General features: G+C 37.0%; 9 protein-coding genes across 17 annotated transcripts; 5 read left to right on the top strand and 4 right to left on the bottom strand.

Annotated features, from left to right (window-relative positions):
* The first annotated feature begins 3,255 nt into the window (after nucleotides 1-3,255).
* On the top strand, nucleotides 3,256-11,441 carry LOC105221788 (tetraspanin-6). The gene is made up of 5 exons (XM_049459306.1): nucleotides 3,256-3,414; nucleotides 3,507-3,695; nucleotides 3,759-3,947; nucleotides 6,837-6,962; nucleotides 11,179-11,441. The coding sequence occupies exons 1-5, from the start codon at nucleotides 3,328-3,330 to the stop codon at nucleotides 11,332-11,334; spliced, it is 747 nt and encodes a 248-aa protein (XP_049315263.1). The 5' UTR covers nucleotides 3,256-3,327; the 3' UTR covers nucleotides 11,335-11,441.
* On the bottom strand, nucleotides 11,424-47,684 carry LOC105221789 (G-protein coupled receptor Mth2). The gene is made up of 7 exons (XM_011198901.4): nucleotides 46,109-47,684; nucleotides 19,370-19,554; nucleotides 19,017-19,272; nucleotides 18,797-18,875; nucleotides 12,371-12,552; nucleotides 11,924-12,310; nucleotides 11,424-11,844 (listed from the first exon to the last, which is right to left on the bottom strand). The coding sequence occupies exons 1-7, from the start codon at nucleotides 47,097-47,099 to the stop codon at nucleotides 11,693-11,695; spliced, it is 2,232 nt and encodes a 743-aa protein (XP_011197203.2). The 5' UTR covers nucleotides 47,100-47,684; the 3' UTR covers nucleotides 11,424-11,692.
* A 4,860-nt stretch (nucleotides 47,685-52,544) lies between these two features.
* Nucleotides 52,545-56,209, top strand: LOC105221787 (ATP-dependent RNA helicase DHX33). The gene is made up of 4 exons (XM_011198899.4): nucleotides 52,545-53,724; nucleotides 53,788-53,863; nucleotides 53,922-54,707; nucleotides 54,771-56,209. Exons 1-4 carry the CDS (start codon nucleotides 52,781-52,783, stop codon nucleotides 55,170-55,172), a joined length of 2,208 nt encoding a protein of 735 aa, XP_011197201.2. The 5' UTR covers nucleotides 52,545-52,780; the 3' UTR covers nucleotides 55,173-56,209.
* Nucleotides 56,210-56,293: 84 nt separating this feature from the next.
* On the bottom strand, nucleotides 56,294-60,641 carry LOC105221786 (uncharacterized). Its single transcript, XM_011198898.4, has 4 exons — nucleotides 59,910-60,641; nucleotides 57,532-57,693; nucleotides 57,102-57,399; nucleotides 56,294-57,039 (listed from the first exon to the last, which is right to left on the bottom strand). The coding sequence occupies exons 1-4, from the start codon at nucleotides 60,396-60,398 to the stop codon at nucleotides 56,792-56,794; spliced, it is 1,197 nt and encodes a 398-aa protein (XP_011197200.2). The 5' UTR covers nucleotides 60,399-60,641; the 3' UTR covers nucleotides 56,294-56,791.
* Nucleotides 60,642-65,315: 4,674 nt separating this feature from the next.
* Nucleotides 65,316-66,871, top strand: LOC105221785 (uncharacterized). Its single transcript, XM_011198896.4, has 4 exons — nucleotides 65,316-65,581; nucleotides 65,654-65,797; nucleotides 66,072-66,200; nucleotides 66,297-66,871. Exons 1-4 carry the CDS (start codon nucleotides 65,472-65,474, stop codon nucleotides 66,772-66,774), a joined length of 861 nt encoding a protein of 286 aa, XP_011197198.3. The 5' UTR covers nucleotides 65,316-65,471; the 3' UTR covers nucleotides 66,775-66,871.
* A 12-nt stretch (nucleotides 66,872-66,883) lies between these two features.
* On the bottom strand, nucleotides 66,884-67,904 carry LOC105221784 (translocon-associated protein subunit gamma). The gene is made up of 2 exons (XM_011198895.4): nucleotides 67,643-67,904; nucleotides 66,884-67,552 (listed from the first exon to the last, which is right to left on the bottom strand). The coding sequence occupies exons 1-2, from the start codon at nucleotides 67,788-67,790 to the stop codon at nucleotides 67,128-67,130; spliced, it is 573 nt and encodes a 190-aa protein (XP_011197197.1). The 5' UTR covers nucleotides 67,791-67,904; the 3' UTR covers nucleotides 66,884-67,127.
* A 509-nt stretch (nucleotides 67,905-68,413) lies between these two features.
* On the top strand, nucleotides 68,414-69,664 carry LOC105221782 (enoyl-CoA delta isomerase 1, mitochondrial). The gene is made up of 3 exons (XM_011198893.4): nucleotides 68,414-68,731; nucleotides 68,787-68,933; nucleotides 69,072-69,664. The coding sequence occupies exons 1-3, from the start codon at nucleotides 68,486-68,488 to the stop codon at nucleotides 69,534-69,536; spliced, it is 858 nt and encodes a 285-aa protein (XP_011197195.2). The 5' UTR covers nucleotides 68,414-68,485; the 3' UTR covers nucleotides 69,537-69,664.
* On the bottom strand, nucleotides 69,563-74,219 carry LOC105221783 (dynein regulatory complex subunit 3). Of its 2 annotated transcripts, none has more exons than XM_011198894.4 (7): nucleotides 74,096-74,219; nucleotides 73,342-73,596; nucleotides 72,546-72,829; nucleotides 72,294-72,472; nucleotides 70,315-70,891; nucleotides 69,896-70,230; nucleotides 69,563-69,795 (listed from the first exon to the last, which is right to left on the bottom strand). In XM_011198894.4, the coding sequence occupies exons 2-7, from the start codon at nucleotides 73,538-73,540 to the stop codon at nucleotides 69,672-69,674; spliced, it is 1,698 nt and encodes a 565-aa protein (XP_011197196.1). In that variant the 5' UTR covers nucleotides 73,541-73,596; nucleotides 74,096-74,219; the 3' UTR covers nucleotides 69,563-69,671. The 2 variants fall into 2 exon arrangements, with proteins under 2 accessions (XP_011197196.1, XP_029404410.1); XM_029548550.2 differs by lacking the exon at nucleotides 74,096-74,219 and adding an exon at nucleotides 73,668-73,795.
* Nucleotides 74,007-108,152, top strand: LOC105221797 (probable serine/threonine-protein kinase DDB_G0268078). Of its 8 annotated transcripts, none has more exons than XM_049459213.1 (11): nucleotides 74,007-74,157; nucleotides 74,806-75,064; nucleotides 92,368-92,609; nucleotides 92,704-92,871; nucleotides 93,072-93,238; nucleotides 95,019-95,190; nucleotides 95,247-96,589; nucleotides 98,859-99,149; nucleotides 102,254-102,319; nucleotides 102,980-103,086; nucleotides 107,586-108,151. In XM_049459213.1, the coding sequence occupies exons 3-11, from the start codon at nucleotides 92,454-92,456 to the stop codon at nucleotides 107,666-107,668; spliced, it is 2,553 nt and encodes an 850-aa protein (XP_049315170.1). In that variant the 5' UTR covers nucleotides 74,007-74,157; nucleotides 74,806-75,064; nucleotides 92,368-92,453; the 3' UTR covers nucleotides 107,669-108,151. The 8 variants fall into 8 exon arrangements, 7 of the variants coding, with proteins under 7 accessions (XP_049315170.1, XP_049315180.1, XP_049315166.1 ...); XM_049459209.1 differs by lacking the exon at nucleotides 74,007-74,157 and adding an exon at nucleotides 74,301-74,424; XR_007423074.1 differs by lacking the exon at nucleotides 74,007-74,157 and adding an exon at nucleotides 102,411-102,633 and having other exon boundaries at nucleotides 74,368-75,064; nucleotides 107,586-108,152.
* The last annotated feature ends 3,507 nt before the right edge of the window (nucleotides 108,153-111,659 follow it).

Raw genomic sequence — 111,659 nt, 5'->3', positions numbered from 1 at the left:
CTAAAGTGCCAACAGACTGTATATTGGCTATCTTTCGAATTACAAAGAATCCTCTCTCGTACTGACCTTTCCCCACTTGGTTTTGAGGTTTTTCCCTTTTCTTGCATTGTAGCTCTTCTTTGGCTGCGAGTACACTCTGGTTGATAGTCTTGCTTGCTTTAGGGGAAACGGTTCCAAAATTAAGGTTCCTTAGGTACTTTGGTTGACTCCCTTTGTTTTTGCTGCTAACACTACTGGCGTATTTTGGTACCAGTCAATACCATCCGGTAATATTCTTTATTATCTCCTATCTTTAGGTCGGGAGGTTGTCCTCATCGGAATCCGTTATATTCTCGGCTCGATGGCTTCGGGTGGTGTTGGTGCGAGTAACCTCACACACCCCACAATCGAAGATGAGTGTAAAACCAAGGGTTTATTCAAACATATCCCTATAATAGCTAAATTATAAGACCCTTCGCTAAAGCAAGGTGAACAATGCTAAAGAGCATTATGCCCCTATTCACCGAAAGAGTCGAATAACCATACAACGCGTGTCAGTTAAACTGACCTTCCGCTGGAGACGAATTTCGAAATTATAGAGGTTTATAAGGTATTACGCAGAATTTTGCTCCATCTTACCTGGTATACATGCCTTTAGATAAAGTATTATTATAAAAATATCATGTCGATTAAATGAGCTTTCAGTTTTTCTAGTTTCCGAAGTCTCAACAGAATCATTTGATAGCTTTTTGTCAAAAGGGAGAATGAATTTCATTGATCGTTTATCTTAGCTGGGATCCCACGCTCACATAGCGTATATCTATCATCCAGTAAGTACTAAAATATGCTAGAAGATGACCTATGTATAGTTACATACTTATTCAATTTTGATTAAAGAATTTTCCCATAAACAATTAAGCGAAGTAATAAAAAATAATAATTCGTGTCAGATTGAACGTTTTGCTGCCATCAACCAAAGCCGCATTTTGTCGCGAAAACAATGTGAATCACTGCTCTTCAAAAGGCGACAATGTTCTGTAATCAATAGATTATAGACTGATCACTTTGGTGGGTTTATGATAACAGCCCCGATTCGGTTCCATGTTCACTGCAAACTTGATCTATAAATATAATAAAGAGGCGTAGCTCTCTTACGTCTATTGTTATTGTTAAGAACTCAGCACGAAGTCAGTCCGATAAGTACATAACCAATAAAAGAATTAAGGAAATTTTTGAAAAATGGTGAACACATCCTCAACACAGTCTCAGTTTAGCGCGATAATATGAGCTATGCTGGTCCAACTTGTTAACCCTTCTGAATAATTCATTTTGATATTTAGAAACTGTTAGATCTCAGTGATTGTTTTGTAGTCGATGTAGTTCATGTTGTGTGTGTGTAGAAAACGACAGACGTTATCTTTAGTTAATCATTAAACTAATCTTGGCCTTCTTTGAAGCAGGTCCTCTGTACGAAGTCAGCCCACGGTTTAAATTGGCTTTTGAGACGGTAATGAAATTGTTGAGAAACACCTTCAGATTGCGCTTAAAGAGCGTTAAATACTGCTTTGAAATTGTAAGCAAACGAAGCATCCATTGCGCCGACATTTTTTTCATGTCCGGTGTGACATTTTGAGTGTTTTGAGATGCCTACTACCTCGCGCAATTAAATCGACTGTCTGCCATTACGAGATTTTTGGTTTATCCGGATTCGGACACCTAGATGGGACTCATATCATAATTTTTTACTGTTGTCATCGAGTTATAGTAAGCACCCAAGCGCGTTCTGCATTGACTGTACGATTTATCAGACCGCCTTCGTATTTATACGTCACACATGAGCGCTCATTAACTCATAAATAATATGTTCATTAGGAAGGGTCTGGGCATCAAAATCAAAACCTGCTGCATTTAAGTAATTTCAGAGGAATTAATCATATTTAATGAACGCCACAAATATAAGTCATCTTTTAAAGTATGTTTGATTTTTAAGGAGCTCTTCCATTGCAGAAATATACGAAGATATTTGTCTTTGCCTGCTGAGGCTCGGAGACGGTTCGTTAGTTTAGGTTAAGATAGGTAATTAAGCTGATTTGGTGGTCACGAATAATTCAACTTAGACAGCCAGTTCGTTGTGATGCCTAGAACTACTAGGTATGGATCAAAAAGTCTGTTGTATATCGAAAAAAACGCCTAGAGCCTGGAGTACAAATATATTGAGGCGGCTAATAACCATTGGAGCCAATTCGCCGGGTTCGTAAAAAGTATGGTAATCACGATGTTTCCACCTTTGTGTGGCAGAGCTGAACAGTGGAGGAAAAAGTTTCTACATTTTTCCAACTCATATTCCTCATTGCAACTTCTACAAGTGCTGACCCCAAAATCTGTGGTCTCACAGGGAGAGTGCTAATGGAGCGTGTATCCAGTTAGGACACTATCATTGCGGCGTTGAGAGTCTTGCGTAATACGGTAAGTTTTTAAAACAGAACACTTTTGGAAATAAAATTCAAACTTAGTTTCGAAGTATATCCCTGCTAAACAATCACTCTAAGAAATTATGTTCCAAAAATTATTACCTCATAATTATTATTCCCATAATGTTTGTATGAAAACTGAAGGTTAAAATTTTCCAATTTTTGAATTGTGAAAAGAGTTGCGCCCTAGACAAATTTCAAAAAAAATGAGCGCAAAATTTCATTCCGTTACGTAGCCTGAGGCCCACCCTAGTATTTAAAAATGCACGGCATGCAGATGCTGTTAAACGAAGCCAACTGAGTTGCAATGATTTACTTGTGTGGCCTTCGTTCTGTCACATCGTTGTTACGCTTGTGACTTCTTATGTTGACGATGTCAAAGACTTCTCCGCTTATCATTTCCAGCGGCGCTCGTGGTCAGTTGAGAACGTATATGTATATGAATGTTTGTGTGTGCTGTGTGTAAACAACACAAATCAATTGATTGTTTGTGAGGTGCATTGATCCACTTGTGCGCTTGTTCATGCCTACATACATTCATATACAAGCATACAAAAATGTACATATGTAAATATGTATAAATGTGTCAATATGTTTATTAAAGAAATAAAATGCATTTCTATAAGAATGCTTGAATCTTTATATACATACGTATGTAAGTAAATAATCAGTGCGAATACTTAAAATGCCCATTCAGCTGCTAACCTACATATGCATATACATATAGTATATGAATGGTAATTATGTACATATGTATAGCAAGCAGATATTTATTCTGCATAGCTTTTATTTTTTTTATAAATTTGGTGCACTTCGCTGCTGCCCGCAACTCAAAGGCGATGCTTTCAGTACAAATTCGACACTTAACTAGTATAGTATGGGCACACTGGACCAGGAGACGGACATTATGCTTTCCTTTAATTTCATACGAGGAATGCTCTTATTGTTTAACCTATTGCTTTGGGTGAGTAAGAAGAGAGTTGCAAGAACCTTCATACATACAAACTCTAAATTTTATTATTAAAAAAAAATGTTAATATTTTTTAATATCTTCAGTTTGCCGGTCTCTTGATAATCCTAACGGGCATTTGGTTGCAAACGGATTTTCAAAACTATTTGAAGATCAGTGGTGGTTACTCGAACTATGTGCCCTACCTGTTGCTCATCGTTGGCGGCATCTTGGTGTTCGCCGCTTCGTTGGCCTGCTCGTGCATCGTGAAGGTGGATCCGACGATGCTGGTAATTGTAAGTATACAGTAATGATAATTTTTTATATTTTGTTATAATTTGTTATTACTCATTTTACAGTATGGCGGTTTCCTTATTGCTGCCATGTTCACTTTGATATTAATGTCCATCTACATATACACTTATAAGGATAGTGTGATAACTGGGTTACCGGCCGGTATTGAGCGTGAGGTTAAAAACTACAATGCCTACAAAAGTGACCCGTTTCTTGCGAATAACGCAACTCTCATCGATTATATACAGAATAATGTAAGTGTGTGTGAGCTAATATTGGGTACCGAAATTCGTATTACTAAATTTTTACAAGCATGTATGATATACATATATGATATGATATAATATTTAACAATTTTTAACGCGAAATCCCGAAAGTTGTATTTTTAAATCCCGATATTTGAGCAAAAAAATCCCGAAATCCACAAAATTTAAAACGTTTAATACTTAATAAATACAGTTTTTAATAGTGCTAATTGTTTAAATCTCGGGATCCCGACTGTGAAATTATACAATTTCGATATCGATATTATCATTACATTCAAAATACTAGAATCGCAAATTGTTTAAAGCGTATCGCGAAATATCGAAATTAATTTATTGAAATTCCAAAAATCTTAGAGTGCATCAAAAATCTCGATATCTCATACTGCTTAAAGCTCTCAACTAATGTTATCGTGAAATCCCGAAATGCCTATATTGAATCCTGATAGTCTTTCAGCGCATAATACTAAATAATAATAATTTTATTAGTGCTAACTGTTCAAATTTCGGGATCCCGAAAATTGTAATGTCAAATCTTAGAATCGCTTAAAAATTTAAATTTAGATTCCAAAATCCCGAAATCTCAAATTGCTTAGAGTTCTCAACTGATATTGTGAACTTCCGAAATTCGTATATTAAAATCCTAAAGTGTTTCATATTTAATGGGAATAATTTTTATTAGTGTTAATCTTTTAAATCTCCGAATCACGTGTGTAAAATCTTGGAACCTAGAAACACTGGATCTTGACATTTACATCGCAATATTCCCACCGAACACCTGAAAATCTTAAAGTATTCGGTATTTAATGAGTATAATTTTTATTAGTGCCAACTGTTTAAATCTCGGAATCCCAACTGTGAAATTTCAGAATCGCTAAAACGTCATAATCGGCTAAATAATTATTCCGCTGGGTCTCGACACTTACATTCTTAAATCCCGAAACCTCAAATTACTTAGAGTTCTTAACTGATATTGTGAAATCCCAAAATTCGTATATTGAAATCCTGAAAATCATAAAGTGTTTCATAGTTAATGAGAATATTAGTGTTATCCTTTTAAATCTGCGAATTCCGTGGGTAAAATTTTACAATCAGGAAACATTATAATCTCTTAAATATTTGTGCCTTTAAATCTCGACATTTACATTCCAAAACCGCGAAATCTGAAATTGCTTAAAGCTTTCCATTGAACCTTAAATCAAAGAGACATTTGGTAATGACTGAACTGAAAACAACAAGAGACTTTGGCTACACCGAAGTTAAATACCTTTCACAAGTAATTTTTTATTGCAAAAAAGTTAAAAAAAAAGATCTTTATGATTTAAACTTGCTGGCAGTTTGTGCTCAGAACGCCGCTGCTATAGTATTTGAAATCGACGCTTAAATAAATGAAATGGTCTTGATGGATCGGTGATTGAAATGGCGATACGTTATGTTGTTGAGCTTGTGAAGAATTGGAATGCAACAGTTACACGGTTATCCCCAACGTGAGACAAATAAGTGAATACTACGAAGTATTATTTGATATTTTTGTAGCAATCGTGAAGGGGTTTTGATCGCATTCGTAATCACATATAGAATATTTATCGAATAAAAAGTGCGGAAGCGATTTGAAATCTAATTCATGATATTCAACCACGTGGTACTGCAGATCTCATTAAGCCATTTAAAAATATATGTTTTTGTTTCATTTTTTTTAAAACTCCTAAAATTGAGTTGTGGTTATATCTCACGAACTAATTGCTCAAAAATTTAAAATAAGTGCCAACTCCAAAATATATGAATTCACCTGAAGTGGCGATTCGCATGGAAACAGTAAGCACTTTCCAGTCTGTTTGGTATTCTGCTTACATATGTACATATGTACATATTTATGCATGTAAATAAGTATACAATAAATACAAAGATTATTTTAAAACCAATAACTCCACGCTATCTCTGAAGTCGTAGCTAAATATAACTACTTTCAGCAGGAGTCCTACCTTCAATAAGTATATATGTATGTACATAAATGAATAAAAAGTAAGTTATCAGTGAAACATAAATAAATAAATATGAGGAATATAATATTCGAAAAGAGATAAGATCTGTCAATAAAGAAAAAAAATATGTTTACATAATGCGAAGTGACCCACACGAGTGGCCGCAGCGCTGATAAATCATGTCTGTAAATATAAATCAGTTGCGGAAAAAACGAGAGAAAGATTTTCAAGTTCCCAAATTAAATATTATTCTTTTTTTTGGATTGTATGTAAATATAATAATACTGATGCCAGCATTTTATTTTCTCTTTAAAAATTTACATAAATGACGTTCTGAGTGATGTTATACTAAAAAATGTCAAACTTTCTTAAGTGTCTTGAAGCATACTCGTACATATATGGTTTAATATAAGGTATAAAGTCAATAAATCGTTAGAAAAACCTTATCTGCAAGCTAAGGCTAATATTCACCCAATTTTATGCTTTTTTATACGTAAAAGAATATGCTGCCTGATTTTCATTAAGATAACTCATATATTGAGCGATATACCATATATGCCATAAAGTCTACCGGAGACTCGAAAAGTTTTATATTAGGTATTTATATGGGGGCTAGGAGAAGTATGACCAAAATTTCACCCAGTTTTGATAAAAGCGTAAATTGTTACCAAAAAAAATTATATCCGTATTCCAATAATATATTTTACAGATTGACTGATATATGTGATCAGGAGTCAAGCATAGGCACTGGATTCCACATATTCGGTACTTTCGTATCATTTCATCATCAGTGTAAAATTTACGTCAGGGCATTATTTTTATTTACTGATCGCATTTTTAATAATTTTTTTATATCTTACATGATTTCGTTTTTTATTTTATTTTTGTTACTTTTCAGCTTGAATGTTGTGGCGGCAAAAACCATCTGGATTGGCCGAAAGATTCGCTACCGAACTCGTGTTGCTGGGACAGTGGCGAAAATAAGAATTGTTCAGACTTTCAATTTGGACAACTCCATGAAGTGGTGAGTTAAAAAAAATGTTTCTACCAAAAGTTATTGACGAAAATGTATAGCGAACTACACTCGAAGTAAATAATAGTAGGTTCAACATATCGCTCATTTGCTGCAAGACCGGCATAAATCAAAAAACGTGATTTTTGAGTTAATGCTGCAGAATTGTTCGTTATATCATACTTCACGTTGAGTGAAAAATTCATATGAATACCTCTTATATGCTCCGCTTGAGAAGAGGTGTAAGATTGGAGTCACTGTGTAAGGTTGTAGTCAGTTGAAAACTTTAAAAACGCGTTTTCTGGAGAATCGATTTTTTTGACTTATGCCGGTCTTACAGCAAATGAGCGATATGAGGTTGGTCATATAGCTCCCCTTCCGTATTTTTTTTTTTTTTGAATTTTGCGGCTATGTATAAATCGTTACAGAGCTCGTATCTAGCAATTCTATACATCTGTGAAAGGTATTGACTTAACCTACAAAACGACGCTATGCATGATTAGTTTGGATATTACGTCCAACAGGTATAGACGTGTAAACATGGAGTTCACTAACGCCGAAATTCGTGCTATATTAAAGTTTTCCTTCGTTAAAAGCAAATCTGCTAGAGAAACGTTCCGGGACATTGATGGTGGTTTAGGGGAGTATACTCTATCACTTCGAAGAGCGGAGGAATGGTTTTGATAATTCAGAGTGGGTGAAAACGACACCATGGATAAGCCAGTCGGCGGAAGGCCTGTGACGACGAATACCGATCAAATCATGGAAAATCATCGAGTTTTACCGGCTTGTGGCATCTCGTGACATCGCCCAGAAAACGGGAGTTAGTCACCAAACCATTTTAAACCATCTGCAAAAGGCTGGATAAACAAAAAGATTGATGTTTGGGTGCCGCATGATTTGAAGCAAAAAAATCAACGCCTGTGATATGCTGCCGAAACGGAACGATCTCGACCCATTTTTGAAGCGTATGGTGAATGGCGATGAAAAAAGGATCACATACGAAAATATCAAGCGAAAACGGTCGTGGTCGGTGACCGGTGATGCCGACCAACCCGGGATTGTCAGGCAGGTAGGTTTTGCTGTGTGTTTGGTGGGATTGGAAGAGAATCATGCACTTGAGCTACTCCTATATGGCCAGAGGCTTAATTCTACCATCTACTGCGAACAGCTGGAGCGCTTGAAGCAGGCGATCGACCAGAAGCGTCCAGAATTGGGCAACAGGAAGGGAATAGTGTTCCACCAGGGCAACGCCAGACCACACAATTCGTTGATTACTCGTCAGAAGCTACGGGAGTTCTGATAGGAGGTTTTATCGCATCCATCATATAGCCCAGATATAGAGCCAAGTGATTACCACCTTCGCCATAAACTTGTTTCATCAATTGAAACGTTTCGGTTAAAGTTTTACCAATTTTAAAACAAAATTTAATGTTGGCTCTGTGTTCGAAGCTCATTTTCACACCGATAACACAAACATACTGAGACTTAAAAGGCAATGACAGATTCTAACACACCAGTCGACATATACATACATAGATGGCGCCACCACCAGGAGGCGCTAGATTCAAAAGTCTGTTTACTTTGGAACGCACCTTGTATATACGAGGTGTGTTCAAAAAGTATCGCGAATTTTGAATTTTCGCTGGTTACGTATATTCGAATTTCGCCCAGATCTGGCCCCCTGTGACTTTTTCTTGTTTCCTAAACTGAAGAGGCCCATGAAAGGACGACGTTACGCTTGTCTTGACGAGATAAAGACGGCATCGAAGGAGGAGCTGAAGAAGATGAAAAAAAAAAATGATTTTTTGAAGCGCTTCGAAGATTGGAAAACCCGTTGGCACAAGTGTATAACATCTCATGGGATTACTTTGAAGGGGACAAAATAGATATTCATGAATAAATAAAAATAATTTTTTGAAAAAACACACAAAATTCGCGATACTTTTTGAACACACCTCGTATATATTTTTCGAAATATGCATTAGTTTAATGTATAAAAGGTTAGCAGGATGCCAACTGTTAGATATATTTAAGGGTCCAAGCGTTTTTTTGCCAACTGAAAGAAAAAAGCCATTTATTATTTTTACTATCTTATTTTGTGCTTGAAAGGGGGAAAAAAGGTCATACTCTCGTTACCATGATTTCTACCCTTGAGGTCTGTGTGATTAGTACGCTATCTCAGGAAGCTGCAAAACTGTAAAAAATGCATAAAAAGCGGCTCTTCAAAATTAAAAGTCGATTTTTTTACAAGTTTTTTAACTTTGTCGAATTATTTCAAAATATTACTTATATTATTAATATTATTAAATTTTTCAATTTTGGTACTAAATGGTACTGGTCAAACAAATCGGCTGATTAGAAAATGCATTAAAAAAAGCAATTTCTACGTTAAGTTTCAGGCAGCTAACACTAAAACCGATATAATTTCGGAAATAATTTAAATTTTGAAAAAAAATTTTAGAAAGACATTTTTGATTATCTAAGCCAGTGGTTCCCAACTTATTTTGTCTACCGCCCACTTTGAGAATAAATATTTTTTTAGCGCCCCCATTTTCTCACCTATTTAAAAACCACTATAACTTCAAATTAATTATTGTGACCTATATACATATGTATGTATATTAACGGAGAATTCTAAACGAAATTTTTACTATAACCAGCAACTTGAAACCTGAGCGCAGTAGGTAACATACAATGGTGCTTAGGTCTCAAGTTAACTCTTACGGGCTCCACCTGCCAATAAGAATGATTATTGAAACACAACTTTATAGTATTAAAACAGACATTGCTGTGTTGACATTTGAAAACGGATCCAACACCCAGTCTGGTATTTCCAAGTTCACAATGTCCTGGTATCGTTCGGTGAAGTCAATGTGGAGGTTTTCCAAATGTTGGCAGTAGGCAAACAATTCGTCGTTACTTGCATGAGAGATGCCCCCGTTTATGAAACGGAGCGACCGATTGACATGATTTTCATTTTTTCTATATTCAATAAAATAAGACAGATATAGGAACCACGCGAGAGAAATATAGAACCGAGTTTGAGCAATCTTTTTAATTCATATTAGTTGATGTTCACAAGTTGTTGTTGAGAGTCGAGAGCTCATGTAGCCGTTGTCTAAGAGGCCTCCTAGCTAAATGAACTTACAAATAACCCCCCAGGCCTCTACACAACCGCCACCATTTTCTTTCTGGGTCCCTTACCGCCCGCCCTTGACACCTGCAGCGCCCACAAGGGGCGTTTATCGCTCACTTTGGGAAACACTGATATAAGCTATCAAATTAATGAACACTGTCCAGCACGCAGTGAAGAATATAAAGGAGTCGTGGCTGACAGTTTACACGAAAACCATGGAGAGCCGATTCGGCTTAGTTCGCTGCAACTCGGACTAACGTATGGAACGACTTAACTCATTTTACGTCGAGATCTTAAATTGAAAGCGTAAAAATACAGCTGGTGCAAGAACTGAAGCCACTCGACCTTTCCAAGCGACATCGCTTACCTCTATGGGCTTTTCAAGAGTTCCAAGAAGATCCGACGTTTTCGTGCCAAGTTTTATTCAGCAATTAGGCCACATCTGGCTCAATGGGTAAGTAAACAAGCAAAATTTCCCGCATTAGGAAGAAGAGCAACCTGAAGAGATTCATGAGCTGTCATTTTATCCACAAAACACAACGGTTTGGAGTGGTTTGTGGGCAGATGGAATCATCGGTCTATATTTCTTCCAAAATGGTGCCGTAACCGTCAATGGCGGCCGTTATCGGGCCATGATAACCTACTGTGTGATGCCACTTCCCACACATCTCATTAATTAATGGATTTATTGAGATAACACTTCGGAGAACATATAATTTCGCGTTTTGGGCCGGTCGATTGGCCACCAAGATCTAGCGATATCACACCGTGGACCACCGCGACCAACATTTCAAAGAGATAATATTAAAAAAATAAAAGCAAAGTATGTTCTTTGGAACGATAATAAACACTCCCCCAATTAAAATTAAAGTTTCTATATTGTTTCATTAAAAAAGTGGGGAATCTCGAAATGGATCACCCTTTATAAAAAAGGGAAGTGTAATATGTCTAATATTTGTACATACCGCTGATTCATTTCAAAACTTTTGCCACACCCATAAGATTCTACAAATTTCTTATTTTTAATACACTACATACATACATATGTATATTCAATGTTCATTTCAAATATTTTCACGTTGATTTCAGGGTTGCTTGCCTAAACTGATACGACTTATTAACACAAATCTCACCAGCATTGGCGTAATGCTTTCGGTCTTGGCTTTATTTCCGCTTTTTGCCATGGTCTTTTCCTACTCGCTGGCGTCGGCAAGTAGAAGGATTGGCTACCAGCCGATTGGATGAGTTCTGACCTGATTTGAATTAACAAATATTTCTTGTTTTATAAATTTATTTTTCCTGTAATTTAAGTCTGAATAAAATATACACACGCATTTCAGTATAAATTTAAATATGGCTTTTAATGGTAAATAAATATAATAAATAGCTTACAAACAAGCGTAACGCTAATAAAATAACATACATATAAACACATACATAAGCATATGTAGCTGTGTGCCAAAGGTTGCGAATCTGTAGTTTTCGTGTCTAAACGCACTTTGACACACCTCGAAAGCGTAAAAAAAAATTATATACAAATATTACAAATGCACAATAATACAAATACAATAATGAGTGGGAGGCGTACAACAAATAACTTATGCTAATTCTTTGCCGCATTACAAAGCAATGACAGATTGCCTTCGATGGCATTTAGGCGCGTCATCGAGAGGCTCTGTGTCTGTGGCGCATAGGTGGACTGTGTAGCGCAGGTGGCCGGAGGTAGCGTTTTTAGGCTGTCATTGGAACGGAAACCTAAAAATTTACAAATAAATAAGTAACAAGTTTATATATAGTATGTATATTTCATGTGTCTAAATAGATCACCACCAACCTAATTTAAAGAGTATTGCATGCCAGATGCGCTTCTTGAAGACGAATATAAAGAAGACGAAAACACCCAATAGCACATTGAAGGAATCGCTAACGACCCAAAAGAACACTTTTTTGCGATCGTATAAAACGATGCTCAATATTTCCATGAACCACGTAATGCCCATAACAATGAACAGTTTCGTATTCATGGCAAAACGCGCCTTATCCACGAAAAAGCGACGTCGCATAATCGGTTTTTCGACATTTGAACTTTGCATGCGGAAAATTTCACGTTTTACGCGATTACAGTAGCGTAGTGTTAGTAGAAAGAGCACAAAGTTGAAGAGCGAGAGCACTCCAATCGGTCCGGAGAAGAAGAGTAAATTTGCCGAAGCAAAAGTGCCATCTGCAATGCAAAATTTTATTAATTTTTTGGCAAAGAGCGCACCACAATAGCTATACTTACAAGTGAACCAGCAGCGACCCTGCTTGAAGTTCGGACGTAAATTCTCATTGGTCAGTAAATCTGATTTAGCCAGCGTCACTGTAATGGTCGTCATGAGCGTGGGTAGCCCCCAACCATAGAGTGAGTAGAGTAGAAAACGTCCCATATCCTTTGTCTGGAAACCACGTTTCTTTTTTGCGGATCTAGAAAGAACAAAAAAATTATTATTTCTTCCTTGTGTGAAGATTTGTGTGGTAATATGTTTCGTATTTTATGGAATCGTAGAGTTTAACCTAATATCAATATATTATATCATTAAAGTATTGTAATGAGAAAGAATAATGATCAAGTATTTGTTTTTTGGAAATTCCACAAGATTGCTATAGATCTTAACTATTTGTACTGGAGATCTAATACTAAATCAATCGGAGCGTTCATTCCCAATTTCACATCTCCTGATGTATATTAAACATATACGAAATAGTCTAAGATTAAGCTGAGTTCTTCTTTCCCTGAAAATTGAAGTACATTTTATCGCGCTTCTCTCCTTCTTTATCTGCCGTGGTTAAGGTATGTATATACTTTACTACTAAGGATTATCTCAACATTGAAGTTATTATGTTATATGCATATGTTTTCAAAGAGAATCACGTTACAACGCCATGAGTGCTAAGTACGCGTCGCGCTACGAAGTTGTGTCTTTGCATCCACCCGAAATTTCCCAAAATGTTGCAATCAGCGGCTGCTAAATATATGAGAAAAAAGGCATTTGTACAGAAGTGGATACAGCGATATAAAGTGCTAAAATGTGGATGATTTACCAGGACCGGCATCACTTTTCAAAATAGTGAACAAAAAAGATGAAAAAAGGATAGTGAATCTGTTTTCGCGGAATCCTGCTTTGACACTGCGGCAGAGGACAAGCAAAATTAATGGCAAAAGATTTAGATATAACCTACGAAACTATCCGAACCCTTCTTCACACTCATGATTTGAAATGGCGCAACACAATGAAGAAGCTTCTTTTGACAGAAAATCTTGTGACAAAGCAACTCGCTTGGGCGCATGAGAATATTGATAGAGATTTTGAAAATGTCATTTTTACTGATGAATGTTCTATTTGGGCACGTTTTGTCCTCACACGAGCCTGGACAACTTCCACCAATAGGCTTGTTCAGCGGAGCGTAAAACATGTAATAAAGGTGCATCTTTGAGGCTGCTTCGTAAAGCAGAGATAAAAATCTACAAAAAGGCTTTACTGCTATCTGGTTCATCATCATCTGAAGATTGGATTCTCCAGGAAGACAACGATCCTAAACACCGCAGCAAGCTCTGTAAAGTTCAAACCCTATTGAAAATGTGTGGGCATATATTAAACAGAAGCTTCCTGAAAAACGCACATACACTTTGAAGCAATTGTTTTACGAAAGTCGTCGGATCTGAAGATCCTTGCCACTAGAATACGCCGTCAAATTAGTAGAAAGTATGCCTCGGAGATGCCAGGCAATTATCGACACCGGTGGTGACTGGACATATTATTGACCAAATTGCATCATTGTAATGTGTACAATATGTATATAAATATGGAAGTTTCATAAAATAATTTTTTTTATAAATTAACACGACCACGCTCTTACTTGACAGACTGTATATTAAACTTATACGAAATAGTTTAAGATTGAGCTGAGTTCTTCTTTCCCTGAAAATTGCAGTACATTTTATCGCGCTTATCTGTCTTCTTTATCTGTTGCCGGAAAGAACTAAGTAGGTGTGGTGGATATCTGGCGACACACCGAGGCCTTTAGAAGACCTACAGAAACTAAAATGCCCTCACACTATCAAGTTTTCTCTAAACCAACATATGGTCTTTATGAAGTTCATCAAGCCCAAAAGACGAAAGCATGTCCCACGATTGGAATTTAATTGTGCTCTGCCCAATCCGCAAAAAAGGAGACCCAATAATTTGCGCTATTCAACGTATTGTGTGAAAGATTAAAGCCCACCATCAACAAACTGGTTAAATTTTATCTGTGTGACCTTAGGCCCGAAAAATCAACAAATGACCAGATGTTCACCATGCACCAAAACATGGAAAAGACCCTTGAAAGGGGAATCGACTCACACCACTTCTTAGTCGATTTTAAAGCTGCTTTTGAGAGCACGAAAGGAGCTGCCTTTATGCCGCTATGTCTGAATTTAATATCTTCGCAAAACTAATACGGCTTTGCAAACTGACGTTGCGCAATACCAAAAGCACCATCAGGATCGTGAAGGACCTTTCCGAGCCGTTCGATACCAAACGAGGTTTCAGACAAGGCAACTCTCTATCATGCGATTTCTTCAATCTATTGCTCGAGAAAATAATTCGATTTGCAGAGCTGAATCAAGAAGGCAAAATCGTGTATAATAGTGTACTGCTACTGGCGTACGTCGATGATATTGATATAATTGGCTCAACAACCGCGACGTTAGTTCTGCTTTCTCCAGACTGGATAAGAAATCGAAGCAAATGGGTTCGGTAAGACGAAATATCTCCAGTCATCAATCAAACAATCGTCGTACTCACGACTCGGCTCCCGCGACACTGTTGACAATCTAAACTTCGAAGTCCTAGAAAATTTCGTCTGTCTTGGAACCAGTATTCACACCAACAACAATATCAGCCTCGAAATCCAACGCAGAATAACTCTTACCAAAAGGTGCTAGTTCGGACTGAGCTGGCAATTGAGAAATAAATTCCTCTATTGAAGTATAAAGACTAAACTCTATAAGTCACTCATTATTCCCGTCCTGCCATATGGTGAAGACAACATCTGATGTGTCGAGAGAAGGATTCTGATGAAGATTTATGGTTCTTTGCACATTGGCAACAGCGAATATCGTATTCGATGGAACGATAAGCTGTACGAGTTATACGACGACAAAAGAAGAGGAACACTTCCACTCCGTTGGAGAGATTTGGTGGAGAAGGTCCTGGCTATACTTAGTATATCGAATTCACGCCAAATTGCGAAAGAAAAAAACGACTGGCACGCTGTTGTTAACTCGTGTCTACGCCAATAAAGTAAAGGAATCCAGTAATTACGTCTTCAAGAAGTGAGGCAGAGTGAAGACAAAAGTACAAAAGATGAAATAAGCTTTTTGTGGCAAAGTGAAAGCAAGCCACTTAGAAATTCCCCTCTTCATTAAAGTCACAGTTTGATAAGGAATTTTAAAAATAAGAACTTACATGGGCAAACGAGAGCTATAATAAGAGCAGCAATATATCATGAAGTACCGTAATAAACGGAGGTTTATTACTGGAGCGCAATAAATATCCCTGTGTGTTTACGTAGTCAAATATACATTACTCTTCCTTCCGGCTACTTTGTAGCTATTTAGCGAAGCGCACAGTAAAATTTTTATTACCTAAACATGTGCAAGTATGTACAGAATGTGTTCCCTATTGGCTTATAAGGTGCTGCGCCCAAAATCCATGGCACTTTTTCTAATGATCTTTATCGAATAATTGATTTTATGAATTATTGTCTCGTCAATATTAGCTTGCTTACGTGGGGGTTTAACGGTCGGATAGTTACATACACTCATACACGCATATAATTTTAATAGGGTCCCAAATATATGCACTCAACAGCTGGATACATTGCTAATATATTTTCGGTACTAAATGATTAATTAATTGTTTGATTGTGACTAATGCTCTTGAATTGATTGGCATTGGTGGTGAAGACTGTTAGGCAACTGATGATTTGTCAAGCGTGTGGTGTATAAAATAAGAGCTTTATTGGCATTAAAATATTACGTTTATCACACAATAAAATAATTGCACATATTTATTTGGTATGATTATTTGAAAATTTAATCTTTATATGTTATGGTTTCTATGTATAACAATAAAAATACTACACTGAGTAATATATGTACATATTTGGATAAACTATTGTTCGACAAATGGCTCTGAAATTGGAATATTCATACCTCACACTTATTTATAATATCCGCATTTACATATATTTTTAAGCAATATTTATTTCATGGGATGGGATCAGGGCGTTATCGTGGTGCAAAAGCCAATTTGTGTTCTTCCACAAATCCGGGCTTTTCTGGCGGATTGCTTCGCGCAAATTGCGCATAACTTGCAGGTAATATTCCTTATTGACCGTTCTTCCCCGTGGCAAGAACTCATGATGCACCACGCCCCTGCAATCGAAGAAAACTGTCAGATTCGCGATACTTTTTGAACACACCTCGTATGTAACGGGTGAATTTTTTGAGGTTAGGATTTTCATGCATTAGTATTTGACAGATCACGTGGGATTTCAGACATGGTGTCAAAGAGAAAGATGCTCAGTATGCTTTGACATTTCATCATGAATAGACTTACTAACGAGCAACGCTTGCAAATCATTGAATTTTATTACCAAAATCAGTGTTCGGTTTTTTTTTTTTTTCGGACAAATTTTGTTCAGCGATGAGGCTCATTTCTGGTTGAATGGCTACGTAAATAAGCAAAATTGCCGCATTTGGGGTGAAGAGCAACCAGAAGCCGTTCAAGAACTGCCCATGCATCCCGAAAAATGCACTGTTTGGTGTGGTTTGTACGCTGGTGGAATCATTGGACCGTATTTTTTCAAAGATGCTGTTGGACGCAACGTTACGGTGAATGGCGATCGCTATCGTTCGATGCTAACAAACTTTTTGTTGCCAAAAATGGAAGAACTGAACTTGGTTGACATGTGGTTTCAACAAGATGGCGCTACATGCCACACAGCTCGCGATTCTATGGCCATTTTGAGGGAAAACTTCGGACAACAATTCATCTCAAGAAATGGACCCGTAAGTTGGCCACCAAGATCATGCGATTTAACGCCTTTAGACTATTTTTTGTGGGGCTACGTCAAGTCTAAAGTCTACAGAAATAAGCCAGCAACTATTCCAGCTTTGGAAGACAACATTTCCGAAGAAATTCGGGCTATTCCGGCCGAAATGCTCGAAAAAGTTGCCCAAAATTGGACTTTCCGAATGGACCACCTAAGACGCAGCCGCGGTCAACATTTAAATGAAATTATCTTCAAAAAGTAAATGTCATGAACCAATCTAACGTTTCAAATAAAGAACCGATGAGATTTTGCAAATTTTATGCGTTTTTTTTTTAAAAAAAGTTATCAAGCTCTTAAAAAATCACCCTTTATGTCAGAATGCAGTTTAAATACTACAAGAATTGTGCATAGAATTGTGATTAATGATGAAAAATGAATCCATTATGACAACCCTAAACGCATAAAAACCATAAGTCAAACTAGAAATATCTACGACAAAGCCTGTGGCTAACTATTAAGAGAGATATTTGCTCTCTATAGCACATATGTAAGTTTAGAAGAGGGAGGTATATGTATGTAAGTAAAAGTAACCTCTAATAAAAGCTAAGATGATGTTAAAGATGTTCTTCTCGGAGTTATTTAAATCTTTTTACTGAAATATATTATCAAAAAATTTACCAACAGTTGCAGCTTGTAAACATATTTTATCAATGGCAATAAGGCTTTTATCACAATGATTTATGAAATAATCACCAAAACGTTTTGGAGAATGGGACCACAGTTCCAGGAAAAATCCATGCTCTGCTTACGTTGAACCAATTATCGGCGAGACGGAAGGGATGGTTTCTCTGTTGTTTAAGTAGCGTGAGTTCTTTCCAAATTTGTAAGACTTTTCTACTATTATATAGATTTATTACTTTCTGATTATAAATTCTATGAATAAAATTGTTATCAGTATTGTCTGAACAAAATTCGGTAGATTAGGAGCCCCGTCAATACATTGTATTATGAAAATACTAAATCTTAAAAATCTTTCGAATGTATTTCGGACATCGCTTAAAACCCCTCCAAGCATATTAGAGAAAAAAAGTGCTCGAAATTTGGCTCTTCGCAGGTCTCCTAATGCTTCAAACCTCACAAAAACAAATAACAAAAACTTTCGAACGAAAATACACCTAAAAATTAGTCGCAATAAACGAGTGTTTATCTTTTGACTGAAAATTTTGAAAATATTAAAAAATAATAGTTCTTCAAACAAAATACCAAATAAATAGCATACATATAAAACTTTAACCGTTAATATCTTCTAAACGATTCGGTTTAATAAGAAAAAGAATAAAAACCCGTTAGGCAGATGACCTTGCCGTTACAATTAAGAGCTCATACTTGGAGAACTTTTTTTAGAGGTATCATCAATCAATTTTTCAGAGCACGAAGCAAAAAAAAAAACATTCGTTTATTTTGACCTCCCTTAATATACACATAGTTTGTTAGCTTCCCTATTTCAGTTGTAGTCTCTTACTTTCATTTGTATTATTTGCACATACATACATATATGTAACTTCAAAGCAATGTCAATAAAAACTGAATTGAGTGCAAATAACGATAAATTATAGGGAACACTCACCCAAACGTCTGCCATATATCGAAGCACATCACATTCATCCAGGCAAATGCAGCCATGAGGCAAAAGTATATGAAATAACCTAAAAAGATAAAAAAAGATAATGCAAGAATTATGCATTTTGCATTTACTGTTAATTAGAGTTAGCATTTGCAACATAAAATATCAATTTTATTATTGCAGACATTCCTATGAACACATTATAGACTCATGATCCACTCACCGGAGGCGAAGCACATATTATCGTTGTTGATGGGTACGAGTTGACCCAATGCAATGCCCAAATAAGCCGCAAATAAATTACTCACTAAACAGATTAAAATTTTTCCCGGCAAATTGCGTAAGCGTGAAATGGATAAGTACACGCCCAGTGTGAGTGCATAGAAGGAGCAGGAGATCAATAGACCGATGGGGTACATTTTGAAGCGTATCTTTTCATTGCCAACCACTTTCGAGTCGAAACACAGGAATGTGTAGAGCTAATATGTTGGGGAAAGGAATGAGAACAAATGTCAGCTTTTTATACAGATTTTGTTTATTTGGTTCTTAAATTCTCTTAATTACATACGTACCTACCTTCTGTTCGCCAAATGTCGAATTTCGTATCTTTTCTACACAATACTGATTGTTCGTGTAGTTCTTCGTGCTGGAGGCAACGTAAAGCGAGCCATCGTTCGAGTTGATAATGTGCGCATCGGAGCTATACAGATCGGGATTTAGAAGGAATCGTTGACAATCCAAACCGCGTAGAATGCCAAACACTTGAAAGAAAGTAATATTATCATTAGTGGTATGAGTGAGTTGAATATTATTTAAAACATTCATAGAACTGAACACAACTGGATATAATTTTTAATATAAATAAATAAATTTTTTTGAGTAGTTACTTGAAAAAGTAAACTTATTTTTTAAAGATTTGAGCTAAAATATGCTGATCTACAACTATGTTCAGTATTTCAGGCTTTTCGCCTAATGAACGCCGCATGTTTTGAAAATGTCGATCAATACAAATAAAGGACAATCGGCATGTAATAAGGAAGAAAGAGTTCCTGAGCCGATTTGTGGCAATGGATGAAACTTGGATTCGTTACTACATTCCTGAGACCAATCGACAGTTCGGTGAATAGGTATTGACCCGTGCTGTTTAAGATGTCCGAAAGGCCGACAAGATTTTTGCCAGTATGTTTTGAAGTCACATGAAATTATGTTCATAGATTATTTCGAACACATTACCGTGCGTTAACGCATCGATTGCATATAGAGATCAATGTTTTATTCGAATTTCTTCATTCGATAACTTCGATCTTGTGAGTCAAAAACTCGAACATTACAGTAGTATAATTGTAGTAAAGTTGAATATACAATTAGAAATAAGGAGACAGTTATAAGAGAAAGGAAATCCGTTGGAAATATGTGCATATTTACACTTTTCGAAACTTTCTGTGCCCAAAAAATAAGGTGACATTGTATTTATTTTGAAAATTCTTTATTTATTCTTCCAAATCAAAGTAATCCCCTCCCGATGCAATGCACTTATGCCAACGGATTTTCCAATCTTCGAAACACTGGTTGTAGTCACTTTCCGGGATGGCCTTCAGTTCCGTCTTCGCTGCGGCTTGAATCTCCTCTATCGTATAAAAACGGTGTCCCCGGAGCGGTCTTTTGAGCTTGGTGAACAGCCAGAAGTCGCACGGCGTCAGATCAGGTGAATACGGTGGTTGCGGAACGATATGGGGAGAATTGTCTTTCCACAATTCCGGCCTTTTTAGGCGGATAGCGTTACGCAAACGACGCATAACGTTCAAATAATATTCCTTGTTGACTGTTTGACCGGTTGGAAGGAATTCATAATGCACAACACCACGATAATCGAAGAAAACAGTCAACATGACCTTGATTTTTGAGCGACTTTGGCGCGATTTTTTTGGTCTCGGCTCTCTTTTGGCACGATATTCGCTCGATTGATCGGTTGTTTCGGGGTCGTAAGCATAGATCCAAGTCTCATCGCCAGTTATAATGCGTTTCATGACACCCTGGTAGTCGGAAAGCATCGTTTCACACACATCAACGCGACACCTTTCCAAAAAATTCAATGTTTTCGGTACCAGTCGAGATTTGACGCGCTTGAGGCCCAAAACATCCTTCAAAATGGTATTGGCTGAGCTTTGCCAACTTCATCAGCATCTTTGATTTATTGAACGTGAGCTTCGTCGGTTGAGGTTGATGGTCGCCCTGGACACTCTTCGTCTTCGACACGTTCACGGCCGGCTTGGAACTCACTATACCACTTGTAAACATTTTTTTAGACATAGCCTCATCACCAAAGGCTTTCTGCACCATCCTCAACGTATCCGCAGCAGAAAATTGATTCCGTAAACAAAATTTAATGCAAATTCTTTGCTCAACAAATTTCGACATCGCTAAAAACGAAAAACTCACTTTTAGCAGCTCACAAAACGACACGTATCTCAAACACTAATGAATATTTTGACATGAAATTTGACATAAATGTGACTGACAGTACTACCAACCTAAAAAAAATAATTCTCCAAATCCTTCGACGCGCGCAGTTTAAATTCAAATGTCTCAAGCTGCTCACGACTTCCGGTCTTTGACCAAGTATCCTCTGGGTGGTCTTAGATCATCCATTTGAAGGCGAGTTAAAGTGAGAAGGCGAAACATCTCTGTATAGGGTTGTGCGCTGGGTTTGGGACCCGCCCCGTAAAAAAATACCCCCAATTAAAAAGCAACAACAGCCTCGGATGAGAGACCCCCCTTTTGATGACGACCATGGCAAACGAAATAAGGACTACGAATTGAGGGCATGCACCTGGAATGTCCGGTCCCTTAATTGGGAAGGTGCCGCTGCCCAGCTGGTTGATGTCTTCGTAAAAATAAAGGCTGACATCACCGCCGTCCAAGAAATGCGATGGACGGGACAAGGATAGAGACACTCCAGCTCTGAAAATATTCGACGCAGTACCTCCGGCCTCGACTCCGTTGGAAGGACCAAGTGAAGAAGGACCTGGCTTCGCTTGGAATATCCAATTGGCGCCACGTAGCGAAAAAAAGAAATGACTGGCGCGCGGTTGTTAACTCGGCTATAATCGCGTAAGCGGTGTATACGCCCATTAAGAAGAAGAAGAAGATATGTTCTGAAGTAAGTCCTCTTCTTTGACTAATCATTTTACAGTTGATACTATTAGGCAGCTGTGATTCGAGCAATAGATCCATTGTGCTCCCGGATGGTAACCAATTAAGCCTTATCCAGAAACTGAGTAGATTTGGTAAAAAATTTATTTTTCCACTGTTGTTGGCCAATGTCTCTAATATTCGGCATTTGAAGCTATGGAATGTATTCCGTCTTATCCGGCTGAAGGCTGGGCATGCGTATATATGTCCAGAGTCTCCGAGCATGCTCTGCATTCCGCCGAATCACTTATAACAATTTTCAGAAGGCTCGATATTAAGATAAGATGCACTGTGATGGCCCTACAATATTACAAACCTTTCTTTTGCCTAGAAATAAGAGCTTTAGAGTCTGCCGACTACCAACACTACCCGAAAGTACCTTTGCAGTATGCTCTGTGTTCCAAATTCTGAGGTGTTTCTCAAGAGCCCATTGCTTCAAATAATCCGTGAACGAGCTGAATGGTCTGGGACAGCTTTGGTGAATTATCGCCTGCCTCCTCATGTCAATCTATTTCTATGACTGGGTATCCACAACGTTAGCAGAAATACCTACTGAGAGTCCAGTTATTGCAATAAAATTCTGTATTAGCGCTAGGGATAACCTGCCGCTCGGCTGTCCACTAGAATGTTTATGGACTTGCTGATTAGAGCAGACAGAAGAAAGGAGTTATCATGGGGATTTCGCCGTTGGAACTGTCGCTCACAGAACCATTGATGCATTCTTCTATACTGGAGAAAGAAAACTTTGTGTTTTATTACTCATGGATCTTCTTTTTCCGTTCGCATTTGTCATTATAACGCATGCCAACAAAATTTGAATAAACAGATGGCAGGGAAACTAAACTAGGAAGCTCGCTTTGACTTGTAAAATCATATGTTTTTGAATGAAGCTCATGGCCAATGTTTTTTGCTTTACTACTGCACATATATTACATATAAATTAATCAAATTAATAAATATATAGTATATATGTAATTACATACATGTATATTGTGTTTTTATGTAGGTATTTATAATTGATGAATACACTTTCCATATCGAATAAGCCACCCTTCATTTTGAATTGAAATATTGAAAGCAAACACACCTGGCTAAATAAATTCGAAATTCCTGATAATTTAAAGCGACTGTTTACCTCAAGACATGCAAAATAACGACACATACACACATATTACTGTTTACGAATGTATAATAGAGCATTAAGATGGATCGATTTTCCAAACGACGCAATTATTATCAAAATAATAGTATAATATAAGCGCCAGACATGCCTACGACTCGGTTACAGTTGGTTGTCCGATTCCAGCGGAAACAGTAATTCGAGCACTGATTTCAATTTCTACTGCTAATAATTTGATAACAGTAGCCATACGTAATACAAAATACAGCTCTGGTAGCCAGGGGTTGTAGATCAACAATTATACATTGGTCGCCTTACACCACGCTAATATAAATTCGGCAGACTGAAATATATTTAAGGATTCAATAAGGATTTATGTAAATGCATTATTAAACTATATATTAAACGTACATAAATACATATGTACATACGAGTACATACGTATCATCCTATTGAAATTACCGCAAACAGTAGTTAAGAATACATTTGAACAAATGTCATCGTACTTCCAAGAAGCAAATACCATTTATAATGTGCAAATCGTTTATGATAACTATTTACTATACACGTTTATATATTTAAAGCTTTATTTCTTGTGTTGTTTAAATGTGTCTGTTTGTGTGCAGTAAACACAATATGTTTTTAGGCGCCTACGAAGTGCTCGGAACGAATAAATAATTAAAACCACAAATGAGGTGCTGTCATGCAGTGAAAAATGGCCAACTGTGCGCTATTTATATGTATAAATGTATGTATATGTGTACAACATGTGTACATAGCTATGACAGATTCAGCAGCTGCTGGAATGCCTTTAATATAAACTTTTAATTCAAATTTTTTATTGTTAAGATGTAACGGGTGATTCAGGAAGAGGTAATTTTTTCAATGGCCTATCTTTGACATATCACATGGCTCACAATCTCAAGCTATCATCTTATTGTTTAGTTTTATTTGGAGTTTCATCATGGAAAGACTTAAGATTGTCAACATAATCGGTCTACTGAGCGTACTATTCGCAACACCATCACCCATCTTGAGACTCAGCATTCATTATTGTATAATATTCGACTAAATAGACTACGCCCAGCAGGCAGTGAAAAAATTATCAGCCTGAGAGTGTACACGAAGACCGTGGAGAGTTGATTTGATGTCGTTCGTAGCAGCTCGGACTGACGTATAGAACGACTTGGCACATTTCCGTCGAGATCTTAAATTAAAAACGTACAAAATACAATTTTTGCAAGAACTGAAGCTGCTTGATCCCAAGCCATATCGCTTCGCTCTATTGGCTCTTGAAAAGTTCCCGAGAAAATCCAACGTTTTTTGGCTCAATGGGTATGTAAAAAAGCAGAATTGTCCTGAACAGATTTAAGAGCTACCATTTTATCCAGAAAAAAGGACTGTTTGGTGTGGTTTGTGGGCTGGTGGAATCATCGGTCTATATTTCTTCAAAAAATGATGCGATGAGAACATAACCGTCAATGGCGACCGTTATTCCACCGTGATAACCGACTATTTGATGCCTGAAATTAAAGCTCGTGATCTCGGCGACATTTGGCTAGAAGAAGACGAAACCACTTTCCACATATCGCATCAAACAATAGATTTATTGAGAGAACACTTCGATGAACAGATAATCTGACGTTTTGGGTCAGTCGATTGGCCACCAAAATCGTGTGATGTCACTCCGATAGACTTTTTTGTGTGGGGATGGGTAAAGTTTACAGTCTATGCGGAAAATCTCAGTTCGATTCAAGTCAACGGATGGTCGTAGCCACTGCCAACATTTGAATGAATTCCAAAGAATAAATCAACATTCCCCAATAAATTTGAAATTTCTGTGTTTGTTCTTTACAAAACTTGGGAACCTCGAAATGGATCACCTTTTATATAAGTATAAATATATTATATATAACCATATAACAAGAGTTCATAGCTAGATGTTTACGTCCATGTACATATACTCATACGCATATACATATGTAAATTTGAAGTAAGCTGATGTTTCTAATTAGGAAAAAGTTTCGGCGAGTCGGGGTGCTTTTCTCGGTAGAGTCATTCCTATTATTATTTCTAACCGAATGACATAAGAGCTCGAGTAACAAGTCTTTTCTGAATCACGAATTGTGGATCAGAATACAGAACACGCGGGGTTTAAAATAAAATATATGGGGGAAGGTTAAAAAGAGTGTTAAAATCACTGTCATTATAAAGAGTAAAAGTAGAAGGCCCATGCAAATAAATCTTATAGACTGAGCTAATAATGGAACCATTTTCTCGAAATTCCAACATTAAAATGTATTCTTCGTAAAAATGGTAAATAAAAAGTTGACACAAGCCATGCAATGAAATCTTTGGATGAAACCGACTGATTAAAAATGTATTATAAATAAATAGTTAAAGAGCTCATATTAAGCGTTTGTAGCGTAGTATAATCCTCAGGTTCAGCGGCTTCATCCTCAAAATGAGAAAAAATAGTAAAACATATTCTATATCGACCTGAAGAATGGCAAGATGTATATAAAGGACCTGTAGTAGTAAATGAAAGTAAAGGGCTCAGTTTTTGCAGATTGTGAGACCAACCTAGAAAATAGCGCAAAATAGCCGTAGAGCACGTGACCTCAACTTATTATGAAGTTATTTGAATGCATGAGTCAACGCTCAAATCGTCTATCGACGAAATACGTGAAGTAGTGGCGGGCGAATAGTAAATGTATTATGATTTCTAATAAAAAAATATATATGCGGCAACAATAATTTTTAATCAATTATAATTTGTTATAATCTTTATGGTAAACAAATAGAGTTTAACTCACTTGATTCAGACATACGAAAGTGTATATTATAGAAAGTCAGTATTTCGAATAATTAAAAATATTATTATCAGTTAGCGACGTAGCTCTAATCATATTTACTCGCCATTTTACAGTAATGAAATTTACTGTCTGGCATATCAATTGTAGATAATTAATATTTTATTTGAATTACATTTATCGGTCACATTTTCATTGTCAAGAACACTCGGGTTACTAACTAACAGATTGGGCACTAACAATCATATCTTCTTCCACTTTAGTGCTTCAAGCCAGTTTACTATAAATTTCGTTACCAAATCAGCGAGTGGTGAATGAGCGCAAAGATTTGATAATATACAAGTAGATAAGTCAAAAATTTGAATTTATTCAGTTATGTATATGACTAGACACTAGAACCAAAATTCAAAACATTAAAATCTGTAACAAGCGATCTTAAGGACTAGCTCAAATCAGTTTGAGCAATAGATTCAGTTCAAAAGCTTTTGCAAGTTACGATCTACGTTTAAAAATAATCATCGGTAATATGTATATTTTATATTACAGAAAATGAATACGAAAAAACAATCCTTTTATAAGCATTTTCTATAATAATTATTGTCATAATATTTAATAATAACCCAACGATCCACCACACTGACGCGGGCAACTGGTCGTGTCATGAAAGCAAGAGAGTTTAAGGGACAGACAAACGACATTCGGATTTAAACTCGTATCATCATCCTGATGATTTATATAAGTATATATAACGCTTAGTTTTAGGTTATACAAGTAAACGTTAGGTGAACAAAAGTATTATACTTCAGATAAGACAAAATAATTACAAACAAGTCTATTTAAGAGTTTCATTAAGAACATCCTATCAAGCAATCCCCTACGGCTATTAAGTTTAGGTAGCCTTAGCAGTTTTAAACGACTAGTGTATTAACTGACCATGGGGTGCCACGGAAAGATCAAAAATAATTCGGGCAAAGTTAATATCTCCCTCCAGACTATGGTTTTTTTTATAATATAGGGAGACGGATGCATACCTGTACATCTCCGCAAAAGCTCATCGTCACACATATTTTTAAGGGATCCGCAATCCTTTTTCAATTTTTTTTATTTTTTGGCATTTTCTGTTCCCTTATACTCATACCCTTAGAATTAAAGTAGAAACTCACTTTACCATTGGAAGGTTTCGAAAAAGGCCCAAAAATAATAATACCGCTCGACGTTCGGAGCGCTCGAAGTGCACACCTCAAACTTTAAACGCGTTTTTCTCAAAACACACTTTTTTAAACTGGCGTACATGATTCCGGTCGAACTACTCAATCGATTTGCTTAATTTTTTTCAAATGTTGAAAAAACTCGTGGCTTTCGTCCCTGCTAGATTCATATTTTTTTATAATTTATTGGCAATGTTATGTTATGTAAAAAAATATGGGGAAATAATAAAAAAAAAACATTAATTACTTTTTTATCCACATATCTACATTTTTTCATGATTCTATTAGGGACGATAACCATTCACGTACTTTTTAAGAATAAATTGAGTTTTGGTGTTTCATATGATCCAAATATGAGAAATCGTGTCCGCCAGTGAAAAAACGCATCTCATTCACCCAGCCATTTCTCCGACAGATGTCATCAAAAAATTCCGAAAAAATGTATTTACATATACACTCAACGATATACCCCATGATATGTGAAAAAAGTTCTATTGTAGAATAAAAATTTCTATGAACAAGTAAGGAAGGGCTAAGTTTTATACTCTCACATGATAAAGTGATAATCGAGATTTCATTATCCGTCATTTACATATTTTTTTATTTTGCTGTAAAATTAATTAGAATTAAATTCTGAGAGATTTACCGATATTTTCGGTGAAAAATTAGGTTAGGTTAGGCACTGAGTTCTTCGTGTTCTATATCAGGGACCTTGAAAAGTTATAGTCCTATCACGACAATTTTTCCACAAGGGATACCTCAGCTCAAATACCGTATTTATGTAAAGTTTTATTCCGCTATCATCATTGGTTCCTAATGTATATATTATACAGAGAAGGCATCAGATGGAATTCAAAATAGCGTTATATTGGAAGAAGGCGTGGTTGTGAACCGATTTCGTCCCTATTTTGTACATGTCACCAGGGTGTTAAGAAAATATTATATACCGAATTTCATTGAAATCGGTCTAGTAGTTCCTGAGATATGGTTTTTGGTCCATAAGTGGGCGACGCCACGCCCATTTTCAATTTTTAAAAAAAGCCTGGGTGCAGCTTTCTTCTGCCATCTCTTCCGTAAAATTTAGTGTTTCTGACGTTTTTTGTTAGTCGGTTAACGCACTTTTAGTGATTTTCAACATAACCTTTGTATGGGAGGTGGGCGTGGTTATTATCCGATTTCTTCCATTTTTGAACTGTATATGGAAATGCCTGAGGGAAACGACTCTATAGAGTTTGGTTAACATGGCTATAGTAGTTTTTGAGATATGTACAAAAAACTTCGTAGGGGGCGGGGCCACGCCCACTTTTCCAAAAAAATTACGTCTAAATATGCCCCTCCCTAATGTGATCCTTTGTGCCAAATTTCACTTTAATATCTTTATTTATGTCTTTGTTATGACACTTTATAGGTTTTCGGTTTCCGCCATTTTGTGGGCGTGGCAGTGAGCCGATTTTGCCCATCTTCGAACTTAACCTTCTTATGGAGCCAAGAAATACGTGTTCCAAGTTTCATCATGATATCTCAATTTTTACTCAAGTTACAGCTTGCACGGACGGACAGACAGACATCCGGATTTCAACTCTACTTGTCACCCTGATCACTTTGGTATATATAACCCTATATCTGACTCTTTTAGTTTTAGGACTTACAAACAACCGTTATGTGAACAAAACTATAATACTCTCTTTAGCAACTTTGTTGCGAGAGTATAAAAAAAGTCAGTAAATAGGCCAGATTACCCTACTGACTCCCTAAGATTTAGTGGCATATAATTTTTTCACACCAAGCAACCATTTTGTTTAAGTCTGCATGCTACAGTCACCATTGAAATATATGATTTTAAAATATATGTATGTATAAATATATTTAAAAATTTTTATTACTCTATTACAGAAGAAATATCGTTGATAAATAATATGAACAAAATAGGACCAAGACCTTACCCCTACCTTGTGGAAAACCTGAGTAGGCATTAATAGCATCTGAAAGAGTATCATTAAATATTACTCTTTGTGTTCTATTATTGAGGTAAGAGTATACCCAGTGAAGGAATCTTGGCTAAAAACCACGAATATCAATTTTTGCACGTGAGTCGAGAGATTTTTTTCTTTTTCGAAGGCCTTGCCAGTGTGTCAGTAAGTTTATTTTCCCTATTCTCCTTTGATTGAAAAGCATAATTTTGATGTTCCGAATAGGCGATAATTCAGCAAGTGAAGTATATGTACTTCTAAGAGCAAAAACTAGTAAGACTTTGGTTATAATTTTAAAATTCTTAACTTGTTCTTCAAAATGTATGTCGAATCTGTCAAAGTAATCTCCCTTGGACTCAATACACTTGTGCCAATGGTTTTTAATCCTCGAAACTGTTCAATGCGCGTAGCGATTCACGTTCATTGTTTTTTATCAGCTCAAAACAGATTCCACGGAGCGGTCATTTGAGTTTGCTGAACTGCCAGAAGTCACACGGAGCTAAATAAGGTGAAGGCGGTGGTTGCGGAACAATATTAGTTAATAATTTGGCGAAAAAATCACGAAGAATCAATGTGGTATGTGACGGTGCATTATCGTGGTGCAAAAACCCATAATTTCGGCACCTTTTTACGAATAACACTCAATTAATATACCTTGTTGACAGTTTGGCCGGTCACTGTCTACATAACCTTGATTTTTGATCTGCTTTGACGTTGTTTTTCGGTTTCGGCTCACCTATGCCACGATATTCGGTCGGCTGTTTCCGGGTCATAAGCATAGATCAAGACTTATTGCCAGTAATAATATCTTTCATGACATCCTGGTAGTTGGAAAGCATTCTTCACAAATGTTAATTCTTCTTCTCTGATCCTTCCGATATTCTAACGATGCCTGCAAGATCTCTGACTGTCAATTCTCAAACACCGATTCCTTTATTTCATTGACGTGTTGATAATCAGTTGATGTTGAAGGCGGTTCTGGACGTGGTTCATCGTCAGGTCTCGACTTTTTGAATAATTTATACCAATCAAATACACATGCTCGTGACAAACAATTATCAGCGAAGGCCTTTTCCAACATTCTGACCGTTTCGGCACAAGATATTTGACACTAGCAATCATACCAACATAGAAAACAAATATTTCGACGAATGGGTTTGCATGCGAGATTTAAATGAAAAAGTCTTACTATTTTTTGCCCACAGTATATGGTACTATGAAAACTAAAGACAATCCAATGCCATTGAATTTGTCGTACGGAAAACAATGCGTTATATATAATCATTTATATTAACTAACACATTTTAGAATCGCCTTTTAATTTTTCAGAAATGTATATGAAATATCAAATACTCTTAGTTTCTAAAGCATTGCGGTGCGAAGTGATAAATAACAAAGAAAACAATTTTTAACAAAAAGAGGCTTGAATACAAAATTACGCCTCTTTGAGTTAAAAATAGTATTTTTTGCTATTTTAGTATTTCTTTTATCTGTTGATGTGATATTTTTATATTAGTTTTGAGTTTACTTCTAAATATATTATTATTTCTATTAACCCCCTATATACTTTATTTTGTGTTTTTGATTTATTGCTGTTAGTAGCTCAGTGTATGTATAGTACAACAAATTGTGTAGAATTTCATTAAAAAATACAAATTTTTTTGAATGTGATGGTTCCATAACGCTTTCAGGTCAAAAACTCTTTATACTCGTAGTTGTTTTTTCTTACCAAAAACCTACGTAAGTGGTGGTGTTGTACAAGTTTTGCTGTGTTTACATCCTGAACAGGGTATACTCGTATTAAGTTTGCCACGAGGTTTACAACACTCCGCTTCTTTGAACAGGAAATACTGAAAACCTTATAAAATATATAATAATCAATGATCAGCGTGATGAGCTGCGTCGATTTAACCATGTCTGTGTGTATATACGTGAATGGGTTTCTCAGTTTTTGAAATATCGGCCTGAAATTTTGGAGTACGTCCTTTTCTCTTGAAGAAGTTGGTAATTGGTAGGAAGCGATGATATCGGATCCCTAAAGCATATAGCACTGATCGAACAAAATCCAATCCTTATACGGAAAACTTTTTTGTTTCTCAAATTATATTATCGAAATTTGGCAGAGACTTTTGTCTCAAACAGGGCTACAATCTTCAAAGAAGTTGTTCAAATCGGACTACTGCAACACATAGCTGCTAAACAAACTGACCGATCAAAATCAAATATTACAAGAAAAGCTTATTTATTTGACAATGTATGTATGTTCACGATATTTGCATGAATTATTGTTCAAGGCAACGGTGTAGTCTCTGAATAGTCAACCACTGTAGTAAAGGGTGATTTTTTAAGAGCTTGATAACTTTTTTTTAAAAAAAAAACGCATAAAATTTGCAAAATCTCATCGGTTCTTTATTTGAAACGTTAGATTGGTTCATGACATTTACTTTTTGAAGATAATTTCATTTAAATGTTGACCGCGGCTGCGTCTTAGGTGGTCCATTCGGAAAGTCCAATTTTGGGCAACTTTTTCGAGCATTTCGGCCGGAATAGCCCGAAATTCTTCGGAAATGTTGTCTTCCAAAGCTGGAATAGTTGCTGGCTTATTTCTGTAGACTTTAGACTTGACGTAGCCCCACAAAAAATAGTCTAAAGGCGTTAAATCGCATGATCTTGGTGGCCAACTTACGGGTCCATTTCTTGAGATGAATTGTTGTCCGAAGTTTTCCCTCAAAATGGCCATAGAATCGCGAGCTGTGTGGCATGTAGCGCCATCTTGTTGAAACCACATGTCAACCAAGTTCAGTTCTTCCATTTTTGGCAACAAAAAGTTTGTTAGCATCGAACGATAGCGATCGCCATTCACCGTAACGTTGCGTCCAGCAGCATCTTTGAAAAAATACGGTCCAATGATTCCACCAGCGTACAAACCACACCAAACAGTGCATTTTTCGGGATGCATGGGCAGTTCTTGAACGGCTTCTGGTTGCTCTTCACCCCAAATGCGGCAATTTTGCTTATTTACGTAGCCATTCAACCAGAAATGAGCCTCATCGCTGAACAAAATTTGTCGATAAAAAAGCAGATTTTCACATTTCGAACGGAACACTGATTTTGGTAATAAAATTCAATGATTTGCGAGCGTTGCTCGTTAGTAAGTCTATTCATGATGAAATGTCAAAGCATACTGAGCATCTTTCTCTTTGACACCATGTCTGAAATCCCACGTGATCTGTCAAATACTAATGCATGAAAATCCTAACCTCAAAAAAATCACCCGTTATATAGTAGCTGTCGTTCCAGACAAAAATCTTGTGATGGGCAGCCGAAGGTAAGGGATTTTCTTGTTTATGAATTTTCTTGCAAATCTAATGATTTAACGTGTTTGAAACTCAGTTATTTTTTTTGCCTGTTTAAAAGTTATTCTATATTATTATAGATAAATGACTTATGTCTTTTAATTGTTAAAATTTTTTTTCTCCTGAAATGTATTATTTTTTCTTATAAAATATTTCGTTTCAACCTTTTTTATCCATTATGAGAAACCATTAAAAAAAAAATTTTAAATACGAATAGACTTGACGTCAAATACGTACATATGTGCATACATACATACTCATACGTATATATGCTTGCTGCAACGTAATTAAAATACGTTCCACGAAAATTTTACCTTTTCGATTTTAGCTCTCCTAAAGAATTTTACATTCGCGATTTATTTATTTAAACACACAATTGCGTTCACTTGAATATGTATTTAATTTAAATTAAATAGATCGTAATTACATTTACCGTAACGAAAGTTCGCACATTTTAGTACTTAGCGACACAATACGGACAGACATGTTGTTAACATAATAATCATAAATTTCAAAGTTCTCAAAAGTAATTGCTTGCAATTAGCCAACCGTCCACAAGTGGAAGTACTCATTCGCACCCCCACATTTGTAAATAAAATATAATTACGCGCACACATGCATTTTTATTTACAGTGGAGGCTAATGTGTTAATATTGGATATTATTTAACAAAAGTAGAAAACAAAACGGATTATATAGAAATAACGAAAACTTGTATTATTTAAATGGCAAATAGTTCCAAAATATGGAAGAAAAGTTAACTTTGTCTGCACCGCAGCTATAATATTCTTCACTGGTGCATTTCTTATAGCATAAAGGGGTATGCAAAGTTCTTCATCTTGACTCATTGCTCTTCGACATTAATCCGGGCCAAATTTGGTGAAGATCATTTATCAAATAGAAAAGTTACAAGGACTGTATTTTGATCGGTCAGTTTATAGAATAGTTGTCCGATATCAGTGATTCCGACAAATGAGCAGCTTTTTGGAAAGAAAAGGACGTATGAAGACTTTCAGATCGTTATCTTAAAGCTGAGGTACCAGTTCCCATGTCTACAGAATTTTTCAATAAGAGGAATTTCTTTTCATAAAAAAAAAACAATTTTAAAGGAAATTCAAATGTTTGTTACTTTATGTGAAGTACAATCGATTATAACATCTTCCATGAGATCTGCACGACTCCTTTACAGGTGCAAATACAATGAACCCAATTTTCGAGATTTTTCTAGTAAATCAAGCCGTATGTCATAAATAGCAAGTTCACTATTGACTTGAAGGGAGCCTAGTTTATTGCTTAAGTCAAATTACTTCAAATACATCCACAAGAAGTACTCTAATAGTTTCTTAAAATAATCGAATCTCCAAACTTTTCCCGCAATAATTCGGTTGTTGCACGTTCTCTGCGGCACGAAGCCAGATGTTTTCAAGAACAACATCTTCCAATTGCAGTCATAAAAAGTTGGTTATCATCGATCAAAACAGCTTCCCATTGACAAGTAACGGTGTCACCAGCTTTATTTCGAAAAAAGTACGGACCATTGATACCAACAGACCAAAAATCACCCCAACTTTCAATTTAGGTGAATGTAATGGTTGTTCATGAATACAAGCATTTTGTGGATTTTCTTCGCACTGGAGTCGACAGTTGTGTTAATTTACCGCAACACTTGGATGAAAACGGGCCTAATTGGAGAAGATGGTTTTCTTAAAAAATCATTATCGTTTTCAAGTTTCCAAAGCAAAAAAAGGTCTCTCGATAGTGCGATCTTCTTCAATCTATTGCGGGAGAAAATAATACGAATACAAGCATATGCAACCGCTGGCGTACGCTGATGATATTGATATCATTGGCTTCAACAACTATGCCGTTAGTTTGGCTATCTCCAGACTGGATGGGAAGTGAAGTGTATAGGTCTGGTAGTGAACGACAACAAGACAATAACTCCTATCATTTAATAAACAGTAGTCGAATTCGCTACTTGGTTCCAAGTCACTGTTGACAGTCATAACTTCGAAGTCGTAGGTAATTTTGTCTATCTTGGAACCAGCATTAACACCAACAACAATGTCAGCCTCGAAATCCAACGCAAAATAACTCTTGCCAACAGGTGTTACTGTGGACTGAGTAGGCAATTGAGAAGTAAAGTCCTCTCTCGACCAACAAAGACCAAACTCTATAAGTCACTCATTATTCCCGTCCTGATATATGATGCAGAAGCATGGACGATAACAATATCTGATGAGTCGACGTTACGAGTTTTCGAGAAAAAGGTTCAGCGGAAGATTTATGGTCCTTTGCGCGTTGGCCACGGCGAATATCGCATTCGATGATAAGATGAGCTGTAGGAGGTATACGCTGACGTTGACATATGTAGCTAGGCGAATTAATAGACAGCAGCTACACTGGCTAGGTGATGTCGTCCGAATTGATGAAAGAATATTTCACGCAGTACCCGCCAGAGGAAGCAGAGGAAGAGAAAGACCTCCACTTCGTTGGAAAAACCAGTTGCAGAAGAACCTGACTACACCTGGGTTCTACAATTATATGTATTCTTACCGCGTAAGCGGTGTCTGCGCCAGTAAAGAAGAAGTTTCGCTTGGAGTGATTCATAACCTTTCATAGAGTTATAATATACGTACTGCAAGTCAGTATTTCGTAGCGCCAATATTTCACACCGTAAACAGTTCGATCACGTTCAAAATAACTTGTTAACGTCATTATTGTTGTACTCATATAAGTACATACATACATATAAGGATAAAGATTACCAGCCAAGATTTTACGTGTGCATGGGTTTAATGAATTATAGTTATACAGAAACATTGGCTGTAATAATACTTTTTATTTATTATTGACCACTACTGTGTACATATGGTGGGCGGTCTGAAAATCTATTTAAATTGTTTATATTTAAATAATGATGATGGGAAAATTTTCTTAAAATTATTTCCATGTGTGTGTCTTCTACTTCGCGCAGTTTAATTAAATAAATGCAAGAAGAGGCAAATCTGAGCCTACATTTCAGTATAAACCAAGAAAACATTTAATATTCTCGTAGGGCTAGAATTTTGTCAGCGAAATAATATTTTATTTTACTGTTTTCCCCTCTATGTGTTATCATATTCTCCAACTAATAACTGTTTATATCGATAAACGCAGCTTAAAGCTCATTACTGTTAATGTGAACCATATACATATGTATGTAAGTATACATATATACAAGTAAGTACATTACAAAAGAAAAAGAAGCGGTTACGTTGTTTCAACGCAATCCGAATAGTTTCTGTAACGCTTCACAACCATCTTGAAATATGGACCCACTGGTAGATGCCCTTTTTTTAGGTACGGTACCCTCCCTAGTGTCGGTAATGTGAACATATTATTCGAAAATTAAAAATAAAATCTTACTATGTCATTAGGTTATGATTATTGTGCGTCTTCTACCATATAATGCTGGAAAAAGTGATACGTGCCACTAATTTCAACCCCAGTGGAACTGTCTTTTCCAACGTAGAAAAAGAAGCGGGTGGTCTTGTGGTGAACGAGAGCAAGACAAAGTAGTAAGTTGGCCACCAAGATCATGCGACGCCTTTAGACTATTTGTGGGGCTACGTCAAGTCTAAAGTCTACACTATACTTGAAGGCCACACACAAAGATTCATCACGTCTGGGGAACTACGTCACACAAAGGATAGAGGCAACTCGCGAAGTTTTCTTCTCAAACCCAATTGATATACTTTAAACGCGGAATATACTATTAATTTTCAAAAAGTAGAAAGCTGGTGTTTGAAGCATGGTCCCGACGAAATGACCTACGGCAAGATGAGCTAAGTTGCTAGTGCCAAATCTTCGATGACACTCACGGTAAAAAAGGTATTGTAGATTAACTGTCTTTGAATACTACCACTACAAATCGTACAGTATTGCTTGGATGGTGAATAGATCATAATGTTTTTATCTTTAGGAAGGAGCAACTTAGTAATAAGTTTCAGTCCTGAGATCTCTCCCTTATGAACCAGATCATCAGAATACAATAGTTAAGATACCTTAGAATATTTCTTATGTGAATATCCAGTATCTTCAAAATACATTTAACATGGGAATTTTCGTTTTTTCATTCAAACTTTTCACTATTGTGTTCAAATTTAAAAGAAATTAGAAAATATAATATGAGAATTTCATGAAATTCAAAGAGCTTTTAATAGATTTTTACGTAGAATTCATTGGAATCCTGATGATAGTACCCTAAGCAGTAAGGCATTCATTCGATTTCCCCTTTCAACCAGGTCTACTTTTGCAAACGCTGTCACTGTCGATAAGGCTGTCACCTTCTGTTACGTGTATTTCAAATACCTCTAATAACTATTCCTGCACTCTCTATTAGCTTTCTGAAACTCACACATTTTATTCGTATACTCTTTGCAGTTTGGCATAGAAAATATATTTAATTCAATATTGATACTATTTTCTTTAATACTTTTCGCTTTTACTTTGTTTACAACAATTAAATTTGTTCGCAAGATTGTGTTAAAATTCCGCAACAGCCCACAAATAAGATTTCTGAAATGTGTTTCGAATACGTGGAAGATCTTCAAGTAAACAAGCAAATCAATTTGAATAATAAACGTGCAAAGTGCTGCGATTGTAGCGAGTTGTTGTTTTTGCATTTTTGTTTGGTTTTGTATTTGAATAAGTGTGTACACAAATCAAATAGAAATACATACAAAAGTATGGTTAGCTATGTATGAAGGTAACTGTTTGGATAGGTAGGCGTGCGATTATTTACGAAATAAACAATTGGTGCTTTTAAAGTAATTGTAATTTTAGAAGACGCAAAAATTAGCCGCAATTACCGCGATTTCCACTAAATCATATTTAATCAATTGATTAAACATTTGTTTGTATGTATGCCATTTGTTTAGAGATCACTTGACTAAAAATAATGTATTTATCTTTTGAGCTCATTCATCATTTTCGAAAATGGTTTTTTCTCGTTAATGGTTAAGGTTAGTGAGAGCACTTAGCAAAGGGACGATGCTTGAAGATTCCCACACAAGAACTTGATCGTGATCCGCTTGTTTTATAATTAGCATGTATACTAACATATTCACAACGTGCTACTCATAAGACGTACGGAAGAAATGAACGATCACATGATAAAATGAAATGCTAAAGAATAAAATATTTACAAGTCCAAAGCAATGGTTCACCAAAGCAAGGCAAATGAAACTACAGAGTACTAGTTTAAATTGAGGAAGTTTTTCTACACGCATAATTGAAATTACGAAAAGGCAAAGAAAAAAGCAAATTTTGTAAAGAAATAAGAAATTGTAATTGTATGTTTTTTAAGTAACGCTGACTTTGGTGAATCGAACAAACAACTGGTATAAAAACAATATACTGATATACTGAATTACGGATAGAATAGCAAGAGATTATGAATAGCAAGGAGTGTATGTGAAATCAACCGAATAGTTGTGTAGTTTTATTCACTAGTAAACCTCTTTATAAGAGAGCAGAATGCCGAAAAATCGAGGTGAGAAGTGGTGAATCGAAGACTTGTGAAAGGCACACGCAATACGCTTTCGATAAGTTTATATGTAAGTTTTATTTTGTTAAGGGGCATACCTATATATATATTTCGGTAGATTACACCTTTAAAAATAACATATTAAAATTTCAAATCGATATCTCAAATAGTTTTTGAGTTATAGCAATTTAAAGAGCAGATTTTGCGGCTCTTAAGGACGAGGTGAGAGTACGAATCGCTGATCATCGCCAAAGGGCTTCTTCAAAAGAAGGTCGATCATTTCGAAGAAAAGCTTCTTCAGATGAACAAGCCCTTTTCGAAGAAGAGGAAGGTGAATCATATAGACCCTGGAATAGCAGATTACCTATGATTTTAAACTACTTATAGCAGTGAAAACGATCATTTTATCTTTAAACGCGTTTTTCTCGAAACAGCATTTTCCGAATTTGCTGCAGTGATTACTCAAAAACAAATGATCCGGTCTCTTTCGAATTTTTTTACATGTTCTATATATAGTTCTCCATACAATGACCTATCGATTTTTGATCTGATCAAAAAATCGAAATTTGGCAGACCAAAAACCAACAAAATTTTGGGTAAAATTCGAATATTTTCTTTAAAATGCCGCCATATTGTCAATTTTTAATTTTTTTTAAGGTAGGTAGGTAGGTCATTGTACAGACAATATTATCTAGTTTAATGAGAATTGTTTTTTTTTTTTTAGATTTCATCCACGGAGAAGGCCGGAATCACTGCAGCAGTGAAGGACCTCTTTTCACGCCTTTGAAGATCGACTATAATTTAAAAAATATTAATTTTTTTTTTTCAAAAATTTCACTGTATATTCTTGAAATCTTAATATATAAAAATCACGTGTCACATTGTTTTTTTTCGATGGACTCCTAAACTACTGAACCGATTTTAATGAAATTTTTAACACTGTGTGCAGTTTGGTCCAACTTGAAAGATAGGATGTTTATAACTCTCCTTATAGTCGCATTATTTATTTATTGCAAATTATTTGTTTATTATTAGCAAAGAGCTATCCACCAGTTGGTGGCGCTAAGTGCGGTATTGAGTGCGGTATGTTTACAGTAGATGGCGCTACATTTCTTTCGAAATTTTTCATGGATTTAGGCTGTCATAACAAAAGCTGCCACTTGCTAAAAACATTAAATGAAATGCGTTGTTTGAAGTTTATATTATTTGTGGTAAAGTTATACGAATCTATGACTTCCAATATTCTAAATTTAAGAAAAAATCACATACAATCCGTGAAATAAATAAAGTTATGTACATACATATGTATGGTCAGACAAATAAGCAATGCTGCCACTCTTTTCCAGTAAATCTTCCTCGAATTTGGGAGATTTCAGAGGAATTTAGGAAATCGCAGAGCTGATTTCTGCATGTATTTCCTGTAAGAAAAAATTTCATTTAGTTGCATTTAGGTATATGTAGAATTTTGTATGGCTAATGCCCGGTTTCACAGTCCATACATAAGTTGTGCCTAAATAAAATCTTAGCTAAGTATTGTTGCCACTGAGTAGTCGTTTGCGTTACACAGTCAATGCTTAATTTCTATAAAATTTTATTATGATATATGGCAACGTTATGGGCAACATATGTTTTACAAATGTCATTCATAAAAATATGTTTGAAATATTTAAATTATAACAGACAATACGTAAATTTGGGAGCAAAATTATATCAAAAATTGATGAAACAACAAAAGAACCCAAATTTCATCACTAGCGAGTCGGAGCACCTATGGGAAACTGAAGGAAAAATATAAGCTGATATTGAGTGCAAACGAACGGACACTTGCCCTACGCTACGAAAGATGTCGCTGAAAATTCAAAGCAAATTCAAAACAAAAATCAGCTGTTATTTAAGCATGGCCTCCCATTTTCAGTGCTTAAGAATAGTAAAAAAGAACTGCAAACCAAATACGCAGTGAAATAGATTATCACTGGCTCAGTAATCAGTCGTTTGAATATGTATTACGAGTATATACCACGTGCATTCCAAAGGACTGATGTAACCTTTCCAGCGCACTTTTTCGTCTTTCTACGCCTGAGAACCGGTTCCTCATGTGCAGTCCACTAGAAATGACTGTCAATTGGACTGCAGTAGGAGTCCATCATATCAATGGAGCTATGTATCTATAGTCACACACCGACGCAAAAATTCGGTTTTTATTCCGATTAAAGAGCACTCAAACACTTCTCAGAATCAGTTTTATGCGCTGTTTTTGGTTAGATTATGAACTTGCGAGGCACCTACTTTGCACAGAGCTTTTCGCCTCTTTAGGGCATCGTCCAGGTTAGCAAATATCTTTTCAACGATGGATTTCCCTGAGCCCAAATTCAACAGTATTTTCCCCAAAAAGCCGAATGCTTTATTAACACACGAAATGCTTTAAGATCCATTTTTTTGTAAACTAACAAAAGTTGCTTCACAAAAATGTTATAACTCATGGAAAAGAGCTATCCACCAATAGTTATAATCCAACTAATAGAAAATCATGTAGATCAGCCACAGTGAAGCGTGGACGGGTCCTCTAGTCTTAATATATAAAAATCACGTGTCACGTTGTTTGTTTGCGATGGACTCTTAAACTACTGAACCGATTTTAATGAAATTTTTAACACTGTGTGCAGTTTGGTCCAACTTGAAAGATAGGATAGTTTATAACTCTCCTTATAGTCGCATTATTTATTTATTGCAAATTATTTGTTTATTATTAGCAAAGAGCTATCCACCATTTGGTGGCGCCAACAGCGGTATTGATTGCGATATGTTACAGTAGATGGAGCTTCTAACATTATATACATTAAATGAAAATGCGTTGTTTGAAGTTTATATTATTTGTGGTAAAGTTATACGAGTCTATGACTTCCAAAAAAAAATAAAAATTGGGCGGGGCGAAGTTCGCCGGGTCAGCTAGTATGTATATAAATATATTCTTAAAATTTTGAAGTAAGTTTAATAAAAATTCCCAAAAATCACCATTTTTTAAGCCATTACACTAGGTGTGCCCCTTAAGCAACGGTTTTTCATCCCCGGCATAGTCATTGAGAAGACTCTGCAACTTCTTATAAAGAAAAGTTATGTCCGATTTGGGAAAACTTGCCTATGACAGGAGCTGCGCCGGACTTAACTATGGAGTCCCAGTACAGTCTCAGGAAAATTAATCAACAAGCATTCGTATGCTAAGTTTAGACATGACGGACGACCAAAACATGTTGTTACCGACGAAAGCGTCAAAGATGTCCACAAAGTAATTCAACACGATGAACCCACTTCAAAGCGAGGAAAAACACAACAGCCGGCAGGCGAAGTTATGATCTGTATTTTGGGATGCGCATTGAATATTTGTTTTGACTACTTTAAAAAAGAAGGACCATCAACGACGACTATTACATAGCGTTATTGGACCATTAGAAGGGTAAAATCTCCGAAAATTACGCGCATTTGACAATACAATGCACCGTGTTACAAGCCAGTGAAAACGATGGCAAAAATCTACGAATTAGGCTTCGAATCGCTTCCTCATCCACCTCATTCCCAAGATCAGACTCCCAGCGTCCATTTCCAGATCTCAGATCTCAAAAGAATGCTCGAAATCTTTGTTGAATGAAGAGATGATCGCCAAAAATAAGGACAATTTTGAAGCAAAGGACAAATCATACGACAAAAATGGTATTGAAAAGTGGGAGAGCCGCTATGACTAGTGTATCACCCTTGAAGGATACTGTGTTGAATTTAAGGAACTTTAAGGCCTACTAGGTATACTATCTCTAAAGATATCCTAATCAATAGAGCAACAATTCTAAATTATTCCAAAATCAGCTGAAACATTTGGGGCACACCGAATGCAATTTTTATTATTTATAACTTTTTTTTTAATACACTGTAAGATTTCTGAAGAAAAAAATCGATCTCCGACGACGCTGAGAGAGATCATCCACCGCTGCAATGATTCCTGGATATTTTCTATATATAGATCTCCACTTAAGGTTTTTATTTCTTTTGTTTTCAAAAAGATAACCTATTGGAATATGGAAAGTTGGATTTTTTTTGTAATTGTACACTAGGAGTGCCTCTTGAAGAAAGCAATTAAGCAATATTTAAAATGATTCCACAAAAAATTCAACAAATTCGTCTTAATTTTAAAAAAGAACACCAAAGGTGACTAACGGTATTAGTGAACAGTATTTTTTCTTGCAAAGTCAAGAATTTAATTGATTCATTGTTTTCGATGGAAGATTCCAACAAGCTGGTGGAATCTTTAATACCTTTAGGTTCAGTGAATTGAAACTTAAATACTCCAGGTTGTACGATATTATTATCATAAGGTAGTATTTTAAAGCATTATTCAAAAGTTTGGATCTCTTGGATACTAGTTAAGCTTTTAAAGACAACTAAAACACTATGACGAAAAGTAAGCAATACGATATTTTTACTGTTAAGCATTAGTAAGTACAAACTTACTTGAAATTTTATGTTTTCAAAAGATTAACGATTATGAAAATATTACATAAGTCTTGTGAGGGATATATTTTTTCACATATGTACAAACGTATTGGAGTGGCACAAAGCATTCAGTGAAGGTTGTAAAGTTATCGAAAACTTGTTTCATGCGAGTCGTCCATCCACTTCTCTTAATGACGATAACATAAAAGTATAGTGTTGGAATCAGGGAGATAGCAGAGAATCTCAATATCGCTTCTGCATCGAGTCAAGACATTTTAGTTTATGTTTTGAGTAAGAAGCTTCACAATGATATGCTCGTACCTAAATACCTAAATGCGCCGTCTTATTCTAGTACTTAATTGAGATTGATTTTTTGGCCAAACACGAAATGAGAGTACTCGTTAGTTAGCCCCCTGAGGCACAGCCCAAACACAAGCTAAATTACATGTGGATGTTGTACCGATCCAAGAAAGGTATTTCAATATACTTGTATACACATAATGTTACTTATACGTCATGCTGCACAAATATCCTTTCTGCATTTCCTTAGTTTTAAAAATTTCTTAACATGCTATAGTTCTTATATTTTGTTTGCTTATTTGCTAAGATTTAAGTAATGCTCAGAATAATGTTGATGGTGACATTTATCTAATCACAAACTGGTAATTAACTTTAGTGCAATGTAAGACCAAAAAATAAAGACGTTTTAAGCCGTTTCTGAATGACTGATTTAGAGACTTGAGAACTAAATATTCATTTATTCATACCAGAAATATACACAAAGATTTTACATTGCGTACCGAGAAGTAATCGCTGTTAGAAGTCGTCGATACTTGTTCTAAATACCTACACTTAAAAAGTTATCACTTTGCTAATTATATTAATAACTACATATTCAGTAATTGTGAATTATAAGTACTTATGAAATTACTTCACACTAGTTACATAAATATGAAGTCATGTATGACAGCGGGTTCTACCTGCTTTTTCACATGCAAGACGATTGCTATTTTTTGTTGGTTTCTGAACTGTTAATTAATCGTTTACTCGCAGGTAATTCCCATTCATATTAACCAATTACTAATTAGCATATGCTAATCTGCGTCAGTTGTTCTATTAAAATTAAAAATATGAGAGTGAATCACATGCGAAAACATTAAAAAAAGAGTATACAAAAATCATGTATATACACATATGTGCATATATACATAAGTTTATATAAATTCTTTGTATGTACAAGAAACTCATTTTGTATAGGATTTTTAAATAGCTTTATTTATGTTTTGCTTTTGAAAAAAAAAAATAAATGGCCTTTGGGTAAACACTTAATTTATTTATTAAAGATCTTATATTTTTGTGATACTTCCTCGTGAAGGCATGGCTACGGTTGCAGTGAACAAAACGAACTATTAGCAAACTCGCTTGCTCAAACTAATTTTAGAACGGAATTGCATTAACCATGCTTAACATGCTTATGGCAGACGTGCATGGCTAAATGGACTCAGCTCATTCATTAACGATTTATACATATATTTTGTAGGGTCTTCGACATTTCGTTCGGTGATAATTGTTTGTCGAGCAAGTGTTTTTGTACAAATCATTCAAAGAGGGTCAAGATGACGACGTTGACGACGAACCACGTTCAGGACGGCCATCAACATTAACTGATGATCAACATGTCAATAAAAGTAAAGGAATTACTGCTTGAGAATCGACCATTAACTACCAGAGATCTTGCTGGCATCATTGGAATGTTTCTGATGTTAGTTTTTATGTTAGTTCTAGACAATCAAGGCACCCTCTGTTCTCTAAAACTTGAGAAAAAGCAAAGCCTTGTACCGGTATATATTGCTATTCGAAATCCTTAAAATTGAATTACCTACTGAAAATATCCATACTAACTGATCATACTCTACGACTTAACTACTATCAATATGCAAATAAAATTAGCTTAGAATCCGAACTATCTGATCACATTTGACCCGGACTGACAATGAGAAAATATATTTTCATGAATTTTAACACAAATCTTCGATAGATTTTTGGGTTTTCGGTTCATTTTTCTCCTCAGCCGTACATAGGCTACTATATATATTTCTGGATTAGGCAACACTAAGTGTTGCCAGGTGCATTATGACATTTTCATTGGAAAGTTTGACATTTTTTAGCATAACATCACTCAGAACGTTTTGTCATTTAATCGTGAATTGTTTTATTTACAGGGAATTAAAAAATTCATCTCGGCCAAAAAATGGAATTAACTTGTGAACATTTTCGTGCGATCATTTTTCACAACTTTCGACGTGGATTATCACGACAAGAGTGCATCGATGAACTAAAATCTTTGTATGGCTATGAAGCACCATCCTATAGCACTGTGAAAAACTGTTACAACGAATTCAATCGTGGCCGACGCTCGCTCAAAGACGAATTCCGTGAAGGTCGTCCAAAAACAGCCGTTGTGCCAGAAAACATCGATGCCGTACGTGAACTGATAATGCAAGACCGTCATGTAACATACCTTCAGATAGAGGCATGCCTATGCATTTCTCCAACCAGCATACATTCGATATTGCATGAACACCTGGCCGTAAAAAAGGTTTGTTCTCGTTGGATCCCGCACAATTTGACAATCGCTCAAAAAAAGGCTCGTGTGGATTGGTGTAAAGAAATGCTGAAAAAATACGATCGCGGTGCTTCAAAAGACGTTTATAAGATCGTCACAGGTGACGAATCATGGATCTATGCGTATGAGCCCGAAACAAAACAGCAATCGACCGTGTGGGTCTTCCAAGACGAGCCAAATCCAATGAAAAAAAAAAAAAACAAAAAAACATTTTCGTTGATAAATGATAAATATGCCTATTTTCATTATTAGGCCAGAAATATATATAGCAGCCCTCGTAATGATGTTTTTATGAAGGTAGGGTCCTCAGCTACGTTATTAAGTATCACTTTGCGACCTCTAGGTTCAAAAGATTCAGGTACGACACACGATTCATACCTAAAACATTACCAAAAATGTGTTAAGTCAATCCACAAGAGATCTAGAGATACTTTGCTATATCTTTGATGCCAACACTACGACAACGAAGTATGTTTCGATGACTTCACGACCTTAACTGAATGCTTTCTACCCCTCAAATGGTTGTGTTATTGATTAAATAAACTCCAAAAACACTTCTGCTACATTTTGCAGCGATTCCGTATTCAAGCAAACTTGTTCTTAAATTTTTTTTGTCCATGATAAAAGTCGCCAAACAAACTGTTCAAGATCAAACTTCACACAAACATAAAAAAATGCTCTTCGCTTTGCGTGCACAGTTTAAATGGACCAACCCAGGCCAAATTTAAACAGAAGGTACGTTCATAAATTAATTACATTTTATGACAAGTTTTTAGTTGTATAAGTTTTCATTTTATTTGCCCATTAAAGATAGATATCTATTTTGAGCAGATTATATTAGAAAATAACGCGTAAAGACATAAACATTTTATTGTCAATCGCCTGCTTATGATTAATAAAACGATCGCAAATATGAAAACAGATACAGTCACAACCGCATATCGCTCGCACAATTTCTTTGTGAGTCACCATGCATTGATTTCACTTTTATACGTGTTAAGTAATTAGATTTAAATATTTACCAGCGGGTTTTGAAAAGTTACCAGTAATCTGCAGACTCTCGAAACTATGAAAACTAACATCCGACTCGTCGCGTTTGCAATAGGAGGTTTTGTTGCCTTTCGTAAAGAATTCGCCATCGGCGCAACAACGGCGTATGCACGCGACGCCCTGACAGACGCGGCGCGGCTGACACGTACGCACTATATACCGTTGGTCGGCAAAATCACTCCAAACGGACGCACCCTCAATCGCCTCCATGCAGTATTCAAGCAACTCGAACTTTTTCCACTCGCCGCGTATGGCGATCGCCACTTTTCCGTCGATGAATTTCACTTCCTTGCCACTCAATTGATACTCCACCAGTGCCATGTCTTGCGGACACGCCAACACATCATCGACGAAGATCGCCCACTGTTGCAACAGTATGCCATAGCGCTGGAAATTTGTTGTGCCCGCAATGCGTACACATTTCTGTTGACTTGCATCGTAAACATAATGCAGCGGGCAGCATTTGTGCACCACGCTCAGCGTTTGTAGTGCCTCACCGCGCGCTGGCGGACAATAAACGGCCGCCAAACGTTGATCGACACTGGTAAGACACGCGCTTGATGGCAACTCCACCTCACGGTCGCCCGTAAGAAAGACGAAGGTTTGCCGATTGCATTGTGGCAGCTGACCGCTATAATTGCCGCCCTGATCCAACGCCGGCGCTTGTATGCGGTAACCGTAGACCGGCGCGGTGCGTTGGAAGATGTCAACGCTGATTTCAGTTTCCTTAGCGTCACCGCTGGCAGTGCTGTTGTTAGCGTCGCCTTCTTCGAGATTGCGGCACTCGTAGATCTCGGGTCGAAAGAAGCCCAAATTGATCTTGACTAACGACCAGCCTAGGGGACAACATATTGGCGCGCTAACCAAGCGTCGCACTGCCGTTTGGCGCGTCTCATTTTCTGCTTGCACGCTCGCGATGTGTCTGCCGGCCGCGATTAGCAAGTAGAGCACAATCAAAGACATTAAACAGCGATCGTGTGCTTTGAGCGGTCTCAATTATTGAAGACTTTCTAGTTACTTATCTAGTAGTTTACACGTTAGACATTTTTTCAGTGAGAGCGTAATTTTATAAGCACTCGCTAACACACACTCGAATTTTGTAAAGAAAAGGGGGAACACAAAAACTATTAATTATAATGGATCGCTCGAGGATCAGTACCTTGTTTTAAGATAACACGCACCAACGTCGTCAACAATTTAAATTTCACAATAACAGAACACAACAGTGCGGCCAACGATCGTTTATCTAATCAGTGATTTTAAAATTTTCAATCGTAATCAAATAGGTAATATGCAATTCTTTTTTTTCACATGACTTTTTACACATGCCGCCTCAGCAATACACCGAAAACAACATTAATTGCAACAACAATATCGACAAAAACATTCGCAAATTTTTTTTACTGTTGTTATTAAACACAATCACTGCCATTCAAAGCGACCGGAAGAACTTGAAGACGTTCCGTTCCATTTGTATACGTCTTACCATTTAACGGAGACGTCGATGTCTTTACACGTTCGCGACTCTCAATTAACTGACTGGCTCATTGTCTGCGCATTTGTACAGACTGATTTTCCTTATGGCAATGACGCAACCGTTGATTGTTGTATGGCCAGCGCAGAATATTGGCGAGCGGTTGGGAGCATGGCAGGCAGTAAATACGCGTCGTTACGCCACTTGAGGTGCAAAGAGTCCATTTAACTAGTGAGCACACGGCGTGACCCCAACTGCCAACCCCACGTGCGAATTGCCACTGTAGATTACGTTATATTCGATATACTGCGACTCCTAAGAACACTAATACCCGTAGTAATAGCGATATTTACCTTAACAGTATTAAATTTCCTTCGAGAAAATTCATTCATGAAAATAAGCGTACACACAGTGGTCACCCCTATCATTATGTAATGATGTGTTCTGTTTAGAGTACTTATTTTGGAAAACTGAAAGGTACTTTGCAACATTATTTTTTGATACGGAGTGCACATAAAGCAAAAAAAATGTACATAAAGGATGATTTAAGTAGAGATACTTTTATTGACAGATCACGCGTGAGTCGTGTCAAGCTCTCATGTTATTTTTGTTCAATATTGCTTGGCATTTCTGAATGGAAAGAATTACGCCGGACCAACGTTTACAAATCGTCTCATTTTATTACGAAAATTTTCGTTCTGTAAAGAATGTGTTTAGGGCTCCGCTCAACATATGGTCAACATAATCGGCCTACTAAGTGTAACACCATCAGCCCTCTTGAGACCCAGCATTCAAGTAAGGAAGGGCTAAGTTCGGGGGTCACCGAACATTTTATACTCTCGCATGATAAAGTGATAATCGAGATTTCATTATCCGTTATTTACATATTTTTTTATTTTGCTGTAAAATTAATTAGAATTAAATTCTGAGAGATTTACCGATATTTTCGGTGAAAAATTAGGTTAGGTTAGGCACTGAGTTCTTCGTGTTCGATATTAGGGACCTTGAAAAGTTATAGTCCGATCACGACAATTTTTCCACAAGGGATACCTCAGCTCAAATACCGTATTTGTGTAAAGTTTTATTCCGCTATCATCATTGGTTCCTAATGTATATATTATACAGAGAAGGCATCAGATGGAATTCAAAATAGCGTTATATTGGAAGAAGGCGTGGTTGTGAACCGATTTCGCCCATATTTCGTACATGTCATCAGGGTGTTAAGAAAATATTATATACCGAATTTCATTGAAATCGGTTGAGTAGTTCCTGAGATATGGTTTTTGGTCCATAAGTGGGCGACGCCACGCCCATTTTCAATTTTTAAAAAAAGCCTGGGTGCAGCTTCCTTTTGCCATTTCTTCCGTAAAATTTAGTGTTTCTGACGTTTTTTGTTAGTCGGTTAACGCACTTTTAGTGATTTTCAACATAACCTTTGTATGGGAGGTGGGCGTGGTTATTATCCGATTTCTTCCATTTTTGAACTGTATATGGAAATGCCTGAAGGAAACGACTCTATAGAGTTTGGTTGACATAGCTATAGTAGTTTCCGAGATATGTACAAAAAACTTAGTAGAGGGCGGGGCCACGCCCACTTTTCCAAAAAAAAATACGTCCAAATATGCCAAATTTCACTTTAATATCTTTATTTTTGGCTTAGTTATGACACTTTATAGGTTTTCGGTTTCCGCCATTTTGTGGGCGTGGCAGTTGGCCGATTTTGCCCATCTTCGAGCTTAATCTTCTTATGGAGCCAAGAAATACGTATACAAGTTTCATCACGATATCTCAATTTTTACTCAAGTTATAGCTTGCACGGACGGACGGACAGACAGACATCCGGATTTCAACTCTACTCGCCACCCTGATCACTTTGGTATATATGTATAACCCTATATCTGACTCTTTTAGTTTTACGACTTACAAACAACCGTTATGTGAACAAAACTATAATACTCTCTTTAGCAACTTTGTTGCGAGAGTATAAAAATATAGAAATGAAGCCTCTCGACTTTCCCAAGCGACAGCGCTTCGCTCTATGGATTCTTGAAAAGATCCAAGAAGCTTCGACATTTTCGAGCCAAGTTTTGTTCATGATGAGGCCCATTTCTGGTTCAATGGGTATGTAAGCAAGCAAAATTACTGCATTTGGAACAAAGAGCAACCTGAAGATCGCCATTTCATACAGAAAAACCAACGGCTTGGTGTGGTTTGTGGGTCGGTGGAATCATCGGTCAATATTTCTTCAAAAATTTTGCCTGTAAGATCGTAACCATCAATGGCGACCGCTATCGCGCCATGATAACCAACTATTTGCTTCATGAAATTTAAGCTCCTAGTCTCGGCGACATTTGTTTCAACAGGACGGCGTGACTTCCCACATATCGCATCAATCAATGGATTTATTAAAAGAACGCTTCGGTGAGCAGATAATTTCACGTTTTGTGCCGGTCGATTGACCACCAAGATCGTGTGATATCACACCGTTAGACTTTTTCCTGTGGGGATATGTAAACTTTAAAATCTATGCGGACAATCCCGCTTCAATTCAGGCCTTGGAGCAAAACACCACTTGTGTCATTCGCTAGTTAAAATGCTAGAATGAGTCATCGAAAATTGGGCTCAACGGATGGACCATCTGATACGTAGCCACGGCCAACATTTGAAAGAGATATACTCCAGTCAAAGAATCATATATTTCTCATTACATCATCTTAGCAATTAAAAACAAGGTCGCCTTTTCGATCATGACGTCACAAACTAAAAATAATGAATAAAAACTGGTTGAGAAATGCACATGGTGCTTCCCCATTTGACCACATTGGTTACGCAGGCAGGGACCATCTCTTGGTAAACACGGCGATGGCCGTTTTCGACGGGCCGGACTACACCGTATAGTGTTCTCGCATTTGGCTCGTGATTATATAACAATGTCATTCGCCTAAGCTTGACATCGGATTCCATCGGACTTTTGTCGGTCCGAGACGAATATTAGTATCCTGTTTTACTTTTTTTTACTTTTTTCTCAAACCAAGCAAACCAATCATCTGTAGAAACTTGTTGGAGCTTACGTATACAACAGCCCGATTTCCTTGCATACACACCACCATAACATATCCTGAAATTTTCTTTATAAAATAGCTTGAAATTATAAAGAGTGATAAAAAATCCCTTATTGTAACGAAGGGAAATTCTTAAGAGGGATATGCGAGACGTCACATATGTCGCCTATGTCTCTCTGCGGAAATTAAAATTTAATACAACGGACGAAACATTAGCTAAGGTTGTTAGTATTTATCTTTTGGGTTTAGTATCGTTTCTACGTCCATTTACTTATGTGCTCATCAACACATTATTTTTTCAGTTGCTAAAAATTAGTAAGAGGTAATGGAATTTATCTTTTGCTAAGATGACTTGAGTGAATCCTTTTTAACGTCTTCGACACTTAAGCAAATCGAAAATCCATCAAGATACATACGACCTGCTTTCGTCCGACCATATTTTACAAAGAAGCTGATGCATGTTTCTCATCAGTTCTTCGCCGACGTGTTTGAAAAGCTCGGCCGGCAATCCATCGTCCCCCGTCTGTTCCATCGTCATCGATTGTGGAATCGGTTTCGCCTTCCCCTGGCGTTGTACGTTCACTGCCATTCAGCAGGCTGGGGAAGTGTTCCCTCCATAATTTACATAAATATGCTCTGGGCATCGGTGACTAGATCACCTTTGGAGGTTTTGAAACCTTCTGTAAGCCGCCGCATTTTTTCGTAGAATTTTTGAGCATTACCCCTGTCGGCCAGCTTATCAAACTCTTCGTGCTCACGCCTTTCGGCCTCTTTCTTTTTCTGTCTACAAATGCGTCTCGCTTCCCTCTTCAACTCTCGGTATCGATCCCATCCTGCACGTGTTGTGGTCGATCGTAACGTTGCGAGGTAGGCAGCCTGTTTTCTCTTCGCTGCGATACGACACTCCTCGTCGTACCAGCTGTTCTTTTGCACTTTCCGAAAACTAATGGTTTCGTTTACAGCTGTACGTAAGGAGCTTGATATGCTGTCCCACAGTTCCCTTATACCGAGTTGGTGATGAGTGCTCTCAGAGAGGAGGAGTGCAAGCCGAGTAGAAAATCGTTCGGCTATCTGTTGTGATTGCAGCTTCTCAACGTCAAACCTTCCTTGTGTTTGTTGACGTGCGCTTTTTGCTGCACAGAGACGGGTGTCTAGAACACTGGAGACGTATCTTCCGTCTATCACAACATGATCGATCTAGTTGGTGGCTTTTTCTTATGCTGGAATCTAGTACTACAGACAAGCATATTTCTGGCCCCGGCGAAGTCGATCAGCCTCAACCCATTTGGGGATGTTTCCTCGTGGAGGCTGAATTTACCGACCGTAGTGCCAAAGATACCTTCTTTGCCCGCCCTGGCGTTAAAGTCACCAAGCACGCTTTTGACATCGTCGCGGGGGCAGCTGTCATAGGTGCACTCCAGACGCTCATAGAAGGCATCTTTGGTCACATGGTCCTTCTCTTCCGACGGGACGTGGGCGCAAATCAGCGATATGTTGAAGAACCTCGCTTTGATGCGGATTGTGTTCACCAAGTGAATTATTTGAAACATAAGAATAAGATAAAAAGTACAAAATATTGTGATTATTGAGAATTTAGCCACTTTCATTATTAATAAAATAAAAAGTATTGTGGTTATCGAAAAGTTATTCACTTTCATTAACCTTTCACTTACAAATATTGTTCTACCCTTATACTCTCGACATCAATGTGTTGGTACACCAAGCAGACTACTTTGGAACTAGTTACCGCTTACAATTGGCCTTAGCACTGCTTTGTACACAAATTTTAAGTTAATATAGCAACTGTCAATTGATGTGGCAACTTCGTGTTATGCGCTGAATAACAAAGAACTCACATGGCGTTGAAAACTGGGATGTCAGCTTGCAAACTGTCAAACGTTGTCAACGTGCGCCCAGCGTGAAGGGGGAAAACTCCAATATTATTTTTATTTTTAATTAAAAAAATTGCAATAAATTCTACAATATTTTTTGCATAATGAATTTCCCGTGAATTTAGTGAATTTCAAAAAAACAAATTTACTGCGCACTTCACAAAGTGCGGTATAAAGTGCAGGAATTTCTCATTTTACAAGCTCCAGACAAGTTTCATGTCGACGGGTATGGAGTCCAAATATTTGTTGACAAGCAAAACTCCGGTCAAATCACCGCATGGCGGCGGTACAAAGACAAGTGTTAGCATATCTAGTTTTCCAATTAAACGAAAATTACAAAGTCCGGTGAATGGCATTGAAAATGTTATCATCAAAGCACCTAAATTGAATAACGGAAGTGCAACAACTACCTCAAATGGAAAATCAAATGTCAACACGCCTACACCGAATGGTGGCATACTACATCTTAATGGCAAAGGTATACCATCCAAACAACAGTTGGAACTACAACGACAGGCGCTACCTGTATATAAAGTACGTCAACGACTTATACTAGAGGCGCGACGTTCAGAAACTTTGTTGTTGATGGGTGAGACTGGTTCTGGTAAAACAACACAAATACCACAGTTCCTGTACGAAAGTGGCTTTGCGCAAAAAGGTATGATTGGCATAACACAACCACGTCGTGTGGCCGCAATAACTGTAGCGCGTCGTGTTGCGCAAGAACAAGGTTGTCGTCTTGGCGAAACTGTGGGTTACACAGTGCGTTTCGAGGATTGTACTTCTCCACAGACACGTATAAGATTCCTAACAGATGGTTCCCTATTGCGTGAAGCTATTGCTGATCGTCTGTTGCGGCAGTACACTGTTTTGATATTAGATGAAGCCCACGAACGTACAATAAACACTGATGTGCTTTTCGGTATTGTCAAAGAAGCGCAAAAACAGCGTAGACAACGTGGTTTAACGCCACTTAAAATCATAGTTACATCAGCTACCATGGATATCGATCATTTTGGAAAGTATTTTAATGTGCGCGGCATGTACCTCGAGGGTAAAACCTATCCGGTAAAAGTAATGCATACTAAAGAAACTCAACCAGATTACCTTAATGCTGCACTAGTGACGCTATTTCAGTTCCATCGTGCAGAACCTGTCAAGTAATGAAAATGATTTTTGTTTGGTTTTAAATAAGCAATATAATTTAATTTATAATGTTATAGTCATGATGTGCTAATTTTTCTTACTGGGCAAGAGGAAATCGAAGCAATGGCGCATCAAATACGTCAAATTGCTAAGGTAAGTCATGTGCTCATACATTAAAAACGACTTGTAATATGAATTAAATTATTTACAGACACATGATGCAGAATTAAGTCCAGTACGTGTATTTCCCCTCTATGCGCAGTTGCCACAGAACAAACAATTGGAATGTTTCCTTCCCGCACACGCGAATTCTCGTAAAATCGTGCTAGCAACCAACATAGCTGAAACTTCCGTCACAATACCGGGCATAAGATGTGTCATCGATTGCGGCTTTGTTAAACGACGTGTCTATAATCCAAGCAGCGGTTTGGATGCTCTGCGTATTGTGCGCGTTTCACAAGCGCAGGCATGGCAACGCTGCGGTCGCGCCGGCCGTGATGCACCAGGCACTTGTTATCGCACGTATACGCAAGCGGAAATGGAATCCTTCGAAAATATGCCAAAGCCTGAAATATTGCGCAGCAATATTTGCTCTACTGTACTGCAGTTGTTAGCATTGGGCATCGATTGTCGTACATTTGATTTCCTCGATCGACCAACGCCCGAAGCGGTAGACGATGCCTACCGTAAGTTGGAAGCGCTTGGTGCTGTAAGAAATTATAAAATCAAACCTGAACTGACAACCTTGGGTCAGCAAATGTCACAATTCCCACTAGATCCACGTTACAGCAAGCTCTTGCTATCAGCATCAGCCTTTGGTTGCATGGAAGAAATGTTAAGCTTAGTAGCTGTGCTGTCGGGGGAGAATGTGTTTGTTTCTAGCAATGAAAAACGCGAGCTTGCGGCTCTGGCGCATGCTAAATTCACATCCAAACATGGTGATCATTTAACGCTGCTTAATGTCTTTAGTGCATTTCTGAAAACCGAGAAAGTTAAGGTTAGTATACAAAAAATAAAAAAACAAAAAACAAAATTTATAATTCCTAAATTTCTTACACAGCTCTGGTGCCATGACAATTTTCTTAACACCAGAAATCTTTCCTATGCGCGTGAGGTGCGTAAACAACTACAAGAGATTGTTGAGCGTCTCGATTTGCCTTTAAACAGTTGTGGTAATAATCAGGATCAAGTGCGCAAGTGCCTGCTAATTGGTCTGTTCGATAATATTGCTGAACTGCAGCGCGACAATACCTACCTTACAATAACTGGACGTCAGCGTGCGAGAATACACCCGTCCAGTGTCTTCCATGGCAAATATAGACCGGAATATGTAATATTTACAGAGATTGTGCTGACCGAACGCAATTTTCTGCGTCAAGTTTCCGAAATCAATCCCGACTGGATAGCTGATGTGCTGCCAAATTATGCGCATTTAAATAGAATTAAAAGCTCATTGAAATAACATTGATTGCATAGCTGCCTAAAAATTATTTTACACTATTTTATACAGTAATAGTAAGTTATTTTCTGCGCGTAACTAAAGAAAGGAACCATTTGTAAAAAAAAATACGTTTTGGAATTTGCTAGTAGTGAAATGTAATATAATTAATTTTAAATTACTAAGTAGTATTCGTCGTTCATTTGCATATATGCATATGTATGTATGCCAACTAAAGTTTAAAAAAGTTCCAGTTTTACCCATAAAATACCGTCAATGCATTTATTATTATTTAAATTATGTGCATCAGTTCAAAATATAATTTTATTTACATACATATATAATTTGTATTGAGTACTGTTTTTAACATAAACCAAAATAATGCAACTAAATATATAGATACATACATACATGCATACAATGAATATGAACGCAAACGTGTGTGACTTGAAGTGAATTTCTTTAAAGGCGCGTTTTTTTAATAAACCGTTACTCCTTTTTCTAGCTGAATAGCACAGCAAAACAATGATTTTAATATTTTTATTATTTGCTTAAAAACATTTTAATCGAGTATTCAACGCGTTGAAGTAATAATATACATAAATAATCATGTAAATATACACATAACTTCTGATTTTTAAAATAATTATTGAGTAAACTTGTACAAAAGCGATTGTGTGTCTACATAATATGACAACATGCTGCACACAAGTGTTTTCCAAGCAACTGCGTTAAAAAAAATTATTTTTTTCTTAATTTAATTTTTGGTATTTTTGTCTTTAATTTTTGACTTATTTTTTATTTTATTAATATTTTTTATAAATTTTTTTAAAACTAAATTTTTTAATTTCAAATTTTTTTTTTATATTTAGTTTTATTTCAATAAATTTTTTTTCACAGTTTATGTAATAAAAATGTACAGAGTTTTGATAGATTAAGCTGACAATTAATAAAAATGTTATTAGAATTAACTGTAAATGAAGGTGGTTAAAAATCAGCTGTTTACATACTTCATTGTCAGAAACCATAATATACAAGTAAATATAGTAATTTAATGAGAGTAACGTGAATGTTTTATTAATTCAATTTTTACGTATATGCATATTAGGGTGTGCGGTCTCAAGTTGATTGTTTTTTCATAAACGCACTCTAAAATTTCCGATTTTGTTTGTTGTTATAAATCAAATGAACTGAGCATTCCTACAATTGATTTATACAATCTATGTTACTTATACGACATGGTGTACTTTATGAATACATACAATTTTAACTGCTATTTCTATTAGAATATCACTTTTTGAACGTTAGGTATTGTATATCAAAAATGCCATATAAAATACATGGGAAAAGTAGAATGTTTAAGACACGGTTTAAATTGCAAATAAAACACGCGTATTCACGTCGGATTCATTTTTCAAAGCAAAAATTAGAACTTTAGGAGGCGTTTGCTAAAGAACAATCAACAAATATCGGACACCTATTGCATACATATCATTCCGTATCAGTCTTTTTGCATTCTCTTAAGCTTAGTTATAACTAAAATGCATAAAATATAAAAATGATATTATACAATGAATATATATCACGTATATAAGTTGGCACATTCGAAAAGTTGCTTGCACATAACATACATTTTCATGTGCTTACTTTTTGAAATAAGCCAAAAATATGTAAGATATGGCGTATAACAACAATGCGGACTTCATACCAACAACTTTGTCGGCAGCACTCACACATGGCGGCTGCGTTGAACTCACTTCCGTGCTGCTGGGGTGCGCCGTTACTTCATTGGTGGTAGTCATCACCGCAGCTGCCGTTGTTATTGTTGTGGTTGTTGTCGTTGTTGCTGCTGTTGTTGTAGTTGGTGTTTCAATTAATGACGGCATTAACTCTATTTGTTACAAACAATTAAAAAAATGTAATAAATTCGTATTCAAGAGCTAATTTATTTACCTGACGCATACGATGAGTACATAATAGCGCTACTAACATCTTGCTGATAAGGCGCTGAGTACATAAAGTCATTTTGATGCAAAGCTAACATTTCCTCACTCGCGATAATGCCATAAATCCAATCTACATGTGGTCCGACATCGGCGAAAATCGCAATAAACGGTTGCTGCTCCCGACAATTGTTGGTATTTTGATTGGATGATGTTGCAATTGTATGCGAAAACAGGGCGACCAATGTGCTGCGCACTATCAGACCTGTGCCATAATCGGTATTAAATGAAGGAAAATCGCTTGGGAACTGAAATTAATTATAAAACATTTATGTAAGTGAGGTTAGGTTGCATTCAGTGGTGTAGATGCACACATAATATAAGTATGTATGTATATAAAAGATTTGATTTTAGACAATCATAAATATGTAAAGGTGTACCTCACAATCCGGTCCGACCGCATATGAATATGTGTACGGATAACGCGCACAAATGCTTTCGTTGCTTATAATCGACGCTGCCGTTGCGACCTGTGCGCATTGTTCGTTTGGTAATATTTGTACATTCTCTAAAAGCATGGCGTTTTGGTCCACATTTAATGACTGTAAAAGGCGAAAAATAAAGCAATTAAACTTACAACGCATAATATTAATTAAATTTGTGTTTAAGAAATGCATTTGTATGTTTTTAATGCATGGTTTTATGAGTATGACTTGTAATTTACTATTGTTTATATCATTTACTTTGTATGTTTTTTCACTATGGAGATAGCACGATCGTATCAAATGGCACGTTTTCAGAAGTGCTTGTAATATTCGCTGGGGTTGTAAAACACATCCAGAGTTGTTGTTATTTGATAAACAAAGAATAAAGTAAATAAATATTTACGAGCGCATACGGGTTAGCCTGTTTTCTACAAGTTCGTTCATATCATATTTCAAAACAATGTTAATGAATATACCTAAACGTACATATTTCCAGTACACCAGATTTCCAAGTGCACTGTTGTATTGTACATAAATAGTTTATGTAATATTCCCGTACATGACTTTGAAAAACAAAAACTAATATTATATTATAATTGGGTTATGCCCCCTGAAGGAACTTGTGCCACGTTTTCAAATTAAGTGTTTGCTATTTGTTATAAGTATTTGAATGTTGGCCGGTTCTTCCTTTACTTTTATTGTTTTGTAAAAGTTGGCTGTTGCAGCATTTTTTAAACAAGAATCGCATAATTTGCGTTCAACCAATGTACCTTTTTCTCCTCATTCTTATAGCAGCATTTTGACGTTTAAATAAGAATAAGATAATTCCGCTTTTCACACATACAATGCAGTATGCCTTTACAGGTGTATGTAAAAAAATATTTATTATTAAACGTCAGTTATTATTTTTTCATCAAGAACCTTCCGCTATTGACTGTTACTACGGAATAAACAGCGGTTTAAAAGCAAAGTGGAGCAATGACTTTAACGGACGGAACTCGTTTACATTTTATAAATATTTTCGGAAAGTAAGTACTTATCATAAATGAAAGTTTTGTTTGAGTTCACTTGGTTTACTTAACCTAGTGCAATGCAGAGCAAAGACATTTATATCAACAGTTTGACAATTGATCTCCTTTCTGCGCATTTTTTCGTTGTTTAAAGAAAAAATAGGAAACATGTAAGAAAGCGCTAAGTTCGGTTATAACGAAACATTTCATACTCTTGCAACTTGCATAGATTAAAGCAAGGCATAGGTAGAAAGTGAAGTACCTTCAGGTAGCAACTGAAGTACCGACAGGTTTGCTAGTTCCATATACACATGTATGGGCTCTAAGGCAAGTTTTCAGCCGATTTTATTAAATCGAAGCACAAATATGCACCGTTATAAGAAATTTTTACTAAGATAACTCACATTTTGGCCAACATATGCGGTCCCCCGGAAGTTCGAAAATCTTCTTATTAGGTGTATGGAGCTAAGGGTGGTATTGACCCAACTCAACCCATCTGTAGCACATAGACATACTCCTCTCAGGAAAGGATTCCCTATGAATTTCAATTATAAATTGATACATTGAACTATATTTTCTATAAAAAGTCCACTGGTGTCCAAATGTTCGGTACCTAGACCCTGTCATACCCTCTCGCGAGTAATATTTAATGTTTCTGGCGTATTTAGTTACTGATTTATTGCGCTTTAAGTAGTTTTCAACAGTACCGTTATATGGGGAGGAAGCGGGTTTATCATCCGATTACATCCATTTTCAGACTGTAGTGATTTTTTTTTACTAAGCAATACGCATACCAAGTTTCATCAAAATATCACAATTTTTACTCAAGTAAAAACATGCTCGGACGACGGATAGGCAAACAAACACCCAGACTTCAACTCTTCTTGTCATCCTGATCATTTATGTAAATCTAACCCAAATCGATCCCGCTTAGTTTTAGGTGATACGTATAACCGTTAGGTGAACAAAACTATTATACTCTGGAGTAACATGTTTCATGCGTATAAAAACATTTACCGTTGCACCGAAGCTATACTACTCTTCACAGGTGCATTTCTTATAGCATAAAAGGGTATGATTTATCTTGATTTTGATCATTCAGTTGATTTGGCGGCTACAGGCTATACTAATTCGATCTTGAAAATTTCTTCAGATATTATCGCGAAAATATCTTATCAAATAAAAAAAGTCTTCAATAAAAGAACTTGGTTTTGATCATTCAGTTTATATGGCAGCTATATGCTATAGTAGATCGATATGAAAAATTTAGTCGGAAACTAAAGCCACATCTTATATAACACATCTTATATCAAGAATACTCACCGGAAATCCTGCCATATATAAAGCCTTCTCTTCATACACATAATCATCCATTATGATCCATTGTACGTCTTCGCGTTGACCAAGCGGCAGTGTCGTATCCAAACGGAGCAGTGCCAAATTATTTGCCAATGTCTTGTAATTAAAACCCGGTGCAATATTTATCTCTAACACATTGAAAGTGTTCAGTACGTTGTAGGTGCCCGCAACACCTGGCACCACACTGATCTTTGCCGACGGTATGCGCACCGGTGCGCCACTCTCCTCAATCACCGACGACTGGTAGTAGACACAACTGGCGGTAGTTAATATCAAGCTGCTCTGCACAATAACACCGTTACAATAGTGTATGGGCGGCGCACGTGGATGCAGCGACACATAAAGTGACACTTGATACGGTGGCTGTGAGGCGCTGTATACGCCATGCAAGCAATGTAGAATAAATTGCAGGATAATTAATTGCACTTGCGTTTTTCGTACTGGTGGCAACATTTTCTTTGTTTGTTTTGATTCTCTTTTGTTGAATTTACGTACTGTCGTACACTTGCAGGATATCGATATCTGTAGTATTTTTTTTAAATAATTTAAGGTTTTTGGTATTTTAATTTTTATAAACTTTTTATTTGTCTTATTTTTGTAAAAATTTTTATAATTTGTTCACTTATGAATGTTTTTACGCTCGCCGATCTTGTCGTTTCAACGTTCAATTGCTTATTGCTTTAATGCTGACGATCACAAGGCATAATATAGGTACACACGCTCGCCGCCGGATGGACAGTCAATTTGATAAAAGCGCGCCCATAATTTGTCGAGCATTTGTTTGTTCATATGGCGGGAGGCTATGAAGTAACCGTTAGGTTGCGAAGCAGCTCACCTTTTTTGAAGTTCTTTCTTATCTCAACGCAAATTGATATATAAAATGCTAATATTTACATCCAAACTACATGTCTGCCCAAGCACACATTCAAAACCGCCATATATCTAGTATATATATGTAGCATAATATATATTATATGTGTATTCACTTTTCGCTTTAATTTTTCGCCAAAGTGAGTGATAATATAAGCTGCAGATCAACAAGGAAGGTCTGAGAAAATTCTGCGAAATATTTCCTAAATATATTTTTGTTGTTATTTTACCACTATGGGAGCCAAGTAAGTATAATATAAGCGGTTAACTAAATATTAACAGTTATAAATTAGAGAAAAGCGCGCATAAATATATGTATGTAGTAAATAATAACTCACCGATTTTCTCACATAAACAACAAGTATACGCCAGGGTGTCCAATGCACCTGTAGTATGTATAGTACACTATGTACATATGTATGTATTGTGACGCGCACAACAGCAGATAAATATTTAAAATGAATAAAAGATAAGCATGCCCGCTTCGATGCCTTTGCCACCAAAATATTTTGTCCGCAAATATTTTACAGGTTCACAACTCATGTACACATACATTTGCATATTTGTATGTACCATCGTATCACAGACAAACAACAAACATCCAATAAGAGTATGAATTTCTGAGAAAATCGTCAACAATTTTGCAGCTCACACACACATATGTATATACATATATTAAATAGTTTTTAGTAAGTCAAACATATTTATTATCTCTGCCCACACCACATAAGACAATAATGACTCAGAGTGCTTCGACCTAACCCCTCGTCGTTGGTGGATGTTTGGCCGAGCTTTTACGACATATGTATATGTATAATCACGCCCGTTGTTGTTGTTATGCTATGAAAACGCTGTAGATTCTTAAGTCGCATCCAAAAGGTTTTTGGAGAATACTGTCGGCATTTTTCAGACCGAATGTCAACCCTGGTGGACTTCTTGTGCTTCTAAACTTTTGACCCGTAATCATTACCAGATTTATCATGTTTTCTGCGAGGGTCAAAGTTTGGGGGAAGGGGCGTTTTACAAGCAGAGGTGGCCACCATTAAAGTAGCAATAGATTTACTACTTCTGAGTGGACCGTCCTTCTGAGAAGTGATTATTCACTTTGTTAGCAGGACGGCGATACTGGCCTGAGCTCACTAACCCTAAATGTATGGGGCTGGTTATGAAGCTCAGTTGTGGAGGACCTACTTGAGCTGTTAACTAACAATGGAACTCGCTGTCAGGGATACGATGACATTATCATTTTAGCCAGGGGCAAATTCCTAGACACTCGCTGTGACATCGTACAAAAGGACTAGGCCTGGCGAAAAGGTGGTGCAGTGGGTTGGTTTGAGCGTCAACCTCTCGAAAATCACCATCGTTTCGTTCAGGAGACAAAGGTCTCTTCCGAGCCTCATAAATCTATCCTTGGAGGCAGAGAGTTGGAAATGACTAATATGGTCAAATTTCTGGGCCTTACGCTGGATTCTACTTTACGGTGGAAGCAGCAAGTGGACTAAGGTTAAGGCTGCAAAAGCACACACGGGATGCAATCGAGGTACCGGGAAATACTGGGGCTGCAACTCAAGGATTATCAGGTGTATGTACACCATGATGGTAAGACCGATTATTACTTATGGGGCGGTGGCCTGAGCCTCAAAAGCATTGCAGACTTTGGTAGGAATTGAACTTTCAAAGCTGCAACCACTTGTCTACACCTGCGCATCGGGTGCAATGCGTATGAGCCCAACAACAGCACTAAAAGTGATCTCACATCGCTACACACTCTAATCAATCAAAAACCCAAACTTACAATGCTTCAAATGCCACCAGAAGAATTTGGAAGAGGCAAGGTAATCTCGTCCAAGCAGATGAAAGCCCTAAGTGATGGAATACCAATTGCTCTTCTGCCAAGGGACCCCATTATCAAAACAGCACACCTCACTAGGAAGTTTGAGTTAACCCTCAGCAGTAAGGCGGAATGGAATGATTCCACGCTGGTCCTATTGCTAAAAGGAAAAACCATCAAATGTTACATCGACGACTCGAAAACGTGAGAGGGTATTGATGCAGTAGTCGCAGGCCCACGCACCAACCGCTCCATTCCCATGGGAAGTTTTCAAATCATATTTCAAGAGAGCCCAATGCAACTATTATTATTACAAAATTATTGCTTTTTGCACCACCTACTGCAAGCTCACTTACATAACATGAGCCTGGCCTTTAAGCAAACTGCCGGTTCTGCGTCATGGAGCCGGAAACCCCAGAACCCCTGCTAATAGAATGCATAACAGAATGGGAAAGGGCGAAGCTTCTCCTTGTGTGTTCTACTACTAGATAGCCGGGCTTCCCGAAGCTTGACCAGCACTGGGCTACTATCGGTTCATCTGCTTCCGCAAGATCCTTAGCTCGCTATTGATCGATAGAGATCTAGTGAAATCCATGCACTCAGTGAGGTTAACATCTCTCTGGTTGTAGGGGTTCTAACATGCCATTGCTCTATCGGCGTTCATGCTGTAAAATTAAGAAGCTGTACAGAAGAAGACAAGGTAGAACATCTCAACACTTCTTTCTGGATTGGACGTTTGCGAGATCAAGGCTTAAACACTTGGCTGCTCATATTTTCAAACATACTACCGAAGTGTTGAGAATAAAAATTAAGCCCCTGTGCAAACTTCGATTGACCACTGGGTGCATTGTTGACTCATAAGATCGAACACAAGAGTTCTCTTCTTATTGCTTAACAAAGGGCTGCATATAGTGGTCAAAGTGGTATCTCTGGATCAGACATATAATATAATCTGAAATTTGGCTCATTGATAATAGTAATGCACTCAAATCTACTAGTGATCTACGAAAACGTTTACTTTTGGAATCTCTTTTCCAAACATTTTGTATTACGTGAATGGCTTATTTGGGAGGTTTGACATTCCTGCTAGGTCGTAAAGTTACTAAGTCCGTTACTGGAAAGAAAAAAAGAAATGCACTCAACCAAACATGAAGGAAATTCGTCAAAACTTCGCAAGCTAATATGCGTCACCGTACTATCTTTTTAGTAGTTTAAGCGCTTTTTCTAGTTTTGCACAGATTACTTTGGTAAACACCTGCAATAAAATAATATTTGCTTAACAAAGCCAAAGTATTTAAAAAATCTGTGCTATAAATTCCGGAAGTTGTGGTATGCTCTATACAAACTTTTCTAACACCATATAAAAATGTTTGTATGTATTAATGTGAATCAACTATGAGTTTGTGCTAACTGTAAGGCTGAGGGTAAGTTAGTACCAAACTTGAACAGTTTGTGATGGTTATTTTGATGTTGATGAACTCTTTCGTAAATAAAATCAAGTGTCTGTCTGTAGTCTACTGGAATGCTCACATCGGTTGGTTACTTTAAGCTAAATGTACGAGAACGGTCCGAGAAGTAATTAGACTTATCGCTCGTTGGATATGACCAGTATTTCAAATAAAAATATGCTTATGTACATATATACTGATAGTTGCTGGTCACTTAAATAAGTATTCGATTCCTTCTTTAGTAAGGTTAAATTACTTCTGACCACTCTTTGCATACTTAATGTGTGAAAGATCTGAATAGTGAATACTGAAACTTGGGATAACTCTCCTTTCCTCAATAGTAGAGACACTTGAGACCTTGTTAATTAAAAATCACTCTGATAGAGGACTATCTGCGTAGCGTTGGACTTGTTAAAAGACTTTTGAACTGTTAATCTTACAACGCTACTAAAAGACATCGCACAATCCGCGTTTTTTCTAGGGATAAAGAGAGATCAAAACTTATCTAAGCAGACGTCAATCATCCGTACTATATCGAATTAAAAATTCTAAAATATATTCAATAAAATATATTCATCACATTATTATTCTTGGAAACGATTCAAGCAAAAATTCCTAAAACTTAAACTTTTATATGATAGTTTCTTTAGTATGTATGTTTAATTTGAAAGCAAATTTCGTCCCCTCAATATAACAATAGCATATGTGCTCATACGCCATTATTTTTTATTGCATATTTAGAATCTCCATCATTGATTCTATGTCTGGTCAAAATTTCGTCAAATTCTACTTCCACAAAGTGGGTCAAAATGTCATTAGAAAAAATGGTGTATAATTTCATGTTCAAAAATTTCCTTCAATAAGTGTATAGACATCTGATTTGACAAAAACTTTAAACTCGATTTTCTCAAAACCCAAAAAAAATTATACGCTATTGTTATATTGAGGGGACGATGTAGTTAAATTTTTATTAATTCATCAAGAACACGTTATTAGAAATAAGGCTAAAATCCCCTTCCAGCGGTTTTAATAATATTTGAAATTGTAACCAAATAAAATTTGCACTAAAATCAATCCTTCCACGTATTCGAAATTATCATTCTTATGTGTCTGGCGACGATGTTTTAGTCTAGAAAAATGTAGTACGTACTAACTTAACTATATACATAAGTGCAAACACATACATATATAAATACATACATAAGTATCTACTCTGCGCCTTTACCAACCATTAAACGCACAGGTATTTGCAGGCAGGTAAAGGACATCTAGTGTTTTGCATTTCTGTTCTTCTGCACAGGTAAACAAAATTCTAAACGCATTTGAATACTCAATTCAATTTAGAATTGTATGTCAAGCTAAATTGTCTGAAATATTATGGCGGTGCATAAATTAGTGTTTTTATTTTTTATAATATCAATAGTTGAATTTAAAATAATATCGACAGCGCCACATATGGCAAATCCAAAACAAAATGTCAGTTTAAGGTAAATAAATAAATATTTTGTTATGATCTTTTGTGCCGCGTGATTAAAAATATCTAATTTTGAATGTTGCAGCATAACTGAAGATTATAAAGCGCTACGTAACGATGCACAGTGGTTTTTCCAACATGTAGAAATCATAGCCGATTCATTGGTGCAATTTTTACCCGTTGTAAATAAGGAAGGCAGTAGATCCTTGACGGCGAACACAAATAATGCGTGAGTAGGAAACGATATGAAGTTGAATTTATATACATATGTATGTATGTATGTACATGTAAAAAAGTTATGAAATATTTTGGATGAAAGTGTATAACAAAAGTTTAAATTAAAAGAAAAAGATTTTAAGAGTTATATGTGTAGTGTATTACATATATGTAATATAAAAACTAAAATATAATATATTTTGTTTTTTAATAAACTAACTTTTAAGTATCGGTATACCATTACATAAATACTTATATAACCAATTTTAAATCATTTTGTAACCCAGCACATTTGTGGAGAACACACGTCTCACTCTACTGCTTGGGCTACGTCATATGCTTGTAGGTGTTAAGGAAATCTCAGTTGCCTTCCAACGCAGATTATCTGGTGATCATGAGCAACAACTGCAATATTTGTAAGTAAAAAACACATCGCTACATATGTATGTATGTACATACGTATATAAAAAATAAATTGTGGAATTTTTACCAATTACTCAATATCATCACAGAAAAACCGTCGCCCAACTGCTGCAGGATGCCATTCGATTTGCTAAACATTGGTTTTCACTGCTTCGTAATAGTCTTGCGGAGATATTCCGCTTATACAACCACTATATACCGGAAGTGTTACTGGGCAAATGTTTTGGAAAATACATTACAACTGCTTACCCTGATCGTAACTTTTATGAATACCCATTCATTCTACTGGGTGAGGTTATCGATTTCGGTTTTACTTATCTACAAAGCATTCCAATATACGATGTTGTCGATGAAAATATTACAACACCATTACCAATAGAAGATGTCTCATATGAACAGAACGAAATTTGGCCCGATGATATGGAGAAATACTCAAGAAGTATTGGTTCAGCAAGGGATGATCATGCACAAACAGCAAATACACAACATCCATGGCAGAAATGTTTGAAAATGTATGCAGCAGATAGCATTTCAAGACAGTTAAAATTATTTTTCATTGGAGATTAATATTAAATCTATTATTATTGGTTTTGTGTTTCTACGTTATTTTGGATCTAGCAGCCTACGCATTTTCTTTTTGTAAACATGAACGTATTGATAAAAATAAAACAACAAATTATTTATAATGGAATTTATACTAAACGCGTATTTTATTCGTTTTTTGTTTTCTTAATTATTATGAAATTTTTTCATGCTTCTTATTTCTGGCTTAAGTTGAAAGTGAAAATACTTCCAGTTGCTCTCGTTCACACATTTGTGTTATTACAAATTATTTGTGTTTCATAAAAAAAATAATGAAATGGTAAATCTCATCTTTGTATACCGCGTTAATAACATAACTGGGATCCAACTGTGGCATATTAATTAGTTTGAGTGCTAGTAGAGAATAACGCCAAAGCACCACTGGCCAGACCAATGGAGAAAATATAATTTACCAAAGGTGATGAGTTTTTCAATAAGAAAAAGCTAATGAAAATGATAATGGCCAAGAAAAGAGCATTGTTATAAAAGATCGAAAAAGTGGTAGCTTCATAATCAGCGACTTCGTTCTTCTTCCATAAAATGCGCTCATCCTTCTCTTTACGTGTGACTTTCTTGTCATCACCAATTTGACGGTTAATCTCGCGAGTTACGGCATCTTCGCGGCGTACAGCGATTTTGTGTTTAATCTGGAATTTAATGTTGCGATATGCCATAGCCATAAGATACGTGCTAGCGCCAGTCAATAGCACGAAGAAAACTGCACTTGACAGCAAATCCATATTATGCACACGCCAAAAGAGCCCTAAATAATAAATAAACTCAACATTAATATAAGTGGCTATTCGATTCTAGTTGCCTTGGCTGGCAACCGGCTACGTGTCACCATACTTACAAATTGGTATCGCCGATACGATGAAAGCATTGCTGTAGAATAGCGCAGATGATTTGGTGCTCACATTACGGCTGAAATCCTGCAATAGCAGTTCCTCTTCCTTGGTGAAGCCTGAAGATTGCACTTTTTGTTGCTTTCCTGATCCCATTTTATTTTACTGACAACACGGTTGTTATTAAATTAAAAACACGTACACAAAACTTTCGAAGCAAATAACCAACTATAGCCAATTGGAAGAAGTGAAAGCAATGAAATGAACGAAGTGGCGGTGGCACGAATAAACTCCGTGACGTGTTAAACTGTCAACGAAATGTTGACACTTCGTTAGTGGGGCGACACCTATGAGTGAGAATTGAGGCACAGTGTAGCAATTGGGTTAAAAAAGGTGTGTATTTGGATTACATGTACTGTGGAAAATGTGTAGAGAGAACTAAAAGTATTATTTATGAAGTAAATGTAGTACAAATCTTTTTATTACTAGGTATATATTTTTTCGTCAAATAAGATGCAATTACTAGACAGCCTTGTTAAAAATTATCATACTTATACGCTTTGTCAAGCTTTTGAAGATATTTTCACATCAGTTTTTTAATTACTTAAGGGTTCTGAGAATCAAAACCAATATATTTGGTAGTTATTTGGTACTTTTTTTTTGTTTATAAAAATACAATTTTTGAAATACCCATTTATGTCATAACGTCGATAACGCATTTCTATGAAAACAATCGATCTAAAGCAAAACGATAATTAGCGGATAATCATAAAATGCACTTCTCAAATTTGAATATACTTGTTGGAATCAGCTCAAATCAGATAGATCGCTAAATAACAATAATCAATAACATGAATATAATCCGTTCTGCCCGTTTTGGCGCTTCCACGTTGATTCCAAAAAACTGCTGGTCAGTAGTACGGTCAATATCTTCAACTGAGTTGACCAAACTTGAAGTAAATGATAAAACTGGTATTGCTGTGCTAACTTTGAACCGACCACCAGTGAATAGTTTAAATCTAGAGCTGCTAACTGATATACGCAACTCAATTAAAGATGCTGAAAGCAACAAATGCAGGGGGCTTATACTCACATCGGTAACAATTGTGTTATATTAGCTGACTATAAATATAAAAAAAAAAATTTCTTTAGTCCTCAAATTCAGTATTTTCTGCCGGCCTGGACTTTTTGGAGATGTATCAACCGAAAGAAGAACGATTAAAGAGTTTCTGGACAGCGCTGCAGAGCACTTGGATGACACTATATGGCTCGAAAATACCAACTGCTGCGGCTATTAATGTGAGTTAAACAAGTTTCTTTGCGTGGGGTCAAAGTACAAATTTTTATAAGATTGTTCATTTACATAATTAAATGAACAAAAACCAAATATTTTTATATTATGGCAGTAAATCTAATTGCTTACATGTTTTTCAACAGGGTCATGCACCGGCAGGCGGTTGTTTACTAGCCACATCTTGCGAATATCGTGTCATGCTACCCAAATTTACAATAGGTTTGAATGAAACCCTCATAGGCATTGTAGCGCCCAATTGGTTCATGAATTCATATCTTAATGTTTTACCACGACGAGTGGCCGAATTAGCGCTGACTCAAGGTAAAATGTTCACCACCGCTGAGGCGCAACAGGTGGGTCTCGTTGATGACGTTGTGAATACCAAGGAGGAAGCGATCGCAAAATGTGAAGAGTTTATTGGTTTATTCAAAAAAATTAATCCATACGCGCGTGCCTTAACTAAGCAACAATTTCGCATTAACCATCTGCAAGAGCTCGAACAAAACCGCGAACAAGATTTGCAAGCATTTATAGCTGCTATAACTAATCCGAGCACGCAAGCGGCGATGGGTGCGTATTTGGAGAATTTAAAAAAGAGATCAAAATAATAAGTTCGTGCACAGTGCTTCGCTGATTTAACCTACTATATATAGTCCTATTTTATTATATATTTCTACTACCCTTTTATAAATATTTTTTTTTAAGTGAATAATGATAAAATATATGTGTTTTTTTTTTTAATTTTACGCTTCTTCATTCATTATTGCCTCTCGAATTTCAGTGTGTAGTGATGCCAAGGAATCGGACATTAATTCGAGAAAGGAATTGATTTCAAGAATTTTAGCTCTGTTGCGCTCCAATTCGTCACTGCAAATTAATACAAAAAAAACAGTATATTAATGACAATATAACCAACGTTGCTGCTGTTGATTATAAATACCACATACTTACTACGCGTGTTACTTACTTGTTCAATTCATCGATCATATTTTCTATGAAATCTCTGCTTCGCACCATCAAACGATCTTCGCGCTCATCAATGCGTTGTATGTGTGCATCTTTCATACCGGCGATCAAATTTAGTATGGCTTCACGATCCTCCATGCAATGCAGCAGTTCTGGCGGTACATCTTCGAAATCTTGCAGTGCCAGCTTGGTGTTGATGTAGTGTGTGGCTACTTCGGTCATATTCTCCGAGAAGTGTATAGCAATGTCGCGCAATTGTCCGAAATATGTTTGCACTTGCTCCACAAATTTAGCCATCATCTCTTGTATGCGTCGTTGGAAATTAACGGTGGACTCCTAATATGGAAAAAAGCAGATTTCGGATTTACATACATATATAAAGCAAGAAAACTGGCTTAGAGACTTTCAATTAATACTCACCTCTATGCTCTCGTGCAAGTGCAATTCCTGACTCATCAGCTGTTGCCATACTTCATTGATGATATCATCAAACTGCATTGTAATTTTATCAAATTGTTCCATCAGTTCTAAGCTTTCGGGTGACTCTTCATCCTCACCGTGTAGTGTACGCAGTTCCAACGCTTTTAGTACAGCTGTTGCTCGCTCAAAAATACGTTCCTTATGACGTAGAAAGTCTTCGATTACATCCTGACCCATTTGCTGTATCTGTAGTTGTCCTTCTTCCAAATTCTCTTTGAACTCATTAATTTCTAATTCACGTTCTTCGTAGCGTTGCAAGCCATACTTATAAATCTCTTGCGTTACATCGTAGATGTCGTTGTCATACTCCTCGGCTAAGTCAGTCGCAGGCTGGCCGATTTTGAGCAGTGCATAACCGTCTTCATCACCTTTCCACAAGGATTCGTACAATTGGTGTTCGTTGAGATATTCTACAAAACTGGAAGCCAAACGCTTTTCATCGTATTCTTCTTTGGCCTTAGCGGCGCGCGCTATTATTTCCTTCTCCTCATTAGCTTCAATTTCGCGCAGTTCTCGACTAGAAATGGAAAAAGCGATATCAAACGGTCGGTTTCATTATTGTATGGCAGAAGATATTCCCCAAATAATAATGAATCGAGTTGGGAGTTATTGACCGTATAAAAATTCGGGGATGCAAATTAATTCCACTGCCGCTGGAACAAATATCAATATTGTACTACGAAGTGAGGTCGGATTGCCTTTAGATCGTATAATAAATGAAAAATTTTGCCCTTAAGTCTTCTCTTGACCTCTACGAACAATGGGCATTTTTATCAATTTGCCAAAGTCGTTAACATCTTGCAATGCTATAATCAAATTAAGTAACAGAAACATTGATACTCATCCAATCTTATTTGATACTGACTGGAAAAATCAGCTGCTAGCAACTAAAAATATTAGTCGACCATATATGTATGTATGTACATACATATGTATGTATGAATTAAGGCGCTATGATTGTCGGGAACTTGTATGAACTACTACGTCACTATCTTGTACTAAAGATAATAGCCTTTTTATCTCCACTAAATTTTCTCTGTATTCAACATAAGCGAAAGGTACCGATACTCTGACTAAAAGTGATCTAAGGACAGTACTAAACATTTCAAGTAGGGATCCAAATCTAGTACCTAGTTCTACCCACATTCATGTATCGTCAGACTCATGGTGAATTTATTGTTCCCATGACAGTCGGCTCTAAGTAACCGGATCAGACCCGGCAAAAGGTTGTCAACTCGGCACCATTCCTCGAAATTACTGCTGGCATATATTCTGGCGCTACAACAGCAACTTGTATTTCTAGCTATAAAAATCAATGTCAGTCTAATAGTTAGTCTATAAATTGTCAATCGAAACTCGATATAGGAAAATTTCGTGAAGTGGTGACTTCTAATCAGCTTTGAACCACTTATTACCTTTTATACACTGATTAGGGTATATTAAGTTTGTAACATCCAGAAGGAAACGTTGGAGACGGTATAAAGTATACATATATACAAGTATAAATGATTAGTGTGCAGATCTAAGTCAATTTAAACATGTTCGCCCGTCTTTATATGTATACATAAGTTTACGTAAACTAGTAACACAGTTTTTGAAATATTGATCTTAAAGTGAAAACGGTACTCTTTTCGAAAAAATTGTTTAAATCGGACAACTATAGCATTTAGCAGACATACAAACTTAACGATCAAAATCAAATCCTCAAGTCCTTATATAGAAATATTTTGTTTTTGACGAGATATCTTCACGAAATTTGGAATGTGTTGCTGGTAAGGGTAAAATCTCCGAAGAAATTTTTCAAATCGGAACACCATGAACGAGCAAAATCTATCTCCTCTAAGGAATCTTTAGTATTTGCAAAGGGGATTCCTGCTTCGGTGCAACCAAAGTCGACAATTTTCTTCTATTATACTCACTAATAACGTTCCCGACCTTTGTGTCGCATCTCTTCGGAAATCGTTTTATATTCGTAATATTTAACACCTGGTAGCACAGCTGCCACGTAAAGATCCATTTGAAAGTTGGTTTCTTTTGCTATGGGATTACCCTCCAAATTGAGCACGCGCAGGTCTTTCAGAAATCGAAATCTTTCAATCTTTGCAATCAAAACACATACTATTTAGTAAATAGTTTTACGGTATTGTATATCAAATGCATTCTCTCATTACCCCCACGGTTGTTTTGATTTTATTGTTGCCCAAACTCAGTATCACCAGCTTCTCCAAAGTATCTAAGTTTTGTATATGCGTGATGTGATTATTGAAAAGTGAGAGCACTTCGAGATTAACGAGTTTTTCAATATTTTCAATACGTTCGATGTAGTTGAAGCTCAAATCGAGTTCTTTCAGTGCAATCAACATATCGATGTGTTCAATAACTTCGATTTTATTACAATTTAACGAAAGCTTCGTTAAATTTGGCATGATCCACAAGTGATCTATGCGTAGAATATCTGAAAATGTAAAAATAAAATATATTTGACTTTTTCTAAATCAATCGAGCTTCTTTAAAGTAGCTTCCTTCTGGGTTTGCCAATAATCAGGTCATCAGTCTCCCCAGAGCCAAATTAAGACCACTTAATAGGTGTATAGTGATCACGAACATAAAAATGTCAACCTAGCGACCCTAGTCCAGTTTTTTAATATGCAGAGAATGCAAGAAGAAGAAAATTCAGCGTCTCAGAAAATTCATCTCTGTTATCCCTAGTTCGTTATTAGGCTGGCTTGAGGCACTGTAGCTGAATGTATGAAATTATAATTGAGGGAAGTGCACAATCAATCGGAATACGCTCCTCTTTATCAACTTATACGAGTATAAATAAATATATAAACTTATATGTATTCAAAGAAAACTTGAGCATTAGAAGGGTATAGCTTCAGTCCAAGTAAAAGTAATGTGATTCTAATCTCAATTTTCAACTGAGTATAATTTTCGTTATTCATAGCATTCTCGAATACAACTTACTTTTAAACTCCAGTCTGAGCACAAAGATACGTTCATATACTACCGGCTCCATTTGATGTAGACGTGCGGCTTCTCCTTGCTTACCGTCCTCCAGGTAAGCTTTGTCAATCATTTGCTTACTGATGATGCCAGGTTCGATTTCGGGATAAATGATTTCGTCCAACGATTTCAGATTATCAAGTTTATTAGTTTCCGACATTCTCAATTTTTTTTTTGCTTTGGTTTGAAAACTGTTAGGCCGGCAACTAAAGATTACTAATGTGAAAAAATATTAAGTTGCAGTTGAATATAATAATTGACTCTCATTTACAAGGGTTGCAGTCTACCTTATTACTTTACACTAACAATACATTAACGAAATTTCGGTGAGTTTAAACGAACGTCAGACCCTTACATGATCCAAACTGCATACTAATTACTACTTATGTGCATTACTTTAACCGCAAATGCTTTATTCTATTTATTCTAACTTACAACAACTTGTATTTTGTGCATTGTTTTGGTACGACGTTGTCAAGACGACCTAGGCTTCGGCGTTGCTGGGCATATGCAACCCGTTATGCCGAACAACGACGACATAGTCATCTGACAGACGTGTTTTGCCGGTCGGTCCCCGAGGGTTTGTACGTCTAAACACCTTCGAGACGTCCACCAACTTTACGCATTTGCCATTCACCTTTGACGACGGTCTCGTGTATTGTCCTAGACTTCGCGTTCACTTTCGTATGCATTCGGTCAGTCACTTCGTACTTACATGATTAGTTAAGCCGCAAGCAGTGTTGTTTTTGTGTTCAATTACTTTAGCTGTAACGCAAGGTAAGCCTGGAACAGCTGCAAAAAGTGGCTAGCACTTCGTTTTGACACGGACTAGTTCGCAGGCTGGCTGCTTGGTGACTTCCTTAAAGTTGTACGCCAGTTATATTTCGTTATTTTCGGCAATTTATTGTTGTGTGCTGCTTGGTTGGCAGGCGTTTTTGCTTTTTATTTCGTTTGTTATTTTGAAAGGGGTCGACTTCGCTAGCGCTGGTAAACGTCGGCTATTCGTGGTTAGCCTTAGAACCTTTAACGTTGGCAACGTTAAACGTTAGTTACGCCTGTGTTTATTGTGTAGTCGAATTTTGTTGAAAATATTAAGTATTTTTTCATAAGACAGTATAAAAAAATATTATAAAGAAAGTGCAAAAGAGAATTCGAAATATGGAAAAGTTGGAAAATACAGTTTGAAATGAAAATATTTGAAAGTGAAAATGCATAGTGAAAACGACACAAAAACAACTGTAAATACCAGTTTGTAAAAAAATATATATGTATGTCTATGAAATTCTAATGAGCTTATATAAAAATTGAGGAATTTTAAGCCGCAAGAAGTCTTGAAAGAAAGCAATTAATTTGTTTCATATATATCGAGTATACAGATGAATAATAAATGGAAAATGCATATTCACTCATAAATTTTAAATGCAGGATCATCAGAGTTAATTACAATTAATCGATAAACTCAGTGCACCCATAAATCACAATGAAAGTGTGACAATTGCAAGTGTTTATACTTACAGCGTTGCATACCATATACATATGAAATGTTTGTGTGTATATACCATTATATACATATATTCTTATATACAAAAATAAATAAATAAAAAAATATTAAAGCCCTACTTTAGTGTATACAAATAAATAAGAAATTAGTGAAAGCTTAATTGCCAAGGAGAAGCTAATGAAGGTAAATACAAACATGTAAACGAGGCCTAATATATATAAATATATTTATACTTATATATCGTCATTAAAAATGCAAAACACCGTATCAGGAAAAATTCGAAATTTAGTTTTTTATTGCTTACGATTCACTACATTATATTACATATGTGTGTATCATAAACTTTTAAGCTTCCGCTATCCAACATATAACCATTTTATAACCTAAATATAAATTTTGTTTCAATATGAGTTGTTTCTATTACATATATCATTCTTCCTTCACTTTCAAACTTCTGAAAAGTGATGTTAAGTTTGGTAGAATGGGTTTTCTGCGTCCGTTTTAGCCGAGTGCGTTGACTGCTTGAGGGTTGTAAATTCAAATTTTGGTCAAGGCAAAACTAAAGACTGCCGCACATTAGAAGCAGTCGTTATTCCTAAGAATATACATACAGCTGCGGTCAAAATAATAGTAGTGCCCACACATTGAAAAAGAAATGAAGAAGAAGTAGAATGTTTTCATTTAAATACTTTCGTTGTTTTTATTTTAAGGAACAACCACTCTTAACAATAAAATCATAAACAAAACTTAGGAAAAAATTCATTACAATTCAAAATTCAAAAAATAGTAGTGTGATTTTATTTAACAAAAATATATTTCAATTAGTTCTTCTTTTCATCTGATTTAAATTGAAAATAATAAGAAAATTAATTATAAAATAATTAGTATTTAGTTGCGTATCCTTTGTTCGATATTACAGCTACACATCGGCGATGCATTGAATTAACGAGATGTTCACATCGTTCCTTTGGTATCGATTTCCATGCCCGCTCTACTGTTTCCCAAAGCTGATTATTATTTGTTGGATTAGCAACAGAAACTGCCTTTTTCACATCGCACCACAAATTCTCTATTGGATTGAGGTCTGGAGACTGTGCAGGCCATTCCATGACCTCAACCCTGTTCCTCTGAAACCACTGCTGCGCCAACTTGCTTGTGTGCTTTGGGTCATTGTCCTGCTGGAAGACCCAAAGTAGTGGCATTTCTTCGCTGGCAAAAGGGAGCATGATTTCCTCCATAATTCGAACATACACAGTACGATCCATGATTTCTTTTATCCAGTATATCGGTCCAACACCATAAAATGAAAAACATGCCCAAATCATAATACTTGACCCTCCATGTTTAATAGTTTTAGTTGTGTATTTCGGGTTGTATTCGGAACTAGCGGGTCGTCTGACATATTGGCGAGATCCTCTTGCACCATGCAGCACGATTTTGGATTCATCTGTCCACAAAATATTTCTCCATTTCTTAAGGGGCCATTCCAAGTGATCGTTCGCAAACTTAAGCCTTTGCGCTACATGCTTCTTAGTCAGTAATGGCACTTTTCTTGGGCTATGAGCTGCTAAGTCCTGTTCCCGCAAACGTCTACGGATAGTTTCCACGCTTGCTTCCAGCTGCAAGTCACTCTTGATATCAGTTGCAGGTGCGAAAGGATTACTTTTCGAGTATCTAACCACACGATTGACTAATTTAGCGGTCATTGCGGGTGGCCGTCCACGTGTTTCAGGTTGGGATTTATATTTTAACGCGTTTGAAATCATTGTCGGTGAACAGCCGATAATTTCTTCAACTTCTTTGTAAGTTTTCCCGTTTGAAATTAGTTTTTTGATAAGGTTGCGCTGTTCAGCGGTGCAGTGCTTTCCTCGTCCCATAGCTGAACGATCTTTATCAGATTATCACAAAAATTTATGAAAATACATCAAAAAATGCATTACTTACCTTTTTGTAAATCTTGGACACAAATAAATATTTTTTATGAATTTTTCGGAAGCTCACTCCTTGCACTACTATTATTTTGACCGACTCAATAGCCAACACATTTGAAAGTAAATGAAATAACGACTCCACGTGCTAACGTATACAGTTATAACGGCACTTTTTTTATTGAACTCTGTCTATAAAACATTATTTTAAGGAGAATAAAGGGCAAAGAAGAAAACGCGAAAAAATAGAAACAGTTAACTATGTGCAGTAGTAGCACTACTATTATTTTGACCGCAACTGTATGTATCGTATGTATGTGTATGGGTGGTATATTTTGAGGTATTTGCAAAACCTTATTTGAAAAATTTTGTTTATGTCTTTAAAATTCGAAACTTAACTCCCTGAAACAATTTCTCTCAAGTATCAAGATTATATATATTCTACTCCGAATCGAAGTCACATGATGTGTAACTGAAACAAATTTAAAGTTTAGTCGCGTTGTTCTCAAAATTACTTTGTCCAGTTCCTTACAGTTGAATTGAAAATTAAATTATCTTCCCAAAAAATTATCTAGAAAAATACATTGAGATTTATGATGAGCTTGGAAATACTTCTACTTTTCCTCTTAATAATTCTTCATCTGTAAATTTAGGCAATCTGTGTCTTTCGCAGGATGACATTGCCAAGACTTTTTGGAATATCAAGCCTTCTTTCAAAAATTATCTTGATGGTCTGGCGTCTGTACTTATAAAAAATTATATTTGTTTTTCATCTCAAGCTTCTCTTCAATAAGTCTCTACCAACTAGTAACTTTATTTCAGACTGGAAATTGATATTCATTACTCCTATCCTTAAAGGTAGCCGAAAGGATGTAGTCTCTACTACTCTATCTACTGTGTCAAATTTAGCTATTTTTAGTGATTATTGCATGCCTGCCTTCTCCGAGGAATTTCAAGTGTTTGTGTTAACGTCTGTGAAGCAATGCTATCCGACTACCAGGATGTCATAAAACGTATTATTACTGGCGATGAGTCTTGGATCTATGCTCACGACCTGGAAAAAGACGATCAATCCGCCGAATATCGTGGCCAAGGGAGATTACTTTGAGGTGAACGACATAGATTTTGAAGAATAAATTAAAAATTTTTAAATTATGAACAAAGTCTTACTATTTTTTGCTCATAGTAGTATGTGGTATATGAGAGCTGGGAAAATCCGTGAACTCATTTTAACATATTTTTGACAATAGATTATAATACATATATTTTGAAAAAAAATTGTACAGAAACAAGTAAGGAACTTTGGATGTAACGGAATATTTTATACTTTCATATATCAAAAAATATTAATATTTTCGGTATAAATTCGTTGCCTGGGGCGCTTAAAAGTGTATGGTCTGATTTCGACAATTTTAGACATAATATAGCATAACTCGGAGGCCCTTCGATTTCTTCATTTATTATTTATATACTGCAAGCTTTTCACCCGACTCAAAGCAAGTGACTTTTCCGAGTTAATAAACAAAAGCAAACTTGAAGAAGGTAGTGGAAGATATTACGCTTGAACCACGTCAAACACTCATGCGAAGTGGCCTCAGTAATAGTGGTTGCGCTGGTGGCAGCAAACACGGTATCCATTGCATCGACAGCTTTTGCAAATGATTCATGCAGGATGCGACAAATGCAGTTTTTTGAGATGTTTACTGTCTTAGCTACCTCCCGTATTTTCGATACGAGATCGTGTACTTTTTTCTCGTTGTCCCTTCTTCAGCTTAGTATGGCTCATCAAAAACCCACTCCCAACCACGTTAAAACACATTAGAATAATTTTTGAATTTCGCCTTCGGCGGAGAAATGCCATCATATACAGCTTATAAGGACTCTTTGATTTCACTGCACGATTTAATAAGCATCTGTGGGTTAAAAGAAGATCGGTTTGGTTTCGAAAATAAATAAACGTTTTTTAGAATGATGTTCCATTTTTAATCAATGTTAATGATCTGAGTTATCTGTAGTAGTACTGTATTCTTCTTCTTCTTCTTAATTGGCGTGACAACGCGTATGCGATTATAGCCGAGTCAACAACAGCGCGCCAGTCGCTTCTTCTTTTCGCTACGTGGCGCCAATTGGATATTCCAAGCCAGGCCAGGTCCTTCCCCACTTGATCCTTCCAACGGAGTGGAGGTCTTCCTCTTCCTCTGCTTCCCGCGGCGGGTACTGCGTCGAATACTTTCAGAGCTGGAGTGTTTTCGTCCATTCGGACAACATGACCCAGCCAGCGTAGCCGCTGTCTTTTAATTCGCTGAACTATGTCAATGTCGTCGTATATCTCGTACAGCTCATCGTTCCATCGAATGCGATATTCGCCGTGGCCAACGCGCAAAGGACCATAAATCTTTCGCAGAACTTTTTTCTCGAAAACTCGCAACGTCGACTCATCTGTTGTTGACATCGTCCAGGCCTCTGCACCATATAGCAGGACGGGAATAATGAGTGATTTATAGAGTTTTGCTTTTGATCGTCGAGAGAGGACTTTAGTTCTCAATTGCCTGCTTAGTGCGAAGTAGCACCTGTTGGCAAGCGATATCCTGCGTTGGATTTCTAGGCTGGCATTTATATATATCAATATCATCGGCGTACGCCAGCAGTTGTACACTCTGATAGAAGATGGTACCTTCTCTGTTGAGTTCTGCAGCTCGAACTATTTTCTCCAGAAGCAGGTTGAAAAAGTCGCACGATAGAGAATCACCTTGTCTGAAACCTCGTTTGGTATCGAACGGCTCGGAGAGGTCCTTCCCGATCCTGACGGAGCTTTTCGTGTTGCTCAACGTCAGTTTACACAGCCGTATTAGTTTTGCGGGGATACTAAATTCAGACATCGCGGCATAAAGGCAGCTCCTTTTCGTGCTGTCGAAAGCAGCTTTGAAATCGACGAAGAGGTGGTGAGTGTCGATTCTCTTTTCACGGGTCTTTTCCAAGATTTGGCGCATGGTGAATATCTTGTCGGTTCAACAACCGACTCTATTCCAGCATAAGAAAATTCGTCAACCTACCTGGTTGTCTCCGGATCGAGATGGAAGATACGTTTCCAGTGTTTTAGACTACTATTTTGTTGCAGCCGAGATACGCACCCGCCACTGCGCAGCAAAAAAACTCACGTAAACAAACACAAGGAAAGTCCTGTTGGCAAGAGGTGTTCTGCGTTGGATTTCGAAACTGACACTGTTGTTGCTATTAATACTGGTTCAAAGATAGACGAAATTATCACCGACTTCGAAGTTATGACTTTCAACAGTGACGTGGGAGAGAAGTCGAGAGTGAGACGACTGCTTGTTTGAGGATAGGAAATATTTCGTCTTGCCCTCGTCCATTACCAGACCCATTTGCTTCGCTTCATTATCTTCTTTATGGCACTCGTCTGGGGGAAAACAAAATTAAAGCAAAAAAATGAATAAGTTTTATAAACGCGACGCAAGGGGTCCTTATCTCCGGCTGACGACGTCATGGAATCGTATAGCACCACATTTGATCACAATCAGTCTACTACGTATTATTGATATTGACCTGGTCTTTCGGGAAACTCCGCATAAAAAGCTATAATGGCTTTTATAAGTACATCTTAACGAGAGAAATAAAGTTAGAACACTCATTTCCGTTTAAGGCTTCCCTGACTAATTTTCTGCATAAACATTAAATTTTTCTTACATACGTTTAGAGATAACAAAAATAAATTTAATGAAATATGAGAAAATCATTACACAGCAGATATAATATTTTTTATTTTCAAAACAGTCGACAATCGCTTTTGACTGCATATTTTGACCTCACAATGTTGATAAAGATCTTAGCCTTCGAACTATGCATTATTATTTATAAAACTAGCTGACCTTGATATGAAAAATAGAGGGGACAATACCAAAATCAATTCGACATCCATTTTCATGCAATCAGAACCCCATCTGTGTATCTTGCAGTATGTTACCTTGAATATTTTCCATGGTTGCTTATTCAATGACCTTTACATTGATGTTATTGTAACTGTTTAGTGATAAGAAACTAACAAAGCAGTAATTAGTGAAATAGATAATTAGTGTCATGCGTTGCCTCATTGAATGTATTATATACGTGATTGGGTGCAATACATGATTCGAACTTGTTTCATAACCTAATGTACTATTATAAAACAAGAGAAAAGTGTAACTTCGGTTGTACTGAAACTACAAGGTGTGTTCCAAAGTAAACAGAACAAATGGGTTTTTCGGCAAAGTTAATTTATTTTATTCAAAATAGTCTCCTTCTGTTTCAAAACAGGTTTTTGCACGGTTCAAAAGCATGTCAAACGTGTGTTTTAGCTTGTTGGCCGTTATGGCCCCAATGTGCCGGTGCAAGCCTTTTGAATGGCCTCTACGTCTGCTCTACGTATGCTTTCCTTTTATGGGCAAATGCATTTTTCCGAAAAGGAAGAAGTCGCATGGTGACATATCAGGTGAATACGGAGGGTGGTTAATGATTAAAATGTGATTTTTTGTGAAATAATCGGTCACAAGGTGTCCTTCGAATGTCGGATTCTGAGCAATTTTTGGTCGTCAGTCAATTTTTGCGGAACAAACCGTGCGCACACCTTTCGTAAGCCCAAATGTTCGATCAAAATGTGATAAATCGATATTTTGGAGATGTTCAATTCCATTTCCATGAATTTCAATGATGCTTTCGGTTGATTTTTGATGAATTCACGCACAGTTTCGATGGAATTTCCAGTGATCGCGGATTTTGATTGGCCCACACTTTGAAAACGTTGAAACCACTCGTGCACTCTGCTACGGGATAGGCAATTATCGCCATAAACTTGTATCATCAATTGAAACGTTTCTGTCAAAGTTTTACCAATTTGAAAACAAAATTTAATTTTGGCTCTCTGTTCGAAGCTCATTTTCGCACCGATAACACAAACATACTGACACTTAAAATGCAATAACTTCACTCCCAATCCATGAAATGTCATGAAATTCTCATTGGACAATTGATAAAGATAGCAGGTTTTAACGCATCAGTCGACATTTAGATGGCGTCACCAGGGGGGTGCTATAGTGATCGGATCTTAACAATTTCTTCGTAGAATGCACCATTGCCTTTCGTGAAGATACCTCGTCAACACAAGTACTTTATACCGATCGTTCGGTTTTTATGACAGCTTTATGCTATAGTTGTCCGATATCGACAGATTCTTGGTGAGAAAAAGACGTGTGCAAAAATCAGATTGATATCTCAAAACCTGAGACACAGCTCGTCACGCTATTTTTATATACTTATACCTTATGCGGTCTCCGATGTTTACTTCTGGGTGTTATGGTAAATTTGGGTACAATACAATAAACTGGTGTTGCTTAGACTCGCGTTACCTAAATGTTTGATATATTCATTTATTTAGTTCATCACCATCTACCACCTTTATGTGAAATCATATACTACTTTACCAATTTCAACCAAATTTGGTATACGATTATTTTAACATTCCCATATTATAGTCCAAAAATAAGCGAACTCGGATAAGAACCACCCGTATACAACAAAATTTTAAATTCCATAGAGACCCATCCATCAAAAACCAATCAACATATCTGGATATCATCAAACTATAATTATTCAAGCCCCCAGATACTTGAAATGTGGACTCTACAGCCCATGGTTGACTTTTTGACGAAAATCGGTCAATGTGTGAATTATCTTAATTAAATTAAATGACCTAAAATATAATTAAAAAAATACCAAATTTGAAACTCTAATTTTCACCGGGGATCGAAGTAGGTAGGGTCACCTGTAGGCAAAAAATTTTGAAAAAGTTGGCTTAACTCCGCCCTCTAATAAGTTTAATGTACATATCTCCTAAACCACTAATGCTAAAATAACCAAATTGGCCTAGCGCACATATTAGCCCTTCCTTACTTACTATAATATAAAGTTATGCAAATACCCTAAGGTATTTCCCTGGCTTCAATCCTTGCAAGTTACAAGAGTATGAAATGTTCGGTTATAGTTTAGCCTCTTCTTACTTGTTTTATTTAAAAAGTCCTTCGTGTCGCCCCAGTGCTTTCGCTGACTTTATCATCAATCATCATCAAGATAATGACCATATCTGATCAAATTTAAAACTTGTTTAAGACTCCACTGAGTTGATCTTTAGTGCCTTCAGCGAATTTTTGTTTTTTCAGTTTCGGCTTAGTTTTGGAGAGCCATTCGCTAGATTGTTGGTCAGATTCGACATCATATTCATAAACCCACGTCTCGTCAGCATTAATATTGCGTTTGATGAATGTAGACTCCTCAGCTGCATACATTGTCCATTCGACGTCGTTTTTACAATAGATCCAGTTCTCTTGGTATGAGTCAATCATTGACACACTCTATAACCAAAACTATATCGTCCTAAACAAACAGTTGCCAAAGGCACACTAATTTACATATGAAGATCAAACTTCACACAAACATGAAAAATGTTGTAGTCCTGGTCAAGTAGTTTACTGAAATCAGTTAATCGTTGAGATATCTTAACGAAATCCAGCTATTCGTGATAATGCCAAACCACACATAATATTATAACATTGGTACATCCAATACATTTAATAAAAATATTTCCGTTATTCTGATTGGCATTGTGAATAGTTGCAATATATCAGTCTGTATGAAGAATATCCTTAAAAAATTAAGTGTATTTATTATTTTTGATATACACTAGTTTAATGATCTAAACCAATCCAAGTAAGCGAGTCTACTTATCGTATTTATTCACTATTTTAATACAATATTTGTCAAGCCCCTCAAACAACTCAATTAATTGTTGTATTTGAATACGAAATTTATCGTTTATAGTGTTTTTTAAACCTATGAATTTCAATGAGGCAATACTTTTTCGGAATTGGTCTTACTCGTATTGACAGTTCTTGCTCGTTTTTACTCAGTTTGGTTTGCCATTCCATAATGACTATACTTACTTCGGAGCAACGTTTCCAAAGCGTGCAAATCTATTGTCTAATATTGGTCCACACAATCGCCTAACAGAGTCCATAATTCGAACAACAATGAGAACATTTTGCGGGCTAAAAAAATCTAACTCATGAATTGAATTCAAACAATTCAGACACGTGGCACGTTCGGTGAATGGATCCAAAGCGAGATGGCAAACAAAAAAAATGTTGTTCAGCGATAAAGCTCACTTTTGGTTGAATGGATATGTTGATAAACAAAATTGTTGCTTTTAGAGTGATGAAAATCCATTGTTGAGACGCCGTTACAAACTCAACAAGTCACTATTTGGAGTGCTCTATGGTCAGATGGAATCGTTGGTCTATATTTCTTTAAAAATGAAGCCGGCCATAATGTTACAGTCAATGTCGAATGTTGAGTTGGGAGGATGTTGATGTGAACGACCTTTGAATCCAGCAAGAAAGCACTACAGGTCATATAAGGAAAAAACCAATATATTGAAGGAAACTTTTGGTAAGTGCGTTATCACACGTTGTGGGCCAGTAGCGTGGCCTCCAAGATCGTCCGATTTAATTTCGATGGACTAGTTTTTGTGTCGTTTATTTAGATAGCTAGAGTCGATTGACGCCTTGGAAGGAATATTCATTGTCGGAAATCATTTTAAAACATAATGACCAACCCTTACCTTTAAAAAAGCGACGTTCTTGGTCACAAGATTAATTTATATACTTTTTATTTGTTGACCCAATGACCCAATGCTATAAATGACTTAAGTTTATTTCCCAAAATATCGATAAAAAGTAGGAAATCAGGTGGTCTTTTTGAATATTCAAGATTTTTTTCTTATTTTCATTTTAATGTCAATGGAAAAAGCAGCAGTTATTTACATTAATTATTAATGCATATGGGAAATAGTTGAACATTTTCACAGTATCATCCTGACATTGTGACACAATTATCTAAGCTTGTTATACGCTTGATTTCAATTGGGTCAACTTTGTGACAACCATAATGACGTTTGCTTTAATTGACTTGTATACACTTGTAAATAAATATGTACAACATAAACCTTACAAACATAGGCGATAATTATTAGGAAAGCCAAGTAATAAATTTCTGGGTCAACTCCTACTAGGACCCGACTCTTCCTTGCGTGCTTTCCAATGCTTACACGCCAACATCAAACACACAGTCAATATTAGTGCAGCCAAGACACTTTAATAATATTGATATTTTCATAGAAAAATGACGCCTTTGACCTTGGCTGATTGTGGAAAATGTGTCTTAACGATTGCTTGCGAGCGCTGACATCGTTAAGGAGCAGAATGAGGATCTACATATGTATGCATCTATGTATGTGTGTACATTATTTTCAATATATTGATTTGTTACCCAATTGTTTAGTGACACATACATATGTAGTATAAGTACGTACTAAATACACATACATATGTACTTAAGTAGTAAATAATATTATCGCAGGCGCTGAAAGCAATAAAAAGCAATTCAGTTGCACCGAAGCTAGAATATCTCTTATAAATAAAAATTTTTCAAGGACGTTGGTTTAATTGTTCAGTTTGTATGACAGCCAAATGGCGATCTGAAGATTGTTTTTCGGAGATTGTCTCGCTGCTTCGGACAATAATTCGTGTAAAATTTTGTGCAGGTATCTCGTCAAATAAACACGTTTTCCTAATAAGGACGTGATTTTCATTTATCAGTTTGAATGCAGCTATACAGGTATTCTATAATGGTTCGATCTTAACGATTTCTTTGAAGATTAAACCGATACATTGGGCAATAATCTATGCCAAAATGTGTGAAGATATCCTACCGAAAAATATTTTCTATACAAGAACTTGATTGTGATCGAGCAGTCTATATGGGAGCTATATGCTATAGTCGCTTCAAGAAATGATCAGCTTCTTAAGGAGAAAAAGACATGTGCGAAATTTGAGATCGATATCTCGAAAACTGAGACTAGTTAGCGCATATACAGACAGACGGCTATGGCTAATTCGACCCAGTTTGTCATTATGATCATTTATATATACATTTCACTGGTTCTCCAACACGTCCCTCAGGGTGTTATTAACATGGTGGGAAACTTAATACATATATTTTGTTTAGGGAATATCAATTTTCGATTATCCAAAGTGGAAGATTACATATTACACACGCCTGTAATAAAATCATCTGTAAATACACAACAAAAACTAGTGCCCGATATATTCATTAGCGTTTCAGCTAACCGTGACCTTCGTGGCCTTAAGCCGGACTTCCTGGAAGTTGCTATGTGCTTCCATTAGAACCATCAGGCATCCGCCAAGGACCACCAGCAACGCAAAAATTCTCCGGATTTCATCATGATCGATTTTGAAAGCGCGCATATCGTTTTTCACAATTTGGCGACCTCTAACGACCAGCAACCGTCTAATAGGTGGCCCACATGCTTTGGATCGCCTAGTAGATGCTCTGTGTTTCCATTACCACAATCAATCTGCCGTTTATGGTTAGCATAAGTGTAGAAATTGCACTTTGATTGAACCATTTACAATACCGTTCTCTCAAAGTCACACGGAGCCAAATCAGGCGAGTTCGGTGGTTGCGGCACGATATTGAATGAAAATTTGGCGAAAAAAATATGTGACGGTGCATTAACCAAGAGTTGTCTGCCTACAAGTATAATTGACGTGTTGATCTTCATTTGTTGTTGTTGGTCGTCCGGTACGTGGTTCGTCGTCAGCGCGGTCTCGACTTTTTTGAATAAATCAAAAACTCTTGCTCGCGACAAACAATTATCACATGTGTCACTGACAGTCATATCAATCTAAAAAATCCACAAATGAGTTTTCGCACAAAATTTAATTAAAAAGTCTTACTGCCCACAAACATTACAAGGAAAAATATTCAAAGGGTTGAGTTTAAGTTTTTACTGCTGTTCTCAGCCTTATTAAATGTGAATTCGGTACTTGTTATTGTATTCTAATAAGACTAAATATATTTAGTGTATGAAAAGGTTGTTATATTATTAATCAAAGTATTGCTATAGTGGACTGATATTGGTAGTTCCGACAAATAAGCAGTTTCTTGAAAAGTTTTTGTTTATTTAATATTTTCTTGTTTAAATTTTTACAATGAAAAATTTTTGTTTCGTTAATTTTCGAGCACGTGTCAATTTAACACGGGAATAGTTGTAAATAAATTTTCAAGTTGCCGTTAGTAATTATAAGTTCTATAAATGGCTATCTAACTTCGATATCGAAAAATAAATGTGTATATAATTGCATAACGCGGCGTGAAAAAAATATTGATCAGTGGAAATTATTTATAGCGACGATAGAAGGACAAAGCGGCGACAATAAAAGAATAATTTATTACTATTGTAACTATTAAATCGACACGCTTAACAGCAGATTTAGTAAATACATTTTTATAGTAATTAAATACGTATTACATATATGTACATTTGTTTGTAAGCAATGTATTCAATAGATGCGTGACTTGTACAATGCGATTGGCTCTGAGCATAAAAATGGATTTTAGTAACGCTTAGGACTCAGCAGATAACGGTTAATAACCTAATGTAGTTTTGGTATAGACGCTACTTTTCATTGCAAGCAGATGTATAGATATATGAACATTTACATTAATCTGCGGCGACGATGACGTTCGACTTTAAGAGTAATTCTATGTAGAATTCTTGACAAGTAAAAAGTGTCAACAATAAGTCTAGGAGAATACGAGGGCTGCTATATATATTTCTGGCCTAATAATGAAAATAGGAATATTTATCAACGAAAATGGTTTTATTGTTTTTCAAAATATTCTCCATCAAGATTTATAGACTCTTGCATGCGCTCAAACCAATTTTCGAAGCACTTTTTCCACTCCGATTGAGACACCTCCAAAACATGGTTTTTGAATGCTTCAACAGCATCTTCTGGCGACGAAAATCGTTGACCACGCATTATTTTCTTGATGTGTGGGAATAAAACGAAGTCATTGGGTGCCAAGTAAGGGCTGTACGGCGGATGACCCATCAATTCGACGTTTTGGCCGGTCAAAAAGGCGCTGGTTTGAGCCGATGTGTGAGAGCTCGCATTGTCATGGTGCACAATGATTCGTCTTCTCTTGTTCGTTTTCCGAATTTCTCCGAAGACTTCAGGTAAACAAATGGTGGTGTACCACTCAGAATTGACCGTCCTAAGTTGCCCAAGCGGAACAGTCACCACATGACTAGTTTTGCCGAAGAAACAGGCAACCATTTGCTTCGAAGTGCTTCTTCCACGAAAAACTTTCGTTGGATTTGGCTCGTATTGGAAGACCCACACGGTCGATTGCTGTTTTGTTTCGGGCTCATACGCATAGATCCATGATTCGTCACCTGTGATGATCTTATAAACGTCTTTTGAAGCACCGCGATCGCATTTTTTCAGCATTTCTTTACACCAATCCACACGAGCCTTTTTTTGAGCGATTGTCAAATTGTGCGGGATCCAACGAGAACAAACCTTTTTTATGGCCAGGTGTTCATGCAATATCGAATGTATGCTGGTGGGAGAAATGCATAGGCATGCCTCTATCTAAAGGTATGTTACATGACGGTCTTGCATTATCAGTTCACGTACGGCATCGATGTTTTCTGGCACAACGGCTGTTTTTGGACGAACTTCACGGAATTCGTCTTTGAGCAAGCGTCGGCCACGATTGAATTCGTTGTACCAATTTTTCACAGTACTATAGGATGGTGCTTCATAACCATACAAAGATTTTAGTTCATCGATGCACTCTTCTCGTGATAATCCACGTCGAAAGTTGTGAAAAATGATCGCACGAAAATGTTCACGAGTTAATTCCATTTTTTGGCCGAGATGAATTTTTTAATTCCCTGTAAATAAAACAATTCACGATTAAATGACAAAACGTTCTGAGTGATGTTATGCTAAAAAATGTCAAACTTTCCAATGGAAATGTCAGATTGCACCTGGCAACACTTAGTGTTGCCTAGGCCAGAAAGCAGCTCTCGTAATTGCTTTCGAGATAGGCCTACTTACATATAAGAATTATTTTGCAAAAGGCAAAAAGCAAGAGACGATGTTGGGACAATTACAATAGTAATCTTTTGTTATGCCTAAAATTCGATTTATTTTGATTTCATTTACTTCACTTGTATGATAAGATGTATGACAAGATGATTCAATCGCAGTCACGTGAGTTGTAACGGACCCCTTCAATAACCGCCACCTGAAGGTATTTTTAGGTATGGAAGACAAATTCTCGGAACAATTTTGTGTCAATACGAATTCAAAGGTTCCAATCTAAAATGTTTAGAGCAATCTCGGGTGCACCATGATACATGCGTAATGAAAATATCCATACAGATCTTGGTATTCCTATGGTAAAGAAAGAAGTAGAAGATACCATAATAAAATATATATCTAAACTCCGAGTTCACCCAAACCCTTTGACTATTGCTTTGGTACATTCTTGCGAACAGCACGCCTTAAAAGAAGATATATGCCTGCGTACCCAACAGCCCAATTACTTGCTTAAGCCTGTCTAGTTTTTAAATAGATTTAAGATTTTATAATTTATTGTTAGGCTTAAAAAAAACAGATCCAATAAATAAAATAATATGGAAAAAATATACGAATTACTTAGTACACTTCCTTCTCTAATACAGCTTACGAAATGACAGGTGGCTCTCGTACTGCCTCCCTGCCAATATTTTGTAGCGAATTGAAGACTTTTACCGCTGAAGGGTATTCTTATACGCGGGGCATATGTTCTTATTGTCTAAAGCGACACACCATGTGTGGAATATTTAAAAAAATTTAAATTGAAAATTTCGATACTTAAAAATCACATACTCAAATTTTACATCAAGATCTTAAACTGTCAAATGATCGGACAGAGACAGATATAAAAGTATACAGAGCATCAATTTGTTATGTTAGAGTATTTAACAAGAGACGGTGGGTGTCGAATTAAACGAAGATTCCAAGGCCTAAACCCAAATAATAAGATCAAGTAAGTTCGTAACTCACAGTTTTTGTGGTTTGAAGCGGCAGAATCTCCTTTATCCAATTCTCTTTAAGTGTTGTTGCATACATCTTAACAACTTTTAGCTGCTATATTTGAATAAGGCTTTTGATAGGCTATGGGCTCCAAAAAATGTATGGTTTCTAAAGAGCAGTAAATATATTTCAACTTTTTTGTAAGTAGTGGATTCGAGATCATCACTTTATGTTATTCTACGAGGTTTGACAATTAAGTAATGAGACTGATTTTATTGCCGCGCTTGTGGTAAACCTGTGACCTTGAAATTCCCTTTCTCTTTTTCCGGCATCCCTCCCCTCTCCATTGATATATGTACCATCGCTCTAGTTTGTTTAGTTCGCCTGCTGCGTCAAGTTGAGTAGACGTGTGTTTGTAGTGCTCGTTACGAAAATGGAAAAACGAAATCAAGAGCAACGCGTCGCGATAAAATTTTGCGCCAGATTGGGCGAAATAGTTTCGGAAACGTACGCTAAAATTGTAAGAGTGTATGGTGATAGTGCTCTTAGTCGTGCCCAGGCTCACAATGGTTATCTCCGCGCGCCCCCCCGCCCTGAAAAAGCTCGCATGAATCGTCCACAAAGAATTCGTTCCACCGGGGAAAACCGTGAGTCAAGTCTACTATTGCCAAGTACTCGAAAGATTGCGAAAACAAGTCAACAGGGTGCACCCAGACATCGCTCGTAACTGGATCCTTCATCACGACAACGCTCTGTGCCACACCGCCCTCAGCGTGTCCCAGAATTTGGCCTCTAAAGGGATCGCCGTGTTGCAACAGCCGCCTTATTCGCCCGACATGTCATCCTGTGACTTGTTTTGTTTCCTAAAACAAAATAGGTGGTCAAAGGAACCCATTTTGAGTGGATTGCGGACATCCAGGCGGCCGTGACGAGGGTACTCGCGGAGATCCCAGTCGAAGCGTTCCAGAAATGTTACGAAGTATGGAAAATGCGCTGGAATCGCTGTATAGCTGTCCAAGGGGACTACTTTGAAGGGGATGGTAGAGTTGTGAAATAATTTTCAAATATACGGTTTTTATGGAATCAGTCTCATTACTTAATTGTCATACCTCGTTATTCAAAGCTGCAGCTAGGTTAGGTAAGGTTAGATGACTGACCGTTTAGACGGGGGATCTCACTTGGACTGTTATATACAGTCCTTTGTGTTCATTCGAACAAAACTCTTGTAGTTGATATCAGTTATTTTTTTTCCTATTTCCGCAATTTCACTAGATGTCTAATCTGAAATAGAAATAGCCGACGCAGCTGGCATCCGACAAGATATTCGATATTACTGCATGAAGTCCGATAGGACAGTGTCCAGTTAGAATACCTACAGCCATTAAAATGCCGACCTCTTACGAGGTCAAAACGACCTTACGACTGCACAGCTGTTGGTAATCGACAAGCGCTTGCTGATTTGGTCTGAGGCCCAACAGTCCATTTCGCAGATATTGAGACTGAAGTACCTGTCTTAGCAAGCTATATGTTAGAGATAAGTATTCCAAACCAGTGGTTAACATTTCAAAGCACTATTGTGCAAGTTGACTTCACACATACACTTAAGTTCTATCATTCTAATGCAAATGTGCTCAGCACGAAATTTTTATGATTATGAATACATTTTGTATTTTATGTTGTTTAAGTACAATATAGCTGCTTAGGTTTCAAGGGTCCAATATAATGATTTTAATCGTAATATATTTAAAATTAATAAAAAAGAGCACGAAATTGTCTGCTTCAGGAAATAATTCCAGTGGGTGTCTTTATTCTTGTACTTACTCTAACTGTCGCACGCAAATTTTTTCGCAAATGTTGTCTTTTTCAGCGCCTTCTATAATACAAACATTTTGGAGAACATTATAGGCTTAACTATATATTCATTTAGCCAAAGAATCACCCTTTTCGATCGCAGAAAATTTGAAGATGAGAAATTTAATATTCAATTCAACAACAAACCAATACAAAGCTGTTGTTGTTGAATGCTTTCTCAATATCGAAGTCTTTTTGGTCTTCTTAAGCAATGAGACAAGACTTTATGTGGCTGTGTCCATTGACGGTTAGACCTGCTGTGTTCTTGAAAGTCGATATCTTGGATGTATAATAATTGGATAATACTACCCCTTAAAAACCGATCAATCAGCCTTAGTAATGTTTTCAATAAGAAAGAAGAGTAGATGGGTCTAAAATCCTTGGCACATGCGATATCATATCGGCTCTCAGGATGAACGCAAACCTAACCGGCCATCCATCCATCTGCAGCTGATTTAGTAAATTTTATAAGAACATTCTCAATAACTTAAATATGTTGTGGATGTTTGAGAATTGTCAACGACTTTTCGGGCTGTAGGCAATTACGCAGCTTTTGAACGATATATGTATATTATTGGTACAAGGCTATGGAGTAAAACTTCTCATATAACTTACAATAGCACCAGGTTGAAATTGGTCTCATATTATATTATTATTATTATTATGTACCTTTCGAAAATCTTATCGTTTCCTGTTCCAATTCCAGCATAATGCCTTTTATTATAACGACTGACTGAAAATAATTGCGACAATTTATTCATACGTCTACGGGTGCTTCCCGCTTCAAGTATAATGAATCGTTATATTACACTCTCACAATTGGGTGATGGCACATACGGTACAGTGGTGTTAGCTCAACGCAAAGACACTGGCGAAAAGGTGGCTATCAAACGTATGAAACGAAAATATTACTCCTGGGAGGAGGCGATGAATTTGCGTGAAGTCAAGGTAAGACTTTTGTTAAATACTTCTTGCTTAATATGTATACGTACCTATATATACTCGTAAACATCTAATTATGTATATGAAATTCATTTTGCAGTCACTCAAGAAACTCTCTCATCCCAATATTGTTAAACTGAAGGAAGTCATACGCGAGAATGACACGTTATATTTTGTTTTTGAATACATGAAGGAGAATTTATACCAAATGATTAAAGACCGCGACACACATTTGCCAGAACCGACGCTCAAAAGTATACTGTTTCAGGTAAGTTAATTTACATATTCGTTGAAGGAGCTTAAATCGACTCAAGCTAAGCTAAGAAGTTTGATTTCCGGCTGATGGTATACATATAATCGATTTGCTTCTAAGATCATGAATCTCACAAGTTGTAGCAATTTTTTTAAACTTGTAACCAAATCCCTGAATATATGTATATGTATATTTTATGTCTTTTTGACATACAGGTACTCACAGGCTTGGCATTTATGCACCGCCATGGATTTTTCCATCGTGACTTGAAGCCGGAGAATTTACTTTGCTCAGGACCGGAGCTTATTAAAATTGCAGATTTCGGCTTAGCACGCGAGGTACGTTCGCGACCGCCATTCACGGACTATGTGTCGACAAGATGGTGAGTGCATTTTTATTTCCCAACAACAATACTATCTGATAAAATTTGACCAGAACTGACGAGGAAGCAATATATTTACACATTTAAATACAAATCTTTATTCTTATCTTCTTCCCCCTGCGGGGAGGGGGAAGAGAATATTCCCGCGGTAAGGCATGCCTGTCGTAAGAGGCGACTAAAATCCAAATGCACTATGTCTGACAAGTACAGGTCTGTTTTGAATGTCGGCATGGTCAGAGATGTCAGAAAAGTGCTATAATATTAGCTTGAAATAATATTATAGTTTTTATATAGTTTACAATTATATAACAAACATTTGTGGTTCAAGCGACAAATGTCACCAGTCATGCGTTGGGATTACTATGGACTCAAACTGGTAGTAGCCAAAAGTTACAAACGTCATACCAAAGACTTTAACATGGTACCACGGGGAGCAGTTAGCCCTTGGAGGAAACTCCAATCTGCTCATTGGGTTTGGCCCTTTGGTGAGATTCGTGGTGGCTGTGGTTTATACCTAAATGCAGGAAGGGCATTTGTCTAATGTGGAGTCGCACTGCGGCCGGGTGCCGGACCCAGAGTACGGCAGAGGTTTTAGATGGGCCTCGAACCCGACCAAAATGGATAGGGAGTCCCACCCTACCAATTGGAACCAAAGTGTAAGTGTATGTGGCGGCACTCATGCTTTGGTTCTCCCAGAGTGTAGTGTTGTGCATATACTTATGCTTTGGGGCGCTGATCAAGGCATTGATTTGATCCGCTGTGCTTCTGGACACCGTGGAGTTGAGTCTTCGTAGACAGGCATTCACGTTAAAACACATTGGAATCTGTACCTAGGCCCTTCTCCACCTGGTCTTTCCAACGGAGTGGAGGTCTTCCCCTTCTCCTCTCAGAGCTGTAAGAGTGCAAGTCAATCAGAAAATCGTTTGGGTGCCTGCATCTTTATTACCGTATTCACAACATACTACTTTTGAATCAGTTTATAACAAGGGTATAGGATTGCATAAGGTGTTATTATCCTAATAACGCCTTCTGCAATCCTATACACTTGTTATAAGCCTCAGCTAGGATGATCTTCATTGCCTTCAGCTAACAGTTTCCATGGAGTCATGACGCGTTTCTCAAAGCGGATTTTTCAGTCTCGAAAACAGAAAAAATATCAAAGTGATTCAAACTTTTTCTGCCTGCAATTTCGGTCTATTACCGCGAATTACTTCATGTAGATGATTCAAAACAATCAAGTAGTGATTGACCAGTTGCCCCATGCATCACTCTGATTTTTGACTGACTTTAACGTGGTTTTTTAAGTTTCGCCTCAGTTTTGTACCGCCATTCGCTAGATTGTTGAACAGTTACGATGTCACATTCATAAACCCACGTCACGTGGGTCTTCTGTTACATTGCAAAGTATTTTTTCTGTGACCTCTACTCAATGTCCTTTTCAAAAAGATTCAGATCTTTTGGTATGAGTCTAGCATTTGCACGCTTCACCCAAAATTTATCCAAAGCATTAAATGAAATGTAATGTGTCGATTCATAAAAGATTTGAGGCCCTTTGTTATCCATGATTTCAATATGACGATATTCAAGCACTGTTTCCTTAACTTTTTCGATGTTATCGTCATGAACAGTCTCGCATGTGCAAGTTTTCGTTGACTCACGACCTTCACTGAGTGCTTTGTACCACTTAAACACTTACCTTCGTGTTAAAAAAGACGTATTCAAACTTGATCAGATTAGTATTTGCAATTATAGCAATCTACAATATTCTTGTACTTTAAAGGTATCGAGCGCCAGAGGTACTGCTGCATTCCACAAACTATGGCAGTTCCATAGATTTATGGGCAATGGGTTGCATCATGGCGGAGCTCTACACATTTCGGCCACTCTTTCCGGGCAGCAGTGAAGTGGATCAGCTGTTTAAGATTTGTTCTGTTTTAGGAACGCCAGAGAAGGTATGCATATGTAATATTTCAATGACAGTGGAGTCATAACTATCTTATATTACCAGGGAGAATGGCCCGAAGGCTATAGACTCGCTGCTACGATACACTTTCGTTATCCGGAATGCATCAAGGTGCCGCTCAATACGATTGTGACACGTTGCAGTCAGGCGGGCTTGGATTTGTTAGAGGACATGCTACACTATGATCCTGATAAGCGACCCACGGCGCAGCAGAGCCTTAAATATGCCTACTTTCATGCGCTGAAACGTATCTCACCCACTGCGGCGGCGAAAGCCAACGTCAAACTTACGGCCAAATATGCGGCAGCGGCCCCTGCTGCCAATATAAATGCAACAACCAATGCGAATGTGAATACGAATGTCAATGGGAGAAATGCGGGGCAATTGCCGAATTTATCGAATAATGTGCTTCCGGTGCAGGAGAAACTACAAGCGGTTACCGAGCTGCTGCAGCAAGGTAATCGGCAGCATAACAATAGCAATACCATTAATGCCAATAATGCCGTAAATGCAACGTTGAACAACAACAACAATCGCGGGTACAACAATATGTATGCGAGACGTGCAATAATTCCATTGGCACAAAACCCTAACCAAATGCAAGCGCCCAAAATCAGTTTCCTGTCAATAAATGGTGCTGATGCGACACGCTCCACAATGCCGGTACAAATGACAGCTGTAAATGCGCAACAAAACTCGCACACAAACAACGGCATGCCGGCGAATGCTATCAACAATGCCGCAAATCGGCAATTCCGTGAACAACTTGAAGATAATCTCTCGATAAAGAGCGGTTCCATACGCTACAATACAATACTCGCGCCCTCCAGTCACATATATCTGAACGGTGGCGGTGAAGCTGCGCTCCACAAGCGTTCACAGGAGAACCTCGCATTCACCGAGTCCATAAACGATATCTACTTGAATCGCAACACCGGTCAGTTGCAGCCGCCACAACCGCCAAATGTTTCTTTCAATAACAGCGCTAACCCTGTAGGAAATATTAAAGCCGGTGTCATCTATTTGGCGAATGGCCATCGAAATTATGCACTCTTTGAGACCGCCACGAAGAATGCTAAAAATTCGGCGAAAATTAATAATTATTACCTGCAGACACGTCCAAGCTTATTGAACCTCGATGCAGTTGGTAAGGATGCGAAGGTCTATAACATGTTCTCCAAGGTGGTGCCCAAACAAGCGCCACCAAGCAATCTAATTATGCGTAATACATTCGAGCCGAACGGAGACAGCAATGATTACACAAAAAATAATGAGCAAACCGTGGAGAAACCACTTTTCGAGCGTCTCGGTGGCGAGAAAAAGTCGACCTTGCCGAACGGTCGAAATACGGAGCTCAGTAAGGACGATGAACTCGATCTTATATTAGGGTAAGTGTATAGTTTTATCTTATGTAAAGACATTTCTTAATAGAAATTTTGCAATTTGATAGATACCAATAAGAAAGAACTCTCTAGGTTTCTGTATTCAGCAATCCAACTAAGTCTTACACTCATGCCATACTATAAACTACATTTTAACGTAGACGTAACGAGAACCATAAGCACCAGACCACTGGAGGCCATACTTAGGACATCATTAGGCCTTAAGCTCACGAGTAGTAACCAATTAAAAACCTGATTTCTTCCAATTCATCTGCCCAATATATCTGAAGTTTTTGCGTTGGCAGTCCTGGAAGATATCCCGTCCTAACCGGCTAAAAAGTATTCTTTGCCAAAAATAATATTTCAGCGTCTCTTCATGTTCTGCGAATGCTCTGCATTTTAATTCTAATTTGCATTGCAATTTTCTGAAGATGGCATCTTAAGTGCAGTGACCTCCTAGTAATGACACCTATAATGTTACTAAGTTCACTACTCTAGAAGTAAAGGCTTTTTGGCTTTTCAAAGTTTGAAATAACACCCAATGATTTGCAGATATGCCTCCACAGTTAATTATTTATTATCCATAACGATGGGTTTAGCTGTGTTTAGACCAGAGTAACCATCCCAGTAAATGGCGAAGTACGTATCAGTGATATTGAATTGTACACTCTTCCCTATTTAGTTTTACAGCTCGAATTATTTTCTCCAAGATCATATTGAAGAAGTCGCACGAAAGAGAGTCACCTTGCCTGAAATCTCGTTTGATATCAAACGGCTCAGAGAGACATAAAGGCAGCTTTTTTTTATGCTGTCAAACGCAGCTTTGAAATCGACGAAGAGGTGGTATCGATCCTTTTTTCAAGGGTCTTTTCCACGATTTCGGCCATGGTGAAAACCTGGTCAGTTGTTGATGAGGTCCAATTTGTTTGCTGGCGGTGGGATTTAATCTTTCACACAATACGCGATCGAATCTTATATGCGATGTTGAGGAGACTTATCCCACGGTTGTTGGCGGGAATTTTGTGGATTGGGCAGGGCACAGTTAAATTCCAATAGTCGGACATGCTTTCGTCCATATTCTACAAAGAAGCTGATGCATGCTCCTTATCAGTTATTCGCCGCCGTATTTAAATAGCTCGGCCGGCAATCCATCGGCCCCCGTCGTATTGTTGGTCTTCAGACGGGTAATTGCTATTCAAAATTCCTCATGGTCGGGCAATAAAACGTGTGCTCCATTTTCATTGATTGGCGCATCGGGTTCACCTTCTCCTGTCGTTATACTTTCAGCAGGCTGGAAAAGTGTTCCCTCCATAATTTTAGAATGCCTTGGGCATAAGTCAATAGATCATCATCGTACCAGCTGTTCTTTTGCCTTTTCCTATAATTAATGATTTCATTTGCAGCTATACGTATGGAGCTTAAATTTCTATATTTTAGAAGCACAAAATCCAAACAAAAAAGGTCGATGGAAATTAATGTCCGCGTTGGAAGTCTTGGCATATACAGATTTTAACCGGGTGGCATCAAAGAGAGGCGGCTTTACCTGCTAAGCAGAATTCATACAATATTTATTTTTCAAGTACTTCGAAAAAGATATCCAAAACGTACCGAAAAGAGCTCCCTTTCTGTAATTAATTAAGGCTGTTACATAAATAGCTAATCAATACTTATCTCGATCTTCCAACTTTCGGTTTTTTATCCTCTGAACATACTATATTCAGGTTGCAAGAAGTTTGTTGCTTAAGTCTTTTGTACATCGATCTCGAAGTAGATGGCGATTAAGACGTACAGATTATTGTATATTAGGAAATATAAGAGGAAAAGTAAAAAAAAAATAAATAGATAATAAAAATTTATTAAAAACGCCTAACATTTTGAAAGTAGAATGAAATTAGCTAATCACAATAAATATTTTTAGAAGATGATTGTTATAATTTCTGTTTTCGGATTTTATCGATTATAATAAATATTAACAATTTGGTTATAAACTGATTAATTTCTGATAAAATTAAATTCAGTTTATTGCTATAATATATATTATATATTCAAGACATATATGGAGTATCGGTTAAAGAAAAAATTAAAATCAAAATAAGCTTGACCTGTTAAGCTCACTTGAAAAACCCGAAGGTCTGGCTCCCTCACTGATTAACCGAACAATATTAGGTAACAAATTAAGTATTAAAAACCGTCTTTACTTCTATATTTATATACTAGCAGTTATTAACTTATTAGAATCACAATTAATTTTATGTTAAATTTATATTTTTAACAGTTCGAAAATCAAAACATCAGCCAAACGTCAACGTCAACGCAATGGAAAAGCAAATATTTTGCTTGAAGATCTCTTCGGGCACCTATCGCTCGATTCGGATAGCGAAACAACAAAGTATCCAAATACAGTTCCATTAACGACGCAACAACAACAAACATTAGCGGAACGTAACTCCAATTTGCCAAATGGTTATTCCAATGAGACTTCATTGACGGAGAAGAGTAAGATGTACATACCTAGTAGCATTGAAGTAAATAACGGTAGTTATGCTGACTCGCTGTCGACAAATGCGTAAGTAAGCCATAAACTACCATATTACACTTTTTGCAGATCTGCGGAAATCGAAAAATATAACTAATTTGAAGATTTTTGAAATTTGTGGACAGTTTGAGTCTGGCATTGAGCGGTATAATTTCAAATTAATTATATTATATAAAAAAAGGGTTAATTAATATTCTAAAAAGTATAAGTATTACATATTTACTTTACCAAGTTGATCTGATAAGAATTCAGCTCCATTTTTTGTATGGAGTGAGCAATCATCGTTCAGGGAGAATTCAGAATATGTTCTATGTGGTATTTTGACTGCATTTGAATCCATGGTCTGCCAATATGATACCTGCACCATGTTAACTTCTCTGACAAGGGTTTTCGGGGCACCTAGCCATAGCTCCTGAAATGCTGACCGTTGGATGCTTAGGCGCCCTTGCTGCCGTTGTCTACCTATGAGTCTTGTATCGGAAGTCCTTTTCGCTGGGTCATCATCTTCCCTGCGAACGGCATGGCCTATTCATAGCTCACGCGGATGGCTACAAGGACCTTGTGGACAACAATTCTATCGATTGCTTTAAGTTCTTTCTCCTATCAGTTCGTCACCGCCCAAGTCTTCTTTGTGGGCTTATTTTTCTTGGTTGGAAAAGGTTGCTGTTGTTAAGGAATACGATGTCAATATTATATGCGTATCCCAGTAACATTATACTTTTAGAGTAGGCAATACCACTGTGGTTAATATTAGTCGCGCGTACGACTTTCTCCAGCAATATATTGAAAAAAAGCAAACCTGTGTAAAACCTCGTCTGGTATCGATCGGGTCGGAGAAAACTTTCCCGATTGTGACAAAGCTGATGACTTTGTTTAACGTCAAGGATATCAAATTTAGACATGTCGTCAAATACGCATCTCCCGACAGTTTTGTCGAAAGTGGCTTTGAAATTGACAAAAAGGTAATGTGTATCAATCTGTCGATGGTCTTCTGCAGGACTTGGCATATTGAGAAAATCTGTTTAACGGTGGAATTGACTGGTATAAAAGCACACCCAGTAAGTTTATTTACAATGGGCTTAAGACTTCCCCACAATACTATGAGAAAAACTTTATATGCATTATTGAGAATCTGATCAGACCGTCAGCTAAACCAAAGATGTATGCTTTTGTGTAGATTATCACAATAATTTACTGGATTTAGCAAGATTTTGCCATTTCTCAAAAATGACACTTGTTAATTCTACCCGGAAGGATCTACACCTATTTACTCTATACTATTCAGAATCTAGGTACACTCCAAGAGCGTGTTGCTTATATTCAGAAGACCTTTCTGATGAGGGTGATCCATTTCGAGGTTCCTTAATCTTTTAAAGAAAATGCACAGAAACTTCAAATTTAATAAAGAATGTTTATTATCATTCGAAAGAACATTCCTTGGCATTTAGCTTCAATTTTAGGCATCAAATAGTCGGTTACCATGGCGTTATAACGGTCGCTAATGACGTTTACGTTCTCACCGGCATCATTCTTGAAGAAATATGAACCGATGATTCCACCGGACCACAAACCACACCAAACCGTTTTTTTCTGGTTGACATTGCAGCTCCTGGATCTCTTCATGATACTCTTCGGCCCAAATGTGGCAATTTTGGTTGTTTACGTAAAGGGTTTGTCCGGAAAGTAATAAAACTGAGTCGATTTAAAAAAAAATTATTGAACCAATCGTTACAATTCTTTAAAAACTTTCAAAATAGACTCCTTCTGCGTCGATACAGCGCTGCCAGCGCGATTTCCAAGCATTGAAGTCGTCCTGGAAGCTATTCTGTGGAATAGCTTTTAGAGCCGAGGTGTATGCTGCTTGGATCCCCTCTTTCATCTCAAAATGCTTGCCTTTCATCGGCTGTTTCAGACAAGGAAACAAAAAACTAGACTGGGGATCACATCTTTGTTGTTGGGCGGCTCCAGAAGCGTTGGGATACTGGCCTTGGTTAGGTAGCTGTTCACAAGAAAAGCGAAGTGAGCCGGGCCGTTGTCGTGGTGCAACTTCCAATCAGCTGCGATGTCTTGTCGGACCCATTCGACCCTTCATTTTAGTCTCTTGAGGACTTCAACGTAAAACTTAGCGTTGACGGTCTGTCCAGGAAGAAAAAATTCATGGTAGACGATGCCTTTGATGTCAAAAAAGACAATGAGCATCGTTTTTGGATTGGATTTGTTCATTCATCAGCGACCTCTTCCCGGACCTCCAAAAATGCCTGGTACCACCGAAAGACACCACTTCTTGCTAAAGCAACATCTGACAAGCCTGCTTAATCATCTCAAACGTCTCTGTCGAAGATTTACCGATTTTCACACAGAATTTAATCATCTACCTCTCTGCTCTAACGAACGCTGAATTTTCGGCTTGTACCACTCACAGAATCATGTCACGCGAAAATGTTTGTCCTGACTCCCCAGGTGCTTGGAGACAACTGACCGCTCGTTGGTTAGCTAGGAACGCCCTCTACCAAATCCAGTCGACGCGCGCACGCTCCGAAGTACACTCGCCGCAGAAGAAAGTCCTATTACTTTCCGGACAAACCCTGTAGCTATAGAGCCAGAAATTGACCTCAAAATTTGGCTAGAAAACGTCTTAGAAGTTTCCAAGAGCCCACAGAGTGAAGCGATAACGCTTCGGTAACGGGGAACTACCCTGGTCTCTCACGTCTTAACGTCTTAGAAGTTTCCAAGAGCCCACAGAGCGAAGCGATAACGCTTCGGTAGCTGGGAACTACCCTGGCCTTTCACCATAAGTTCGGCAGCTTTTATAAATTGCTTTAATTTTTTAACGGTTCATAAAATTGAATAGAATAGAAGCAGAAGTATATTTAAGGTTTACCGATGGTAAAAACCTTCATCACATTGTCGTCATTAGTGTGTGCCCTCTAATAGTCATCTAGGTTATTCTCATAAGCGCTTGTTAGTCAACATTATTTGATCCTATAGTTTTCTTGTTTGTTGTGTCCGAATTCGTACGTAACATTTTGTCTCTTATGTGTATTTACAATTATTTCTTTATGTATTATGCATTGCTTAAAGCTTTATTTAAAATAATAATATTTAAATATTAAAATGTGTATTTTATAAAACAGTTCTAGTATATCTAAGGATTCACTTGACCCGCCCACAGATGATGAGTGCCAATTTTGGCCCATTAGGTAAAAAACTAGACCTTGCTTATATAAATGATATTTCAAAATAATGTAATGTAGAGTAATCTGTAGTTAACGGCATTTATTTATTAATTAGGTAGTGGACAGTAGTTAATTAATCTAAAAAATAAAAACTTAAAATTAGCATACAAAACCACACGAAGTGTATTGGACAGATATTCGCGTATATTCCGGTATATCGAAATGGGCTGTATTTCAGATGTGTCACTGGTCGCTGATTCCACGATTTACGATATAGCATATACTATCCACTTTCAACTCATCACAATCGAAAATTCTACCTAATTTGAATTAAAGTGGTAAAGTGTTAAATTTGTGTTATGCCTTCTGCTTGCAATTGGCTGTTGTAGAACTTGTGTACGCCCCAAATTTGTATTGTTTGCTACACCTTAGCGAAATTAAGTAGTTAGATTTCTGTGTTCCATAGGCGTAATCTCGTGTCACACAACAGTAGTTACTCATTGTATTTGTTTGTATGTAGCTATGAACTCATTTGCTTTATGTAGTTTGTTTCAGTATCTTGTGCATCTTTCCCCCATTTCGCACAAAACATATCTTCAGTTCAAATAATAAAAAAAATTTTCTTCACATATATTGAATCTCAACAGACAAAAATGAGCAGTTTTACTGAAATTATTTTTTCAGAGTTGATCCACAGTCCGTTGAGCAGACAAAAGCAAAAATGCAACCATGGGACGGTACGAATAAGACAGAAGATGAGAAATTGACGGCGTGGATGGTTGCGGAAAATGGTAGGTCCATCCTAAAACAAATTTTATGTAATTAAAATAGAACTATTCAGATTTTATAGCAATTAACGGTTTGAAATCTAGAAAACTATCAGTTATATTGTGAAGTGGACCAGCAATAATGCATACTAATAGTTAAGTTAGGTTTTAAAAAACGGTGCCGATTCTCAAAATATTATTTTAACCCCATCGCAAATGAGTTCGAGTGCACACAGATATGAATTGGTGATAAGAATATATCTAATGTGCTATCTATATCGATAATATTTTAATTAAGCAGCAGACATATACATATATGTATTTAGCGAAATGAGAAGAGACAATTATAATTAGAGAGTTAAGTGAATCACATTCCAAAAAATTCCCTGAAAGCTATAGCTGCTTAACAATATACCACCATGCATATCGAATACCTTGCTTGAGGGCCGAATTTTCTTCACTAAGAAATAAGTAATATCAATCTAGTTGTATAAGTTCAATATGTAAACATTAAGGAGTAAAAAAGCAAGGATGAACCTCTCAAGTACTTATGTATGTACAAGATTGTCAGGAAAGTAATAGGACTGATTTTCTTCCCTCGCGACTGTACTTCGGAATGTGCGCGCGCCGACTGGATTCGGTAGAGGGCCTTCCTAGCTAACGAACGAGCGTCTGGTCAGTTGTCTCCGAGCACCTGGAGAGTCAGGACAAACGTTTTCGAGCGACGTGCTTCTGTGAGTGGTGCAAGCCGAAAATGCAGCGTTCGTTAGAACAGAGGTAGGCGATTAAACTCCTTGTGAAAATCGGCAAATCTTTGACAGAGACGTTTGATATGACCAAGCAGGCTTGCCCATATGTTGCTTTAGCAAGAAGTGGTGCCTTTCAGTGGCACCAGGCCTTTTTGGAGGACCGAAAGAGGTCGTTGATGAAGACGGTGCTGGGAGACCTGCGAATTCGACAAACATCGGCAATGTAACGCGTGTGCGCAAAGTTTTGAACTCAGACCGTTGAATAAGTATTCGTTTAATTGTCCAGATGTTATATTTTAAATTTATTAAAATCTGTGGTTCACTACGTTCTTACGGAACACTTAAACATGTGCAAGGTATGCGCGAAGATTGTCCAGAAAATGCTCACTGACGACCAGAAATTGCGGCGAGTGAAAGTGTGCCAAGAAAATTTAAACATGTGTGAAAGTTACCCTCAATTTTTGAATAATGTAATCACAGGTGACGAGTGATGGATTTTTGAGGATGATTCCAAGGCAAAGGGGCAATCTTCATTTTTTTTAGACGACAGAGGAGATCCGAGCGGCCTGTAACTCGACTCTCAAGGCTATTCCGGAGAATGCCTTCCGTTACGCCTTCAATGCTTGGAAATCGCACTGGCAGCGTCGCATCGACGCAGAAGAAGCCTATTTTGAAACTTTTTAAAGAATTGTAACGATTGGTTCAATAAATTTTTCTAAATCGACTCAGTCATATTACTTTCCGGACAAACCCTGTATATATAATACATTTTAGTCGGAGTAAGCATTAAAAGTACTTTAACCATTAATCTAGTACTTTGAACAGCGAAGCTCCTAGATATCGAAGACGAGTTCTAGATAATGTTGAACAGTAGCGAAGGAAGTCCAGCGCCAATCTTCTGCCAACTTCAATGCACTTTCTCCATGTATCGCCGTGTCAGTCATTTGTGACCTGTTATTAGGCCAACAACCGTTGATAATCCCATCAGCTCACTTTTGGCATTTTCCTAGAATTCTTTGTAGTCTAGAATAGCGCCAGTTGCTTTCCGTTAACCCCTACATATATTGCTTCCCTGATTTTAAGGACATATTCTGACTGTTTACGTATACTATACATTGATATTCTTTATGTTAAGATCTGCTATGCCCGAAGTTCCTTGTGGTTAATTCACTTAACGCAGAGGTGGAAGGTTGAATAACTTTTCTTGTTCAGCTATTACAGCGGGTTTTGGCGCTCCTTTTAAGCAGAGAACAACGAGCTGTACCGCTCCGACCATTTTCTGTATGGGATTTTGCTAATAGTGGTTCAAAGTAGAATAAAGAAAATAAAGGCTATCCGCAGCGCTAACACCAAACCACTCTGCCTAAGATTTTGTAAGGAGGCAACCATTAGACTTTAAGTGACAAACTAGGTGAAGATCTTACGAATACCCGGTCATAAAGGGTGATTTTTTTAAGAGCTTGATAACTTTTTAAAAAAAAAAACGCATCAAATTTGCAAAATCTCATCGGTTCTTTATTTGAAACGTTAGATTGGTTCATGACATTTACTTTTGAAGATAATTTCATTTAAATGTTGACCGCGGCTGCGTCTTAGGTGGTCCATTCGGAAAGTCCAATTTTGGGCAACTTTTTCGAGCATTTCGGCCGGAATAGCCCGAATTTCTTCGGAAATGTTGTCTTCCAAAGCTGGAATAGTTGCTAGCTTATTTCTGTAGACTTTAGACTTGACGTAGCCCCACAAAAAAATAGTCTAAAGGCGTTAAATCGCATGATCTTGGTGGCCAACTTACGGGTCCATTTCTTGAGATGAATTGTTGTCCGAAGTTTTCCCTCAAAATGGCCATAGAATCGCGAGCTGTGTGGCATGTAGCGCCATCTTGTTGAAACCACATGTCAACCAAGTTCAGTTCTTCCATTTTTGGCAACAAAAAGTTTGTTAGCATCGAACGATAGCGATCGCCATTCACCGTAACGTTGCGTCCAACAGCATCTTTGAAAAAATACGGTCCAATGATTCCACCAGCGTACAAACCACACCAAACAGTGCATTTTTCGGGATGCATGGGCAGTTCTTGAACGGCTTCTGGTTGCTCTTCACCCCAAATGCGGCAATTTTGCTTATTTACGTAGCCATTCAACCAGAAATGAGCCTCATCGCTGAACAAAACACGCGCGCGAAACACATTTCGAACCGAACACTGATTTTGGTAATAAAATTCAATGATTTGCAAGCGTTGCTCGTTAGTAAGTCTATTCATGATGAAATGTCAAAGCATACTGAGCATCTTTCTCTTTGACACCATGTCAGAAATCCCACGTGATCTGTCAAATACTAATGCATGAAAATCCTAACCTCAAAAAAATCACCCGTTATAAGATTAGATGGAAATGAAAAGGCAGAAGGTTTGGCCCGTAGCTGTTGGACCACAATTCCCTTTAGATCTTTCAAGGTTTGTTTTAAGCAAATAGAACACTTCAAATGTTGGCGCACTGACAACACAGTCCATACCATAAAGGTATTTTTAGGTAGTGGAAAAAATTATACATTTCTTTAAATCCACTAAGTTGCTGAACAGGGCTTAATTGGTTACTGCTTCCACCGGTTGGTAATGAATCGAAAACCTTCGAAACTGTAGTGTGCTATTCAGTAATGACACCATCCAGGTCATCTGGACAGCATGAACTTGCCAGCGCAGCTGTAATCCTTGATAAGTTGAACTATGTCAATATCGCCGTATATCTCGTACAGCTCATCGTTCCATTGACTGCGGTATTCACGTTGCCAATGCGCAAAGGATAATAAATCTTCCGCAGGAACTTTCTCTCGGAAGCTTGTAACACCGTTTGAGCATATGTTGTCATTGTTCAATCATCTGCACCATTTAGCAGGACGTGGATGATGAGTGACTTGTAGAATTTGGTCTTTGTTCAATAGCTTGAAGAAGTCACAGTCTCTTGGTATTGAACGATTCGGAGAGGTCCTTCGCGATCCTGACGCCTGGTGTCGAAGGCGACTTTAAAATCAATGAAGAGGTGGTGTGTACCGATCTTCTTTTCATGGGTAATTTGTAGATTTTCCAGGTCTAAAGTTTGTTAACGTTGAGCTTCAGTCTTTCACACACTACGTTCGATAAGGAAGCGTATCCCACGATAATTGGCACAGATTGTGGAGTCCCCCTTTTGTGAATTGGAAGAGCACACTTAGGCTCCCATCGTCTGGCATGCTTTCATCCGAATATATCGTAGAAAGAAGCTGATGCATTTACTTTGTTAGATCTTCGCCGTCCTATTTGAATAGCTCGGCCGAGTATCCATCGGCCACTGCCGCTTTGTTGTTCACCTGGTCGGTAATTGCTATTGGAACCTCATCATAGTCAGGCAATGGAACATATACTCCATCGTCATCGCTTGGGGAATCGGGTTCGCCATCTCCAGACATTAGTTACACTTTCTTTGCAGTTCAGCAGGCTGGAGAAATGTTACCTCTTCGGTATGCTCAAAGAGCATGTGTACAAGTCGATTAGAAAATCGCTTCGCTGTCGGTTGTGATAGCAACTTGTTGACGGGCATGCTTTGCCTCTTCGCCGGCGCTTTTAAATACAATATTTCATAAACCTTTAATATCTACTCTCACATCGGTTCCATTTCGCATGAACACAGTCTTCTTCAAATGTTGGTGTTATGTACATTTAAAAAATCTGAATCATTAAATATTATATGGAAATTCAAATAAGTATGTATGTACATATATATATTTTTTCTGTTTTTCTAGGCTCTTTGCTTGAGAAGAAAATTCTAAATGGACTCAGCGATAAAAACAGTTCCGAATGGAACACAGCGTACCTTAACTACTAATCATGAACAAAAGCGAGTAGAATAACTAATAATCAATAATCTTAAAAAGTGGAAGGAAGGAAGCAACGCAGTGGCCGGAAGGTGGCGAAAAGTTGTGTGAGCTGAATCATCATACAAAAGTTTGTGCTGTGATAAACTAAATGAACATTCTAAAATTCAATAAACAAATTAAAAATTCAAAAGCACATAAATAAGTATTTTTCTAAATACATAAGCAAAAGCAAATGTGTGTGAGACACTATTTAAATATAAAATAAATTGTACAATACAAAATAAACTAAATACTAGCGTTACATTTGTACAAACTTACACAAGAATCGCATAATTCATGGAAAAAATGTTAATGCAAATGAATTTCTGTACGCAAACAACAATAACAATAATTATATGTATGTATGTATTTGTAAATGTGTACTTAATTTTATTTCAAAAACTTTAAAATAATAAAAAATACTACAAAACTGTACAACAACACACGTGTGTGCGACTTCTGCTTTGTTTTACGAACATATAGTGTATTTATGCATGTAAGTTGAAAGTAGAGCAATGTACCGCTTGCGAGAAAGGCTCAAAAGCTAATATGTAGATATGTATAATCTCCTAATTCTCATTTTTATTATCATTACATTGTCTATTCGTCGTCGCTGCGTTGAAATGTGATATCATTAAGCCAGTTCAACAGTTTTACTTTGACTTTTAAAACCAAATTCAAACGGCAATTGTTGTGTGTACTTGTACAACAACCAGCTGATTACCAAGTGACCAATAGAGTCGCCGCAGCGCAGCTAACTCTTGACAGTTACCAGCTGACTGACTTTCGGATTGTCAACGAATTTGATATCCCTCCACGATACTGTGCTGCGAGGCATTTCCTTACAGTTAGTATGTGTTTATAGATGTCATATTTGCTTACGGTATACTGCAATACGCACAGTAAAAATAAAATTACTTAGACTAAAATATATATACATTATATACATATATGTATATATATAATATATTTTATTGTGTGTATTTTAGTAGACAGCGTTACACATAATTTTGTTCGTAAAATTACATAATTAGTAAATTTATATACTAATATACATGGTGACAAAAAAGTATCCGGAAAGTATAAATAAAACGCAAAATATTTAATTATTCATCAATATACTTATTTGTATTTTGTCACCTTCAAAGCTTCTTCAGCGATTTTTTTATACTCTCGCAACAAAGTTGCTAAGGAGAGTATTATAGTTTTGTTCACATAACGGTTGTTTGTAAGTCCTAAAACTAAAAGAGTCAGATATAGGGTTATATATACCAAAGTGATCAGGGTGACGAGTAGAGTTGAAATCCGGATGTCTGTCTGTCCGTCCGTGCAAGCTGTAACTTGAGTAAAAATTTAGATATCACGATGAAACTTGGTACACGTATTTCTTGGCTCCATAAGAAGGTTAAGTTCGAAGATGGGCAAAATCAGCCCACTGCCACGCCCACAAAATGGCGAAAACCGAAAACCTATAAAGTGTCATAACTAAGCCATAAATAAAGATATTAAAGTGAAATTTGGCACAAAGGATCGCATTAGGGAGGGGCATTTTTGGACGTAATTTTTTTTGGAAAAGTGGGCGTGGCCCCGCCCCCTACTAAGTTTTTTGTACATATCTCGGAAACTACTATAGCTATGTCAACCAAACTCTATAGAGTCGTTTCCTTCAGGCATTTCCATATACAGTTCAAAAATGGAAGAAATCGGATAATAACCTCCCATACAAAGGTTATGTTGAAAATCACTAAAAGTGCGTTAACCGACTAACAAAAAACGCCAGAAACACTAAATTTTACGGAAGAAATGGCAGAAGGAAGCTGCACCCAGGCTTTTTTAAAAATTGAAAATGGGCGTGGCGTCGCCCACTTATGGACCAAAAACCATATCTCAGGAACTACTCGACCGATTTCAATGAAATTCGGTATATAATATTTTCTTAACACCTTGATGACATGTACGAAATATGGGTGAAATCGGTTCACAACCACGCCTTCTTCCAATATAACGCTATTTTGAATTCCATCTGATGCCTTCTCTGTATAATATATACATTAGGAACCAATGACGATAGCGGAATAAAAATACAAATACTGCTGAGGTATCCCTTGTGGAAACGATTTTTCGTGATCGAAACACTTTTCATAAGCACTTTTTGGGCTGGCTTTCAACTTCTTCAGCGAATTTTTTCTTTATCTCTTTGATCAACTGAAAACGATTTCCACGAGACGTCAATTTCAGTTTAGTGAACAAGAAACATTCACACGAAGCCAAATCTGATGCGTTTTTGGCTTTAAATTCGGTAATCGTACTCTTTTCGAAAAAATGTCAGCTTTATCGGGACGAGTCGAGCAAGAACGCATTTCATTGAGAGATGTCGGGCTGTCCTGCCACCTTTCTAATACTTACTTAACGATTTTCATGCACCATATCCTTCACTTCTTTTAATATTTTCATCAGTTGAAGAGGTTGAAAGTCGTCCAGAACGGGGCATGTCTTCAACGATCTCTCGACCGCTTTTAAAGGCTTGTGTTTTTGATAAAACTGAATCGCCGTAAGCTTTTCAATATTCACAGCCGTTCCGCTTACGAAATTTGGTTAGAAATACAAAATTTGAGATAAATTCTTTTTTCGGTATTTTTATCCTTTGAAAAAATCACAACGCACTTCTAAGGTGTACTGGCTTATCAGCTGCTATCAATAAATTCTATCAATCAATCGCGCTCATATTTATTTCAGTAATACTTAAAAAAATACAAATTTTTTTGAAATATCATTTACCGGGGTTACAATTTCCGGGTGCTTTTTTGTCCCAATGTATATGCATAGAAGTATACAGCTGTGACATTAAGTATATGCACACTTAAAAGATATGCTTCTAGAAACCCCACATTGTATGTCAAGTAGAAATCAAACGCTTATAATTTAATCTTATGGCCAAAAATTTAGTTTTATTATAAGGTTAAAGGTCCATTATATTATGTTTCCAGTCGATAAACCCAATTTTCGACCACTTTTGGGCAGAAATAATTGGTCGAATATTCTCTTCCAAAACGTCAATCATGTGTAGACAAGCTGCTTCACATAAACCCACCAAATATGGTCCAGCGGGTATTAAAACGCACGGTCATAGAAGCCACGTCACAGGCCCACAATGCCAGATAATGCGCTCACCAAAGTTTCCTTCAATAAGATTGATTGTTTCGTTGGCTGTATAGCAAGTAGCGCCGTCTTGTTGGAACTAAAGGCCGACCACTTAAAATATCCTCCAATTCAAGCACGAAAAAGTCATTAATCATGGCTCTATAGTATTCCCCATTGACTGTAACATTATGAACGGCACTTTTGAAGAAATAAGGGTCAATGATTTCTTCTATCTATAGAGCACACCAAACAGTGAATTTTTGAGGATGCACGGTCTCAACATTGGCTTATGGATTATCATTACTCCAAGCACGACAGTTTTGTTTTTCAACAGACCCGTTCAACCAAAAAAAGCTTCGTCGCTGAAGAAAACTCCTTGTGAAAATCGGGATCACTGGAAATCTCGTTTTGGGCTCATTCACCGAATGTGCGACGCGTTTGATGGTTGTTCGGCTTCAATTCTTGGATGAGTGAAATTTTGTAAGCAGAATTGGACGAGTTAATTTTTTGTTCCGCCAAATATTTCATAAAGTGGATTGGCAGAGCTTCAATTGTTGTTCATGCGATGGCACTCTTGCGGATAATTTTCGGATGCTCCGGTCAACAGTAGAGTAACCGTCTTCGGTGCGCACCATACGACATATCTGAAGATGCGTATTATCCTCTTGAGTGTTGCAGAAGACCGCAATTTTCCGATTCCAAGACGTTCTCAAAAATTGGGACTGTCTTCACAACCTGGCGGATTTTGAAAAATAATTTGGGCTAGCATTCATGTAGAATTGTTCTCACTCAAGAACTGAAGCCATAAACCGTAAACAA

The sequence above is a fragment of the Bactrocera dorsalis genome, chromosome 1 (assembly GCF_023373825.1).
Source record: "Bactrocera dorsalis isolate Fly_Bdor chromosome 1, ASM2337382v1, whole genome shotgun sequence".
NCBI lineage: Eukaryota > Metazoa > Arthropoda > Insecta > Diptera > Tephritidae > Bactrocera > Bactrocera dorsalis.
Note: the sequence above shows the minus strand (reverse complement) of the source record. Positions and strands in the feature narration are given on the sequence as shown.

What these genes read in the sequence shown, in the direction of transcription:
- LOC105221797 (XM_049459213.1), top strand. Translation starts at nt 92,454, where the DNA reads ATGAATCGTTATATTACACTCTCACAATTGGGTGATGGCACATACGGT. An exon ending in TCAAAAGTATACTGTTTCAG is followed by an intron (nt 92,872 to 93,071) that starts GTAAGTTAATTT and finishes TTTGACATACAG; the next exon opens with GTACTCACAGGCTTGGCATT. An exon ending in GAACTCGATCTTATATTAGG is followed by an intron (nt 96,590 to 98,858) that starts GTAAGTGTATAG and finishes TATTTTTAACAG; the next exon opens with TTCGAAAATCAAAACATCAG.
- LOC105221789 (XM_011198901.4), bottom strand. Translation starts at nt 47,099, where the DNA reads ATGTCTTTGATTGTGCTCTACTTGCTAATCGCGGCCGGCAGACACATC. An exon ending in CGACATTTGGCGAACAGAAG is followed by an intron (nt 19,273 to 19,369) that starts GTAGGTACGTAT and finishes CCAACATATTAG; the next exon opens with CTCTACACATTCCTGTGTTT. An exon ending in GATATATGGCAGACGTTTGG is followed by an intron (nt 12,553 to 18,796) that starts GTGAGTGTTCCC and finishes TGTTCTTTCTAG; the next exon opens with ATCCGCAAAAAAGAAACGTG.
- LOC105221784 (XM_011198895.4), bottom strand. Translation starts at nt 67,790, where the DNA reads ATGGGATCAGGAAAGCAACAAAAAGTGCAATCTTCAGGCTTCACCAAG. An exon ending in CGTATCGGCGATACCAATTT is followed by an intron (nt 67,553 to 67,642) that starts GTAAGTATGGTG and finishes TTTATTATTTAG; the next exon opens with GGCTCTTTTGGCGTGTGCAT.
- LOC105221787 (XM_011198899.4), top strand. Translation starts at nt 52,781, where the DNA reads ATGTCGACGGGTATGGAGTCCAAATATTTGTTGACAAGCAAAACTCCG. An exon ending in CATCGTGCAGAACCTGTCAA is followed by an intron (nt 53,725 to 53,787) that starts GTAATGAAAATG and finishes ATAATGTTATAG; the next exon opens with TCATGATGTGCTAATTTTTC. An exon ending in TGAAAACCGAGAAAGTTAAG is followed by an intron (nt 54,708 to 54,770) that starts GTTAGTATACAA and finishes TTTCTTACACAG; the next exon opens with CTCTGGTGCCATGACAATTT.
- LOC105221783 (XM_011198894.4), bottom strand. Translation starts at nt 73,540, where the DNA reads ATGTCGGAAACTAATAAACTTGATAATCTGAAATCGTTGGACGAAATC. An exon ending in GCTCAGACTGGAGTTTAAAA is followed by an intron (nt 72,830 to 73,341) that starts GTAAGTTGTATT and finishes TTACATTTTCAG; the next exon opens with ATATTCTACGCATAGATCAC. An exon ending in ATGATCGATGAATTGAACAA is followed by an intron (nt 69,796 to 69,895) that starts GTAAGTAACACG and finishes ATTAATTTGCAG; the next exon opens with TGACGAATTGGAGCGCAACA.
- LOC105221786 (XM_011198898.4), bottom strand. Translation starts at nt 60,398, where the DNA reads ATGTTGCCACCAGTACGAAAAACGCAAGTGCAATTAATTATCCTGCAA. An exon ending in TATATATGGCAGGATTTCCG is followed by an intron (nt 57,694 to 59,909) that starts GTGAGTATTCTT and finishes CGCCTTTTACAG; the next exon opens with TCATTAAATGTGGACCAAAA. An exon ending in GTACTCATCGTATGCGTCAG is followed by an intron (nt 57,040 to 57,101) that starts GTAAATAAATTA and finishes TGTAACAAATAG; the next exon opens with AGTTAATGCCGTCATTAATT.
- LOC105221785 (XM_011198896.4), top strand. Translation starts at nt 65,472, where the DNA reads ATGGCGGTGCATAAATTAGTGTTTTTATTTTTTATAATATCAATAGTT. An exon ending in AAACAAAATGTCAGTTTAAG is followed by an intron (nt 65,582 to 65,653) that starts GTAAATAAATAA and finishes TGAATGTTGCAG; the next exon opens with CATAACTGAAGATTATAAAG. An exon ending in ACGGCGAACACAAATAATGC is followed by an intron (nt 65,798 to 66,071) that starts GTGAGTAGGAAA and finishes TTTGTAACCCAG; the next exon opens with CACATTTGTGGAGAACACAC.
- LOC105221788 (XM_049459306.1), top strand. Translation starts at nt 3,328, where the DNA reads ATGGGCACACTGGACCAGGAGACGGACATTATGCTTTCCTTTAATTTC. An exon ending in TGTTTAACCTATTGCTTTGG is followed by an intron (nt 3,415 to 3,506) that starts GTGAGTAAGAAG and finishes TAATATCTTCAG; the next exon opens with TTTGCCGGTCTCTTGATAAT. An exon ending in ATCCGACGATGCTGGTAATT is followed by an intron (nt 3,696 to 3,758) that starts GTAAGTATACAG and finishes CTCATTTTACAG; the next exon opens with TATGGCGGTTTCCTTATTGC.
- LOC105221782 (XM_011198893.4), top strand. Translation starts at nt 68,486, where the DNA reads ATGAATATAATCCGTTCTGCCCGTTTTGGCGCTTCCACGTTGATTCCA. An exon ending in GGGGGCTTATACTCACATCG is followed by an intron (nt 68,732 to 68,786) that starts GTAACAATTGTG and finishes AAATTTCTTTAG; the next exon opens with TCCTCAAATTCAGTATTTTC. An exon ending in CAACTGCTGCGGCTATTAAT is followed by an intron (nt 68,934 to 69,071) that starts GTGAGTTAAACA and finishes GTTTTTCAACAG; the next exon opens with GGTCATGCACCGGCAGGCGG.